The 138,364-nt window shown below is 53.0% G+C and overlaps 7 protein-coding genes and 1 long non-coding RNA gene across 13 annotated transcripts in view; 4 read left to right on the forward strand and 4 right to left on the reverse strand.

Annotated features, from left to right (window-relative positions):
• Positions 1-12,172: 12,172 nt before the first annotated feature.
• On the forward strand, positions 12,173-28,093 carry RGS19 (regulator of G protein signaling 19). Of its 2 annotated transcripts, none has more exons than XM_058850767.1 (6): positions 12,173-12,299; positions 23,144-23,280; positions 23,435-23,571; positions 24,862-24,936; positions 25,935-26,169; positions 26,692-28,093. In XM_058850767.1, exons 3-6 carry the CDS (start codon positions 23,471-23,473, stop codon positions 26,878-26,880), a joined length of 600 nt encoding a protein of 199 aa, XP_058706750.1. In that variant the 5' UTR covers positions 12,173-12,299; positions 23,144-23,280; positions 23,435-23,470; the 3' UTR covers positions 26,881-28,093. The 2 variants fall into 2 exon arrangements, with proteins under 2 accessions (XP_058706750.1, XP_058706749.1); XM_058850766.1 differs by lacking the exon at positions 12,173-12,299 and adding an exon at positions 20,611-20,709.
• A 2,055-nt stretch (positions 28,094-30,148) lies between these two features.
• Positions 30,149-45,499, reverse strand: TCEA2 (transcription elongation factor A2). Of its 3 annotated transcripts, XM_058850765.1 has the most exons (11): positions 45,300-45,440; positions 43,835-44,009; positions 42,834-42,896; positions 42,109-42,214; positions 40,897-40,987; positions 35,739-35,872; positions 34,261-34,317; positions 33,406-33,560; positions 32,919-33,065; positions 31,019-31,090; positions 30,149-30,447 (listed from the first exon to the last, which is right to left on the reverse strand). In XM_058850765.1, exons 3-11 carry the CDS (start codon positions 42,885-42,887, stop codon positions 30,439-30,441), a joined length of 825 nt encoding a protein of 274 aa, XP_058706748.1. In that variant the 5' UTR covers positions 42,888-42,896; positions 43,835-44,009; positions 45,300-45,440; the 3' UTR covers positions 30,149-30,438. The 3 variants fall into 3 exon arrangements, with proteins under 3 accessions (XP_058706748.1, XP_058706747.1, XP_058706746.1); XM_058850764.1 differs by lacking the exon at positions 43,835-44,009 and having other exon boundaries at positions 45,300-45,496; XM_058850763.1 differs by lacking the exons at positions 30,149-30,447; positions 43,835-44,009 and having other exon boundaries at positions 30,974-31,090; positions 45,300-45,499.
• Positions 45,500-60,222: 14,723 nt separating this feature from the next.
• SOX18 (SRY-box transcription factor 18) lies at positions 60,223-64,476 on the forward strand. The gene is made up of 2 exons (XM_058850713.1): positions 60,223-60,940; positions 62,494-64,476. The coding sequence occupies exons 1-2, from the start codon at positions 60,538-60,540 to the stop codon at positions 63,342-63,344; spliced, it is 1,254 nt and encodes a 417-aa protein (XP_058706696.1). The 5' UTR covers positions 60,223-60,537; the 3' UTR covers positions 63,345-64,476.
• Positions 64,477-70,405: 5,929 nt separating this feature from the next.
• LOC131585051 (uncharacterized) lies at positions 70,406-73,893 on the reverse strand. Of its 2 annotated transcripts, none has more exons than XR_009278851.1 (4): positions 73,338-73,893; positions 72,749-73,136; positions 72,347-72,640; positions 70,406-71,856 (listed from the first exon to the last, which is right to left on the reverse strand). It is a non-coding gene; the product is annotated as an uncharacterized LOC131585051 (long non-coding RNA). The 2 variants fall into 2 exon arrangements; XR_009278852.1 differs by lacking the exon at positions 73,338-73,893 and adding an exon at positions 73,249-73,312.
• A 67-nt stretch (positions 73,894-73,960) lies between these two features.
• LOC131585050 (ammonium transporter Rh type B-like) lies at positions 73,961-84,121 on the forward strand. 2 transcript variants are annotated; one of them, XM_058850735.1, is made up of 2 exons: positions 73,961-74,097; positions 81,621-84,121. In XM_058850735.1, the coding sequence occupies exon 2, from the start codon at positions 81,633-81,635 to the stop codon at positions 82,827-82,829; it is 1,197 nt and encodes a 398-aa protein (XP_058706718.1). In that variant the 5' UTR covers positions 73,961-74,097; positions 81,621-81,632; the 3' UTR covers positions 82,830-84,121. The 2 variants fall into 2 exon arrangements, with proteins under 2 accessions (XP_058706718.1, XP_058706717.1); XM_058850734.1 differs by lacking the exon at positions 73,961-74,097 and having other exon boundaries at positions 81,360-84,121.
• Positions 84,122-88,763: 4,642 nt separating this feature from the next.
• Positions 88,764-93,468, reverse strand: C15H20orf204 (chromosome 15 C20orf204 homolog). The gene is made up of 5 exons (XM_058850474.1): positions 93,421-93,468; positions 90,296-90,430; positions 90,037-90,099; positions 89,781-89,933; positions 88,764-88,941 (listed from the first exon to the last, which is right to left on the reverse strand). Exons 1-5 carry the CDS (start codon positions 93,421-93,423, stop codon positions 88,783-88,785), a joined length of 513 nt encoding a protein of 170 aa, XP_058706457.1. The 5' UTR covers positions 93,424-93,468; the 3' UTR covers positions 88,764-88,782.
• A 1,859-nt stretch (positions 93,469-95,327) lies between these two features.
• Positions 95,328-119,814, reverse strand: PRPF6 (pre-mRNA processing factor 6). Its single transcript, XM_058850473.1, has 21 exons — positions 119,646-119,814; positions 118,492-118,660; positions 117,524-117,642; positions 116,980-117,058; positions 116,149-116,325; positions 115,163-115,318; positions 114,404-114,498; positions 113,533-113,689; positions 113,163-113,325; positions 110,261-110,379; positions 109,359-109,577; positions 107,892-108,014; positions 106,933-107,054; positions 105,673-105,811; positions 104,439-104,558; positions 103,013-103,189; positions 102,103-102,236; positions 101,532-101,623; positions 99,435-99,549; positions 97,344-97,470; positions 95,328-96,598 (listed from the first exon to the last, which is right to left on the reverse strand). Exons 1-21 carry the CDS (start codon positions 119,714-119,716, stop codon positions 96,446-96,448), a joined length of 2,826 nt encoding a protein of 941 aa, XP_058706456.1. The 5' UTR covers positions 119,717-119,814; the 3' UTR covers positions 95,328-96,445.
• An 8,962-nt stretch (positions 119,815-128,776) lies between these two features.
• Positions 128,777-138,364, forward strand: part of SAMD10 (sterile alpha motif domain containing 10) — a 12,473-nt gene continuing 2,885 nt past the window's right edge. Inside the window, exons 1-3 of the mRNA XM_058850972.1 lie at positions 128,777-128,996; positions 134,306-134,499; positions 137,830-137,998. Coding sequence (XP_058706955.1) covers positions 128,777-128,996; positions 134,306-134,499; positions 137,830-137,998 — 583 coding nt within the window. The remainder of the gene's footprint in view (positions 128,997-134,305; positions 134,500-137,829; positions 137,999-138,364) is intronic.

The following is a 138,364-nucleotide window of genomic DNA, read 5'->3' on the forward strand; positions in this document are numbered from 1 at the left end:
TAATTACTGGGAAACAAAGGGGACAACCTGACCCCGCAGCTGGCAGCCTCAGTACAACAGCAGTGATGTGTAATTGCCTGCAAATTTCTGAACTGTACTTGAGAGCAGCTTCCAGGAGCTTCCAAGCAGAGATCCACGCACAGCTCTGACAGATGGCTCCTCCTTGCAGGAGAGAGGGCTCCTTAGGCTCTTCAATCCCCATCCCAAATACAGACTAGCCTGTCTGGCATATCACAGCTCAGCTACCAGCAAAATATCCCAAGTGGGCCAGACCTGACTCTATTCCCTGACAGCAGAGGATTTGAAGAGAATGTGGAGCTCTAAATAACCCTGATGAAATAAGACTGGGTCACTGTAAGAGTGATGCTCTGTGTGGTGGTAGAAATCCCAGTGTAGATCAGGATCCTGTATTATCTAGCAGCAAATGGATATCCTGCAGTTCTTGCAGAGAAAATGGGCACAGCACAAGAAATGGCAAAGATTTGAGTTTGTGAGGGTTAAAGGACAGATCAGCATCAAAGCCACAAGCAAAGTCATCTTCTGGGCCTGACAGCAATACTTTTATTCACTGGCTGTACTAAAGAAGCTATTGACATCCTAAATTAGTACTAATTTAAATTTTAATTTTAAATTAGTACTAATATCAGTTGACTTCTTCTATCCATTCTCTTGGCCAGATGACTTTTGTATTTTATCATGTAACTCACACCAGGTAATTCAGAAAACCTCTGTCTTCTTACACAAATATTCTCCTATCTTCTTCCTCTCTTTTTCCCCTTTAGGCTGCTTTGCAATGCACAGCTGCAATAAAGGTGACTTCAAGACAGAGACTCAGACACACAGAGGACTATTGCTAAAGCAAAAGCATCCCTCTGTCTAACACAATCCAAAAGAGGGAAAGGAGTGTGGTGCCTGCAGAGCCCACTGCTGAGAGGATGAAAGCCGTGCTGGCCTCCCACACCTTTGTGGTGGAGAGCAGTTACTTCCCAAGTCAAGCCTAGCACAGGTAAAAAGCAAAAGAAAGAGCCTGGGGTTGTCGTGCTGCTCAGAGCTGCAGAGACCTAAAATCCCCTTGAAAGCTGAGATTCTGCTCTCAGGATCTGAGACTAGGTTAACCATCAGAGGGTCTCTCACCAGGGATCTGGCTGCAGCACAGAGAGGTAGGGCTAATGAATGCAGTGTATGCATCAGACTGGTTCAGCCTATCCCAAAATGTCACTTTTCAGATGTTGTCTGCATGGTTAGAACCAGGAAGAGCAGAAATAAAAAAGACATTTCATTTTTCACAGTCTGTTCAAGTTTATTCACTGCTTTCTGGGGGGGGACACCCTCTTATCCCACCCACTAAACTGAGGGAAAACATTCCAATGATTATCACAGACGTTTGCATGGGGAAAAATCCTCTTGCCTGGCGTTAGAGAAGAAAAAAGCAATTTGAAATGGAATTTTGTACCGCAGCTCTGCGGTTCCTTATGCCAGGTCTGAGCACGAGTGGATCATTTAGCAGGACAAATTCAATCCAGATCGTGCCTGGGCACACAATGACGTTTCTGTTGGATTAGCCAGAGCTCACAACACGGCGTTTGTGCTGGCTGGATGCCGGCAGCAGGAAGAAAGACAATATCTAATCTGGCATAAAGCCTACCAATACAGACCTCATGTCATAATTTCTTGCACAGTTTTGAATGGGATCAGTGCTCTGGGTTGTGTGGTCTAGGATTTTGTACCCAGGAGCCCTAAAACCAGGTTTCCTGTTTCACCAAGCTATGGCCATTTTTTGCTGTGCTTGTGTTTCTCCATGAAATGTTCTCCTATTATGAGAGACCCTTATCCCATCTGAGTCCTTGCTGTAACCCATGGTAGTGCTGCACTCCCTTTAGCACATATTCAGGATCTCCCTCACAACAGCCTTTCCCAGTTGCCCCTGCAGATTTGTGTGTGTGTGTAATTGTGTGTGAATTCTGTAAAACAAACATCCCAGCTGTTTGCTCGACTGGGCCCATGGATGCCCACGAGCTGCCACTGCTTTGTGCAGCTCCTCTAATGCTGCCCAGGCAGGGAGCTGTCAGTGCTGGCCTCTCAATCCATCTCTCTAATGCTCATCAGTGGCATCTGATTTCTGTAGGGACCTTCCCCTCCACTGCAGAGCTCGGCTTGGAAAGGCTGTGCTTGCTCTCCTCCCCGGAAGGTGCTGTTTTCCAAGAAAACTGATGGAGTGCCAGGCTGTCGTTCCCTGAGGAACTTGGAAGAATCTGCTCTCTGAGCTGTTTTACCTGCTGACACTTCTCATCCAGTCAGTTTTACCAGAGTAATCCCCCTAATTTACGGCCACAGGCTGGCGTTTGTGTAGGCTTTGGGAGAAAACTTACACTGGAAAAGTCGCTTATTTTAGAACCCACGGCCTCAAGGAAGATATTTTCCCCTAATCCTAAACTAAATGATATCATACTTGGCTGGTGCTGTAACCATGGTACTGCAGTTATTTATGACTCTGAAATTAATGCTATAGTTAGCAACACTGCAACAGGGTTTCTTCTATGCTACTGTCCAAGTGCTTCCCTCCCCCAGCCCGAGGCTACACTGGAAAGCAAGACAGAGTGTCTCCAAAGGGTCTTTAATTTGCAGTAAACAATGTCAGCCTTTGCTGATTTCCAAAACTTGGCAACACAAAAGTGGATATGTACAAAGATGCGTCTTCTAAGCAAAACAAAGCACTTGGCTATGTTTTTATTGATCTTATTTTGTGAGGAGATTTATTTGGGTTCTGTTTGTTTTAGCTCTTAAAGTAAATGTTAATTTCTGTGAAAGGACCTGGAACTGAAGTGTGCAGGGCTGGCAGGAGGAGGGAGAGCTCAGCTGGACACTGCTCATCAGCTCCAGCATCAGGGAATCACCACCAGGGCAAAGAGGAGAGGTCAGCTCTTATGCCTGGGACACTCTGGGAGTCACCTCCTGGAAATGGACAGCCTGTGTACACAAGATATCTGGGGACAAAACCAGCATCATTCCCTCTGCAAAGAAATCCCAGAGAAAGCTGGGGAGAATCCAGCAAAGTAGAACAGAGGAAACACAGAAAACCACACAATGCTGAATCCCTCCTGGTCAAAGATCAGGCAGTTCCTGCTTCCACAGTGCAGATCCCTGTCAGGAATGCTCATCCTGAGGGTCAGATGACAGCCTGGGGACCCAGACACCTCTGTCTGCTCCTGGAGGGGACTCATGCCAGCAGCAGTAGCTTCTGCATGCCTTGCACAGTGCATCACCTCTCAGTCAGGGAATGAAAAGAACCATAAAACAAAACTGCAATAAAAGCACTGAAATAGAAATAGAGAGGGCAGAATGCAAGAGGGGAAGGGAAAAAAAAAAAGAGAAAAGAAAAAGGAAACAGAGAAAAAAGGAGAGACAGAGCCAAGTGTGAAGAGCAGATGGGATTCTGCTCTGGGATGCAATGGCAGCCCATCCTCTGATCCACAACTGGAGGCAGTTTGAGTGAATTTAGCTCAGGTCACAGTGTAGGCAAGTGCTCATCTTCAGTGAGCTCTGGGACAGCAGCCTGAGGTACAGATACAGCACAGCATTGCTGTACATTGTTGGACACTTGTGCCACTACCATTTGATGTGAGAGTCTGACTTCATGTCAGCTCTGCTACCTGGATTAACCTTTCTATGCTGCCTCTGAACAGCAGCTAACAGAGCAGTCTAACTCTGCTTATGCCAAGAATAAGGAGGATCCAAGTCATTACCCCCCAGTTTAGGGCTTTCCAGATGCTCTGGCCTTGGGCCCAATCTGATTTACAAGTTGGTAGAAGAAAGTCTCAGGGCCTTCACTGAGAAGTAGATAAGGCATTCTGGGAAAATTTATTGGGTGAGAATGTATCATTTATTTGGGGTTTCAGTTTTATTTTGGTTTACAGTCTAAGCTTCCAATTCCCAGAGCCACAATTCTCCCATTGCCTTCGTGGGATTTATAGTGGAGTCACTTGACCGGGTTTTGCTATGTCTAACATGTTTCTTTATTTTTTCCTTTTAAATTTTTTTCTTCTTTTGACCACAGGCAAAGCAAATAAATCATCTGACATCGTGCCAGCAAACTGCCATAGGCACTTTGAGACTGGAGGAGTTTCTCCTGCCCCAAAAGAGCATTAAAAAAACTGTCTGATAACTTGGACGGGGTTCAGGTATGTTTGTGCACATACCAGCAGTTAAACTTATTTCTTTTACTATCTTATCTGTCCATTTCTGGTTTTAAAGGGGAGGAAGTTTGGCAGGCAAGCTACTCTTGGAATGCACTCAGTAAACCATGGGCAAGAGAAGTGAAGAGCATAAACAGAAATAACCATAGGTACAGCAGCTGGGAGCCTGACTGCTGGCTTCTATTCCTGGCTTTACCCATGACTCAGTTGGTGACCACTTCACCCCTCCATTCTCCAGCTTTCTCACAGGCAAAATTCACCCATCCCACAGGTCACACCAGGCCAGGGGACCCTGTGTCTTCCAGATGGGGAGCCTTGCAGGAACAGCCCCATCTTAATCCCTCTGCCAGCCCCAGACCCCTCCACCACGCAGGGTCAGGTCGTGGTGCCTCCCTCATCGAGGGGAGCTGGCAACTTTAACCCAGCGCATTTTGCGAAGGAAAAGCACTATAACAAAATGTTGCTAATTTTAGCGTGACAGCTACAACACATTCCTGCTCTGGACAGAGCTCTGCTGTCAGCCAACTTAATTATCCAGTACCTTTGCCCAGTTCCCTCCTTATTAATTGTGGCCAAAGCACTCAGCAAGGCCAATTTGCTGCTTGCTCTCCATCTCTCCTTATGCAAGACCAATTCCTTGACAGCTGGACCGTGAGACTGCTCCGCTGGGCAGTTTCTGCTCCCCCTCCTGTGCTTCCCCTCCAGCAGCTGTAAACATCTCTCTACTTTGTTCCTGCCTGCCTGCAGCAGATTCCTGGGATGTTGATGCCAGACACAGACAGCCCTGGCCTGGGACGAGCAGTCCCATGGTTGGGGCAGGATGGAGCTGTGCTGCTGCGCCAGGATCTTGCAAACAACCTGGAATAGAAAAGCAGACTCTGTTTTTGCAGGAAAGGCTTCTCAGTGGTGCTTGGGAACCTCCTGCCCATTTGGTCAGAAGGATGTCCTTCCATCCTCAAACCCAAGGTCTGTCCCTGGGGTACAGCCAGGAGGACCACAGGCATGAAAGCTGAAATAAAACTTGGAGATCACACAGGCACTCTTAGCCCCTCTGTGTGCATCAGGACCAGCAGCTGCACAAAGGCATCCTGGATCTATCTAATTTCTGTATAAAAACAGGAAACTGCCCCTCCCTTCACCAAAGCAGAGGGAGAGCTGCATGGCTTGCATCTGTCTCACCGAGAAAAGGGGCGGAGGAAGGAGCAAACAGCTCCCTTCCTCTTATCCCGGAGCGTGTCAGAGGGAGGATGCATCAGTCAATTTGTTCCTGGGATATTTTTAAGTCTGTCCCCAGGACAGGTCTTAGAAAAGAGTGAGAAGATTTCAGAGCTCAGACCTCTCCTAACACCCATTTTCAGCAGGAGAAGCAGAGTGGGGGTTGTACAAGCAGCAGCACAGGGGTGTCTCCCCAACCCACCCTGGGAATTTCAAGTGGGGACCCTGGTTGAGGCTCAGTTTGGGCTTAGGGCAGCTGGAGCCCAGTGCCACCTTATCTGAGAGTTGTTAGTGACCTGGAGGAAATGAATCCTCACACACAAGCCTGCCTGGCCTCACCTCCTCCTCCAGCTCTCACAGCAGGGAAGGCCAGGACTGATTCAAGACTGAGCAAAAATAAACTCTTTCCCTTCAGAAACGGTGCTTCCCACACTGAACCAGGCTTTGTGAGGCAGGCTCTTTCTTCTGACAATTCTACAGTGAAAATGTCTTAAGAGTGCAGGGGTATCAAATAATACCTGGCCTCTGCCCCACAGCCACTACAGAAAGAAGAGGGGAAAGCGAGAAAATATCTATATTTCTACTGTCTTTATTCCTCTGGATTGAGGGAAATTTCCTATCACAACTTGGGAGCTCACATATTTTCTCAGGGCACAGCACCCTGCTCTCCTTTACTCCATAATCTCACCAGGTCTTAGTGATGTAAGATGCCAATATAAATCCTGCAGATCGATTGTGTTTGCTCTGGCATTGCAGACAATGTGAACCAGGCTGTAATCAAAGCTTTACCCATTTCAGTGTCAATTAAATCAATGAGAAATAAGGATTGTATGGTGTTAAACCAAAAACCACATGCAAACATCATTGTTCTGCATATCAAAGTTGTTCTCGGCTTAGCATATAAGTGAGAAACCTCAAAATCATGACCAGTTTTCCTGACAATGACTCCTGGACGTTGCTGTGTTAAAAAGGAAATATCAGGGTGATATTTGTTCACACTCTCATAACCATCATTTGCTTTGCCTGCCGTCTTGTAGTCAGCAGGTCATGAACTCTGTGTACCAAATGATTTAGAGATGAGGAGGCAGTGGAGAGATGCTCTTCATGCAAGTAGAATAAAAAAGGGAGAATGTAGTTCTCAGGGTAGATTATACAGCTGAGAGCACCTTTATCTTCCCCTCTGGGACAAAGTATTTTATTTCCATGATAGACACTTGACTTCTCAAACCTTCCTCTCAAATACACTCTTCTCATCTCTAAGCATCAGCATGAGCTTTCCCCTGCAGCCAAAGAGTGGAGACTTCCCATGGGCTCTCCACACATCTGCAGGAGCTGTTCCACCTGCCTTAGGAACTTCTGTACAGGGACCAGACCAAACTGTGCTCGTTTTTGCAGCTGGAAGATCCCCAAAGTGTCTCTCAATTCCTGTCTGTTCCAATCTGCTGTGACAGTTCCAAAATATCTGTGACTTTTTAAAATGTGGTCCAGCTTTTTCCACTGTCCAGCTTGCAGCCAGGGAAAGGGCACATCTGCCCAAATCTCCCTTGCCTGGCTCAATTTCAGCCAAAAGTAACCAGAGGAGTCCAACCACCTCAGCTTGGTCCTTATTGTCACCACTTCTCTCTGACATCCCTCATCATGAGTGTTCAGCCACTTCTCAAGCACTGATGAGAGCTTGAGAGAAAATCTGTAGGTCACTGAGAGGCTCAGGTGACAGCTGTGGGGGTAATATGGATTTTAGTGCCCTCCAAGGCACTCTCAGTTTGTACCAGCCAGCAGCAGAGCTGATAACTTGCAGTGGCTCCTTCAAGAGCAGCATCTTTACATCACCACGGGGAGGCCTTGGGACCTTTAGGCCCATCCTGGAACACCAGCATTGGCCTTTTTGGCCAAGATTTCTGCTAAGCTCCTTCTCCCTGCCCACCCCCTCCCAGCTTGGCACTGGAAAGCAAACAAACAGCTCTGGAAGCTGCAGAATCTTCAGAGTCTGGCTTTCAGCAGGCTGGCGTCTCTTGGGGGGCCGACCTGGGTGCCTGTGAGGGCACAAACCCTGACTGAAGCTTTTCCCACGGTTTGGGCATCAATCAAATGTCAACTCCAGTGCATTCTCCAGTGTCTAATAAGGTCTGACAGCATGTGTTGGTTTTTCTCACAGCTGCAGCCCTGGCAGAGCCATTCTTTGCCCAGCTGTTTATAATGGCAGGAACTCAGCTCTAACCTCTCTCAGTTTCTGATAGAACTGGACAAAGGGTTAAAAAGTTTTTGAAGAGAATAATTTGGAAGAACGTGAGTGGGCTGATATACAGTGAGATTGCATAAGCTCTGTTACATTAGGAAATCAAAATAACCGACCCTTTTCCCTCTAAATGGGATAGAATTTAAATACTAAATTCTGAGCCTAGTAGTGCAAAATCCTCTTTTAAACTTTGCTCCAAGACCTCCAGACACACTCCAGAGCTTCAAGTTGCTGCTTTATCTTCGAGTTTGAGTACAGGAGAGGCAATTTTTGCACTTCAGGTCCCTGTGGAAAAAACGTGACCCCAAGCAGAATGACTCTTGAGTCAGCCTGTGAGCAGTCCTGGGGAGCCACAGAGATATGCAGGTTTGTAGCACACCTGATAGCAAAGGCAGAGATTTGGATTGGAAATGTGTCTCTGACATTCCACAGGAAACTTTGAGGCCTTAAAAGAGTAAAAAGGTAAAAAGAGTATAAAGGGTGCATGGGTACTTCTCACAGGGGAGTAAATTAGCCATGATGAGACAGCACAGCTCAAACCAGGTATTCTGCAAAAACAGCTCCACCACTGAGATGCACAGGGCAGATTTATGTCCTGGAGCAGGGCTGGTCTCCAGAGCAGCTCTGCTTCCTGCACCCTCACGTGCCAGCTCTGTGCACACACAAGAGCATCACCTCAACGTGTCCCCAGCTGCCCTCAGCAGAGGAGCTGCACATTCAGGGACAGGGTGAACATGACCTTTACAATCTCAGCTCTGACAAGCACTTCCTGCAGGGTGACAGCAGAGTTGCTTCTCCTCTGGGCTGTAGAAGCTCAAGGACTGTTACTTCCTCAGAGCCCAGTGCCAGGAGCATCTCTTTTGGTCACTCCAGTCTGAATATCCTCTGCTGCTTGGAAAATTTTAAAAAGCCCAGGCAGTTGGTGGGGGAAAGGTTTTCCCAAAGCAAAACATCTCTGAAGCCTTCATCCATCCAGCTTCATCACCAGCAACCTCTCAAGGAATACACAAGATGGAAACATCCTGGAAGGGATCAGCCCATTTTGCTGTTGCAGTCAGGCTGATACTGCAGAACACTTTGGAGATGGGATTGAGCAACTGTTGACAGGATTTCTCTATCAAATTGTGCTTTGCAGACCCATTGGGAATCTTTCTGTATCTCAGTCCTGACACAGGCTAGCTCATCTCAGATATTCATCAAAAGAGGCCTCCTGCTCCTGATCATCCTGCCTGGAGTTACTGGAGTTCTCCTTGAAGAGGAAAACCAGCTCTGCAGGTGCCGGTGTTGTGCTGTACTCACAGCTCTGTGCAGCCCATGGCAGAGCTCACCTCTGCTCACCCAGCACCTTCCTAGAGTTACAGACTCAGAATGAAACAGAACTGTTTGGGTTGGAAAAGCCCTCTAAGATCATCAAGTCCAATCAATACCCCGTGACTGCCAAGCCCTCCACTAAACCATGTCACCAAGTGCCACATCCACGTGGCTTTTAAACCCCTTCAGGGATGGTGACTCCTCCACCACTGCCCCGGGCAGCTTGTCCAATGCTGAACAACCTCTTCTGTGAAGAAATTTTCCCTTATATCCAGCCTAAACCTCCCATGGTGCAACTTGAGGCTATCTGCTCCTGAGCTGTTGCTTGTCCCCTGGGAGAAAAGATCAACCCCCACCTGGCTACGATCTCCTTTCAGGCAGCTGTAGAGAGTGAGAAGGTCCTTCCTGAGCCTCCTTTTCTGCAGGAAAAATGCTCTTCTGAGCCCCGTCAGCTCCCTCAACAGGCTCTTGTGTTCCAGACCCTTTCCCAGCTCCGTTCCCTTCTCTGGACACACTCCAGCACCTCAATGTCATTTTTGTCAACCAAACACCGTTTTTGAGGTGTTACCTCAACACAGGGAGGGCAGTCGCTATCCCGGTCCTGCTGGCCAGGTCTGAGCCTACCTAGCAACACCAGCAGAAAATTAGGGGAAAACACCGATGGAGTGCCCAGCCCTTGCTGCCAGGACTTCCTTCCGATGTGTCCGTCGGGTTCCTGAGGAACCGGCGGCAGCTCCCGGGATGCTGCCCCGCGCTCCTGGGCTGGAGCTGCCCCGCACTGCAGCGGCTCCGCTCCCCACTCCCCGCTCCCCGCTCCGGACAATCTCCTTCTCCCGGAGATCGGCGGGGACAGGGAGCCGACAGAGCCCTGCCGAGCCGCCGGGGACCTCCGCACCGCCGGTGCGTCCCCAAGCCACGGGGAACCCCCAATGCCCGAACCTTCGGGACCTCCCCGAGCCTCCGGGACCTGCCGAGCTCCGGGCCCCCCGAACCTCCGGGACCTGCCGAGCTCCGGGCTCCCCGAGCCTCCGGGACCTGCCGAGCTCCGGGCCCCCCGAACCTCCGGGACCTGCCGAGCTCCGGGCCCCCCGAACCTCCGGGACCTGCCGAGCTCCGGGCTCCCCGAGCCTCCGGGACCTGCCGAGCTCCGGGCCCCCCGAACCTCCGGGACCTGCCGAGCTCCGGGACCTGCCGAGCTCCGGGCCCCCCGAACCTCCGGGACCTGCCGAGCTCCGGGCCCCCCGAGCCGCCGCCGGCCGCGCTCCCGGCGGAGTCGGGCGGCACCTGCGGGCAGGTCCCGCTACTGCAGCGGCGGAGCGGGGCCGGCTCCACCGGGACGGCTCCGGGACACCGGCACGGGGGGCTCCGGGCAGCGCCTCCGCCCCCGGCTGTCACCGTTCGGCACCGACACGGCCCGACCGAGGCTGCCGCTCTCTCCGCCGGTGCCTCCGGGAGCGGCAGGATGCTGCCAGTCCTTCCCCGGCAGCTCTCCAGGATGGAGGAGAAAGCAGCTTTCCAGATCCACAGCAGCGTTCCTGGCTATTGATGGCAGCAATTTCCAATTTCTGGAAAAGATGCGGGGTCGAGCTGCTGCACCTTGAGCACACAGCGCTGCGAGTCTGGCTGTTCACTGACAGCCCCATTGCACACGGGGTTTGGAACCTCCAAGCATTTCCTCCCAATCCACACTTTTTTTAATTAAAAAAAAAAAAGTTGTTTCTCATCATCATCTGAAAGGACAGACTAGATGGAGAATCACAAGAAATCATGGCAAATCATAGAATGGCATGAGTTGGAAGAGACCTTAAAGGTCATCTCATTCCAACCTCGTGCCGTGGGCAGGGACACTTTCCATTAGAGCAGGCTGATCCAAGCCCCATCCAGCCTGGCCTGGAACATTTCCAGGGAGGGGCAAATATTTCTGGGGATTTCTAAAATTCCCGAATACATACTAAAAAGCAGTTCCTGAAGACGTGGGAGCCTTTATGGGCATTTGTGAGCTTCCAGTTAAATGAATTGCTAAAGAAAATCGTGAGGGCTGGTGGCCCGGTCACACAGCAGGAGGGACCAGACTGGCAGTCACAACTCCACACTGGAGCTGCTCTGAAGATCTGCAAAACTTGCAGTCACAGGAAGGACCCTGCTTTGTCTGCAGAGGTCCTGGGGCGAGTCCCCCCTGGGTGAGAGCTGTGTAGATCCCACTGTCCTGAGCTGGATGGGTGAAAAGAGGAGAATCCAGAGTACTGAGCAGGGTGAGAATGTGGGAGGCACATCGGGTCTGTCTGAACCCCCCCGTGCAGAGGCAGAGGGATTCAGCTCAGAGATGCTGCTCGCATGGGTGGGGGTCGGGGTGGAGTTTTCAGTGCAGGAGTCACATTTGGGGCCTATTTTAAACACATCCCCCACGTCGCCGAGTGCACGTCTCGAGGATTGAAATAGATGGTTTGATCATTGTCTCTCCCAGGGAAATGGTTTTTAATGAGGTTTTAAATAATAAAGTGGGATAATTTCCCCGGCTGGCAAGATCATGAAATTTTCATACCTCCTTTCTCTCCCAAAGTTTTATCACCCTTTATTTTTAGTGATGTATAATCCCCACTTTTGAGGAAAAAAAAAAAAAAAAAAGCAGAGAAACCACTGACATAGGGAAAGCCACTCCTGGGCAGGGAGCCTTAGGTGGGAAGCAGTGTGGGGGAAGCTTCATAGACAGCCCTTCCCCACCCCCTGGGGATGGGAGAACACCCCAGAGGGGTAGAGGGGATCCCCAGTGTTGGTGCAGGGTTCCAGCTTTGGGTGCACGATGCTGGTGCTGGTTCTGGGTGTAAGTACTGGGTGCAGGGTGCTGGTACTGGGAGCCGATACTGGTGTGTGATGCTGGTGCTGGGTGCAGGGTGCTGGTACTGGGGGCCAGTACTGGTGTGTGATGCTGGTGCTGGGTGCCAATAGCGGGTGCATGGTGCTGGTCCTGGGTGCCAATATTTGACCCTGGGTGCTGGAGCAGGGTGCGAGTACTGGGCACAGGGTGCTGGCAGTGGGTACCAGTGCTGGTTCTGTGATGCTGGGGCACAGCAGAGGGTGCCTGGTGCTGGCGCTGGGGCAGGGGGCTGGGGCCGTGGGTGCTGTGGGTGGGTGTCTGTGTGTGAGTGTGTGCGTGTGTGTGCCGTGAGGAAGTGCCAGGGCTGCAATCGCTTTCGGAAGTGGCCGGCGGGGCCGGGCCGGAGCCTGCGCAGTGCCGCCGCCGCCGCTCGGCTCCCGCTGCCGCTCCCTCTCCCTCCGGTGCCCAGCCCGGCGGCAGCGCAGCGGCGGCGGCCGGGGGCGGCGGCGGCGGCGCGGATGCCCGGCCCGTGAGTACCCCGTGCCCCGGCCAGGGGCTGCCGCGGATGGGGGGGACGCGCGCCCATCGCCCCCTCCCTCGCCCGGTGCCCAGCCCAGCCCCGCTCCCCCGGCGGACCCCGCTTTGCCCACCCCCCTCTCCGTCCCCCGGCCCCTTCGCACGCTCCCCCCGCGTGGTTCCCCCGCCCCGGGCATCCTCCCTCCCGCACGGCTGCCCCCCACACGCGCCGAGCCCCGCCGAGGATGGAGAGCCCTGCCCGTGCCTGTCTGTCTGTCTCTCCGCGCGTCCGTGTGTCCGGCTGCCGCCTGTCACCGGCCCCATGTGCGAGCGCTGGGGAGGGGGGGATGCTCCTCAGGGACCGGCCGGCGGGGCGGGGGGACCCCGAGCACCGAGCAGGGAGGGGGAACTCCCCGCCGCATCCCCCCAGGGGAGGGCAGGGCTCCTGCCAGGAGGAGGAGGAGGAGGATGGAGAGGGGGAAGGAGGGGGGCACCCTCCAGCCGCAGGGCCGGCTGCACCGGGGTTTGCCCAGCCCGGGGCGGGGGTTGCAGGGAGGATCCCTCCCCGGAGGCCTCCCCGGCTCTTCTGCACCCACAGGTGGGTGCCGGGGCGGCGCCGGAGCATCCACGCAGCGGCTCGGCCGGGCAGAGCTCCCTCCCTGCCCGTGCTGCTCCCCGGGCACCGCGCAAAGGGTGCTGAGCCTCGCCAGGGCCACGGGCAGCCCTGCCCCGCCGGCCGGGGCTCGGGAAGGTTGCCTGAGGTCAGGGCAGCCTGGAGCTCCGGTCCCCGCGGGGTTCTCCAGCAGCGGCCAAGGGCTGGCCGAGGGACCTGCCTCGGTGGTGTCGGGGACGCGGCTGTCCCCCAAGGGATGTGCCGTGCCTCGGTGGCCCCACACGAGCCCATCACGCTGGATGCCGCCGCTCGGCGCTGCGTCTCCGTGGCCAAGGGATGGAGAGGGCCAGGCCACCGCGCCGTGTGCGGGTCACCGCGCGTCCCCGGGCACCGAGAGGTTCCCCGGGAAGCTCCCTCTCCCCGCCGCTTCCATGAGGCTGCTCTGGCACGGATCCATGGCCTTATTTAAGAAACTAAACAAAAAGTGTTGAGCGAGTGGGAGGGATTCCCCTGCTGCGAGGGGAGTTCATTCCCCTCTGGATGCATCTCCATCCCCGTCAATGGAGATGCTCGTCCTGTGTCACGCTGGCTGAACGGAGCCGTGGCGTTCGCTGGCCCGGTGCACGTCGATTTCTTTGGGAAAACGGGTCGCCCCAGTGGGCACATATTTCAGAGTATCTCCCAAGGGAGAGCGCCACATCAGATTTCCCTACAAGGATTTTAGCTGCTCCGCGTCAGCCCTTCCCCACAAATGACTCAAGCCACTAATCAAAATACAGTCATGTTCTTCAGCAATTAAACAACCTCCACCTCACAGGATTGTAGTGGAGAAGCAGGAGTTTAGTGACACGAATATATCTCAGTCAGGATTCAGGCACCCATTTTGATATTATTATTATTAAAAAAAAAGAAGGAACTGAAGGCAGATAAATAATTCAAATGTAACCCAGAAAGGGTAAGGGATTGGCTGGGTAGTTGGTTCTGAGTCTGCCCAAGGTGCTGGAGCAGCCCATCTCAGCCTCCTCCTGAAGTGCATCCTCTCCCATCTTGGCCGAGCTTTGGTTCTAGTCTTTGGTTTTAGGCTGGATTTGGGCTCCAGCATCTTGGGTTTCAGCTGGGCTGTTGCAAAGTGAGTGGGTGAGCTCAGTGCTCAGAGCTCTTCCCTGTGAGCAGCAGGTCAGGAGTAGCAAAGCAGCCACTGTGTCATTCCTCAACCTCTGCAGAGCATCAGCTTGAGCTGCTGGGGCTTTTCCTCTTATTTTCTTTTTTTTTTCCCCAAATTTTTATCCTCTGGATAAAATAGTTTTGGAAAGCTCAGGAGGAGGTAAGAGCCACTCTGCCTTTCTCCCCCAGCTCCTTGGATCAGTTCATGCACCAACCCCTGGCCATGCCTGAGCACCCCAAAAAAGAGCAGGCAGGGCACAGCAAGGCCAGCAGGCACCACCACTGCCATGGCACACTCTGAGGGCTCTTGCCTGGAATGACAGCAGCTTCTGAGTGATCTGGTGCCCATGGCCTTCACCCAAGACTTCCTATTGCTCAGTTCCTTATTCATCTGCACATCTCTCTCTGCATTTCCATTACAGAAGCTGTTCAGAGAGGGCGGGATCTAAATCCAGCTGTTTATATATATATTATTTCATGGTTGTCTCTTATTTTGGGGAGAAAAAAAGATCCTGGACCTTCTCAGTGATTTTTTTGCATCCCTCCCATGTGTAAAACCTGGGTTTTACCTGTGGGGAGAACAGGATAGGGGAAGTGTCTGACATCTTCCGTGGTGTGAGAGGGGAAGGAACTGAACTCACAGGGACTCCAAACGCCCTGTCACAGCCAGGGAAGCAGCTCTGTGGTGCCATCACTGCCCCAGCTCTGCCAGCTCAGGGAATGGGAATCCAGCCCCAGGCATCTCCCTGTTCACTGCTCATCCTGCACCAGCACCACTCGAGCCTCCTCCAGCTCATTCCCATCGCTGCTGGGCTCAGCCAGCCCATTTCCTTTCCCAGCTGCCTCTCCATGGGTTTCCCCATGCAGCACAGGGAGGGTGACCTGCAGAAAATCCTGAATCCTCACTGCCTTGGCCATCCAATGGGTGTGATGGTAACTCCAGTAACACCACTGGCCAGCTCTCCCCTCTGCTCCCATGGGTTTCAGGATATCCAGAACTTTTCACAGGGATCAAACATCTTAAATCCAGCTGTGCATGCTCTGCAGGAGCTGTTGGATGTGCTGGTTCACGAGCCCTGGGGTGAGTTCCCTGTGCAGCTCCCCAGCTTCCTCAGGACCTGGGGACACAGGAGCTGGTGGCTTTGGAATGAAACTAGTGAAGGCAGAATCCTGGCTCCATCCAAATCCTGAGCACCATGTAAAACAAGGCAGCAACCCCAGAGTTTTGATCGACCTTTTACCCTTCTGCTAAAGTGCTCCCTGGGAGCATGGAGAATTATTTTATTTCTGTTATTTTTGGCTGGAAATCCACTGGGTTCCTTCTTCAGAGTGGACCAGTAACTGAAAACTCCTGCCTGGGATTTTCCCCCTCCCCAGACACTGTGCTGGGCATGGAGGGTGATGCCTCAGCCCATCCCATCATCTCCTCTGGGTCTATGGGACCTCAGTCATTCTGGGTGAGTGTACCAGGAGGGGCAGGGAGTGCTCTGCCACTCACCCATCCTGCAAAACCTCCTGCCCTTGGCCATTTTGTGGAAGCAAAATTTAACCAGGAGAAGGGTGGAGCGGCAACAAAAACAACAACAAAGTCCTTTGGGGTTCAGCTACACCATTCATCTTAGACATGGAGAAAAGGGGGTTTCCTGACAGCAGGAAAATGTACGGTCGAGATTTAGAATAAGCCACCCTTCCAGTTCTCCAACCACTTGGAACCAGCCTCGGTTGACCTTTTGAGGGCTGTTTGCTCCAGCTGTGGAGACACGCTGGGCTTGGGGGCCCAGGTTTGCCACACTCCAGACTCACTTGTCAGCACTTGCCCATTCTGGAGGCAGAAATGCTGCAAAGCCTCCAGGGCAACAGCGGGGTGGGCGGCAAGCAGAGCTCGTGGCATTCCTGTGCATGGCTGTGGCTCTGGGTGTGGGGGACAGGCTGTGGTGCACTGGCAGCTCACTCCCAGTGCTGGAAACACTGCTGGGTCAGCCTAAAGGGGGTCAGCAAAAGGGTTTGAGGTAAGGGTTTGGGTTTTCCTATTGCTCCCCCTCCTGCAGGTTTGAGCCCATGCAGGGCTGTAGCTTCCTCGACAGAAGGCGAATGCCCAAGCAGCGTTCCAGGGCAAAGGGCAGGAGAAGAACAAACAGGTACATATTGGCATTAGTGGGCAGGAGCTCTAAAAAAGCAACAGAAAGCTTCAAGCTAGACTGGAAAAAAAACAACAAAAACCATGGGAAGGTGCTGCCTGAGACACTGGTGAGGGTTTCACCAGAAGGAGAGAGCTGGAAAAGCAAATTTGGGGCTGCAGAAATGTATTACCATGACAGCAGCTCATATCCTCTGATGGGACCTGCACCCTGCAGCATCCTGGGGACTCAGCAAAGGGCATCACTATGGCCTGTCAAATCAGGGGTCTCACTGAGGTCCCCTGCAAGGCCTTCTCCCACAGTCTGGGCCCAGAACGCCATCCCCAGGTGGGCACCCACCATGGCCAGGGTCCTGCACCCAGCCATGCCTTCCCTGTCTGACAGCAGTGGGATGCAGCAGCTGCACTGCCAGACACTGCCCCAGGGCCATCTCTGTGGCATGGGGCCACACAGGGTGACAGTGCTTCCTTCCTCCCCACACTGCCAGCTCCTCCCTGGGGTGATGGAGCCGAACCCCACCATCAGTCTTCCCCTTTGGTTGGGGTTTAAATCACCAGGGCAGCTGGATCCAGAGCACACGAATTGCTCACCCTGATCCCTTCTGATCAGAGCAGAGCCTCACTGCTGCCCTGGCACCATGACCACACCACAGGGGTCACCTGTGACCCTTGGGATTCTCCAGAACTTGGTCAGGGCATTGGGTCACCAGATCTCCCTTTCCCTGAGTGTTTGCCTGCAGGATGGTCTCCTGGGGGGCTCATTCCTCAGTCCCTCTGTGTTTTAATGCAGGACCAAAGTCTGATGTGGGAGGAAGTTTTGCTGGTACAAGTGACAGCCCAGCTCTGAAAGCTGTCATCCAGGGACCTGATGCTGGGGATATGTCCCAACCCTGGTACATATCCCCACCAGCACAAAGTGACATCTGCCTGAAGCCAGATGCCTCCAAAGGCATCTGTGAGGGCTGGCAGTGTGCAGGCAGCAGCACCCACAGCTGAATAAACCATGGTGGGCAGATGCCACTGGGTGCTGCCTTTGGGACGTGTTCCCCTTGTCCCCAGCTGTCCTGCTGGTGTGGCTCTGGCCTGGCTGGTCAGGTTCTGGTTGAGCCAGGTTCAGCCCTGCCCTGACCACATCAATGCCACATGGGGCCATGCTTTGGGCAGGAAGGGTGGCTGGAGAGCAGGGCCAGACCTGTCGTCAGCATGGTCAGACTCACCTCCTGCCCGGGCCAGCACAGCCTCCCAAACCTCCTCATGCACCTCCTGGTGCCTCCCGTGCTTGGTCTTGTGCCAGGGCTGGGGGAAAAATCATCCCTCAGTTGTGTTGGGAGCTCTCAGAGCTGTGCTAAGCCAGCCCATTGACCCAGCCATCCCAGTCCTGCCCTGTCTGGTTCCTCATTTCCTTGAAAGATGCCATTTTTCATCCCTCAAATTACCACTGTCCTGTGGTGCCAGGGGCCTGGCAGCTTGCTATGAGCAAGGAGCACCCTGTCACTACCAGCTCAGCTCTTACCCTGGCCATGCCAGTGCCATATCCCTCCCTTTCCTCTGATCTTCCCTTCCCATCAACCACCAGGCTCCTCCATCCATTTAGCTCCTGCTGAGTATTGATCACTGATCTGTCTTCTCCTTTCCTGTGGATCATTACCAAAGGCAGAACAGGCGCCTGCCCTGACACCACGATACCTCCAGTAGTAGAAATATAATTGTCAGGGCTTGCTGTACTAAATCCCCCAGCTGATTGGCATGGGGCTATTTTTATGTTATAAAATAATGAACTCTGTTTCAGTGCACGAGCTGGGTCAGGAGTGTGGGTGCTGGCAGCGCCGTGCCTGTCGTGCTGCCCAGCAGCCATGGTGACAGGACCTCCTCTTCCCAGCAGGTGCTGGAGAGGTTCATGTGGTCCTTTTTGGAGGGTTTTTGGTGGGATTTAGCTTGAGGAATGCTCAAGCAGAAATACACTGGGAGCAGAGGAGATGGCTGGTGGGGAGAAGAACCCTGGCATTGTCCTCATCCTGACAGGAGAGGGGCTGTTGTGGTAAAGGACTGGGGAGGTGTTTGGACAGACACACTGAAGCATCTCACAGTTCCTATCAGCAGGATTTGCCTTTCCAGCCTCTAGGAACGGCAGAGAAATCACTGCAGGGCAGAGGATCTGCCCAAAGGTATCGGCTGGGCACTGCCTCCTCAGCCACGTGTGCGGGCACATCTGCAGCGTTATCAGTGCCACGGGCTCGCAGGGCAGCGGGGACACGGCAGGGTGCAGCCACATGGGCATAACCACACCCTCACCCCGGCAGGACCCGGAGAGCCCACCCAGGGGATGATGCCAGGCATCACTGGCACCTCTGTGGTAGGATTGGGGTCAGCCCAGCCCCGTCCCGCAGAGCCAGGGGGCTCAAGCCCTCAACCTCTTTAATCTTTTTCTAAAAGATTGCTAAGGGGGGGGATTGAAAACCGAGTCTAAAAATAACTCCTAAAACTTCCTGTGCTGCTGGCAGGTGGCTGGGACAGGCTGCGGGGGCGGGAGGCAGCTGTGGGGCTCGGCGGCTGTGCCTCGGCTGTTCCCATGGGGTAACCCCGGCAGAGGGGTCCCGGGGGGTGCCAGCCCCCTGTCACCCACCCCAGCTGCCCGCTGGGCTGCCTCGCCTCTGGTTGCACTCAGTGGCTGGTTCCAGCCAAATTTGGCAGAGATCAGAGGTGCTGGGACCTCCTGGGAGAATGCCAGGGAGGGGGTGGGGAAGCTGCAGGCTGTGCTGAGCCCTTATTAGACACTGGAGAATCCAGCACCACGCGGGCAGCCAGGGCTGCCAGGCTCTCCTTGTGCTGATCCAGCGTGGCTGGTCCAGCAGGTGATGGGTGTTTGCAGCTCCTCCAAGGCATGGAGAGGGGTCAGATCCGGTGCTGCTCCTGGCTGAGGCATCACTGGGCTATGGCAGGAACTTGGCCAGGGATGGTGTCTCCGTTGCCACTGGGGGTTTGTTCATTGTCCCCACCCAAATGATCCCTGCAGGGCTCTGTGACGAGCAGCAAAGCTGCTGTCCCGGTTTTGGCCCATAAAATACAAAAGGAAGGTTCTTCCTGGGGTGAAGAGTGGCAAGAGGTGGCCAGAAAGTAAAAATACACTCGGTGCCTGTGAGCTGGGGGTGCCAGAGGCCGTGGAAGCGTGACTGTATCCTGACAGCCCCAGCTCCCTCCCTGCCTTGTAGCACCAAAGGGAGTCCTGGAAAACCTTCCGGGACATAAATGAGGTTCAGAGAAGCGGAGCCCGGCCGAGCAAGGAGCTGCCGAAGGCGGTGGTGGCTTTCGGGTGATGGGAAGGTTTCCCCCGGGATGGAGTGGCTCTGGGGACAGCAGCAGCACAACCGCGTCGGGTTTGGGGTGCCGGGCGTGCGGGCTCGGGAGGAGAGGAGATAACAGCTCGCGTCCCGGGGAAGGCGAGGGAAGCCGGGCGCTGGCATGAGCTGATAACAGGCACATGGCACTGCCCCAGGGGAGCGGGGGTGGGTGCCAGCATCCCTCCTCTCCCTTTCTCCCCTTGCTGCCCTCTGTCACCTGCGGTAGGACCGTGCCTGTGAGGGGCAGCCGCCAGCAGAGACCACAAGCGGTGTTGGTCGCTTGCGGGCTGGAGCCTCCTCCGCCCACAGCAGTGCCGAGGGTGAATTTAATCAAGAAAACGGAGGTTGGCGGCTGATTTCTCTCTCTCTCTCTCTCTCTCTTCTGTTTCTTTTTTTCCTGAAGAGGAAAAAAACCAAACAACTTTGTTTGTGAGTCACTGTTGGCCGAGGGAGCGGGGCTGCGCTCAGTGCATCAGGCTGGCACATCCCACCTCGCACGGACCGTGCTGGCTGACTCAGCCCACCCTCAGCACAGCCCCTTCCCGCACTGCCCACCTCACTGCCGGTGTCTGTGCCCTGCGGGGAGCCCGGGGACATCGGGAAAGCACTGCGCTTTGAAGTGGCCTGGGCTGCTCACCGAGGACCTCGGTGCAGCCTGCGCACAGCCTGGGGACACATGCTGCCTGTCACTCTCGGCACAGCCACTTCCTTGGCCGTGGGCTTGTTCCAGCACCGGCGTGCCCGGGCTATTTCTGAGAAGCTGCTGCCATCAGTGCTGGTCCCAGCTGGGGAGCCCCATCTTGGTAGCCCTCGTGCTTGCAGCTGCTGCTGGAGCCAGCCCTCCTGGCAGGCAGGAGGCTGAGCTGGCTCAGCCCCTAGTGGGACCCACTGTGCCCCTCCATGGGGCAGCTGGCCCCATGATGGAGCAGCAAGGAGAGCGTCTGGGCTGGGCTGGGGCTTTCCCAAAAAAGGCCTGAACTCTTCAGTTGAGTTTGCCACTTCCCTTACCACTCCCTTTCCTGTGAGAGGATGTGTTAGGCCTCTTTTCTTTTCTCTTTCTCTCTTCTTTTCTCCCCCACCTCCCTGCCCGCAGACCCGGCGGTCCTGGCGATGCCACGCACCCCCTGAGCCAGCCGGGGCCACCCTGGCTGGCACGATGGCCAGGCTGCAGGTATGGACACACCACAAGAGCTGCTCCCACACCCCCCAGTCCTCCCAGCACCCCCGGCTCAGGGTCGGTGGGCACATGGGGGGGAAGCAGGCAGTGCTGGGAGTGCCCCTGCACTGAGGTGGGTGCTGAATTGTGCCCTGTGCTGCAGAACTGGGGGAGGCTGCTTTGCCCAGGGTGAGCAGGGCACAAGGAGCCTCATGTGCAGGTGTGTGGGATGGGGCCAACATCTCAGCAAGGCCTGGTAGAAGGGGAGGTTCCCCTTTGAAAGTGATTTTGGGGAGAGCTGATCTTGTCCAGCTGCATGGAGGGTCCCCACTCTGTTTGGCAAGAGGACAGTGTGGTGCCACACATCATGGGGACATCACCAGTGTGTGATGCCACCTGGCACAGCCCTGGGACACCCAGCACATGGGGACTCCCAGAGTCACAGGGGGCTTGGGAAGCTCAGGGAGGGTGGTTTTTGGGGTGTCTCTTCTCTGTGGGGAAATGTCCCCTTTTTGTCATCCTTCCTCTTTCTGCAGCCTCGAGCGCACGCCCTCGCCTTCCCTCCGGCACTTCCCTATCCGCCAGCCCCAGCAGCCCCATGGTGGGGCCTGGCACTGGGGCAGTTGGTGACAGCTCCACAGCACCCAGCCCCTGCCAGCGTGGAGAGGTGTCAGAGATATTAAGGGGTGCTGAGAAATCGTCCCTGCAAATCCAGACCATGGTGGCAGTGCCCTTCAGTGCCCATCAGAGTGTGCTGGCATTGCCTTTTGGTGCCAGCAAGAATCACACCAGCATCACCCCTTGGTGCTGCCAGACAGGGTCCCTGTGGCCCCTGTGCAGGCCCACAGTTCCTTTGCCCCTGCTCCCCATGGCACAGCACAGTCCTCCAGAATGGCCCTGGGTGTGTCCCACAGCACCCAGGGTGGCAGAGACCTGATGCTGCTCCTGGCCGGGTGCTGAGCGCTCCCCTTGGCATGGGAAGGGGATGCTCCTGCCAGGGGATGCCACCCCCTCCTGCTGCCTCTCTGGTGTTGGCTCAGCCACTTGCAGGTCAGCTCTGGCCAAGGAGCAAAGCCAAGTACCTGGGGGTCCCCACAGAGCAAAGCCACACGCTGTCCCCACGTCCTGGTCCTACAGTCACCCCCAGTCCAACCGTTCCACAGCTCAGGGTTGTGGCAGAGCCAGGCTGAGCTGGGGGGAGCAGGGTTTTCCCAGTCTTCAGGTTGTCCTCCTGCTCACCTGTTCCCACAGCCTCGACCCCGGTTCCTGTTGTTGGTGCTTCAGCCCCTGGCAGTGCTGGGTGCCGTGGGATGAGCAGTGGGATGTGGGTGGGCAGCGGGAAAAAGGGTGCTGGGAGTGAAAGATGGTTGGACCAAGGGAAGCAAAAGGGGAAAAAGCGTGGGGTTAAGTGGACCTGAAGGCAGCACGGTGTGAGAGGGAGCAGAGCTGCTGCTGAACTGGGTGGCAAGGTCACAGCCATCCTGCCAGCACTTGGGGCTATAAATAGGGACAATTGGGAGTGAAACACAGACTCTCTCCTTTTTCGTTCCTGTGGGAGCACTGTGACTGTGGGAGGGTTTGTGAGGGCCCAGGAAAGCACTGCTGGGTGATGGCTGTGCTGGCAACAGGGGGGCTCTACCCCCAGGGCTCATGGAAGGCTCTGGGGACAGCAGTGTCCCCAGCTGCATCCCACACCCTTCCTCTGTTCCCTTGCTGAGTCCACAGCAAGACTCAGACCCAAGACAATGAGACCTGGGGCTGTTCAAGGTGGGGATGCTGAGGATCTCCCTGCCTGCTGCCTCTGCTCCCATTCCTCCTTTCTGGCCGGGGAAGCACCGTGATTGCTGCCCGTCACCCTTGGCAAAGCACAGGGAGGTAGAGCCAGCTGTGGCCTGGCATAACCACAGCACCCAGCATCTCTCCTGCCCAGGAGCATCCCTGCTCCAGGCTGAGCCAGTGGTGCAGGCAGGGACAGACAGGTGGCATGGAACAAGGTTTGGTTAAGTGCCAGGAGCTGTGAAAACTCACCACCACCACCCTGTTTCCGTCCACTCACATGATGCCGTGGAGCAGCTCTGACTTCCCCATTCCGTGCCTGAACACACCAGGGATTTCAGCCACTCTTCCTCATGGCACAGGGCATGGCCAGGGCTGTGCAGGGCCAGCACTGAGCCCCCCACCCTGCCAAGCTGCTCTGCTGCCTGCAGTGTGCCCTACAGCATCCCCAAAGTGTGGGATGGGATCCCAGGCAAAGCAGGGAGCTGGTAGAGCATGTCCCAGTGCATTTCCTCTTCTACTTTCCTTCTCACTTCCTTTTCTTGCACTGCCTGCTGTCCTGCCCTTGCTTGCCACCTGCCCAGGGCTTTCCCAGCACTAAGAAGCCCCTGGAGCTGCTCGAAGCCGGGGGTTCTGTGCAGTAACGTGGTGCCACTCCTTTCCCTCCCCACAGGCTCCATCCAGGAGGCGGCAGGGACGTTAGCTGGGGGGTCTCACAGCTCACCCACGGGCTGGGAGGAGCTGAGAGCGGCAGAACAGCCCCCGAAGCACAACCCAGCCCCGTCCACCGTGTATGAGGCTGGGACGCAGGTGAGGGGTGACCGGCCAGGGTGGCAAGCAGGAGCCAAAAGTAAATCACAGCAAGCTGCTGCACAGGGATTGCTCCTCTATCTCTGTGTGCTTGCACAGGGTGGGGGATGATCACTGGCAGCTCCCTGACCCTCTCCACCCTCCTGCCTTTCAGTACGCAGGACCCGCGTCCACAGAGTCACTCCTTCCGATGTCCCGGCATGAGACTTCTCCCACAACGGTGCAACCCGCCAGCAACCACCGCCCCAACGCCTGCTGCTTCTGCTGGTGCTGCTGCTGCAGCTGCTCATGGTATGTCCCACTGCCCACCTGGCCCTGGCTCCTGCAGGGTCAGTGAGCATCACCCACCCGCCTCATTGTGCCATAGGCAGGGCAGGTCACAGAGTCCTGGGGGCTCCTGTTCGTGAGCCAAATCTCTTAGAATATGTAGAGCAGAAAGCAGCAGAGGGACTCCCCAGTGCTGCCCTGATGGTCTCCAGGGAAGGATGGCCCCAGTCCATATGAGCCCTCTGGGAAGCTCTGCCTTGGAGCAACAGACACACAGTCCAGCCCTGCCCTCCCAGCACTGCCCAAAGCCAAGGATGGAACCAGCTGCTTGCCTCCATCTGCATCTCCTGTCCTTGAGGCTCTCCAGCTCCTTATTCTCTGGATAGCCCAGATTTTGGAGAGCCCATCTGCTCTTCCCCCTCAGCATCTGCTCATTCAGAGATTGCTGATGGCTCCGGCTTTGCAGCAGCTTTGGTCTTTACAGCCACCAAGAGCAGCGAGCTTGGAGGAGCAAAAATCCCTGGAGCTGAGCCCTGTGCATCTCCCTCCTCCCTGTGTCTCTCCTTCATCTCTGCAAGAGCCTGCAAGCAGAGATGGAGCAGAAATCCCAGAGATGGGACAGATAGCCCTTCTGTGTCCTGTTCCTGAAGCAGGAACATGGGAAACCACGCTGGGGCAGAGGTTTGCACAGCCAGTCCTGTGAGAGCAGTGAGGGACAGTGTCGCAAGCAGGAAGGGCTGCGGTCAGTGCTGGGGACTGAAATTCAAGGGCCCAGGGGAAGTTGGCTGGTGGCTGCTCTCCACTTGTGCTACCAGCACTGCCAGGGACAAGGGGACACAGGGACAGGGAACACCACATCCCCAAGCCCCAACACCACTGTTCCACTATCTGCCTCTGGGCTGGACCAGTGCTGGCACATCACCAATAAACACTTGTTTATTTATTGGTGATTATTCATGACACAACAGCTCACAATTGTTCACAACAGCTTTGCCTTGGGCCGATCCAGCACTGACCTCTGCCGGCTGCTGTGGCCACTCCAGCTCAGCTCAGTCCTGGCACATGGCCCTGGCACACAGCCTGAGTGGTGGAGCAGGATCGGGGCCACAGCAGTGCCTGAGCACAGGGACATCACAGGGACACCCTCACACGGTGACAGCAGAACTCCATGAGCGAACCAGGGTGCCACCGGGGCAGTGGGTGAGAGGAGGGCATGGATGGGGGGTGCTGGTGCCCACAGAGGAGATTCAGTGGTCAGAGTGAGGTCAGCATGTGTCCCCAATGCCCCTGACTACCTTTCTGTCTCCCCGTTAGGAACGAGGACCGAGAGCGAGCATGGAGGGCATCCCGGGAGACCAAACTGGAGACCATCCCAAACTGTGAAGCGTGGTGAGTGCAGGGGCAGTGCAGTGGTGGGGGACAAGCACAGCATGGCACTGTCCCCTCTGCCAGGACTGTGCTCTGCCCTTGTGGTACACAGCAGGCAGAGGATCAGGATACCAGGGCTCAGGGGTTCCTGGTGATGTGTCCAGCAGCTCATCCCCAGTTCTCACCAAGAAATAGGGAGCCTGGAGCCACAGGCTGAATCCTACTGTGGTTCTGCCCTTGGGCCCATTGCAAAGGGAAACTGAGGCACGGATGAACCTCAGCAGGTTTCAGATCTCATTCTGCCATTTAGACCCACTGCCAAGAGCACCTTGCAGCCACAGGGAGAGGAGGGGACAGGGCATTCCCAGGGGGTTTCAGCACTGAAGTGGAAGCAGCAGCAGTGTCCATGTCCACTCAGGGAGGAGCAGGATGGAGCAGCACCCCACTCGAGGGATGCTCAGCACCAAGCACCCATTCCCTGAGAGACAAGTGTGACACCCAGCCATGGGGGCTCTGTGCAGTGCTTGGCACAGCTGGGGTAGGGTTAGATGTGCTAATTAGCCATGAATAATGAGTGTACTTGGCCTGCTTGAGCAAGTGCTGCTGGGAAACAAATGTCTCCCTCCCTCCTTCTCCACCCCCTTCTCTCCCTCCCCACCTGGGAGGGGTGATGGACCCATGTGAGTCTCTCTTGGCTCAGAGCTGCCTCTCCACCAAAGGGCTTTTCCTCCTGTTGGGATTTGTGCAGAACCAGCACCAAAATACATCCCAGTTTGGGAAATCCAGCCCAAAGCAAGGCCATGCTCCAGCCTGGCAGAGCAGAGCCAGGACAGACCCCACAAGTGACCTCTGAAAGCTCCATACCACTGGAGCCTGAGCAGGAACAGCCTCGTCATGAGCACGGGAGATGCAGTTGGGCACAGTTCCTGTGGGATAGGACCAGAGATGAGCAGGAGGGACACAGTGGGATCCCTGGCTGGCTGTAACACCTTCCCCTTGCCTTCCCATGGATCTGTCAGTGCCAAACCCACGCCAGAGGAGGTGCAGGGCTGGGCACAGTCCTTTGACAAGCTGATGAAGAGCCCGGCGGGGCGCAACGTCTTCCGGGAGTTTTTGCGGACTGAGTACAGCGAGGAGAACATGCTCTTCTGGCTGGCATGTGAGGAGCTCAAAACCGAGTGCAACAAGCACACCATTGACGAGAAGGCCAGGATGATCTACGAGGATTACATCTCCATCCTGTCTCCCAAGGAGGTAGGAGGCAGGGCCTTTGAGGGGAGGGCTCTTGGGGAGAGGGCTCAGTTCCAGCTGCCGCCACAGCCCTGTGACAGTTTAAGGATGAGTTTGGCAGGGTAACAGCTGTGGGAAGGGGATTTCCAGTCCCCCAAAAACCCCGGGATGCTGCTGGCAGTGGGACCACGGGCCAGGTTGTGCTGCAGGGCCGAGACCTCACGAGGGCACCAGCGGGCCGAGAAAATGCTGCATCCCGGCCTGCAGCATCCTCGGAGTGGGGGTACCCAGGGCAGGACCACCACAACCCACCTCCCTGTGCCCAGCTGGAGGACACAGAGGGGACCCAGAAATATCCCCACTCCTCCCTGAGACCCTCCCCAACCACCAGGGCCTCAGTGCCGGTATCTTCTGTGATGGAGCACACCACATGTGGTGCTGCATTGTTACCCAGTTTCCCGTAAGAGGGGGTGTAGAGAGCGGTGCTGGGCCGGGGGCTTGTCTTTGGGTGCCCCCCAGCCCCCACTTTCTCTCCGTGCCCCCCAGGTGAGCCTGGACTCGCGGGTGCGGGAGGTCATCAACCGGAAGATGCAGGAGCCATCCTCGCACACCTTCGACGACGCACAGCTCCAGATCTACACGCTGATGCACAGAGACTCCTATCCCCGCTTCCTGAACTCTGCCATTTACAAATCGCTGCTCCAGACCGTCTCCCACTCCTCCTCGGAGTCCTAAGGGCACCCACTAGCCGTGGGGACACCAGTGGGGACATGGTGGCAAGGGGTGGTCGGTGCCTGCTCCCCTCTGCCACCCTCCTTGCCAGACCTCACCAAGTTTTTAGCTTTTTACCTATGAACTGTCACCCCGGTGTCTGGGCCACACTCCAGGACTGTCCCCAGGACACAGCCTGGGCCAGCTCATACTACTGATTCCCTGCCCCATCCCCAGCGCTGGCCAGAGCGAGCTGGGGGAGCACGGGACAGCGCCCGGGGCCTGGCTCCCCCCACACCCTGTTTGGAAGAGGTCACTTTATCCCATCTCCACCACACCTGGGGACACGGCCCGTCCCCATTTGCCACCCGAGACCCAGTTGGGGACTGGGTTGGGGGTTTTTTGAGGTGGGGGGAGGTCGATTGTTGTTGGTTTGGGTTTGTTTTATTTTTTTTATTATTTTAAATGCTCTTTTGGTTGGCTTTTACTGGGGGACTTGAGGTGCGGGAGGGGGGTTGATGAGCATCTCTGTACATATAAAAACTTGTCAGGTTTACCTCGCTCCAGCTGTCTGAGGTGGCCCAAAGGGCAGGGGGTGGTGCTAGAGCCTGTCTGTATTCCCAATGGATCCAGAGGGAGCAGAGCTCTGAGGTGCCAGAAGGGACCATGAGGATGTGCTCGGGTGTTGGGGGTGTGTTACAGCTGCCTCCCCTGCCAGCCCCATCAGCACTGCTTCAGCCCCAGGACACCACACAGTCACCCCAAACCCAGAGCACCCTCCATCCTTGGTTCATGGACCTCAGAGAAGGGGGAAAACACCTGTGCAGGTGTTGTTTGCCCTCCTGCAGAACCCACAGGCACCAGGACACCTGCATGAGAGCTCCCAGCTGGCCCAGACCTGCCCTGCCAGCCTGAAGCCCAGGGGTCTGCGCTGGTCCCTCACTGAGCAGGGACCTGGGCTCCACACAGGATGGGAAATGGCACAGGGAGGATACAGAATTCCCATGCTTTTGCACAGCATAAGGAATGATTTACTGAAGGCTCAGTATCCAGGATTAAAACATGTCTGTCCCTGCCCTTCACACTGAAACAAAGCCAACACAGGGGTTTTGCTGCCAGTCTTTGCTTTTCCTGATCCACCACAGCAGTTTCTTATTTATCCACCCCTTCCCCTCCTTTCTTCAGCCCTTCCAAAAGAAAAAAAGTGCTTTTTATTGAACATATTTTTTTAAACAAACCAATTCTTTCAGCTTTTTTTTGTTTGTTTTTGTTTCCTTCCTTCCTCATGGCATGACTGTGTGGAAATTCATGTCAGTAAATTTAGTTTTCTTTGCCAAGCTGGAAATACAGTTCAAGAAAATGTATTTTTGAGAGAGACCAGCAATGGTTTATTAGGAATGTCAGTACTGTTATTATTGGCAGGTTTTCCCCCTTACAGCATCCCCACCCTGCACAGGGGAAGTTTTAGTTCTGGGCTTACTCTATGAGTAAGGGAAATACTCTCAGTTGTGGCCCCAGCCTGAGGGTTGCAGGTTGAAGATCCCTGAAGCTGTTCAAGACATGGCAGGGGGTCAGAGCCCTTCCACACACCACAGAGGTCTCAGCAGAGGGAAGACCCCACTGCCACAAGACACTCTAGTTTTTCTCTTGCTCCCAATCCCTTTTAAACACATTACAAGCAAATCTTTACTTCTGAAACACCTCTTATCCAGTGTGCTTCCCCTCCCTGGCTCTCCTTAGTGTTATCCCAGAAAATGGCACTGTAAAATGACATGGTACTTTTCCCAAACTCCTGCTTGGGACTCTTGGTACCTAATTCAGGGTTGCCAGAAAGCTGTACACAAGCTCAGCTCCACTCCTCACAGGAACACAAGAAGAAAGGCAAGAGGCACTGGTAAAGAGCTGGCTCCCTTTCCCAGTGCACGAGCCAGTGCTGTGGTCAGCGTGGGTTTCAGATCCTGAAGCTTTTTTTTTCAGCATCACTGCGAGGACACTGCTCCCTCCCAAGCCTGGCTTGAATAATCCCATTCACCACAAGACTCGTGAGGCTTAAAGGAGTTGTCAGCGTCTTTGAATATTTTCCTTCTTGGGAGACTTGGCTGCACCCTGTAAAGTGAAAGCCCTGAGCGAAGGATGCTGGTGGGATCCCTGCCTCCGGAGCAGCACAGCCCTCAAAGGGGCTGGGAGCACGTTTTCCGCTGCTTTCATGTGGCTGCTTACTCCTCTCCAAACATCTCCGAGGTCTCTGCTCAATGTCTGCTGTCTGGCATGCTGGGAAGCCAGTGGAAATACTTGTTTTTCTCTCTGGAAGAGGGAAGCGATGCCATGAGAGATGTGACTGCAAATGCTCCTGCCCTGCCTGTCAGCACAAGAGCTGGAGGGCACAGCACTGCCCCTGGGCAGCCTCAGACCCACAGACCGTGCTGGGGTCCCCCAAATGCTGCATGACCCCGGTTAAAGGCTATGAAAAGGAGAGAAAAGAGATTTTAAGTCTGGTTGAAAGCTGTTGTGAGCTCAGATGGAATTTCCCCACCAGGTTTTAGTTAGCTCCCAGAAGGAACATGGTTCTGCAGATCTCCTTCACAGGGTCACATCTGCAGATGTGGCACCTGGGGCTGGCTTTGCTACAGGATCCTTTCCTTATCTGACCCCTTGAGCTCACTTCAAACTTCCACTTCTACAGCTAAGTGCTAACAGCTCCCACCCATCCCTCTAGCCCTTACCTTGTCCAGATCCAAGCCTCTGGAAAATTTCCTGTATTTGCAGCATTTTCCCTCCTCCTGAGCCTCTCCAGCAAGCCCCTCTGAAACTCCAGGCTGTTTTTCAGCTGTCAAGCTACAAGCAGAGCACAAACAGGAAAGTGCCTGGGACTCCTTTTGAACAGTTTGGGGTAGGATTTTCTGTGGCTGGTGTCACCCTGCTTTCAGTCTGTTACAACCTGGGCAGTACATTCTTTATCTTTGCTGCAGCCAGTGCTATTGGCACTTAAAGGCTCAAGATGCCAAGGAATCAGTGCAAAATCCAGTGAATTCTGCCAAAATGGAAGGCAACATCTGATCTCTGCCCCAAAAGCTGTGTCCTGTCAACAGTACTGCCCACCCAGCTGCCTGAGGCCTTGGCCCAGTGGCTGAGATTCCATGAGGTGACAGAAACCAGCCTTCACACACCAAGGGTGTGCCTGCAAGTCACATCTCACTTTCTGCTGCTCCAGGCATTATTCAGTCCTCATCCACCTGGACATGGACCACCTGTCAACTTCCCATGCTGGAAAAACAAAATGCATCACACACAGTTGAAATAAAAGTCAGAAACTGACAAAAATGTTTAATATTAGTTTTGAAGAGAAAGTGACCGTACTCGCTTAGATGAGAAAGAAATGACTGGGTGTGTTTAGTGAGCTCTCCTGCCAACCTGTCAGCCCAGGGCTGTGGCTCTCTGCGAGGCTCAGGCCTCCCCGCTGCTGCTCTCAGCGTGTGACAATGCAAACTCACTGGGACACAAAACACAACTGCCGTGGGAGCCGGCGTGTGGAGGCTGCGCTCAGGTCTGCGTGTGGCTGCCGCTCTCAGGCCATGGCACATGTCAGCAGAACTGCAAGAGAAGGGAGTTGAAACCCCAATTAGAAACCTCACTGCCAAGGGGAGCTGCAGAAGAAGGTAAGGATCCAGGTGTGGGCTTGTTTCAGAAGCTGGTAAGGGCTTGGGGGTTCTCAGAAACAGGGGCCAAAGGGAGCTCCCATGTGAATCTCTCACTGTGGCTCTTCGGCACTTTATAGTGGCATCATTTCTGCTCATCCCTGAGCTGTGTGCACAGCATGGAAGAGCAGTTTTGAAATCCTGAACATCATCACCACTATCCCTTGGAGGGCAGAGGCAGCATGGAAAGCACTGTAAAGCAGGTTATGGAAAAAGGGATATGAGAGAGCAGGGAATGTGGGAATATGGAAGTGAGACTTAACCCCCACTGGTCTGCAGCGCGTTAGGGTTCTTGTGGATGAACCCAGGAGTATTTGCTTCTGTGCTGGGCAGGGAGGGGGGAAGATCACTCTCTAGAGCCAGTGAGGGTTTGGCAAGCGCCTCTGAGCAGCAGCCAAGTGCCTGCAGCATGGTGGGTGCAGCCACCCCAACACCCCTCAGTGCCAGTAATAGCCCTGGTGCGCTACCTTCCAGCGATTCCCACACTCATTGCACACGACGAACGTGGTCATGGGCTCATCAGAGCTGCGCGTCTGCACCTGGTGGGGACAGAAGGGAGGAGAGAGCTGAGCATCACATCACACATGGCCCTGTCCCTCCAGCCTCCAGGGACTCATGCTGGGCTCACAAAATCAATGAGAGGCTTGGGACAGCAAAAGAAGCTTTCCAGCACAGTAAGTCTGGTGGTTGTACATGCAGTACACACATACACACATCATGACCCCCTTCAGCCTGACATTACCTCAGTGACAAGTTTTGGGACAGCACATTTCCCTCCTCACCCAATATGCTGCCCATTTCTTGCAGGTGACTCTGGAAGTAGACATGCCCACAGCCAATCCCTCCCCACACTGTGCCCCAGGAAGGGATGTGGCCATGACAAACCCCTCAGTCCCAAGCACAAGAGCATAAAAAAGCACTCAAGCCATTTCCATTTACAGAGCAGTCCTACATCCTGGCCTCACAGGAACACACTCTGGGTTACCAGGTTCTGCACAGTTCCAGTCTGGTTTGTGTTTGAGCCATTAAGGAACTCTGATATTTAACCCAGATGTGATTGCTGCCTCTGACTGGCTCTTGCCAGAAACACATACTTTACTAAAAACCAGATTTTCATGGCATTTAAATACCACAAGGCAAATCTAGACTGAAAACACTGGTGCTCCCCACACCAGTCAGGCAGAACTGTGCCGAGGGGCAATTATGGTGATCTCCATGTGTAATTACCCAATGTGCAAGAGTAATGGTATTTTCATGATGCAAATTAATCATTTTTGCAAGAATGCTGGATAGCTAAATTCTGTAATTCTCCCCCTTTACTGTCTGCTTCCATCATGCTCATAAATGCCAGTTCATCTACTTGAGACATCTCACCACCCACTAGTGATTTCACTAGAAAACAAACCAAAATACAGAAAACCTCCAAATACCTCTGTTTAGACACTGCTGTCTCCTGCTCAGATTCCAGGCAGTCAAACTCCAGTCCACTACAGGTGGAGACAGTGCCATGTGCTGGGACGGCCCAGGAATGCTTACTGGGAGCACTGGCAGAGCAAGGCCTCTTGCCTCAGCCAGCCTTTGGGATGCAAGGCTGCTGCTGAGCCAAAGGAAACTCCCTGGTCAGATTCCTGGATCTCCTTCTCTTTCCATGTGTTTGTGAGTCAAGTCCAAGCAGATGCAGGAGTCTCCCCAGGCACTTGCACACGCAGCTTGTGCGCAGTCACTCAGCAGCAATCTGGTGGCTGCTGGTGCATTTTTGGGTATCTGCACATTCTAAGCCACTGACTCACAGCAAAGGCACATTTATCTCCAGATGCCTGGCACAAATATGGGAGCTAAAAAGCACTGGTAATGCACACGGCTTCCAGCAGCTGGCCATGGGGAAGAAAAATCCTCTGTCTGCTCACATCACAGCTTCATTTCTTCCTTTTGTTTCACACATTTCATGCTATTTGATTTTAAGTAAGTTGGGACTTATCCAGCTGCAGGTTATCTATATTCTTAATTTGTATTTTTAATACCATCAAAATGTCTGACTCACTTTCTGCAGCCTCTCCTCTGCACTACCCACTCCTTTCTTGTCTGAATGCCAGCATTCCCAGCACCTGCTTTCAGTGTAGACCACTACTGAACTTTTGAAAGCCTCCTCAGTGCTACACAACTCCTGCTTTTGTACAAGTCAGCCAAAAAGTTACACAAGCTCACAGAAACATGTGCAGAAGTGCATTTTAGACAGTCTCAAGTGTTTTCTGTCCACCAGTAGCAAAATTTGTGCTGTGCTGCAGGGCCTGTCATGGAGCAGTGCAAGTTCATGACCGTGACAGATCACATCCTGTGCAGAGGCCAAGACAGGACAGAAAAACCAACCTGGGTGTAGGTGCAGTTCTTCTTCTTGCATTTCCCGCAGGTGAAGAGGTCAGTCTGTGTCCCTCCTGTCTTGGCCATCTGATGCTCCCGGATTGCTTCTTTTGTCATGGCTTTCCTGATTTCTTTCAGTTCATTACTGGCCATTTCCTTTAAAAAAAAAAAAGCAGTAAAATCACATCTGCTCAGTTTTACCACCACACCCACTACAGTGGAAACAGCCAACAGGACAAGGCAGCCTGACAGATGGGCATTACAACAGAAAGCCTGTTCCAGTTCTGGTTTCTGGTTCATACCCAGGGCCCCAGGATGATGTGAAGGCCCAACAAACCACTCTCCACACTGCAAACCCCATTGCAAGCTCATTCCACGCACTCTGGCAGCAGCTACTGAGAAAACTGCTGGCAACAGCCCAGCTAAGCCTCAGGGCACATCCCCTGTGAGAAGCAAACCCTGTGAGAAGCAAACCCTGGTCCTCAGGCTCCCTCACCTCCGAGGTCATCACCGCGATTTGCTCGGGGGTGATGGCCCCACACAGCACGTTCTTTTTCAGCTCTGGATTTTTGGAGTCCTTCAGGTTGGAGATGCGGCTCCTCACACGGTTTTTGTATTTCATGTCGGTGTTCTTGACATCCTGGTAGATGCGTAAGGGCAGTCAAGGAGCCTGCAACCAACCCAGAGCCATCAAGCACTTCCCAGCCAACCATGAAGAACAGAGACTGTCACCCACTGCCAGGATGGGGGTGCTGGGACCCAACAGCAGCACCTGCTCTGGGAGGTCAGTGCTGGATTCGAGAGCAGGTTTATACAATCCCAAAGTCCAGGGGCTTCCAGCTTGGGCCTTTTTCACTGTGCTGGAAATATTCAGCTATGCTCAGGTTCTACAACCTCCCTTTTCTCTCAGCAAGGCAGCCATAAACCCCTCTGCTGAGAGAGCCCTGCTGCACCTCCAACCCCCCAGTTCCCAAACCAAGCAAAAACCTCACATAAGGCTTATCTCACATCAACATGAAATTTGATCCTCATTGCTCTATCCTTTCCATTGCTTTTGTCTAGATCAGCACACTCTCCTCAACAGGGAGCACAGGGAAGTTGCATGTATTTGGAAGCAGAATCAAAAGCAGGAAACAGCACTCTGATGGGAAGGATAAACTAGGGATTACAGTCTCTGAGCTCTCAACTCCACAGTGACCCAGGACTCAGCCAAGCAGAGCTGGATCCAGACCCAGAATGCTGACAAGCTGCAGCAGAACATCCATGCACAGTCTCATTTTTCCTTTGAGCACAAGGATTTCACTGCTGGAGGCATGCAGGCCCTCGAGGAAGCACTGTACAGCAAGGATATACTCTTCAATCTGGGCTGCTATGTGCTCGCAGTCGGCACCGATGGCGATGTAGTCGTCTGTAAGACAGCACAAACAGGAGTTCAGTAGCTTCCAACCAAGCCAGGGCTCCCCAGGCTCAGTATTTCTGAGCTACAAATCTGGACAGTTTGCTGGCTCAATTCACATGCTCTTCCCATCAAATGGCATCTTGGTCCTTGCTCTTTCTACTCTCTGACCCTTTGGAAAAGGGCAGTGATGAAAACAGACTAATCTAGTCAGTCTGTGTCCTATGCCTCTCTAGGACACAGACTGCATGAGACAAAGCTAACAACAGCCTTGGCATAAGAAATTAGTTTTCCAATATATTTTTCATATAATTGAAATCAAACATATATAGGCAGGAATTGAATTTTCTCAGATAATCACCTCAATGAGAAGTAACTCTACTCAGACCAACCATCTGGGAGGGCCTGGAGGTGTGCAGCATCGGGATCAAGCCTTAGGACTGTCTGCTCCTCCCCTCTTCTCCCCCACACCAGTTAAACAGCATCATACAGAGTGCATAACTGCCGTGGATTTGGACAGCCAGTATGATAACCAACACCATAAAGCAGGGAAGGTAAGGAACAGCTGAGCTTGGGGAAAGGCTCAAGGGAACTCTTTCCAAGATTTCATATGGAAAGGGTTTTCCTAAGAACTGTGCAAAGCATTTAATGCAGCATATAAACACATGCACAGGAAGGCTAGAAATAAAGACCTCATGAACTTCTCCATCTGTCATCTACATTCTTTGGCTCCAAATAAATAAGACTTTGCAGTGCATAGACCCCAATTTTTTAAAGGGATATGCAATGTGGACACAACCAGATGCTCAAACTTCCAGACATGCTGAGCACCTGCAGTTGCCTCTCGCTTGAGATGGCACAGTCTGAATGCAAAATGTTCCATCCCAGATCCAGAGGACCACAATATTTAAGGAGTTTCTGTCTGCAAAGACAGCAGAGTCTGACAGCAGATGCTGACTGGCATAAGCACCATTCCTACAAAGTACATGTATTGAGTTGCAGCTTCACTTTGTGCCCCAAGCATGACAAGGAAGACAGCTTCACTTTATAGCAATCAGAAAAGATCTAGAAAGTGAAGCAAATCCCTGCACACCTGAAAGATTAAACTTCTGCACAGACCACCCCGTGCTGCAGAGCAGAAGACCCCAGCTAACCCTGTGTGACAAACCCCATGCTCCTAACAGGCATTTCTTGACACATTGTCATGCCTCCAGCTCAAGCCAGGTCCCTGTGTAAGTGTCTGAAAACACTTCAACAGCAGCCAGTTCATCAAAGGGGTAACCAGTGGCTAGACTGAGTTGCTGGCAGTAACCCTTTGACAAGGCTGCTCCAGAACAGTGTGTGTAAGCTGAGCTGGGACTGACAGTCTCTGTCAGAATGGTCCAGAAGCTGTGAAGCACTTGAGGCAATGCAGGGCTTCCATCAGCACTTACCATCAGCCTGAAGAGCTGCTGTCAGCATCTCCCTGCATTTGTTGCGCACAGCATCGCAGGTGATGGGGGCCGGAGGGAAGGTGGTGATTTTAGGGGTAGTCGGAGTCTTTGGAGGCTCCTGCCTTTTGTTTGAGCTAAAAGAAAAACTTCACCTGTCAGAATGTCTCAGTTTGGGCCACTGAGAGCAGAGAAGGGAGCAGCAGGTATGTGGCCAAGCATCCTGTTAATCATAATACAGAACCAGTCAGAACACAGTGCAAAGTCACTGTCCCAAATCAGCACAGAGCACAACACGGCAGCCAATGCCCTCAGCCCAGACACGAGCTCTCCTGTGGACACTGCTGGCTGCCAGCAGAGGCTTAATCCATGAACAACCCTGCCAACCATCTTGCATTGTTCAACACGTATCAGCTGCTGCACCACTGGGCATCAAGTGAAAACATTACTCTTGGACACCACCAGTAACCTAAATACACTCAGGACATCTGAGACCATCAGCACTCTTTCAGTTTGGCAGTGCAGTGCAGATTCATGGCACTTCTTTCCTCTTTAACTTTGCAGGACACCAGGCCCATAACTGCTCTCAGCAGAAAGCAAGCAGAAAGCTCCAGAAAAAGGAGCTGTGCTAAGGAAAATAAAGAAAAAGAAAGAAAATGGTTCCTTCAGCTTTGATATTTAAAAAACACCACCAACAAAGAACATAAAAGGTTCTTCCTTTTTCCTGTAATCTGAGCAAGACACTGATTACTCATCTCACAGAAGAGCACCCCTACACAGCCACACAAGCTCATACAGGTGCCAGGCTAGCACAGGACAGAAATACTGCTTCACTCTCAAAAATAACTGCATTTCTACCTGTGAGCACTCATGGGCACAGGCAAGGGAATGCAAACACCTGCCTGCTGTGTCTGACTCAGTCGGGTCACCTGCCAGGGGAGCTGGATGGAGACCTGCCTGCACAATCAGCACATGATGTGGGCAGGCTGAGTCACTCCTGCGGGGTCTGCATGCAGAGATGGAACCTCAATGAGCAGCTCAGCTGGTTGTGCACCCAGAAAGCCTAACATCTGCACATGGTGTTAGTCAGCCCTGCAAATACTGCTGGTAAAAGATCTGGGTTAGTATGATTCACAGATGATTTTCTAGAGCTTTGTTCACCCCCCTAAATCTAGGCAGCAGAACAGCAATTTTTTTTTTTCAGCACAGATTGCTCTGGCTTTGGTGATTTGGCTGTAAAATTCCCTGTATTTATGGCCAATGCCTGGTACCATTATTGCACAAAGAGACAGAAAGGGAAAAAAGAAACCTCAATATTTCACCCATGCCATGCTGGCAATATCCTCTTGAAGATCCAAGTGGCTTGACAAATTTTGTTAAGCTGTGTCACTACTGCCAGTTCTTTGCCATCAAAAATAAATTTGTTACGAACAAGCACTTCCACTACACTGTCCTGGAAGGGATTAGTCAGCCCACAAAAAAACAGCACTAAGCTGGAAACCTTCCGAATCTGCTGCCACACAAACTGAGCCAGACGACTTTAGGGACTTATCCTGGGAGCTCCTGTGACTAAGGTCATATCCAGTCTGGCTCAAATCCCACAGATCACCACTGGGGCTACTGGATTTCCGCAGTTCAGAACCTCGCCAAGCCCTTTTCAGAAGCATCCACTAGTGAACCTTCAGCAAATTGTTCAGGTCAAACCAAAGCAGAGCTTTGATTCCTTGCTCATATGAAGGAGATGATGCACTCTGTGAGGGAGATTGTAGTGTAAGCTCACTGTGTTTCTCTTTGACCAGTAGCTGAATAAAACCCCTTTTTACCAGCTGGTTTTACTGGTCGGCACTGTAGGAGCTTATTAAAGAACAGACTTGTGTCCAAACAGCTCAAAACATTCAATAGGATTTACACTGCACATGTTACAAAAAGAAGGAACAACTTAGCCTGTAAATAATCCATTAGATGATGATTTTCTCCCATCTGGAATGTAGAAACTGCCATCAGGTACTTTTGTGCTTAAGAAGCTACACACAAATCACAGGCAGCACTCATGGAGGTGTATATACCAGAGCATACACTAAGGAATAGCCCATAATTCAGGAATAACCCATCAAAAAAATCACAGCTTCTCATGTTACATAAAATAGTTTGGAAAAATTAGACTTCCCAAAGGACAAAGGCAAAACATACTTACAGTAAAAGGAAGGACCGAAGGAATATGGGTGGTTTGTGGCAAGGGAAACTTAAAGGAGACAAGTCCTGAAATTCCTTACAAAGGGAGATGGTAGGAAAAAATCCACAGAATGGTGTTGAAATGGGTTTAGTATGAAAGGTTTCAATAGAGAATAAGTTTTAAACTGTAAAGGTGACTTATGAATTGGAAATACTGCCAGGGGCAGCTATGGAAACGTCTTGCCCTAAGATTTTCTAGGGTTGTCAAAGAGCTTGAAAAAAGCCTGTCAGGGACAGCTTGGGCAGAGGTTGTGCTGTGCTGAGGAGGGGCTGCAGGAGAAGTTTCCCTGAGAGTTCTTACAGATTTAAATTTTGTATCATTTTGCAAGCAACAATCAAAGTTTCCCCAGGGCAAAACCCTGTACCTCGATGTGAACTCAGAACACTGACCATCACTACAATGAGCCCTCAAACACAGAACTTCAAACCTGTAATTGCAGAAGTAATACCTGACTTTCAGAAAGGTTCTATCTGCAAATGCTATTGACTTGAATATTTAGATGTTTATTCCTTGGGGGTGGAAAAAAGTTCAACAAGATGCATGGTAGTCCCACTTCTGTTAGCTGATGAGGCAAGACACATTTGCCTGCACATACACACATTATCCATGCACCGAGATGAGAGCTGATCCCTCAAGAATTACATGAAACAGACTTCTCAGCCATTCCAAAGACAGAAAATTATTTATTAAGGTTTAGAGGTTAGTTTATAAATAGAATAGTTGGGAAATAGAGCTCAAATACACCTAGAAGACTTATTTCAGGAAATCCTTGTGGTTTACACTGTTCCTGTTAAGCAGGAGAAAGAGCTTGTAAATCTACCCAGGCAGCAAAAGTTTATACATAAAACAAAGCTATGCTGGAACAAAATGGTGGCAAAGCAGCAGCCAGGGACTGCAAGCAGAACTCAGGACTGCACTGGAAGAAAATCCCACAGAAGAGCTAAATTCAGGCCACAGATCCAAAACCTCCTAATAAAGGCAGTTTAGAGAATCCTGGAAAAGAAAAACCTCATGCTGCCAGAGACAGAAACATTAGACACAGCCCATTAAAATGCACTACACTATGGATCTGAAACTCTACAGCACAACAGAATATGCTTTGGATTAGAGTAATGCAGCATCTAAATTCACAGGTGCCAGCTACATGCTGGCTGGCTCAGAGCCTTCAGGTCTTGCAGTGATAGCTCCACTCACTACACAGGGATTTCTACATCTGTGCTCCAGAAAGCAAGATGAGCTTCAGGCTAAAAGTTAGTCAAATATTTTTCCCTGACCAAAATGGAAAGCATAGCCAAAATCTCACAGACTAAGAGGCTGAAATATCTGAATACAAACTGATCTCTTTGGTGTCTTGACAGCAGCCTCATCTGAACCAGCTATCACACACTGAGCAACCAGTCTGACTCCACTGCAGTCTCTGCTTCAAAGAACAGAGACTCTCCTCTGCCAATGAATTATTATTTTCTAAGGCAGATTAGTAGTTTATTTTGCAGGACTGGAGAAAAAAACATTTCTGTCTCTGGAAGAGAGCCTGGTTCAACAGACTGACACCAGGAGCTGGCCCCTGCTCCTGGTCTAGCATACACCAATCCATTGGCTTCTGTTCATTCTTCATAGCCAAGGAGATGCTTTTCTTGTCAGAAGATGGAGGCTGAATACATGTAAAAAGCATCAAGGATTAAAAAACCCCATCAAACTGCAGTATCTGCAGCACATTAGGGCACAAGGGAACATCAGCAGCACAAGCCAGACAGCTCCACTCTACATACCCCATGATAAGAGACAAAGCAAGAAGGCAGCAAGGTGTTTTGCCTCTGTGCCTACAGCCAAGATCCTGCTCCAAGTGAAATCCCACACAGATCTGGACAGCCCTGGCTTCCATTCTGCATGGCATCACTGAACTCCATCCTGGCTGTGAAGTCTCCCAGGTCCCTTTATTACAATACTTAGCAAATCCTTTTTCCCATTTTATGGAAGCAAGATAACCCAAGATACCAATAATTTAAAGTCATGGAGCTCAGCATCAGCCTTCTCTCCATCAGCAGCTCTGTATCGAGCTGCAAAGGCTCACCCTGAAATGTCAAGCCTTGAGAGAGCTAAGCAAAAACAAAGTAGTGACAAGAAAGCGACCAACAAAGGCTGCAAACATGGAAAATCCTGCAAGCTAGCAGGACTACAGCCTGAATATTCTAAATCTTCTGTCAAACTTGGGAAATTGGCTAAATCACTTAAGAGCCAAATCTAGGAAGTACACACCCTCCTGGGATCTGAGGCTGGGAGAAATTTCTAGAACAAAGCTTTAAATCCCATTTTTCCCCTCCTCTTTGATCACTGCCTGCACTCAACAACTGCAGTCACAGGCAGTGGAAACAGGATGCAGCATTCAAGGCATGGCAAGGAGCAAGCATGCAGCTGACCTGCCAGCTGGGGGACACCAGCCATAGGGAAAAGGGGACTTCTGCTGGGATTTGACAAGGACAAAGAAATGCAAGTTTTACTTTAGTAATGTATCAATCAATCCCGTCCATCACTTGACACTGCAAATGCCAAAAATAATCTTCATTCTAAGGAATTCAAAGTTAGAAATAAACAAAAATGCATAAAAATGCAATATAAAAAAGAATAGGGGAATGTTCTACTATTAGAAAAAACAACACATAATGAAGAGTAAAAAACATTAAATAAAATACTAATAAAATTTAAAAACTCACTAAAGCCACTGTATTTTAAGATGTGTATTTCTGCATTACAGTTAATAACACTACACAGATCGACCTTGAAGAAGAAACACTTTCCGTGTCTCTAACCAGAAATTTGGCAAATTCTACACAAAATTCCTGACTCAGACACTTAAAAATAAAAATTAAAGTGCCTTAATAAAATTTAAATTCTCCAACACTGTCATCTTTGGTAAAAGGGAAGTATTACCTTTGGTCTTTTGAGTTACCAGTCTCCCTGGAGGAAGATGTTGGCAAAGACAGGCTTTTCTTTTTCTCCTCATTTTTTTCCTCAGAAGCATCTATATTCAAAAGAGAAATCAGTTCAGAACTGCTCTTTGTGCTACAGCCCTGCCTATACTCCTCAATGTTTTCACACTACCCACTGTTGGCCTAAAGCAAGTTACTATTCTCCCAAAAAGAATCAGGAGAAAATGCCTTTATGGCCTTCCTGCTTTCCAACAGACCTTTTCCTTGCCTCCGAGTAGAAACTAATTGAAACAAAAGCTTTCCTCACCAAACTAGAGAGCAATCAGTTTCCCTGCCTGGGAGATAAGCTTCCTCACAAGACATGCCTCTTCACAAAAGTTTCTTTCAGAGGCTGCTGAGCAAGGATTAGATCAAGTTCTCTCAAGCACAACTAAAGCAGAATTTCCAGCTGAAGGGCCAGTACAGGCTGGTCCTTGTGGGAGTACAGCCTCTTCTGATTCCCAAGTGCTGCTGAAAGCCAACAGCACAACCCTGGAGAGGTCTTTCGTGACACTGTAGAACAAGTTTGACCCAGAAGTAAATTGTCCGAGACTAGCAAATACACACCTAATCTAATGAGGAGGTCTAATCTAATATACACACAAATCTAATGAGGAGGTAACAATCCAGACAGGACAGGAAAAGAACCCTTTTAACACTCATCCAGCCTAGCAAGAAATGGGAGCCCATAACTGGGGAAGTCTCCCCAGCTGGAAATGGTCCATGTGAGTTTATCTATGAGATGGTGAGCTAAGATCCTTCTTCAGCTCACCACCCAAAATCCATTCCAGCACTTCCCTTCCTAAGCTGTTGCACAAGGCTGACAGCACACATGGTGGTAATGCCACACAGAGCACAAGTGGGAGCAGAGGGTTCAGAGCACAGATACTGTTTCTACAAATAACGGTGCTAATTATTATGTGATGAGGTATTAGTTACAAGTCCTGAAGCTTTCAATGCTTTTCCAATGATGAGCTGGCTAAACAGGAGCTAAATCTAGGGGGATGCATGATAGGACACAAAACTCGAAAGACAGAGAGGGTGGAATTGAAAAGGCTGATTTGCTAGAATGTTTATTCAGATCAAGAGAGAAGCTCTCCCAAAAAACTCAGCCTCCCACTGAAGGCAACTTGTTCACAAGCTGAATCTGACAGGAACATGCTGATTTCCTTACCTAGAAGTTTCTTCCAAGATTTGATGAGGGATTTGGCAAGTGATATCACCTCTTCATCTGTGCTCTGCTTCCTCAGTGCGTTCACCGACATCCCAATGCGGGTGGACTGCAAGGAACACCCCAGTGAATCACTCCAGAACAGTTTCATTATTAGTTACTAACTGAAATCTCAAATAACCACAACAAAGTCAAAGCCATGACCAAGATAGGAGTATCCAAAGGCTTGCAGAATGATTCTATGACCCTTACAACTTTGGAAGAGCGAGGTGGCACTCTCCAGCTTGCACAACTGAACAGAAGACACATCCAATCTCCCACAAATCCCTTCCCTACACACTTGTGACATTCAAGCTTAGAGTGAAAAACTCCAGTATGCATCACAGCATCCAAATTGTAATTCTGCTCACTCCTCCCCAATGTCCTAAATATCAACATTACAAAGAACTTCTTCCAAGACTGCCCTCTGTGTTTGCTACTTTAACCCAGTCTTTCCTCTTTTTGCAGCCTACAAAGAAGATCTGAGCAGTTACACACATGGTGACCCAGAGTTCTTTAACTGACAGTCCAAAACCCAACTTCTGCACTATTTTATTGGATTTAATGTTTATTTTGATTCTTTGCATGAGGGGAGAAGTGTGAGGAAATCTATTAAGTTTATTTAGACAACATTTTTAACTCATCCAGATGCAAACTTCAGCTTTTTTTCCCATAACTGTGCAACTCACCTGCAGTAAATCCAAAGTCATAGGCATACTTTTCAGTTCTTTCAGTAAATCCATTGCACCTTCCTGGAGAGGAAAAGAGAAAGAGTACCTCAGCTTTTATTAAAGAAATTCAACATCTTGTGAATAGACACAGAAAGTTAAATTCAAAGGGCAAAACACCAACAAGCATTCCCTGAAACATCAGTAAGCTCACTGCTGAGGTTGCTGTTCCAGACAGACAGTAGATCCTGCAACCTGAATTATTGGAATGGTCAAAACAGAAGATCACTGGAGTGCTAGAGGTCCTTGCTTGTGTATGGTGCAAGTGCAGCATTAGTTTATTATCCTTACCTGGCACGCTGAACATTTTTACCACCTGAAAAACACACTCCGAATTACAACTGTCAGTGACTCTATGTAGCTGTTTCCTAGTTTTCTTATTAATACCCCACTCTGCTCAGGACAAAAGCTGAGATCAGGAGCAAAGCCAGCAAGCTGTGATGCTGAAGAGTTGGTCACTTGAAGTTTGTTCTGTGAAGTCTCCTTACATCATCTCTACATCCCACAACCCAGGACCAGGAAAAATCTGACTAGGAATCTGTAGATATCTAAAACTGGCAGTCCCTCAGAGAATTGGAAATCATTTGTCTCCCTCTAGCACATCCCAGCCTGGCGTAGGCCTGTCTCCGTTCAGCTGGCTCTTTCCTCCCAACCCCCTTCCCTCAAACAAGGCTTCCAGTGTTCACATTTAGCAGCTCATTTACAACACCGACCACTCCAAGCCCAGTTGCAGCACAAGGCCTGCACAGCCACCATTGTAGGGAAGCGAAGCCGCCTGCACTGCCAGCCCTGTCCTCACATCCCGTCCTCCCTATGCAGAAGGGCTGCTTCCAACACATCCCAGGAAGCAATCCAGCTGCAATCCACCCTACAGAACAGATGCCAAAATCGAAGCAGAGTCAAAGCTTTCAGCGTGCACACAAGCAACTCACACCAGCATAAACCACACACATTTACCGTACCCAGAACGACTGACTTCCCCCTCAGGCAGTTTCACACCTTCCCGTTCCTCCAGCCCTGGACACCCAAAGTGACCCGGCGGCTCCTGACTCCAAATGGAGCCACTCGGCACAATGGCAGCAAATGAGGATCCACGAAAAAAACTAGAACAACAAACAGGTACTCCAGGAAACTGTCCTGCAGGAAGAGTTCTAAGATTAGCCAACACACAACATGCTGCAGTTCAGCACTATCTCAAAACGCCAGCCAAGAGGAAATGTTGCACCCCCTCCTGTAAGAAGCTGCCTCTTTCCCAATGAAGCTGGAAGCAAATTCTGCGAAGTTGCTCCTTTCCTATTTCAACACTGATGCTGAAAACCTGCCACCAGCAAGAACAGACATCACGGGCTGGGCTTTAGCCCAAACACACTTCCCTGGGTTGTTCCAACAGCGACACAAGTGACAGTGCTTGCCCTGCCTACGGTTGGCAGGGCCAGTCCAACATCCAAAAGTTCATGTGATAATAGCACCCAGCATCCCACCACACGACTATCACACTCCTCTAATCCCTCCCCTCCTCGCCCATCATCTCCCACTCCCCACACCCTTCCCAGCCCCAAATCCCTCTCCCCCACCCCAAACACAGATGTACAGCCTACCTCCGTCACAAACCCTGGTCAGCTTTCTGCCTTAGCACTGTGTTCCTACAAGCACTGATATATGCCATTAAGCTGGAAAATACCGGCTCCTGTCCCCCCAGGCTGTCACACGGGTCACAGCACACCCTGCGAGACTCCCCGAGCGCAGACAGCAGCTTGGCCAGCCCTCCACACTCCAGAGGCCACGGGAATGAGCATTAGTGCCGGTGTGGGATGGAGAATGCAGGAAGCAAATCCATCAGCACCGGGGTTTTCCCCGAGGACAAACTGAAGCCCTAGGGCGGTGCTGGTGGGGACTCCCCATCCAAAAGGCTCCCAACGGGACAGAGGAGAGGAGCTGAGGATGCTCTCTAGGCAGGCAGCACAGGGTGAGCCCTGGAGTGCTGAGATGTGGGCTGGGGACGCCTGAGGCCTGGGGTGGGGGGACTCAGTATGGGGACTGGTGGCTCCCACAGCACCCACGGGGGCACCTAGGGCTGCCCTCCCACTGACTGGCGGTGGGTGGGTACCACACCTCTGCCAAGGATGGGGAAGGGAGAGAAGGAAGGGGCCTGTGGGTGGGAACCCCATTTTAATGGGGGGAGCCTCTGCTCCATCCAGCACGATGTTATGACCGGGGCGGCGCTGAAAGAGAGGCCCCCAAAATGCGGTCTGGGGAGGGGGAGGCCCCTCACAACGAGCACCGAGGGAGAGGTGGGGGTCCACCAGCGCTGCAGCGAGGAGGGGATCCTGCGGAAAGAGGGGGGGGCTCGTCCGCCAGACAAGAGGCCGGGGCAGGGGGCGGCCCCCACCCCAACCGGGCTCCGGGGGCCCTGCCGTCGCCACTCACCGCGTTCTTCTTGGCCACCATCTTGTCCAGGCGCCTGGCAATGCGCACGATCTCGTCCTCCCCGCCCATCGCGCCGCTCCCCGGGATCGGTGCCGGGGCCGGACGGGGGTCCGGGCGGGGGGAGCTGCGGTCGGTGCCCGGTGCCCACCTCAGCCCCCGGTGCCGCAGTCAGGGCGGGCGCACGCGGGACACGACGGGAGTTGTAGTCCTCGGAACGCCAGCTCCACCCGCCGCCTACCGGAGCGCAGCCCGCGGTCGGGACTTCATCTCCCAGCGTGGCCCGCGCCCGTGCCGCGCGGTGCCGCCCGGCCGCCGGGAGCGCTGCGGGGGCTGCGGTTCGGCCCGCGCAGGGGGCTCGGAGAGGAGCCGGGGCTGAGGGACCCCCGGTCCCCGACCGCGGGGGCAGGAACAGCCGTGCCCCGAAATGCTGCAGCGGGTCCGGAGGAAGTCACGGAGATAATGAGCACCTCTGCAGTAAAGACAGGCTGAGAGCTGCGGGGTTCAGCCAGGAGAAGAGAAGGCTACAGGGCGACCTTTAAAGCCCCTTCCCGTGCCTAAAGGGGCGCGGAGAGAGATGGAGGGAGGCTCTGGACAAGGACCTGGAGTGACAGAGCAAGGGGAAACGGCTTCATGCTGACTGAAGGCAGGGTTAGATGGGGTATTGGACAGAAATTCTTCCCTGTGAGGGTGGTGACAGCACTGGCGCAGGGTGCCGAGAGAAGCTGTGGCTGCCCCTGGATCCCTGGAAGTGTTCATGGCCAGGTTGGACGAGGCTTGGAACACCCTGGGGTAGTGGAAAGTGTCCCTGCCTGTGGCAGGGGGTTGGAACAAGATGAGCTTTGCAGGCCCCTTGCAGCATTCTGTGAGTGTGACTGCTGTCCAGGGCTGTGCGGAGCAGCGCTGACCGCGCTCCCTGGATAAACCGAGGCTGTGCCTCTCATACGGCCTCGGGGGCTGGACAGAGTTACCCGTGGTGAGAGGACGGGTGTTTTGGGGGGCCAGGCTGGACCCCCTGTAGATGGCACTCGCACACTGTGCGAGGGCAGCGCATCCCCCGGGAGCTGCTGCTGAGCGCTGTCGCTCCCTCCAGCTGGCTGCTGGCAGAGGGAGAACTTCCATTCACAGCCGCCTGCACAGCCCTCGCCAAGCGCCGATGTTTCCGAGAGGGTCCTGACTGTGCTGGTGAAGAGCGGCCGTGTCCTGCCCCGATGGAGCTGCAGTTCATGCGGAAAAACAGGGATATGCTACGTGTGGCCTCGGGATGCACAGTCAGGTCTTGGGAACCAGAATTCCCAGCACTCATCTCCATCTGCACTCTGTCCTGGGGCAGCTAAGTCACTGAGGGCATAATCACAGAATTGGTAGGGTTCAACAGCTTGGACATCATCCAACCACCCTTTGAAGTCAGGGTCACCTAAAGCAAGTGACACTGAAACTTGTCCAGACGTGTTTTGGATACCTCCAGAGAGAGAAGGATTGATCAGATCAGTGCTAAAGCTTTGATGGGTGGCTGACCCCCAAATCTGCCCACTAGTAAGCTGCCAGCTTACTATTCTTTATAGCAATACCATGGAGATTTATAGCAATACCACAGAGCTCTGGGATCCCCTTGATCAAGAGCTGCTCCCTGGATGTCAGTTCATCCCTAAATCAGCAAAGGTGGCCCCAGACCAAATGTGAGCCCTGGACCCTCTCCCTGGCATGATACCTTGAAACTTCTTGGCTTCGCCCCATGTTTGTGAACATGAGTTCCCACCACCCCACAGTCTGGAGCCTGTGCAGCACCTGGAAATCTTCCAGCCCTTGGCAGGGTCTGGCTGTGGAGTCAGGGGGTGCCATTTTGGAGAGGCCCACCTCTGTTAAGGAGGAGGAAACAAGTCCCAGCAAGGCAGACCTTCTGTAGAAGGTTGGAAATGAGCAGCTGCCTGTCCCGTGTGTGGGGTCGGGTCATGCCGGTCCTTGGCGTCAGAGACACGCTCGAGCAGCACTGCTGCCACTGTGAGTGTGGTTTGTGTCGCTGCAGCGCAGAGATGGTTCCTGACCACAAGTATGGCCTGGGACGTGTCTCAGATTCCAGAGCACACAGTCACTGATGCTGAATGCCATCATCCAGTCTCTCTCTGCCTCGAGCAGGAGCCATCACCCTGCCAGCGCTGGCCTCCTGCAGTGGCAACCAGCCTCACCCAGGGTCCATCTCTGCCTGCTTGGCAGCGGATCCCCGAGGGACAGAACGGCACAAAATCCTCACCAGGATTATATATCCTGCCAGGCATATATATCCCCTGCCCCTGTGTGCCCGTGGGCACGGGCCAGCTCTGCAGCCCAACCCTGCTGGCCTGCATCTCTGCTCCTCCCAAGGGTTAACAGGACACCACAGCCCAGGCACTTGCAGAGCGGGGAGGGTTTCTGGCTGACCTTGGCTGGAAAGCAGCGGTGGCGTCGCTCAGCCCAGCCCCCCAAGCGTGGAGCCGGTGGCCGGAGCGCTCCCCAAGCCTGGGTGGAGGTAGATCCAGAGGAAACTCCACCTCCGCGGGAGCCAACCTGCTATTGCAGGAATTCCCAGAGAAATTCCCGCTTGGGGTGATCTGTCAACGGATCCATGAACTTTCTTTTACCTCTTGTGAAAGCAAGCTACTTGAATGTGCTAAAAACAGAGCAGGGGCGAGTCTGTCAGGGAGAGGCTGGGAGGGGGCTTTTGCTGACCCCTGCACACCAAGAGACTCCCTGAAAGTCTCTGTATGTGGTGCCTGGCTGGCAGCTGCCCTTGGCAGGCAGATCTGGGAGAGCCAGGAGAAGTTTCCTGCAAAATAAAACCCCACAAAATCTCACCTGTTTTTTTCATTGGGCTACTGTATTTCCCAAGCAACTCTCAGCAGATTTGAACACAGCAAATGGGCTGGATAAAGTTGGATGAGCATTCCTTGCTTCCACAATCCCCAGTAAATTCAAGTCATTTGGAGATCAGCCATCAAACCCCACCCTTTCTCTGCTCCCAACCACCAGAGGCTTGGTCTGGTCCACTTTTGGAAAAAGCATGATGAGAGGTGCTCCTGGGCCTGCCTTGTCCATCCAACCACCACAAAACCCGCAGGGAAGTTCTGACCTGAGACACCCCCTAACTTCAGGGATGCTCAGGTCTCCAGGACCTCAGCCTTGGGTCACTGCTTGGAGGACTGAGTGTCCTGGGTGGCACACTGGGCTCTGAGCTGGTAATGAGTGACCCCATCCAGAGAACAGCAGACAATCAGTAGCTGGCAGATGCTGAGGCAGGAGATGGGAGCAGCTGCCTTAGGCTTTGCCAGAGCAGCACTTATTTTGGGGAGGGGTTTTGATGTGTTTCCTCTCCTTTTCACCCTCATGAGCCTGCCTTGGCTGGAGGGCTCGTGACTCTCATCCTCTAACCATGCACTCACTTGTGGCAGCCCTGGAATGGAGGCAGGGATCTGCCTTCCACTCCTTGCTGCATATGTCTGATGTCTTTAATCTCCTAGTCCTGGGGACATTTGACCCCAGAGCAGTCAAACCCTCCATTCAAACACTTAGGAAACCTGGAGAATGTGGTATGAATGGCGACTTCCATTTCTGTCTTACAGACTATCCTGTTTTCTCCCTTGAGGTGCCAAGGGACCTCTCCACACCTCCTCTTGTGGCACAGGCCCTCCTAACACAACAGAAAGCATCATGGTTCCCAGGGGATATTTCAGGATCCATCCATGCTGTTCTGGAAGAGCAGCCCACAGAGGCTCCATGTCCTCCACTCCCTACATCCCCCCACTGCATCTGTCCTGGAGCTGCAGGTAAGCACCCGTGCCTGGGGACACTGCCATCTGGACCTCCTGGGACAAGTCCTACACTGGGAAAAGCTGCAGGATTTGGCTACAGTGGGCAGCAGCTGCAAGGGAAACGTGGCCAGGACCACCCTGTGTGTTAGCCCAGCCTCTGCCATCCTGAGAAATGGGGAGCATGGAAGGGAGGATGCAGAGGAGATGATGGCTCCCATGGGCCCTGCTCATCGTGAGTGCCAGGGTGGAGTTTGGACCTCCAGCTTTGCAGATGCTCTTCTGAGACACTTTGGATTTTCCCTAAACCTCTTCCTCCTAATGATTTTAATTATACTGGCTGCTGTTCAAAATAATAATGACAGGGAGAGGAATAAATGCTAAGCAGCAGCCTGTCACACTTCATGAGCTGCCCCCAGGGGACACTGGGCCAGACAAGCAGCCAGGCCAGAGCCATGACAAGCAAGTGGGTGCAGGCTGTGATCCCACATCAGCCCCCAGCAATTTCCGGGGTCTGGGCTGTCCTGTGTGAGCGTGAGAGCCTGTGCAGACACTCAGGTCTCCTTTCTCTCCCCCTCTGTCTCCTTTTATTTGCCTCCATAAAACATAGGAAGTTCAAGCCATTCATTTTGCTATTTGTGTCTCCTTCCCCACGCCCCGGTTCCCTCCCTTGCCCCCTGCAGCCTCTCCTCTCACTGCTTGCCCAGCATCCTTGACCCCGAGAAGTCTGGTGTGTATGCACTTCCCTTTTGGCCCATGGAAAGCACCACTCTGAACTGGTGCCTTGATAAGTCTGCTGTGGGAAGGCAGGGGCTCCTGGGCTCCCACACAGGGTTTTCCCTTGTAGCATTTCCTATGCTGTCCCTGCTCACCCGTGCAATCCCCAGACCTGGACAGCGGGAAGATCTCTGGACGGCAGTGCCCTCCGTGGCAGCAGGTCTGACCTCCTCGGGATCTCATGACTTGCTCTGTGTCAAAAGCCACAGTGTGTGGAAGGAGGCATCCTCCTGAGGAAGAAGAGGAAAATGATTGACTTCTCATGGGGTAACATGGCACCTCTCAGTACAGCCACAGCAAAGGATTGCAAAGGGCTCGAACCCCCCAGCCCCTTCCTCTCGGTGCTTTTGCAAGCAGAGCTCTGGTACTGTCTCCCACAGAGCTCAGATCAACGGGACCTGTGTGCTGTCAGCAAAGGAGCAAGCATGTGGCAGAGCTGACAGGACTGGGGTCGAGACCTCAGAGGAGCTGGAGACGGGGATTGACTGGCAGAGAGGGAGGAAGGAGAGGCTCAGCGAGGAGGGCTGGAGCCTTTTCTCTGAAATAACCTCAGCAGTTCAGCCCCGCTTTGCCGGAGGGCGAAGGCAGCGCGTTCCCTCCTCACTGCCCTCATCGAGCAGAGCCAGGTCACCGCGGCTGTGCCGTGCCCTCTGCTCCCCGCAGTGATAGGAGCGCAGATAAGAACCTTGTCCCGCTTATCGCCCCATCAGTGCCTCCCTCTGCAGCGCTGCCCCAGCGCCGAGCACCGAGCCCTGATCTCATCAGCGGGCCGCACACTTGCAGCTCGAACAATAACCAACACAATTCCCAGAAATGCACAGCCTCCCGCTAAAGCCTCCCTGGGGGAAAGCATGCCAGCCGGCCTGTCGGCACCAGCACAGCCATCGCTGCCAGCCGCTGGCAAACGCAGCCTGCCCCGGCCCCAGCGCGGAGGCACCTCTGAGAAAACAAGGCTGGGATGGGTGGGGTGGGGTGGGGGAAGAGGCCGAGCTCGAGTCCTTGGGGCCACCCATGAGCTCGCTGTCCTCAGGAAGTCCCTCTCCCTCTTGCTGTTTGTGACCAGGTGTCTTGCCCTGTCCCAGCCACCCTGCTGGCAGCCCCTGCCCGCTCTGAATGTCCACTCAGTTCACAAAGGGGCCAAGATGCAAAACTAAGCCCCAGCTGCCTGGCCTGGGAGGATTGAGGCAGGGCCATGGGCACTCCTCACCTCAGTGGGGACCTGCGGCCTGGAGAGGCTTTCCCACATCTCACAGCTTCCCCATGTGTCAGTCCCCCAGAGCCTTTCCTGTCACATTTGAGTAATTGCTGTTTCCACTTCCAGATGGAATCTCTGGACACTGAAGCAGGCATGGATGCTCAAAGCAGGTATATACCCTGTCCCACCAAGCTGGAAGTGGGAAAGGACCAGCAGCTGGCATGGCCATCCTTTCTCCAAGCAATTCCTCTGGAGCTCACCAGCCTGCCTTCTGCTCACACAAGGCCAGATGTACCACCCGGGGAAGCAGCACAGTACAGCAGCAGAGCTGCCACTTCCAGACCTCACAGCGATGCAGCAGACACACCAAATCCTCATGCAAAAAGTGCAACGCCAGCATCATCCCAGAGCCCATATGAGCAAAGAGCAGCACCTGGAACGGCACCACAGTGTTCCCAGTGCAGGAGGATGAGCCTTGCAGTGTCCCAGGTGAAGGAGGACCTGCTTCCCAGTGTCCCTGACACGAGGTGCATTGTTCATGAAAACACATGGGGAAGTCCAAGGAGGACAGACTCACTGGCTGCGTTGGGCTTCCTGCCTCCTGGCCCCGGCTGCCGCCTGACATCATCGCTCCCGGTGGGAATGGCCACCCTGGCCCCACTCGGTCCCTGACATTAGCCAACAATTTCCTGACCTCCTGTCCGGCTTTTCAGCCTCCCACGGCCTCCCATGGTGGGCAGGCTTTTGTGCCTGAGATGATAGAAAAATGATAGATAGATAGATAGATAGATAGATAGATAGATAGATAGATAGATAGATAGATAGATGGATTATTGTCTCCTGACACCATGGCACAACAGCTGACAAACCTGCATCCTCTTCCTCAGTACCATGGGCATAATAGAGGTGATGCTCCCCATTACTTCACCATCCACATCCAAAGGTGTGGGATTGCATGAGAGTGTGTGTTCTCCAAAAATGCCCCATTCAGATTGACAGGGGCCAGGAAGGCTGAGGAGAAGAAATGTGGGGGTGAGCATCACAGGTGTTGGAAGGATGCCTGTGAAACACGCAGGTACTGCCTGGCCTCGGGGCACCAGCTCTGTGGAGGCACCCACCTTCTCCCCATCATCCTCAAATCTTCCCAAGTGACAGCAGGGTCTAGGTACAGTGTGTGCCACGTCACCCATCCACCCTGCAAACACTGGCTTTTCCAAATAAACAGACTTTTTAGTGAAAATGTGGAGGACTGTGCAAGCCTCAGGCTGTTGCTGCACAGCCTCTCTTGCCTTGCAGCCATGAGTTTTTCCCGGAGTGACTCCTCATGAGCAGAGCACAACCTTGGGCTGACGTGCTGCAAACCTGCCCTTGTCCAAACCCGCTGCCATCAGCACTTTGCTGCAGCTGCTTCCAGTGCTGCTCTAAGAGTTTTTCCTTGCAGCCTAAACCCCCACCTCTGGCTCCATCCTTCTGGCTCCAGCCCACTGGGGATGGAAGGTTTCTCCTTCCCGAATACAAATATAACTGTAATCTCCTAAACCCTGCTGTTGATCCCGACGGCATCCTCCTGTCCTGAGCTTTCCTACAGTGCCTTTTATACCGGTAATAGCACCAGGCTCCTTCTCCCATCATTGTTGACTCGACAATGAAAACTGTTTGTATTATTGTGTCCCCGAAGCTTTGCCAATAGCACATGTGTCCCGAGCTGATAGCAACAGGCTTTGGCAAGGCTGCAGCTCCATCAGATAAGAGCCTTTAACCTTATTTCTCCAGCTCGAGAGCTCCACGAAGGGCCATTCTGTCATGAGCCTTTCCTTATCCTTCCCCTGAGCTTGCAGATCCACGGGCTCCATGAGCCAAGAAGAGGGGTCGCTGGCAAAGGGCAGAGGTGGAGGTGTTCAGGGCAAGCAGCCTGGGAAACAGCCTCAGTTTGGGTGAGAGAAGAGCCCTGCGGGGAGATGGAAAGACAGAGCTGCTTTCCCAGGCAATTTAAGGGCCAAATGCACGGCCGTCCCTTGTCCCCTGCCTTCCTCAGGGACCCGCTCCACCCCGCCGTGCTCCACCTTGGCTCGGCTCCCGCACACAGCAGGAGCAAAGTGGAGGAGAAACGCTGGAGCCCGGAGGCCCTCGCACGCTCCCGGCTGGCCCGTGAACAAAGCCTTTCCCTTGGAGCCCTTCCCTGCCGCCTCCCTCCTGCCCCGGCCCCCTGCGCTCCACCAGCCACGGGGATCCCCGGCATCGGCACAGCCGTGGGGGTCCACAGCATCCTCCTCCTCCCACCCTGCATCCATGTGCCAAACCCCTCCATGACTGCTCCCAGCATCCCAGAACTCCGGCTCTGCTGCTGGGGGATTTCACTGCTGTTTTCCGAGCTGCAGCACAAAGGATGCTCTGAAATCAGAAAGCAAGGAAAACGCTGCTGCCTGTGGCAAGCTTTAAAATCACATTTTCAGGCAATTTTTTTGGGAGGGATGTCACAGTTCTTGGGGTTTTGAGCTGCAAATGTAGCACATCCCCTTTCTCTTTCCTCAATATCCCCAATGCAGTATCTAAATGAAAAGTTGTTCTGCTAGCAAGGAGGCAATGCTCTCAGGTCCTTCTCTTTATTCTTAGTGTTACTATTGTAACTATTATTATTATTATTATTATTATTATTATTATTATTATTATTATTCTCTCTGAGGATAGAAGCACTCTGTCAGAGATACATGCCTCCCTTTTCTGGGGAGATTTTTGTCTCTATAGGGTCTGAGGAGAAGCTGGGTTGCCCTATCCCCTGTACAAGACGTGGAAAAACTGTGGCACGGAGACACAGCAGCATCTACCCCACTCTGAGCCAAAATTCCTCTCTTCCACATGCATTTCCCTGTCTATGTGAGGTGAGGTTCTCTCAGCAACATCATCATTCTTTCTGCTGGGTGGCAAAAGCCTTGGTGAAGCACAGAGGTGGCCGTGCAATGGGGTGGGCTGCCAGCTTTGGTGAAGTTTGTCACTTCCAGGGATGCTGCAAAGGGCTCTCCTTCTTTCAGGGATGCTGTAGTGTTCCTCTTCCTCCAGGGATGCTGCAAAGGTCTGCTCCTCTTCCAGGCCTGGTTGTGGTGATGCTCAGAAACCAGGCAGACATCTTCCTGTGAGGAAAAACCAGCCAGTGCATGGAAAAGGCAAGCAGAAAGCACTGGGTTGGGGGCTGCAGGGAAAGTGGAGAGAGAGGGGAGAGGAAAGGGGAGAAAGGGAAGAGGGGATCATGGCACAGCCAGCAGCCATCTGCCATCTGCTGCTGCCCAGCGAGGTCATGCCTCATGCTGAGTTAAACCATGCCAGGAGCCACAGCAGCTCCTGAGACAGCAAACCATTCCTAGATGGAGATGTTCTGTGCTGCTGGATCAGTGAGAGAGAGGATGGGTGACCCTTCTGCTGCCAGCTGAGGGCTCAATGACCATGGTGGTGCCATCACCACTCTCTCACGTGAGCGCAGAGCTTGGGAACACACAGAGCAGAGAAGGGTGTATTCAAAGGGGAGACTGCACTTTTCCTGGGGATCACATCATCTCCTGGGAGTCCCCAGGGCTAAGGCCATGGACAGGGGCCATGCTGGAGCTGCAAATGGCTGTGGTCCTCATGGACATGTGTGGCTGCACGGCCACAGATGGGCAGCTCCAACCCACCTCCCAAAAAATCCAGCTTGAGAAATACTTCTAATTGCAATTTTCCTTTCCTCAGCACCCAAAAGGAGGTCAGGCATTCTGAGGCAGCCAGCCTGGGCATGCAGAGGGAGCAGGATCCCGGTTCTTGGCTGCATCTCCTGCACAGACACCAGCAAGCAGTGTTTTCTGCCAACTCAAGCGATGGAAGCAGCAAATAACCCCGGCATGCCCAGGCTCTGCACAGCCCAACTGTCGGCCAGCTGCCTGTTCCTGGGAGGATGCAGTGCCACAGGCAGGGAGCATTTTCTTGCTATAATCAAGAAAAGAAATTGTGCGGATCGGAGCAGCTGAATGGCAGCCAAATCTGCTTCTCGGCGGCTTTTCTACACTCTGTATTCATGTATTTGGCATGAGTAGCTCTGCATTGAGGTAATTCATTAATGCTCAACCAAAAATGTGTTTATAGAAGTCTTGAAATAGTTGCTAGAAGTGTAAGACTTTCCTTCCTAAAAGCCTGGGTTCTCTCTGTGATGGGAACTGGGTATTAAAGCAATGAGTGCTGCTGCAATCAGCTGCCAGGGAAGCAACTCCAGGCAGCGTGTGCCCTGCGCATTCCGGCATGCTCTGATCTCCTTGTGCTGAAGCCTTTCCTGGGATTTGGTGTCCATGAGTACTATGGGTAGGATTTGCAACAGTTCTGCTCATGCTTGGGGTGGGGAGACCTCACCCCAGGTTTCACAGAGAGCAGCTCAGGAAGCAAACAGGGCGATGTGGCTGGAAGTGCAGCACCCCGAGCTGATGGTGGGACCCGAGAGTCAGCTGTGCCAGAAGGGGCTGTAGCAGAGCAAAAGCAGGGGAAGGGGAGGCAGGACAGCCCTGGGGAGGCTCAAGGTCTCTGGCCATTGCCCAGTAGGTGCAGTGGCTGCACCCATGCAGAGCAAACAGCTTTTTCAGGTTAGCTGTGGGTTTCCCTGCTCGCACAATGGATATCGCTGTTGTCGTTCCAGTTATAATCCTGTATAAACAAGGCTGACCTCTGGTTATTGAAAAGAGCTGAAAATAAAGACAACTTTCTCTGTTTCCTCAGATGCGGTGTCTGATTCCAGGCTTGGCCGACGCAGCCCACGCCGTGCTCCCGGCTCAGCTCCTGCAGCTGTTGGGGACCTGCGGCGTGGTTGGCAGCAGGGCAGAGTGGCAGTGAGCACCCAGGCAGAGAGCCACTGTGGCCCAGGACACCTTCCCGCTGTCCCTGAGGCCCTTCACTTGTCAGAGGGAGCTGGCAGCCAAAAAAAGAGAGCATATGAGCAGAAAGCAGCTGAGCTGGGCATTCCCTGGACTGGGAGTGGCACAACCGCCCACTTTCCTCCAGTTGGGTGGGAGTCTGGGGACACGGGGGATTTGTCACCCTTGTACAGGCACATGGCTGCAGCCAGGATGCTCCTGAACCCCAGCTGCCTTGCTCGGCACTTTCCAGCTTCACCTGACCCACTGAACTATTTGTGCCCGAGGAAACCGGGCGCTGAGCTGGGCCTCGGAGAAAGGGAGGCTCCAGTGAACACACCATTTCCCAGCGGATGACTTCAGCCTCCCAGCAGGGCTCACAGACAGCCCCAGCCCTGAGTCCTTTGCTCTCCAGGAAGCGCCTTTCTTTGGGAAGCCTTTGTTCCAGCAAGGCTGGAGCAGCCCCAGCCCCAGGGGAGCCCACAGGACCTGCAGGCACAGGGGCACCTCTCAGGGCACTGGGGGAGCTGCCAGCCTGGGCTGTGCTGCACAGGTCCCCCCACACTGTGTGAGGAACATCCCTACTTGCCGTGGCCAGCCGAGGATCCCCATCTCCTCTGGCAGGTGTGGGTGTAGGTCACATCCATCCCACCTGGCTGCACTGCTCCGGGTACATGACCAGTGTGGCCTAATGGAAATTATTCACTATAATTAATAACAAATCTCTTCCTGTGAAATATCTCATTCATCCAGTTGGTCATACAAAGGCACCAGCCACACACTGCTGGTAATTGCATGGTGATTAATCAATTAGTGGTGTGAACACATCTAGAGGCAAGGCTGGTCTGTGTGAGCAAGGGAAGGCAGTGCTGGGCACCAGAAGAGGATGGAGCACTTGTAGCCAGACCCAAGGGCCCATTCTGCTTCTGCCCCTGCCCTGCACCCTCTGCAAAATGAGAATAAAAAGCAGTTTTCCCACCACAGCTTGGAGCCTGGCTACTGCTGTGCCACAGGATCCTGCCAGCATCCACCTGCCACCTCTGTTGCCTGGATGCAAATTCTGGGGACAAATCCCTTGGATTTGGTTGAACAGCCTCAGCCTGGGGCTCCTGCACCAACGCACAGGCAGCAGCAGCAGAATAACCATCAGATTCAGCTGGTAACAGACTCTTCCCTTCTTGCCATCCCCATCAGCCCCTCTTTGAGCCCTCAAATCCCCGAGGCCCCTAGGGGTGATCCAGGTGGTGCCACATCTATTTTTAGCTGACTGGGAGCTCAGCATTGGACCTGGCTGGGAGAAATAATCGGGAGTGGGAGGGCTGGGAGCAGGGAGGGAAAATGCCTTTGTGCTGGGGAGCAGAGAAGGCCCGTCCCGCCACGCTTCCTCTGCTAGGTGTGGTGCTGGGCTGAGCGGGATGCTAAAAAGGGAAGCCAGGGACCGGGGTGGGGTCAGCCAGCTGCCAGCTCAATAAAACCTGGGGAGGGAATAAAAAAAAAAATAAATTAAAAAATACACAACTCCCGAGGCTGTGTGCTCGACTGGGGTCCAGCTTGCCTGATTCCAAAGCCAGCGAGGAGGGCGTGGGGAGAGGTCACTCGGCTGGCACACACCGATCCTGGTTCTGCCCAGGGATGCCCAGAGCTTCCTCCCTGCATGCAGCTGCAGATGTGGCTGGTGAGGAGCCAGGGGGTCACCAGCACCCCCTGTCCCAGCCCTGTGGGCAGCAGGGTGAGAGGAGGGCCTTATCCCCCTCCCAGGAAAGCTGAGCCAGGCACAGATCCTGCAACTTCCCCCCACACCTGGGTGAGGGAGCTTTCACTCTCTGGAGTGAAGCTCTGTGGTGCTGGCTGTGGGAGAGGGAGGGGAGCAAAGTGGGGTGGCATTGCCCTTGAAGGCAGGCTCCTCCCGGGCTGGCCTGGGGACATTTTGGGTGCTTTGCACCCAGGCATTTCTGCATCCAGGCATTTTTACATGCTTTGCATACTGCTCCATCCCCCTCCAAACTCTCCTTCCCCTTTCTCCTTTGCCTCCTCCAAAACCATGTCACACTCCATGGCTCTTCAACCCATTTTTTCTATTTGTTTCCTTTTTTGCAATTTTTAATTTTCTTTTCCTTTTTTCTTAATGATTTCCTAATGATGCAGAACCAACAGCAAATGCCCTGTAAGACCAGGTTTGCAGACCCAGTGCAAGGCTGGGTTTCATGCGAGCTTGAGGCTCGAAGTGCCCAGCTTTGCTCCATGGTCAGGAGTTCTCAAACTATCCCATTGTAGCAGAGACAGCAGCACCACCCTGATCTCTGCCCCCTGCAACAGGGAGAGCATCCTGAGCCCCTGGCTATCCCACGTGGAAGAAGCCCAGCCCTGGAGTGGCTGCACAGAGCAAATGTAGAGAACATGAGGCTCTGCCTCCCCTGGGGAGGGTTTGCCCCAGCTTTAAACATCATTCCAGGGCTAGGAAAGCCAGCTGTCCCCACTCCCACCCTGCTGCAGCTCATCCCCAGCACATCCCAAATGCCAGCTGGTGCCACCAGGTCCAACCCCGGCTCCAGGGCAGCTCTGAGCACACCTGGAGGATTCTGCCAGGGCCATGGAGGAGGCCATAGAAAGGATGTGATCAGGGAAAGCACCACGTGCTGAAGCCTGGGAGAAGGGGGATGTCCCCACCAGATGCCCAGACTAAGTGCCCCAAAGGCTGTTCACTTCTCTCCACAGGCAGCCACAGGCCCCTGCTTGAGAGTCCCCAGATCCCCCAGCACCCACCTTCCTTCTCCCAAGGCAGGGGCAGAGAGCCAAAGCCTCCAGGGGCTCTGCGGTGGATGGCAGCAGGGACTGCTTCTCCAGCAAAGCAGTGCTCCAGCTCCCTCTGGATGGGGGAGAGAGGAGAGGACACTCCTTGCAGCTGTGTGGGCTCTCCTGTGGACTGGTGCTGATTTGCACTTTCAAAATTTTAATAAGAAGCTCCAGAAACATGAAGGAAATCTCACCCAAAACCTCTGTCGCTCCTGGTTGATGACTGAAGAATAAGTGAGACACGATTTTTTTAAATTATTTTTTTTTAGAGGCCTTTGTTTTGTTTAGGGTTAACAGCAGATCGGCTTGTCCAAATCACTTCCAGACACACAGAAACCATGGCATGCAATACCCCACGGCTGTGAGAGGCTGGAGCTGGGCTCTTGCGCAACCCAGTGCCCCAAGTCTTCCTAACGCTGAGGTTCACATTTCAGGCTGGGGTCTAGGGCATGTCCACAGCCAGAGAGGGCCTGGGGGCAGGAACCCGGAGCTGGGACATCTCTTTCAAGTCAGCCCGGTCGCCCCGGGGATGTCAGGGGGCAGGCAGAGTGCGCCAGCCGATCTCCTTGATTGCAGATGGGTCCCGCAGAGCTCGTAACTCCCAGTGCCAAGGGCAGGGAGGACCTTCAGACCACCTAGCCCGGCCCTTGGCGCTGCAAATCCCTGCTGGATGGCAGCCAAGCGAGCGGAGCCGTGACCTGGTGGCAGGGGACAGCTGCTTTGCTGTGGCTGCCGATGGCAGCGTGCTGTGGGTGCCCAGCCATGCCCGAGGCACGCAGCGATGGCACAGCCGTGCCAGCCCCTGCAGCCTGGGTTTAGCCACGATCACCTGGCTGGCACCGCACCCCCCATTCCTCCACAGACCCCGGAAAACACAATGCTTTTCATGTAAACAGCATTTAAACTCAAGGGGCAGTTTCTTTGCCCGACAGTGAAATTCCCACAGAAAATTGCCGGGGGGAGAGGGCTCACCCCTGCCTTCACCCCAGGGCTGCTCCCAGCCCCGGATGGGGAATGCTGGCCAAAACACACACACGGAGTCAGCCGTAAGAAAAATAAACGCTGAGCCCTGAACATCCCTGTGCTCCTGCACACAGCGTGGCAGGGAAAGCTGAACGCTTCCCTGCCTCGGCACCGCGGGTGGTGGGGGGCGAGGGCAGGGCACAGGGAGCAGAGAAAGGGGGCTTGCAAAGGGGAGGGGAAAAAAAAAAAAAAAAAAGAATGACAGAGAGAAAGTAAAAGAAAGGAAGAAAGCAAGAAAGAAAGCAAGAAAGAAAGCAAGAAAGAAAGAAAAAAAAAAAAAGAAAAGAAAGAAAGAAAGAGAGAGAAAAATTTAAAAACCCTCCTCCTTGGACAGAAGGGAACGGGGCAGCAGCTTCCACACCGGTCCCAGCTCGACCCTCCCCGGGTGGCTCTTCCTGCTGGTGCCTGGGGACGCCCCCCTTCCCTCCTTCCCTCCTCCCCCTCATCTCCTCCTTCTCCTCCTCCCCCTCATCTCCTCCTCCTCCTCTCCCTCTCCTCCTCCTTCTCCTCCTCCCCTCGCCCCGCTGATTGGTCCACCCCGGCTATATTTTGCCCCTTCCAGCCCAGCATCATCCCAAAAGTTTTTTTTTGGGGGGAAAGGGGGGAAAAAATAAAAAAAAGATAGGGAAAAAAAAAAGAAAAGAAACCAAAACAAACGCAGGCGAGCGCGAGTCCCCCGAAGGCAGGCGAGGGAGGCGAACTGCGGGCGGCTGCTCGGCGGTGCTGGACCCGGTGGGACGCGGCAGGAATCCCGATTCTCTCTCCGGCACCCGGTCGGGTCGGACACAAAGTGCTGTCCAGCTGGAATGAATATATCTGAGTCTAACTACTGCCGAGAGGAGATATCGCAACCCCGGGGCGACTGTTCATGGGTCACCGCCGCCGTGCCGGCCGCTGAGCCCGGGCTCGCCTTCCCGCGCCCCCCGGGAGCCGCCTCCCCCTCCAGCCGCACGCCCAGCCCCGAGCCCGGCTTCGCCTTCGGCCCCGGCCCCGGCGGCGCGGCCCCCGGAGCGGCCCCCAGCCGCACGCCCAGCCCCGAGCCGGGCTATGGATACAGCCCCCCGGCCGGCCGCCCCGAGGGCAAGGCCGCCGAGGACTCCCGCATCCGCCGGCCCATGAACGCCTTCATGGTCTGGGCGAAGGATGAGCGCAAGCGGCTGGCGCAGCAGAACCCCGACCTGCACAACGCCGTGCTCAGCAAGATGCTGGGTGAGCGGGAGGGGAGCGGGAGGAGGGCTGGGGGCGCGGGGATGCGGGTGCGGGGCTGGGGATGCGGGAGTATGGAGCTAGGGATGCGGGGATGCTGCGTTACGGGGCTGGGGATGCGGGCTGCAAGAGTACGGGATGCAGCCTTACAGAGCTAGGGACATGGGGATGCGGGGCTGGGGATCCAGGCTGCAAGAGTCCGGGGCTGTGGGATGAGGAGGATATCGAGCTGAGGAGACAGGGATATGGGAGTACAGGGCTGGGAACACAGGAATACAGAGCTACAGGTCTGGGGATGTGGGCTGCAAGAGTGCAGGGCTGCAGGATGCAGTGGTACAGGGCTCAGAATGTGGGGGTACAGGGCTGGGGGTGTAGGGATAGTTTGGTTTGGTTCTGATAGTCCAAGGCAGTGGGATGCAGGGATACAGAGCTGGAGATGTGAACTGCTGAGGGACAGAGATTCAGGGCTGGGAGCGTGGGATGAAGCAGTACAGGGATTTGGGATGTGCACTGTGAGTGTCCAGGACTGTGGGATGCAGACTGCACAGATACAAGGCAGCGAGCAGTAGAATGCAGGGATATGGAGCTCTGCTAGCCAGACTCCAAGGGTGCAGGACTGCAGGATGCAAAGTGCAAGAATATGAGGGTGCAGGGACTGGGGTACAAGGATGGGGTGCAGTGGGATACAGAGCTGGGGAGTGCAGGGCTATGGGCTGCACGGTTAAAGAGCTGTGGGACACAAGCTTTAGGGATTTAGGATGAAGGGCTACCAGTTGCAGGTTGCAGGGATGCGAGCTGTAAGGATGCAGGACTGGATCAAGGGCTGTGGGATGTGGTGTTACAGGATGTGGGAATATGGGGCTGTGGGATATGAGGATGTGAAGATACGGAGCTGCATGTACACAAGATGCAGGGAAACAAGGCTGCGGGATGCAGAGATACAGGGCTGAGGGGTACACAGCTGCAGGGATGCAGGATATGGGAATACAGGCTGCAGGATGCGGGATGCACAAGTATAGGATGCGGGATGTGGGAACACGGGAAGCAGGATATGGGTAAATGGAGCTGCAGGATGCGGGACTACGGGAAGCAGGATATGGCCAGACAGAGCAGCAGGATGCAGAGACACGGGGCTGCGGGGTGTGGGGATGTGGGATTCAGGATATGGTGCTGTGAGTTTTTGGGATGGGTGATTTGGTCTGCAGAGGTGTAGGCTATGGATGTGAGATGCAGGGAAGCAGGATGTGGACTGTACCAAGGGGCAGTGGGAGGCAGAATCCCCAGCCCTGGCAGAGGGGTTCCCATTCCACGTACCCCCATTCTCCCACCACTGAAGTGCCGAGCACTGCCCGAGCCTTCTTTTGAGACAAGGGAACAGCCTGGCTTGGGAACCCATTCCCCAACCTTTCCTGGTGCCAGCAGTGAGACCCTGCTCAGGTGCCAAGCCATCTGCAGGAGCCCTTCATCCCTGGGCTGCCTCTCCCTGCATGTCCCCATGTCCTGGCCAGTGCCGGGTGGCTGAGCCACTCTCACAGAGCTTCTGTTTCCTCTTCCAGGCCAATCGTGGAAAGCGCTGAGCGCTAGCGACAAGCGTCCCTTCGTGGAAGAGGCAGAGCGACTGCGAATCCAGCATCTCCAGGATCACCCCAACTACAAATACCGCCCAAGGAGAAAGAAGCAAGCCAAGAAAATCAAGAGGATGGAACCCAATATCCTCCTGCATAACCTTTCCCAGCCTTGCAGTGACAACTTCAGCATGAGTCACCATGGCGGCAGCCAGCCGGGCCACCCCCAGCCTCCCCCACTTAACCACTTCAGAGAACTCCACTCCATGGGGTCGGATATTGAAAACTATGGCTTGCCAACTCCTGAGATGTCTCCCTTGGATGTCTTGGAACAGACCGAGCCGGCGTTTTTCCCTCCGCACATGCAGGATGACTGCAACATGATGCCCTTTCGCGGCTACCACCACCATCACCAGATGGAGTTTCCCCAGGAGAAGTGCATGGGGCGGGACGTGGCCGTGCCCTACACGCAGACCCCCTCACACTTGGCCGACGCCATGAGGACTCCCCATCCCTCCAGCCTTTACTACAACCAGATGTGCTCGGGAACTCAGAACGGGCTTTCAGCCCACCTGGGCCAGCTGTCGCCCCCGCCTGAAGCCCACCACATGGAGAGCGTGGATCACTTGAACCAAACCGAGCTCTGGACAGATGTTGACCGCAACGAGTTTGACCAGTATTTGAACATGAGCAGGACTCGTCCCGAAGCCTCGGGCCTCCCTTACCATGTCTCCCTGTCCAAAGTGACTCCTAGAAGCATCTCCTGCGAGGAGAGCAGTTTGATATCCGCCCTGTCCGATGCCAGCAGTGCTGTTTACTATAGCCCCTGCATCACCGGTTAGGTTGATCCCACCATCCAATGCGCGCACCAGGAGAGCCCCGGCTCTCCTCTAAAAACAAAAAGCCATCCTCCTTTAACCACGAGCTCCATCATATTTAGAGTATCTCATTAAATGCATCGCTTTCTTGTTTGTTCTTTTTTATTTTGATTTTTTTTTAAATTTTTTTTAGAGACAGACCATGCTGAACTCACTGATATACCGTATAACTATATAACACAGATAGACGCCTTTCCCCGCCGTGCTCCCCGCTCCAGCCCTCGGCAGGGCACATCTCCAGCTCCCACCAGCTCCAAGGGGCATTTTCAAGCCATTTCCAGTAAATCCTGCCTGAAACAATCACACCAGGATGAGCCAAAGTGTGACCTGTCCCCAGTATTTACTCAAGGACAGGCAAACTTTTAGGGGGAAAAAGCTTTTAGAAAGACTTTGCCGGGGCTGTTAAAGAGTCGGCGCCCATTAGGGGTGGGCTTTAGGACAGTTTTTACTGTATTCTCAGCAATATATTTTAATTGGGCAACAAAACTATATTTTTACTAAGCATTTTTATATATAAAATGGTATTTAATGTCTTTTGGGGGTTTTTTTATTAGACTTTTTAAAAAGAAATCAAGGGATATCCATGAGATCTAAAGCATTTATGTAGCAAAGCTGGATTTAAAGAAAAAAAAGGAAGGGGGGAAAAAAGGAGATATTTTGTGAAAAGGGAATGATAATGTAAATATTGAGGAACAACTGACTGGAATTTTGTACAAAAGAAAAATATGACTGCAAACACTTTTATTGTCTAGAACTGTATGGAGAGCAAACTGTTTTATTCTGGTTAATTATTAAAACATCTTCATATAATTGTTCCCATCTTGTGTGCTTGTTGTGTGAACACATATTTTCCGCAAATACATGTTGTCCCAACCATTTCCAGATTTTTGTATCCGTTGATTAATGTTTTGACAACCTGGCAAATGTATTAATTTCCAAGCTGCCGCCTGCCCGCCCCGTCAGCCGCCTCGGGCTCCGCGAGCGCGGCTCTGCCCGGCTCAGCACGGGATGGTGGCTTGGGATGGGATAGGATGGGATGGGATGGGATTCTGGCAGCAGCCCCACAGCACCGTGCCATGCCACCCAGAGATGCTCCCAGCAGGAAAAGCAGCTGTTCTCAGATTAAAATATAATAAAACATGTGATATCCTCCTCCAAAATGAGCCTTGGTGTGGTCATTGTTTTGGCAGGCTGGCAGCGCATCGATACGTGGTCCCCATGGCTCACCCTCTTTTCCCATGAAACCCCCCACAAATAGAGCCAGGCTGCTCCAATGCTTTCTCTCCAATCCTCAGAGATGGAAGAAAACTCCTTGTACCAGAGCCTTTCTTCCTCCTGGCCTTCACTGGCTGCTTCCCGGCTCCAGCAGTGGCAGTCTTGCCGAGCCGTCACCATGCCCAGCCGGATCCTGCTCGGAGCTGCTGGTGCTTTGCCGGAGCTTCATCCCCCTCCTGTGAATCACTGTATGATTTACAGGGAGCTTTTTTGTTCAGTTTGAAAAGGAGGAACAACAATCTGTTGCTTAAAACCCGGTGGCATCCGTTCCTTGAGCACCAAGTGATTTAAACCAGGCTGATATCGCCAAAAAAGGCTGTTTAAAAAAAAATAATTTGAAAAAATTGAATAGAAGAAGAGGTTTTTTTGTTGTTGTTGTTGGCAAAGAATTGCCTTTTAGGGGAAATGGATATTTAACAAATGACATTAATTTTCAAGCTTCTCCTAAATTAAATTCACATTAGTGTTAACAGGACTCAATCCTGACTCACTTTTTTTTGTTGTTGTTGAATGTGAAGCGCTAATAAACGGGACCACTCCGGGGGCTGGCGACGCGTTCCCATGGAACGCCACAAAGGCGCTTCATTGTCTTTCCATATACAGTATGTAAAAAGGGGGATTACATGGAAAAATGACCTCACTACCTACACGGGAGGGCTGGCGGGCGCCCGGCGGGTGCCAGAACCCGCGCTGCAGCAAACAAACACAACACCAAATGAGAAGCATCCTGTGCCGCCGCCGATGACTATGAAAGGAAGCAGCCGGCTATGGGCTCCATCCCGCTCCGCTCCCCGAAGCGGCCTGGGAGGAAGGAGATGAGGGAGGGGGGAGAAGAAGAAAGCCCTGAGTTATTTTCCAGCCCCCAGCTTCCAGGTACCTTCCAGGCATGGATGCGGTCACTTCCTGCGGTTCAAAGCAGCGGTGAGCAGGCCGGTCCTCGCGCAGCTGCCCCTCCGTGCCGGGGAGAGCCGCTGTCCATCACATCGTGGAAACGTGAAGTCACCTTTCTGCAGCAGAAATTCCCTTCTTTCCCCATGGTTCAGACTGTGCCAGCTCACTGTGGTTTTTGAATTGAAGGAGGAAGGTCAATTTAGATTAAATATGAGAAGTCTTTAGAATGAGGGTGGTGATCCACTGGCACAGGTTCCTGGAGAAGCTGCAGATGCCCTGTTCCTGGAAGTGTCCAAGGCCAGGTTGGATTGGGCTTGGAGCAACCCGGTCTAATGGAAAGTGTCCTTGCCCACGGCAAATGGTTAGAACTTGATGACTCTTAAGGTCCTTTCCATCCCAAACCACACTGTGCTTTATGCCCCAGAAAGCTGCTGTGGGGCTACAGCAGGTACTGAAAGCTGCAATAGATGCTCATTCCCATCCATAACTGCACCCATAACTGCACCACCTTAAAGACACAGCCACTGTGAAAGCCCCAACTTGCTGGCCAGACCTACCCCACAGGGAAACAAAAGAGAAGGGAAAGGAGAGAGGAAAAAAAACCAGAGCAGATATCAGCAGGCAGAAAGACCTGTGCCAGACCCCAAAAGATTCCACCTCCTACCATCGCTTGGTGTTCCACACAGCCCTTTTCACCCAAACTCACTGTTTTGACATCAAGAAGTGTCCCAAACCAACCTGGCTTGTGCTGGTACAACAGTGGTTTGGACAGGCACCCCTCCACAGTGTCACTTCTCTAGCCTCACAGTTCAGCCATGGCCAGGACAGGATTTGTGCCCCCTCCAAATCCAGGGAGACTGGTAACACAGGGGCTGATCCAGCTCCATCAGGGCAAAGGGCTCAGCTGAACCTGGGAGAGGTGCTGGGTCCTTGGGAAGTGTGCTGGCTCCTTGATGGGCTTTAAGCACACCACTTCTTTTACATAATACTTTCATAATTTTAAATCTTGTTTCATATCTTATATATTCATTCTATATTAATCTGTATTTTTTTTATACACTAGAATTTATTTTTATATTTATATATATTTGTATATTTATATATACCTATATATATGTACATATATACCTATGTGTATACATATGTATTTATATATACATATGTATACATATATACATATGTATACATATATACATATTTATATATTTATATTTGTATATTTAATATACAAAATATATTTTTTATATATTTATATTCAATATTTTATATGTTACTTTTATATCTATATATATAACATATATATATATTATTTTAATCTTTCCCCTCCCTCTGTCCCTGTACAGCTGCTCTGGGGCCAGGAAATCATCTCCCAGTGTTTTCTTTCACTGCATGCCGGTGGCTCAGGTGTGACGTGGGACTGGAAATGGCTGGAGCTGACATAGTTTGGGGATGATTTCACTGCCGTTATGGCTCAGGCTGGGGCTGTTACTGCACAACCCCTTCCGATTTTTATGACTTAATCTCTCCAAAGCTCAAGGCCGGATGGTTTTGGGCCTGGGAGGAGGAGCGAGGGGCTTTTAGCAGGTCGTTACTGCAGAAATATGGAGAAGGTACTTGACAGGTAAATGGAAAACCTGACAGGCCATCCTGCCGGCTTTCCCAGGATGCAGGGAGAGGGGGAGGCGATGCCAGGAACTACCTGGGCTTTAAGGGCAGGTGGCATCTGCTCTGTGTCCCCTGGGGGTGCAGGGCAGTAGATTCTACCCATGTGTGACTGTGCGTGCACCCCAACACATCCGTTTGCAAACATGTACGTGCACAAGCATTGGTGTGATCAGCGTGTGCAAGCACCCCTGTGTGCCTGCAGCGCTGCATGCATCCATGTTCACACCCATCCCTGTGTGCATTATCCGTGTGTGGAGGCATTTGTGTGTGTGTGTGTGTGTGTGTGTGCATCCCTGGATATCCGTGTGCCTGCATCTGGGTGGGCTGTGTGTGTGCATGCGTGTAGCCATGCGTGTGCACCTCTGCACAGGAGTGTGCTGCTCCTTTTTGTGCATCTTTTTTGTTGTCCCTCTGTGTGTCTGAGCCTGCACACGCATCCACGTGTGGCTCCATGTGTATCCATGCGTGTATCCCTCTGTGGATATGTCTGTGCACACACATGGAGGTGCATCTGTGTGTGTGTGCATCTCCATGTGTTCACCCCTCCGTGTGCACGTGTGTTTGTCCATGTCCATATCCATGGATATCCATGGCTATCCATATGCACAACCCATGTGTGTGTGTGTGTGTTTGTGTGTTTGTCCATGTCCATATCCATGGATATCCATGGCTATCCATATGCACAACCCATGTGTGTGTGTGTGTGTTTGTGTGTTTGTCCATGTCCATATCCATGGATATCCATGGCTATCCATATGCACAACCCACGTGTGTGTGTGTGTTCTGCTGGAGGTTCACGGATCAGCTTTATAGACGTTCTGGATTTTTTACAGCGTTACGGAGCGCTCGATGACATCACCCATCCAAATATTAAAACCTCATGTGCCTGCCAGCCTGGCCCGGCAGCATTCGGCTCCGGGCTCGCTGTTCCCACTGCCGAGGCCGTGGCACATCCAGGGGCAAGTGGGATGAGCAGGGTGGCGAGAGGCAGCTCCAGGGCAGCTCCAGCCATCCCAGCCCAGAGCTCACCGTCAGGGTGGGAACACTGACACAACAGCCTTGATGAAGTCATCCTGGCTGGGATGAACAGGGAATCAGAGCCTCTTGATCCCTGTATTTTGGGTGTTTGGCATGGGGGCATCTCTGAGTAAAGGAACAAGATGCCAGTGCTGGTTCCCCACTGTGGCACCAGGCAGCTGCTCTAGACCAAAGTGGTGGGATTTATATTTTTGCCCCTCTTCCAGAAAAGAAAACAAAAAAAAATCACCCAAATCTGTTTGTGGGAAACAGCTCCAAAACATTTCCTGACTCGAGAAAGTGCATTGGAAAAAAAAAAAAAAACTTTCCAGGTTTTTTTTAGACAGGAGGCAAAACCTTTGGAAAGGTAATGGCATTCTGTGGTGGGAGGTTAACCAAAGGGAAAAGGTTGAAATGCAAAGCAAGGTTTCAAATGTTCCCAGAACAACTTTTCCTGGTCAAGCAGAAGCAAAGTTCTCAAGCCTTCCCTAACTTTCTTCTTTGCAGCTCAGTTTGGGAAAGGAAATGTTTGGAAATCTCAGTTCTCCTTGCAGACAGGAAAGGCCCCATTTCCTCTGCGCCATGCCCAGAGCTGCCGGGCAGCAGGAACACTTGGGTGAGGCTGGGTGCCCCCCCAGCTCTGCTCCTGGCAGCAGGAATCCTCTGCAGGCAGGGGAGGGCAGCTGCCTGCAGGGAACAGGAGCTGGGGTGTCATAAATATTACAGGTTTTGCAAAAGAAAAGAAAAGCCAACAAGGAGTGCTTAATGTGCCCTGGGAAATCTGTGCAGCCTGAAATGCTTGAGCCCTTTTCTTGCTGTGAAATTCAGCCTCTACATCCCTGGGGGAGCTTTGGTTGTCCCCCCACAGCTCCCAGCGTTGCCCCCACCAGTCCTCACATTCCTTCCCCTGCCTTAGGGCCACCACAAGCCCCTGGACCCCCAGTCCCCAGCCCCACACCAACATCTGCTCACACAGCACCATGCTGGGGTCCCCATGAGGAGGATAGGTCCCTGTGAAGGAGGTAGGTTTAGGCTTCATTGTGTGAACCATGAGGGATTTTGGGGGCTCCTTCTCCTCACTGACTCTGAGCTGACTGAGCCCCATAAGATCTGTCAGAACCACTTTGTCCTTCTCTTCTGAGGTGATTCAGCAATGCTGTGGTGAACCAGGAGGCCAAAGAGTCATGGAAGTGTTGGGAGTGTTCTCCAGAAGTCACCTAGTCCAATCCAACACAACATAACCCAACACAGCCCACACAGCACAACCTAACCCGACCCACCCAGTGCACCTAAAGCAACACAGACCAGCCCAACCCAACCCAAACCAGCATAACCCAACCCAAACCAACACAACCCAACCCAACATAACCCAACCCAAACCAACCCAACCCAACCCAGCATAACCCAACCCTAACCAACCCAGCATAACACAACCCAAACCACCCCAACCCAACCCAGCACAATCCAGCATAGCCCAACCCAAACCACCCCAACCCAAACCAACCCAACCCAACCCAGCATAACCCAACCCAAACCAATCCAGCATAACCCAACCCAAACCAACCCAACCCAGCCCAGCATAACCCAACCCAAACCAACCCGACCCAACCCAGCATAACCCAACCCAAACCACCCCAACCCAGCATAACCCAACCCAAACCAACCCAACCCAGCCCAGCACAATCCAGCATAGCCCAACCCAAACCAACCCAACCCAAACCAACCCAACCAAACCAACCCACCCCAGCCAATCTCAATCCAATGTAACCTATCCCAAGGACCCAGTCAACCTGTCCCAACATAACCCAACACAACCCAACCAGCCTAACTCAGCTTCCTATGCAAGTCCTAAAACAAGTCTCCCCATCGCCTCCCGCGCAGCCGAGCTCAACCCTTCCGGGATGCTGCAGTGGTTTTGGTGGAAGCCTCTTCCTCCTCCTGTGCTCAGCAGCCCAGGGAGGTTGATCCCTTCAGGGAACTGAATCACGTCCCCCCCACCATCGTGGGAGCGTCACAGAGCGTCTGAAGCTCGTCAGGAGAGTCAGGCCAGGCCGCGCGGGGCCGTTCTGGGAAGCCATCCAGCCATCCGCTGGAGAGAGGAGTCTGCCTAAAAATGCCTCTGCTGGCTCCTCTCCACACTCCGACCGTCCCATATGGAACAAATGTACATTTTCCATCAATTGTTTGTATTTTGCATTTAAAGAAAGAAGGGGGAGGGAAAAAAAAGCCAGCAAGCAAGCGGGCTATACATATACGCGAAGGATCGGTGACAGCAGATAGGCCCCATCACGGAGTGGGAGAAACACTGGCCAGCGTTCAAGAGACTCAAACGTATGGTATGAAACAATAAATTTTAAGTGTGTTTTGACATATTTGGTGGTCTCTGCCTCATGCTTAATGAGCGTTGGTCCACGTTGCGGGGGAACTGCGCAGCTCGGGTGGTTGGCAGGCTGTGCTGGCCGGGGGGTCGGTGGCCGGTGAGGCTGGAGGCAGGCGTTGAGGTGGTCCTGGCATGTGTGTCCCAAGGGAATGGGGCACAGGGATGTGACACCATGGACTGTGCTGGCATGCTCTGAGGAAGGGATGCTGTAGGTAGTGCAGTGCCTCTGGGGGATGAGCGGTGATGCCAGCTTGCAGGAAGAAGCATCAAGAGGTAGAATTGGGTAAAATTTGGTCAGGAGGGGACACATAACGTGTTGGTGATGTCACAGAGCAGCATCCCTCACCTCTGCATGACTTGGGCAACCTGTGCTCCCATCTCCAGGTTGGGTCCCAGGCAGGCAGGAAGACGGGTTCTCACATCCCATCAGCACAGGGAGAAAGCCCGAAGGGATGGGCAAAGCAGCAGGACAAGGGAGTGCAGCCCTCCCGCATCCCCCGCCTCTGTGCCAGGCTGCCCGGCCCCCCCGTCTGACAGGGCTTGATCAGAAAGATGGACATGAAAGTGGAGCTTGGCTCTGGTTTCTCTCTCATTCAGAACATTCAAAAACTATTAACTGTGGTGGGGGTAAGCAGGCAGCTGGTTTTAATATCGTACTCTTCCAATTGTGTTGGGTTTTTTTTTTCCTTGCTTTTCGCGAGCACTTTAAGTGACATGGTTACATGTATTTGATTAAAAAGCTGTAATTCAACGAGTGCATTTTCTTGTACTGTACAAAACGGCTTAAAGACACAGGATTTATTTACGGTGGTCTCCCAGTTTTCCAGCTCTGCCAAAAGACAAGATGACAGGGAATTCACAGGAGGGAGGACGGATAGCAGCAGAAGGGGACATGCAATCTCTCCTGGCTTTCCCAGTGCGGGGAACACAACTGGATCATTTCCTCTGCTGTAAGGTCAGCCCACTGCCACCAGCCTGGTCCTTGGGGCCATCCACTGGTCCCAAAAGCATAAATTCCTTTTGGTGTCCCCAGGACTGGGTCTCAGCTTACAGGAGCTGGCAGAGGACACAGCTAGGAGGGGACAGCTAGGTTTGTCCAAACTGGCCCCCGTCCTGCCTGCAGCAAGATGCTGCAGGACACAACTGGAGGCAGGAGGGGGAGATTTTTTTCCAACCATGCCCATCCCCTGCCCATGCAGAGATGCTGCCAGCACTGAGGAGCTCATCCCAATCCAGCAGCTCTATTTCCTAAGGAGGAAAAAGCCTTTATGAGATCCCAGCAAGGAGCCATGGCCTGATGCTGCCGAGAACCCTGGATCATCTCCTGTTAACCCAAACATCTCCCATGGTACAGCCACAGACTGGAGCCATGCTCACCCACACCTTTTTGGCTTCTCTGTTTCCAAAGTGATGAATTTCAAGCCAAAAAGGCAGGAGACGATTAAAGAGCATGAGGCTGCCCTGCAACAATTCAAGCACCAAAATTACGATATCCCCCCACTCTGCCGGCCACAAGGGGCTGTGGCATGGGCCCCGAACTCCATCAGATCCCTGGGCTTTTTGCATTCCTCTGGCCGGGAAAGGAGGCGTGTGCCTGTGTGTGTGTGTGTGTGTGTGTGTGTGTGTGTGCAACGCTGACCCCACAAACCCACTCCACCCAGCACAGCTTCACCATTCTCACCCAGATGTACAATAAAAATTGGTAATAAAAATAAACCCAGCAACGCTTGCACCTCACCTGCCTCAAAGTCCCTGATGTGCAGCCCCGGGGACATGGACACGGATCCCAGCACCACTCAGGACCACCCTGGGAAATCCCGGCCTCCCCCATCCCTGCCTGGGGGGCCGGAGCCTGCCTGGCTGCTGGCCATGCCGAGCCGAGCCGTGTCTCTTCCTCAGCTCGCTCCTGCCCAGGGATCACCTGCAGTTCAGTTGATTTATGAACGGAGAATTTTTCGAGCTCTGTTTCCTTTTCATTGTTGTTTCAGTTGCTGCGCTCGCTTCCGCCCTCCTTTGAATAACTCCTGCCACGCTGCGAGCGGTGAGAAAGGCACCGAGTAAACACTCACACTCACACAGGACCGGGGGACAGGAGCCCCAAAAATGGGGGGACACTGGGCTGCCCTCTGGCTGGTCCTACCTGTGGCAGGAGGTCGCTGAGCTCCAAGTGAGCAGAGCTCCGAAATGGATCCTCCTCGTCTCAAAGCTGCAGTTTGGGATGGGGTAGCCACATCCTGACCTCCTGCCCCGTGACACAGCTCCTGGGAGGTGGCAGTCCCGTGGGGATGCTGCTCTCCCGTGCTGAGGCTGGGGAGAAGAAGGTTGTGGTGGGTGGTTTGACTGGAGGGACCCTAAAATGCGATTTTCGGTGAGGAGACACACTGCCCCATGAAGGGCAGGGTCCCCCCTCCCAGGGCTGTGCTCCACCCGGCTTCACTCCCGTCCTCATGCCCAGCTGGAGCAGGGGCTCCCACTGCGGCACAAAGACGATGCTCTCTAGGGAGCTTGGGTTGATTTACAGAAAAGCCCTTGAAAGAAAGAAAAGAAAAAAAAAAAAAAAAAAAAGGGCAATCAGGAAAGGAAAGAAACCCCAACCGCAATCTCAGCTCTGCCCAGGACCCACATCCCCGCCGCTGCCACCTGCCATCCGCCTTCCCCCTCCCTCGCAGCCCCATCCCGGGCCACCGAGGAGCCCCCATCCCGGGCGATGGGCAGCTGCCCGTGCCGACCTGCTCCCATTGTCCTGCCCTTCCTCCCCGCGCCCCTCGGCCCCCGCCGCCGCCCCGGGGCCGGGGGGAAAACAGGAAGCGCTCCCCAGCACGCTGCTGCGGAAATGAGACAAGCGGGCTGGAGCGGCGGCGAGGACGGCGGGAGGAAGCGGACGGGATATTTGGAACTGACGGCGAATTCTTGGGCTTATCTCTCCGCCGCAGAGGCCCAGGAGTCCTTACAAAACAGCGCCCAGCTGGAGCGAGGCCCGAGGCTGGGGACGCGTCCTCGTCCCCAGCGCCGTTCGTGGTACCCGGCTGGGCGGCGGGATGCTGGTGGCAGGGAGGGGACACACACTCTGGTGGGTGGCACCTGCGTCCCATCAGTGGTCACGGAAGGGACCTGACGCCCCACTGCAGTGTGGGGATGGGCAGCCACCGAGCTGAGAGATGCCCAGGTTGTATGTACCTTCCTTCAGCAGGAATTTGGGGATGGCGGCACTCCCCAGCATCCCTAAAGACTGTCCGAAAATCTGGCTGTTTTATGAGCCTCCAGGCACGAGTTTCCCCTTTCCCATGGGAAATCATTCCGTGTCCTGCCCACAGTCTGCACTGGGACACTTTCAGCCCTTCACCTTCCCTTCCATACCCGCAAGCACCAGCGGCAGGGCTGGGATGTGGATGCTGATCCCCTGCCTGCCCTGCCTTCCCTGCCCACGAAGGGTTACAGCCAGCCTGGATTGCTCCGATTTCGCCCTTCCATCTGCTGCTGGCCTTTTTGGTGGGTTTGAATTATTTTTCATAACAATGCTGTGATACTTTATATTCGGCACACCCCAGCCGGGGAATAGAAAGCGGGTCCGGGCTGGGAGCACCCGACCCAAAGGCAAAGGTCTGCAGTGCTTCCTAAAAGCTGGAAGCTGCCCGCTGCGGGCGTGGGAGAGGGGTGGCATCACCCCGGAGAGCTGGGGCTGCTGCCAGCACCCAGGGCTCCCCGCTTGAGCTTTGGTGGGGTCAGTCCCTCGTTTATTAATTGGTGGTGAAAATTAGGCAGGAGCCCCGCAGCGGGAGGGGGAAGGCAGCCGGAGCACCCCATGGTCAGTGCTGGGAGCTGCTCGGGGTGGGTATCACCCTCCTGGAGTGTCCCTAACCTGGTGGGGACCCCCGGCCGAGGGCACCCAGCGCGGTGGCTGCAAGGAGGCGCCTTTGGAGGCGGAGAGCGCTGGCGGTGGGGCGATGCCTGCGGACGGGACTCGCCGAGGAGGGCTGCCGAGGCCAGCGGAGCCAAATTTGGTGGTTGGGGGGGGCCAGGGTGTGACGGGTCACCCTGGCAGAGGCTGAGACTCCTCCTCTGCGGGGAGGAGGACAAAGGATGGAAGCGGCTGCCCCGTTGCAACACATCCCCGGCGAGCACAATGGAAATGCCATCCTCCGTCTTGTGAAACAGGAACCTCATATGATCTCGCTGAAGGCTTGGGGACACTCTTGTAGGTCTGAGTGTGAAGCTCCCCGGGCTCCTTTCTCTACCCGCAGGGGAACAGGGAGAGTGAGGAGTGCCCCAGAGCATCCCTGCCCTGGTGAGGACCGAGCTGCCAGCACTGTCTGCTGTGGCACGCTGGACCCGCTGGCAGGAGGAAGCTGATGCCCTGACACCCATCCTGGGGACAAAACACCCCTAATTTCCCCTTTCTCCCCCAGCCCCACCAAAACACCGCCCTATGGTTCCCCAACAGCCCTGCTGAGCATCCCCCTCCCACCCTCCTCGAGGACTCCTAAACAAACCTCGTTCTCCCTTTATGTTCTTGACCCCAGATTTAATTAGACCCCCGTTTCCTGCCTATATGAAAAATCACTTCCCCGAGCAGGTGGCTGCGATACCGCGGGGGCTGTTGTTGTTTTCTTTGGGGCGGGGGGAAGGTGGTAAATGGGGGGAAGAGTTTGTTGTTTATTTTTATATTTACAAAGCACAGCTTTTTCCTGATGCCGGGCATCGGAAGAGCGGCAGGATGTGACCTTCATCCATCTCCTCCTCGCTCACACAATACGGCCCCGAGCACCGCGGGCCGTCGCCGGCTTTGTCCCCCCGCGGCCGGCGGGCACCTCCCGAGCCGCCCCGCCGGCACCTGGCGCCCGCCGGCACCGCTGCCCCCCAGCTGGGCCCCGCCGCTCTCACTGGGAGAAAAAAGAAAATAGAAAAGAAAAAAAAAAATATAGAAAAAAAAAATAAGAGCAAGGTTGCCGGTTTCCTCTCTGGAAAACAAGCTGGAGCTGAGTGGGACAGCAGCGTGGGAAGGAGGGAGAAAGGGGTTCTGTTGAGGCCCTTGGGAGCCTCCCCTTCTTGGGGAGTGGCCAGGGCACGCTGCCTCCTCCTGCACTCCCTGTGTGGGGCAAAGCAGCCTTTTTCCACTAGGCCTGGGGCAAACGAGCCCTGTTCTTCGTGCATGGGTCAAACACACCTTTGGCTCCGTCCAGATGCAGTCCTGGCATAATCCGGGGTATAAGGCAAGGAGGGGATGCAGCAAACTTCTGGTTCCCTCACCCTGACGTCGTGGGGAGCACCCAGCAGGCAAGAGCCCACCCAAATCCCAGCAGGGACTCGCAGAACGGGTGCTGCTCCCTGTCCCCATCGTTCGGAGCGTCCCGATCCTTGCAGGCTCCAGCTGCTGGGATCGCTGTGCCGGGCTGATCAGCCCAGGTGTGGAGCTGGCAGTGGCTCCCTGTGCCCAGGGCAGGATGGATGAACACATAATGGAGTGAGCTCTCCTTGTTTTCCTTCTTCCCAAGAAGCACCACGATTCCACGGCCTCTTGGTCTGGGGAGGGGCACGCCCCGGCCCCACCCGTTTGTGCAGAGCAGTGTCTGCGGTGATAAAGCTGCAGGGACAAACTTCTGATGTGACCCCAAACCAACTCCGGCACCCACCAGTGGTACTTGCTGGTGGCAAAGGAATTGGTGCAGGATTTTACAGGGACAAAGGGTCTGTCACCCCAGAGCATCTTCCCTGAGCAGAGGGTCCCTCAGCATGGCTGAGCTCCACTCGGAGCTGCCCAAGACTTCAGGCCAGCTCTGTCCAGGGGGCTTGAACAGGGGGTGGCACAGCCAGTGTGACCCCCCCAGTACCCTCCAGCACTGCAGTGGCAAAGCTGAACACTGCCAGCTGGCACAGGGCTGGCATGTCCCAACCCCCTGGTCACAGCCCAGATCCTGGAGCGGGGTGGTGCCAGAGCATGGTATGGCACAGCATAGAATGGCACAGCATGGAATGGCACAGCATGGAATGGTGTGGCACAGCTTGGTATGGCACAACATAGCACAGTGGTGTGGCATGGCACAGCGTGTCACATCACCAGGGCTACTCTTGCTCTCACAGAGACACCAGCACCTCAGGGGCACTTCAGTCTCACCCTGGCCAAGCATCCAGCAGCAGAGAAGGGGGCTAATTCATTTATCTTTAGCTCCCCAGCACCCCCCATCCCGTGAGCTGGTCAGTCCCCACCCTGCTCAGGACCCCAGGCAGGAGCAGGTGCAGCCCCAGTGGGGTACAGCACCCACCAGCCCAGCAGAGACCACCCTAAAACCCCCTGGACCCCCCCAGCACCAGGCAGGACCCCCCTGCAGATCTGCAGGGCCGTGGGTGCCCACCTGGGCACAGAGCAGGAGTGCTCACACCAGTGCTGGCCGGCACAGTTGGTTATCCTTACATTTGGCATCAGCTGCTTCCATTGGGCTCCATAGGGGAGGGAGAGAGAAAAGGAAAACTCAGCTCAGGGCGATTTAATAAGTTCAGTGTTACGAGCTGGGGAAAAGCTGTGGAACACACAAGTGGTAACGCAGGATTAATCTTTCCTTTAGTCTTGGGAATTATGTTTTCATTAATCCTAATTTTTCCAGATGTTTCACTCCTTATACCATGTTCTTCAAAGCCTCTGTGGCTGCAAATTCTAATGAAGCCATGAGAACATTTTAAAGAGAAAGATTCAAAGCTTAAATTGCTTCCTTTTTTTTTTTTTTTATTTTTCTTGGGTTTTTCTTTTTTTATTATTTCTTTTTTTTTTTTTTTCCCCTCCCTCTTTTCCCCCCGGTTGGGCTGTCGGGGAGTGCATGCGTGTGCGGTCCCAGCGCCTCCACATGTTGTGTTACACAATGTGCTAACAAGATGGAGAAGGCCACTCGGACCGCGTGATGCCGGGGTGACGTCTGTTCGGCTTTGTGTCCCCCCCACCCGGCAGGACCCGGCTGCGAGGGGCTGGGGAGGAGGGGGCTGGCCCCCTGCCCGCCCCCTGACAGCAGGCACCGGGGTCACAGCTGGTCCGGAGCTCTGCGAACATCCCCGGGGATCGCTCCCGGCTCCTGGGGCAGCGGGACGGCGGCTGTTGTAGGGCCCGCGGAGGGGATGGAAGAGCCGGAGCTGCGCGGGTAGCTCGGCTTTCTGGCAGGGTCTTTAGGGAATGGGGAATTTTGGGGTGCTCCAGCCTGGAGGGAGCGGCGGGTTAAAGAGTGATGCCCAGGCCGGGGGTGCTGTCAGCAGTTTTTTCCCATCACACGGTGCTGCCCTGCAGAGATGAATTTGGAGCTCCCGCTCCCTCCTGGCCAGCAGCGGGTCCCCAGCACCCACCTGGGTGCCCGTGTGTGATGGGAGCACCCAGCCACTCCACTGCCACGGCAGCATTCCCAAACCTTGCTCCCCTTCAGGCTTCTCTCTCCATCCATCCATCCCCAGCCCGGCACGGCCGCAGGATCCAGCCGCCACCGCCCGGTATCCCCTCCTCGCCGGGAGCCCTCGTCTGACGCAGGAGGTCAGGCAAGACGATCGTAACAACCCTCCCGGTCTCCAGCACCCGGGATTCAGATCCATGTACTTATATGGCCTGCAGAACGCGGTGGGAGCATGACCAACGTCTGGAAATCCAGATATGACTAGATCCCTTCATTAGTAATTTCTTGTACATGACTTTCTAGACCATGGGGATTTGTTAAATTTGCAGGAGTGTTTCTCACAGTGCCATGGACTGGCTGCTGCCAGCATATATTGGCTCAGATCTGTCAGATCCTGTTGCCTTATATGACCCTCGGTTAATTCAGCTTTTCTTTGTATCCAGCCCTCAGCGGGGTACTCCTGCAGCAGTCCCAGTGTGGATCCTGCTAAAATGGTTCCCCAGTCCTCCTGCCATAAAACAACTGCCCCCCCCCAGTGAAAGGGGGATGTGGGGGGTGGAATTCAATGCTCCCCTCCCTCCCTGCTGCCCAGGCCCTCGCCAGATGCTTCCTCCATCCCTTCTCCTTCGGTGCCAAGAGAAAACTCGGTGTGCCTGGAAAATGTTACTGAAGGGATTGGACCTTCTCCCCACGGGGACCGTGACATCCCAGTGCTGCACCCTGCACTGTGGGGTTAATCATTCGCTGCCTTAAGGGGTGCTTCAGGGCTGGGGGGGACTTTCACCTTCCCAGCGACCTCTTGGAATTTCGACCTTCTTTTATGGGTGCCATAAAGGTTATTTTTTAATCTGCGACCTGGCAGGGTTTCCCCCCTCTCGACTGTGGGGTCTTTGGTCCGGGGAGAACTTGGGCATCACTGATTTTTGTGCCTCATGTGCTTTGGGAGGTGGAAAGGCTCACAGGATGGCCTTTTCCCAAGGGAAGGTGACTGTGGTACCCAAGAGCTCATCAAAGCAATGTGGTGGTGGTTGGCCCCGTGGATGTGGCAGAGCTGAGGGTGCTGCTGGTAGGGATGTGAGGGACTGTGGGTCACGAGGAATCCCAGGAGCCCAGAGAAACATCCCAAATCCCCAGGTGCTGCCAGAGCAAGATTTCCAAGTGGAAAAGACTGTGTGTCCAAGGACATCCTGCAACTCCTTATGCCCGCTGAGCGAGCCGTGCCACCCCCTCAAACACCCCGTCCCCAAGCACTGAGTCCAGCAGCCCAGCCCTGCACAGGAGCTTCTCTGTGTGTCCCCAGCATCTCCTGAGCTGGCAGAGTCCAGCGAGGGACCCCGACCTCCTGGTGCCCTGCACCTCGGCTCTTTTCCAGAGATGATGGCCAGATCCAGGGGAATATTTACACCCCAAACTTCCCAATGTTCTCTTTGTCCTCTCCAGCAATCTGGCAGTGCTGGGATGCTCCAGAAGGATGCATCCCTCCGGCATCTTCCTCCTCCTCCTCCTTGCAGGAGGCACTGAGCCATAACCTTGATGCCTTCCAAGCACTCTGTTTCTTAAAAGAGCTGATCCATAGCTTTTCCTTTTAGCATTTGATTTAACCACACCTTAAAAAAGCCCCAGACCAAATCAGGAAGAGGCAGGCTGAGATGCTGTGGGGAGCAGGAGAGAAGCAAGCAGGCAGCACCCACCTCTAGCCACACTGAGAGGAGCCCAACCCCTGCTGACCCAGAGCCAAAATGCTTCCTCAGCTCTGTAAGAGCAGCCCAGCTCCTCCATCACAGGAACACAACCTACTCCAAGCATCTCGCTGGGTTTGTATGTCACCCACAATCAGCCCAAGAGGGTTCACTGTACCGGGCTGGCTCCTTGAAAATCCCCTTGATGGGCTGATGTGGTGTGTGAAGTGTCACAGGTGAGGAGATGGGGGCTGAAAGCCCTTCCTTTTCCTTTTTTATACCAGCTATGGGTGGGGGAGGCTTTGTCTGCATCCCTTTGTCCTTCATACCACTGGCTGGTGGAGCTGGGAGCTGGCAGCAGCCACAGGAGGTGGGTCAGGCTGTTCCCCTGTGCAGGCAGAGGCAGGAGCAATGGGAGCATCCCATCCCATCCCATCCCATCCCATCCCATCCCATCCCATCCCATCCCATCCCATCCCATCCCATCCCATCCCATCCCATCCCATCCCATCCCATCCCCAGCCACCTCAGGGACAGCAAGGAGCCAAATGGCACCATGAAGACCCCAGTCCCACCTTTCCTTGGGTGAGAAATCCCCAAAGGAGCATCCACTGCCATTAGCACCACCAGCCATGCAGCAGGGACGTGTTTGGGGCAGACAAAGCATCCCAACTCCCATCCCCAAACCCCCACTGCTCCCACCACCCCTCTGTTGCTGCTGGCCATGGCTTGGGCACAACACAACCCCTCCTCACCCATCAAAGGCACTCCCTTCAAAGCACCACCTCCTCCTCTCTGTTACCCCCATTTCCAGCATCTTTGGGTTGAAAAATGGCCGGGGAGGGTTTGGCAGAGGAGCCTCGTGCAGATTATTCAACAATTGTTTCCCATTTTGCGCCCTCGCCTGCCTCATCCTCCAGTAACAATGACGAAGAGCGGCGCGGAGCCAGCGCCCGCGGCAGGGGTGTTGAGATCAGGGACAGCACAAAAATATCTCCTCTCTGGAACAAATATTTACCAACCCTTCTGCCTTTTGTTCTTGTGGTTCTCATATATTTTTTTTTAATTTTTTTTTTTTTCCAGACATTCACTGGCAAAATGTCACATTAAGCAGCAACCCAGAAACTTCGGGGTAGCTGCTTGGCTGCTCTGGGCTTTGTTTTTCTCGCGCACTAATTGTTAATGAATTTCCAGCCATTTAAGCCAATGCAAACCTGTGAGAAAATAATCTTTTCAGCCCTGACTTTGGAGCTTTATGGCACTTCACAAAATCCAAGTGATGGATAAGGAAAACCCGGCAGAATGGGGTGGTGGCAGCACCAGAGCCAACCTGGAGTGGAATGTGGCAGCGCCAGAGAGGGAGCTGGGGTTGTCTGAGCTGCCAGCATCACTCCAGGGTTGCAGCAGGGAGGTCCCCATTCCTGGATAAGTTCAGCAGTGGTGAGTGCCATGGTGCCCCCTGGCCAGCTCCTCACCAAGCTCCTTCTCCCTCATCTGCCCCACCACAGGTTTTTCTTGTTTCCCTTCAAAATCATCATGTCCCTCATGTCCACTTTTATGGCGGCCAAACAAGAACATGTGGTTATTTTATGGGTGTTGTGTTTGAAGAGGGGAGGGGCAAACCCCTCCTCTTCTGGAACATAAACTTGGATTTTGGGTTAATAATTAACCATGGCCATAAAACCCCCGATGTGGGAGCAAGCAGAGCTCACCCTGGAAGCGCTGCTGGACTGTCACCTCACACCAGTGCCCTGCTGACCACTGACCACCATCCCCTCCTGTCCGCTCCAGGATGGCTGTGCCACCCTCCATCTACCCCCGTCGCCTCCTGCCCCTCTTCCTGGGGCTTTTCCAGGGCACCCTGCTCCTCTTCTTTGCCCTCTTCGTCACCTATGATGAGCCCTCGGCGCAGGCAGAGGATACCAACTTGGTTGCCAACCAGGTCTACAGCACCTTTCCCTTTTTCCAGGACATCCAGGTGATGCTGGTGGTGGGGCTGGGACTCCTCCTGGCCTTCCTGCCCCACTATGGGTTCAGCGCCTTCACCCACAACTTCCTCCTGCTCAACTTCTCCATGCAGTGGGCGCTGGTGCTGCAGGGCCTGCTCCATCACTTCCACCACGGCCAGATCCACCTGGACCTCCACAAACTCCTCATCTCTGAGTTTGCTGCTGTGACAGTGCTCATCTCCGTGGGGGCCATCCTGGGGAGGGCCAGCCCCTGCCAGCTGCTCGTCATGGCCACCTGTGAGATCCCCATCTACCTCGCCAGCGAGTGGGTCATCGTCACCTGTCTGGGCGTTCTGGATGTGGGCGGCACCATCACGATCCACGTCTTCTCCTGCTATTTCGGCCTTGGTGTGTCCAAGGCTCTGTTCAGGGCAACACAGCAGCCACTGCACCCCAAGGAGACCCCAACAGCCAGCTCTGACCTCATGTCCCTGGTGGGGACACTCATCCTCTGGGTTTTCTGGCCCAGCTTCGTGGCTGTCCTCTGCCAACCGGGCGATGCCCAGCACCGCGCCATCCTGAACACCCTCCTGGCCATGAGTGCCGGTGCCATAACCACCGTGGTGGCCTCCAGCCTGCTGGAGAGGGACGGCAAGCTCAGCCCCGGCCACCTGCAGAACGGCAGCCTGGCCGGCGGGGTGGCCATCGGCGTGGTGGCCGACATGGCCATGCCACCAGTGGCCGCTCTTGCCCTGGGCAGCCTCTCGGCCGTGGCCTGTGTCCTCGGCTTCAGGTTCCTCAGCCCGCTCCTGCGGAGGAAGCTCACACTCCACGACCAGTGTGGCATCCACAACCTCCACGGCTTGCCCGGCATCCTCGGAGCCACAGCCAGCGTCGTGGCCGTCCTGGTGGCATCCAAGGACACCTCTGGGCCCCAACCCTCTCAGCTGTCCCCCGCTGGGGGCAATGCCAGTGAGGTGGTGGAGGGACAGAGGGGGGTGGCTGGGCAGGCGCTGTGCCAGGCAGCGGGGCTGGCGGTGGCCGTCGGTGCCTCGCTGCTCGCCGGGCTGCTCACCGGTGCCGCTCTCCGGCTGCCCTGCCTGGCCCGGCCACCCGAGCGGCTCTGCTTCGATGACTCGCTTTATTTTAAGATCCAGGATGAGGCTGAGAGCCCAGAGCCGGACAACAGCGCAGAGGAAGGAGCCCTGGCTCTGAAGGAGCAGGTTTAGGCAGTGGCGTGTGCACAGCAGCAGGGAGGGCCAGGGAATGTTACCGGCAGGACCAGCAGGCAGGAGATGCTGCCTGCACTCACTCCTGCCCCGTGCCTGGCTCTGGCTGTTGAGGATCCCGGTATAACTGGATCGGCACCACAGCACTGGTCACCTCTCCACCCTCCCACGCTGCGGCTGCAACCCCCACCCCATGTCCCAGGGGCTCCCAGCACCCGCTCACTCCCAGCAGCAGCCAGAGAAACGACCTGCGCAAGGTGTCTCCCCTAGGATGGTTAATCGCCCCCGACAAACCCAGACGGCCTCTCTGCTTCGGCTGCTTCACTCTCAGCGAGCGGCATCACCTTTGGTGCTCACCCCGACCCTCAGCTCCAGATTCCCCTGCCCACAATGGGCAGCACTGGAGGAGGCTGCCAGCTCAGGCCACAGCTACAGGAAAGCTACAGGGATCTGATAACCTCAGCTGAACAATTCACCCTCCAGGAGAGTTGGTAAAGGGAAGCGTCAACTCTTTTTAGCACTGGTGTGCAGCAATGAGGATGCAGCCCAAGCACGGCGAGGAGCCTCGGAGAGAGCCAGGATGCAGGAGGCACCAGCAGACCACAGCACCCTCATCCCACCCCGAAGCTGGAGCTCGGAAAGCTGCGCCAGCATCCCAGGAAGAGCAGTGGCCCCATCCCATCCCACCACGGGCAGCGAGCCGCTTCCACCCTGCGGAGGACAAAGCCTGCGGTCCATGGCTGGCATGCGGCAAGCTGGGAGCGCGGGGCCGCATCCTGCCCGGAGAGCGAGGGCTGTGATTCACATCCCCCCTGCCATGAATCACCGCTGCCCCTGCGCCCCCACCGAGCCCGCTGCTGCCGAGACAATGCGGGCCATGCTCAAGGGCTCCCGAGGGGGTCGAGGCCACCGAGCCCCCCAGCTCTGGCTGCGGGAGTGGGGGGCTCTCGGCGCGGTTGGGGGTCCCCAACCCTGAGCGGGTGGGAGAGGCGCTGGATCCCTTCCACCCGGTGCAGCCCCAGGCGGAGCCAACACCAAGAGGGAGAGAGGCTGGGGAATTCGCCCTCCAATAATCACAAACAGGCTTGGGGGCCCGGGCGTGTTTGGTTAATTGTTAGAATAAAATATTGCCGAGCTCTGACAAAGAAATCCTGCCCCGCAGCCCGGCGCGGCCGAACAATGGGCCCCGGCGCAGGATGCTGCGGGCTGAGCAGTGGGGCCAGGGGCCTTGCGGGCGGGAGGCAGCTCGGTTCTCCCTTCCCCAGACGAGCTCCATGGGCCCCCCATCTTCTTGGCAGCTCGGTGTGGATGTGCCCCACGACAGGCCCGGGCCCTCTGCACTGCCCCGCTCCCGAGAGCCGCCGGGACCGGCCCCAGCCCGGGGAGCAGCGGGACCGATCGCAGCACCCAGCCCCCGTGAGAGGAGCTGCACACACAGGCGTGTACACACCTGTAATCACACACACACGGGTGTGTACACACCTGTAATCACGCACACACGGGTGTGTACACACCTGTAATCACACACACACAGGAATGTACACATCTGTAATCACACACACACAGGCGTGTACACACCTGTAATCACACACACACGGGTGTGTACACACCTGTAATCACACACACACGGGTGTGTACACACCTGTAATCACACACACACAGGAATGTACACATCTGTAATCACACACACACAGGCGTGTACACACCTGTAATCACACACACACGGGTGTGTACACACCTGTAATCACACACACACGGGTGTGTACACACCTGTAATCACACACACACGGGTGTGTACACACCTATAATCACACACACACACAGGAATGTACACATCTGTAATCACACACACACGGGTGTGTACACACCTATAATCACACACACACACAGGAATGTACACATCTGTAATCACACACACACACAGGTGTGTCACACACACACAGAGGCGTTACACACCTGTAATCACACACACACGGGTGTGTACACACCTGTAATCACACACACACACCTGTGCACAGCCCTGCACACACTCACACCACAGGTGTGTGCCCAGACACACAGGTATACACACACACACAGGTACATGTGTACACACACGGACACACATGCACAGACACATCCATGCACACACATCCCAGCACTCACTCACACCCACACGCAGGCACAGCCCCGAGGCTGCGAACCTCTTGCTGTCAGGGACAGTGGAGCAGCCGCTCTCCAGCATCTCCCAGCCCTTCCCAGCGAGGATGAGGATGCAGGCTCCCGCTGAGCAGCCCGCGGCACCCAGCAGGGGAGCGAGCGATGAGGGCGCAGGGAGGGAGCACACCCGGAGCTGGGCCTGGGCACACCCCGCCTCCCGGCTGGCATGTCCTGGCACGGGCACCCCGGCACGCCGCGCCACAATCTGGTCGGCAGATGCTCCAAAAACGAGCAAGAAGCCCAAGAAAGGATAGGGGGTCAGCGCTTTCTGGCTGACCAGAGGGGTTCAGGCGCCCGGTGACCCACGGCCAGGGGTGCTGGGACCCACCTGGGTCATGGCACGGCCCCAGTCCCGGCCATCCCTCCTCCCTGAGACCCGCTGTTCTGCCTCTGGGTGTGCTGCCCAGAGCTCCCCGCTTCTCCAAACCAGTTGCTCTCCAAAGGATGGAGCAGTCAGATATTTTGCAGAGCCTCCAGCATTTATCACACTGTAAATCTGGGCTTTCAGCAGCTTCACGAAGCTGCGGGGCAATGGGAGAGAACAAAACGCTGCTCTGCTCCATCAGACACAGCCTGCATGTGCCAGGGCTGCCCGGGATTCGGGCCCCCAGCCCCACGGCAGAGTGAGGATTGAAGCAGAGGATACCCCAGAGCCAAGAGGGGCTGCTGGCACCCCAAGATGGTGATGGCTCGGGGACAGCTGAATTTCAGTGGGACAGTGCTGGTGAGGAGGGATGAAATGTGCCCCTGGGGAATCACAACAGCCCCTGTCCCCCAGCATGGTCCCCCAGCATGAACCCCTGGCCAAGCTCCCCACACACAGTTCCTGGGCACGGTACCTCGGTGCAGACCCACAGCACCTGGGCATTGCACCCCTGCACGGTACCCCAGAACAGTGCCCTGCACGCTGGGTTCTGCTGCTGCCTCTGGCCTCAGCCCCAATCTGCCTTAGGATGCAGCCCCCCAGTCCTGGCAAGGAGCACCAGCCCCCATCCTCGCCCCTACCCCTGTCCCCGCAGCCCCTCCACCAACTCCAGCTCCCAGCGGGGCTCTGCTGTGATTGCAAAACAAGCGGGGAGGGGAGGAAGCCGAGATTGTGCTGCTCGCACAGCGCTCGGATGCATCTGGCAGAGCGGCACGGGGAACAAGGCAGGGGTGTGGGCACGGCCAGGAGCCCCCAGCCCCTGCATCCCCTCAGCTCCAACACCCGTGTGCAGCCTTTGCCGCACCCCTGCGGCCCCAGGACGGAGGGTGCACAAGGGCACTCAGGGACCCCGGGCGAGGCAGGGGCTGGCTGGGCGCTGAGCTGCTGCCAAGTGCCTGGCACAGCCCGGGGGGCCTGGGGGGGCCTTGGCAGCAGCTGGAGCCACATCAGAGCGGCCCCCCCAGAGCAGCCGGGAGCGTGCGGTGCTGCCCTCGAAGGAAATGCGCTCACTCCCATGTGCTGCACACTTGGGTTCGCCTCGCTGCTATTTTTATTTGACTTTTCAGGGCCTGTTTCCTTTTTCCGGCTGTTTTTGCTGTGATTCCACCACCACTTCGACCTCGTTTTTCCCCCTCCCTCCCTGTTGCTTCTTCCTTCACTCTTTCCTTCCTTTCCATGCACTCATTCCCACTGCCACAGCAGGTTCCCAGCTCGGCAGCAGCTGCCTGTGAGGGAAGGGCAGTAAAGGGAGGTGGTTTTTGCTCTGGTTTATCTGGGAAGGTGCTGACGGGTCACTGGAAGGGGGGACTTTGCTCCAACCTTGATAAAGAAAAAGGCTGTGAGTCACCCTGTCCCAAGCCACTGTCCTGATCCTGTTGGTGCATGAGCTATCAGGTCCTGCCGTGGCCCCCAGCCTCACCCATGGGATATCAAGTGTCAATAAGACTATTTTGGGATGCTAGTGGTTTGTGGAGGGACAGTGGTTGGGATAAGGGAGGAGGAATAAGAAAAAAAACCTAGGAACTAAACCAGTGCAAAACCTCCTGTGGGGGGAGCAGAAAGGGCAGTGCTCACTGCCGAGGAGGAGGATGGAGCTGAGAGGAAGGAGCCCAGGCATTATGGGGCCAGCCGGGGAGGAGCATGGCACCGGGAGGCCCCTGGCATTGGCTTGCGCTGGGCTGTGGCTCCCTGGATGGCCCCTGGTGCCAGCCTGCCCCGTGCCAGGCAGACAGCATTCCCAGGGCCCCCGCAAGAGCAGCATTCCCAGGCTGCACCCCCTGCTCTGACCCCCAATACAGGGTCCCTGTCCCACCCCATCAAACCAACCGGTCCTGCCTGCACCCTGCTGCAGCCCGGGGACTCTGATGTGCCCATGCCAGGGGGGCTCTCTCCCACCCACCCCTGGTTACGAAGCTCTTCCAGCTCCTCCCAGCCCAATACCCAGAGGCTGAGGGTGGGCAAGGACCCCTGAGCATCCCTTGCCGTCCCCTCCCCGAATCCCCCCTTCCCAGTCTGAACCCCCAGAAACCCCCAGGGAAAGCCGCCCCCCACCTCCTCCAGGGCATGGGGGGGTATCCCACTGACTGACAGAGCTCATCGCCCCCCGGCCACAGCCCTGCCCGCACCGGGCTCGGTGGCCGAGGCTCGGTGGGGACGAGGGCCGGCGATGCTGGCGTGGCCATGGGAACACGGCGTGGGCAGTGCCCGGCTCCGCTCCGCACGCACAGCCCGCTGCTGCCATCTCGTGTCCTCCGCAGCCATCCCCTCCCAGGCCTGGGACAGCATCCAGGGAGGAGGGATGGGGAAACTGAGGCACGGACACACTGCAGGCCCTCCTGGCAGTTGCTCCAGGGGAAATGTCCTTCAAAAAAGCAGCTCCTGGTTTCCATCGCCCACACACCAGGGATGCAGACAGAGTGAGCAGAGGCAGGATGCCACTGTGCCCTCCACTGCTGTGGGCTTCTGCCTGGGCTTCCACAGGCCCGGCACCATGGCCAGACCCTGCACTGTGCCAGCTCCCTCCACAGCACAGGAGTCCCTGGATCACCAGATAAAGCACCCAGAGTACTTCCAGGGAAGGAGAGGTCTTATTTCTGGCTTCCCAGAGGCTGTTTGCCACCCAACAGAGCAGTGGAGGCCACAGACAGGGTGCTGGCAGAGCACAGTGACAAGGGAGGATGCCCTTCACTTCTCTCCCCACACCCCAGCATTCCCACCCACAGTGCTGCCTGTCACCGAGGCTGAGCCTTGGCCTCAAGCACCCACACCCGCCTGGGATTTTTGGATATCAGAACTCCCCAGGCTGCCCCAGATGCCCAGTGATGCACCTTTACTCCCCTGTCCAGTGTGGGTGCCCGGCTGCTCTGCACACCCCAGCAGTGCCTCAGGGACACCCATCCCCACCCACAGCCCTAAGAACCTCAGAGCCTTGCAGATGCACTGTGGCCTCACTTCCAGTAGAGCCCCTGGAACCATGGCCCCACATGTCCTCTTCCTGCCCCCAAACACACCCATTGTCCTCAAGAGAGCAGGAGGTGCTGCAGGACCAGGAGCAACTAAGAATCCACACCTGACCTTCTATTTTTGGTTCTTTCCCTTCTTCCCAGTGTTTCTGCTGTTCCAGGTTTCTGCCACAGCCATCCCACAGCAAACCAAGCTGCCAGCCCCAGCCATGTGGGTCCAGTCCCTGGGCACCGCTTGGAGCAGGAGGATGAATTCAGCTTGGGCTGAACCCCTCTGCCCTCAAGGCTGAGCTTGTCCCGGGTTCCCAGAGAAGCCCCTGGCAGCCGCTGGAGCAGCACATCCCCCCGGCGTGCGGCGAGGGCGTCCCTACGAGTCCCAGGGCGCTTGGCGAGGTGCGTGCAGGGCATTGAGCTTCTCCCAGCAGGTCGCCAGCCTCTCCACCTTCCTGCCGATCTCCCGCAGCTGCTTCCTCCTGCGGCCGGCTGCCCCTGGCCGGGGCTGTGCCGGGACGGTGCGCGCTGGGCTCTGCGGTCCGTGCGCCGAGGGAGGGAGCAGAAATCCCCCCCGCACATCACAGACATTAGTCAGGGGACAAAAGCCACCACACACAGGCTCTGCATGGCTGAGGAGGCCAAACTGCCTATGGCCATGGCAAGGATGTGGTCTCAGGTCCCCAGAGTCCCCAGAGGTGGCTGTCCCTGTCTGAGCTGGGGGTGCGCACCCCACAGCACACCCACGGACACCAGGTCAGATCTCCAGAGCAGCAGCAGCTCCAGCCCACACCAGCAGACCCCAGGCAGGGTTGTCCCCAGCCCATGTCCCCAGCAGTGGCAGCGAGGACAGTCCCAGCAATGTGCCAGGGTCAGGCAGAGCTGTGAGCTGGCACTCTGCTGCCCTTGGTTTCCCTGCTGGTGCTGCCATAGGTATTCTCCTGGATGGGGTTTCCCCAGCAGAGCTGTGGAGATGCCAGAGGAACCCAGACCAGCCCTCAGGGGAGAAATCCCAATTCTTGCCCATGAGCAAGAGCAGGACAGGGGAAATGCACCCACAGGGCGAGCATCCCACCAGGACACAGCCCTGTGCTCCCCTGAGCCATGGTATCGTGGCACTTGTGGAAAAACCCACTTGGGAACCAGTGGTAAAACCCCACCAGCTTGGCCCACACTGCCACAACTGAACTTCCCTCCCTTGGTTATTCTGAAGCTCCCAGGGATGGATGTGCAATCAGCATTTCCCAGCTCCCAGAATCAAGCAGGCAGAGCCTGGATACTCCTCACAGGCAGCCAGGAGAGCACAAAACAAGGCAAGGTCTGCCCACAGTCCTGGGAGCCACTGATGTGGCTGGGAAGTAGAGGGCTTCCTACCTTGCTGATTTTCCTGCAGTTCTCCCGGAGCACGAAGTTGGTGTTCCTGGCCACCCTCCAGACCGCCAGCTCCTCAGCGCCCTGCAGGGTGCCAGCCCCCACCTCCGGCAGGGACATGCTGATGTTGTAGATGGACAGCAGGATCTTCTGGTCCTGCAGAGGAGATGCACAGGGCCCCGGGCAGGGAGGGAGGCTCTGTGGCTCCCTGGGGGCTCAGCCCAAGCGATGCCCCAGCCCTGGGTCCCTCCACGCTCACCTTGTCCGAACGACAGGCGGGCCCAGCCCTCCCACTCCTGTACACCGACCCAGTCAGGTTTCTCTGGAGAAATAAAGCAAGAAGATCCAGCACCTCGCAGGATCTGTGCTTCCCACTTGGAGCGAGGATCCCCCATTGAAACACAACCCCCTCCCCAACACTGCTGACTCCAGATTCCCTCCCCACATCCCACTGCAGGGCTGCATCCAGCCCAGCAGCGTCCCCAGAGCCAGGGCTGGGCCCGCCTGTCTTGGCTCACCAGGTTCTGGATCTCATGGAAGATGACAGCACGGTACTGCCGGAGGATTTTGGCAATGCTGCACCTCCTGCCTCTGCTCAGCACAGCCACGAGCAGGAGCAGCAGAACAGCACAGGAGAGGGCCCGGGGGAAAATCTGCCAGGAAAGGGCTCAGAGTCAGCTGGGGATTAAGGAATGTTCTGGGCTCTGCCTTCAACCCCTAGTCACAAGCTCCATTGGACCTGTACCTGAAGATGCAACATGTGATGGAGGAGCCTCAATTGTCTCCTCTCCCAAAGAACATCCTCCCAGATGAGCCATCTCTCCTTGAAGCAAAGCCCTTGGGAAACTGCTCCGGCTTTCAGCCCAGCAGCGCTGCCCATGGCACACACAGAGTTCTCTCTCATGCCAGCAGGTGGGTTCTTGGCACAGAGCTATGCCAGGGACCCGTGTCAGTCTACAGGGCTCAACCCTGAGCTCTCTGCCCCGACATGGTTCCACTAGATCCCCACTTGTGTCATTCCAAGGCCAGAGAACCTCAAGTGCCAAGACCCAAGGGGAGGTGCTGGGCTCCTTGGAGAGGAGCTGGAGGCAGGAGCTGCCTGGTCCCCACCAGCAACATCCACACCTCAGCCCAAATGGATCCAAACACTCTCAAAAGGATACAACCACACCTCTGCTGCATGAGTGGAACTAATACAGCATTTTCCCAGTTTCCCTGCAGCTCAGGCTCAGGGGCCTTCACCACAAGCCAGACAGAAGCAGCACAAGCATCTGCTCTCACCAGCACATCCCAGCTGCTGCTGAGCCTGCTGGCTCCAAACCTTCCCAACAGCCCGTGCTGGCCTCTGCAGGGCGGGGAACCCCAAGTGCTGACACCTGAGCTGGCAGAGGGGCACAGGGAGGGGGTGGATGGACCCTCCGAGGCAGGGATGAATCCCATGGCTTTGAAGAAAAGCCAGCACAAGCTCAAGTGACCAGGACTGGGGATATTTGAGCAGCAGAGAAAGGATGGGGAGCTCAAAATTTGTGCCAGGAAAGGAGCCCAACAACTCAACACATCTCTGCATTGCTGAGCGATGGCACAGCCCTGGGGCCCCATTCTGGTATTTCTATCATTTTACATTTTCAGGAAAAGTCCCCCCCCAAACACAACCCCCTCCCAAACAACCCTTGTGCTGCAGGTGTCAGGTCTGGGCAGGCAGAAAGCAGCTCAGCTCCTTCCAACTATGCAACCCCTGCGCCGCAGCCAAAGCAGGAGCGAGGGGGAAGGGGCCGCAGCTCTCCCTGCAGCCTGTGCCTGCTGCTCCCCACCTCAGGTCAGGGGTCACTGCCTTCCCCAGTACCTCTGCACTTGCTCCTCTGCTCAAAGAAGCCAGAAGGAAGAATTTCCCTCACTGAATTCCAAGCCCAGGCACACTCCATCTGTCCTCTTTGGTGAGAACCTGGGGGGGTTGTTTGTAAAATCCGCACCTGCTCTGTGCTCCCTTCTCAATCCTGAGCTGGACCTGGCTCCAAAAGCGAGAGGAAACCTTTTCCTACCCTCTTGCAGCTCAGTGGGAGTGATGGAGACTTAACGAGGCAAAATTCAGCCAGCACAGTTCTGGGAACACACGGACACAACTGTGACCTTGGAGCACAGGCACATGCAAAGAGAGGAGCAAATCCAGGTATAACCAGCAGAAATCCCACCGGGCTCCTCAGCATCCCTAATCACCACCCACCTTCCAGTAGAGCTGTGCTGAGCTCTATCTGGGAGCTGGGAAGGGCAGGGAAGAGCCTCCTTGTGCTGCTGGCTTTGCTCCCTGCAAACCACTGAGAGATCTTGCCCCAGAGGTGATTGAGCAGAGAGCCCAGGGTATAATCCCCAGGGACATCAAAGGAGAGCACTGCTTCCATGAGGACACCCTGACCAAAGTCTAAGGGTTACTCTCCAGAAATCTCCTCTGCCAGGAAGGCAAAGCACTGTAATTTTATCATGAAAATGGAAATGACTTCCCTGAAGTGGTTTATTAAACAATTGGGACCCAGTTTCAGGAGAAAGCACACCATTTCCAGCATTCCAAGACAGCCAAGCCTGGGCTCAGTGCTCAGCCTGGAAAGAATTGCAGAGTAGTCCAGGGAACAGCCAGGGCAGGAGGTCGGCAGGTGCTGTAGGTGCTTCCCCCCACCATGGAAAGCAGGGAAGCAGCAGTGGCAAGAGAAGGATGCAGAGAGACTGAGATGGCAAATCCTGTTCCTGACTTCTACCCCTTCAGGATGGAGAACAAGTTCAGCAGCTGATTTAGGGTTATTCATTCTGCCTTTGCCCCCATCCCACAGCAACAAGCTACAGGCTGGTGGCACATCCCTTCCTAGCAGAGAGCTGGCAGTGAAGGAGCAGCCCTGGGAAGCGCAGATGCAGGACAGGCACAGCTAATCTCATCCTCCCTCTAATCCTCCAGCAAATACGGGGAGATAAGGGGAATCACCATTGTTGATAGACCAGCTCCTGCTGGCACTCCTGCCAGTCCCAGCCAGCAAGGGGCAATTCCTGCCACCAGCCTGGGAGCCCCACCGGAGTCACCAGGTCCTTCCAGCCAGATGGACCCTGTCCCTGACTCCCTCCTACCCAAAGGAACCCTGTCACCACCCAGAGCCCCAAGGCAGGGACAGACCCTCAGGACCAGACACATTCCAGCCCCATCTCAGCGAGGTCTAAACCTCATCCCAGACACAGCAGCCTAATCCCAGCTGGACCAGCTTCCCCGGCCAAACCAGATCCTCCTCCTCACGGACTCCCAGTTCTGTCCCATCGCCACCCTTCTAAGGACCCAAGTCCCATTTGGACCCAGCCCAGCCCCATTCCAACTGCTCCGAGCCCTTTCCCAAGCGGTCCGGCCCCATCCCGACCAGTCCGAGCCTCTTCCCGGACGGACCGGCCCCTCTCCCGGTCGCTCCAAGCCTCATTTCAGGAGAACCAGTCACCTCCCGATAGGTCCCACTCCGGCCGAGCCGACCCCATCCCGCAGTGCGGCGGGCTCCGGTCTATCAGTGGGTTCCAGGGAAGGGTGTCCCGGAGAAGAGGAGGAGTGTCCCAGGGAGAAGGGGGTGTCCCGGGGAGAAGGGGGTGTCCCGGGGAGAAGGGGGTGTCCCGGCGCACTCACCATGGAGCCCCGCGGGCGCGGCCCCTGCGGCGGTCCCGGGGAGCCCGGTCCGGCCCCGTCCCGCTGCGCCGGGGCCCGCGGTTTGAACTTGGCTCCACGGTGGGAGGGGACGGGACACGGCACCGCGGCCGGCCCAGCCCCGGCCCCGCGGGGGAGGCCGCCCCGGCCCCCCCGGCCCCCGGCGGAGCGCAGAGGGGAGCGCGTCGTGCCCGGGCTGCGGGGGTGGCAGAGGGTCCTCCTGCCCCGGAGGGACCGGCAGGGCAGTGCCCCCTGCTCGCACCCAGCCGGGGATCCCAAGCCACGCGTGTCCCTGTCCCGGAGCTGCACGCTGCGCTGCAAACCCCCGCGGTTTCGATTTCTGTTGGTGTGGGGCGATTGTTTCACTCTGGATTCACTGAAGGCAGTGGGTGAACACTGACAACGGCACCAACCCATGGCAAAAGTGACCGTCCAGGGTGAGACCCCCAAAATATCAACAGGAGGAGTGTCCTTGTGCTTCCAACCAAAGCCCTCTCCTCCTTCCCCTCTGCATTTTGTACCTCACCCCCAATCCAGACCCTGACTCAATTCGTATCAATTTTGGGAAAAACTGAACTGACAGCAACAAGGCTCCACTGAGGAGCTGAATGTGGGTGATTGAGTAAGAAATAGAACAAATGGTGAATAATCCAGCTCTGCTCGGCTTGCTGAGAATGTTCCTCCCCAGGAAGTGGGACCCACAGCACACTGCAGCATTCCACCGGGACAGGACCCATATAACTTCTTTATTGAGCTCTATATCTAGCTAAAATTCATGGGTGCCATAATCCATTTAAAAACCACCAAGATATCTACAAACATTAAAAGGCTGTAAGATTGACCATCCCTTTTAAGTAAGAAAAAATAATCCCCAAACTAAGGAATGTAGCCCAAAGGAAAGGAAAGCTGCAGGTACCAGGGGCAGGTGGCCGAAGGAGCCTGATGCTGTGAGAAGGTGGCAGAATAGCACAGGGCCCCTTCCTTGGGGTTTCCACATCCCAAAAATTATTTTAAGATGTGGTGCTGCCACCTAAGCAAGGGGCAGGGGCAGCACGAGGATCTCATCAGTGGGTTGCACCTGTGTTATCTGGCTCAAGGGAAATGGTCTCAACACACATCAGGAATCTCTCCAGCCACACCACTGCAATTCCCACTTCCCTTTCCCATCCCAATTCTGCACAACAGAACACAGCACTGCTAGGCAGGGGGATTTATGCACCACAGGCACCCAGCTTCCCCCAGCACATCACTACACCAGGAATCAGAATACCACATTCCCTGCCCAGAAAAGCAGGATATAGCCCCCATGTGAGCACAAGAGGCCGAAGGACAGCACACACTGAAAGCTACTTTAAAACCTGTTTTTATCCTGCAGTTTCTGCCTCAGTCTTGAATCCTTGTCCAGCCAGGTTCCCTTGCCATGTCTACCCTTTCCCTCAAACATCATTTTCACTCCCCTTCCCAAACTCTTCCATTCTCTCTGAGCCCACTCACCTGAAGGATGCCAGGCAATGGCACAAAATCCCTGAGCAAGAGCTCTCAACTCCCAGTGCCCCTCACTCACCTTTGGGAAACTACAGTTCCATGGGACATCCGTGATCTACACCCTTCTATCAGCTATTCCAGAGAATGCATCACAGTTTCCATTATGAAAAAGGAGAAAAAGACTTTTTGCTTCCAGGCCAACCGTTTCTGCTCCAGCGTTAAAAGATTCGTTTTGGGCTTCTCATCCATTTTGGCAAGAGGCTGTAGCTCAGCTTGGTGCAGCCACCACTGGCAGGCACCTTCCCAGAGTGGTGGGAGCCTGATAAGTCCAAAGGCTGCTGCTATCAGACCCACTCTTCCCAGTCAGAACCAAAGGGCAAGACCACACTCAAAGACAACAGAAGGAAACAAAAAAAAAAGGCTGTATTTTATACATATTCTCCAACAAGTAATAAGGGAGTTTGTCCTCCAACTAAATACATGGGATAATGCACATCCACAGACCTAGATACAGCTGCTATAGCCTCAGGTGTAAGACAATACAGCTTCTGATTCTATGATCACAAGAAAGTCAGGAGGTTGGGGTAAAAATAGTACACATCACAAGTATAGAAAATTGAAGACAGTGTACAAAGGCTCCCAAACACAAAGCTTTCCCTCTCTTGAGTTTGCTCTTTCCTATCTGCACTTGGAGATAGAAATCAAACCTCCCAGCCACAGGCAGCCACAGCTGTGTAACAGCAGTCTCCCAACAACTCTAAAAAAATGTTCTTCCTTCAAAAGGGCTTTCAGGGATTGCTGAGTTTTGCCTTGTTACTTTAAACCACCACTGTGCTCTTAATGAACTCAAACACCTAAAAGAATAAGCTTTACTATATACATTTAATAATTGAGGAAAAGTTCTCTAAAAATATGCTTTTGAATTTGACAAAATGCTCCAGCTGCTCAGTTTGGAGGAACACCCCCAAGCTGTGCAGCAGCTTGTTAGCAGAGACCAAGCTAAAGCACCTGAAGAAGAGAAGACAGCCCAGAACCTTCCCTGTGCTGCTGGGCTGCTCCTGCAACTCCACCCATCTCCTTCAGGGACAGTCAGTGTATTCCAACAGCAAGAACCCAGATCTACCGACAAGGAACCAACATCAGATGGGCCAAACTCTAAAGGGAAACAGGAAACACATGCCAGGGCCAAGAACAGAGGGACTGCCACATGTCAGAATCCATAAAAGCGCTAATTAAAGCTTGTGTTTGCAGGGGGGAATCGGGAATCAACATGGAAATGCCAACAGAGCCTCACAAAACTGCTCCTGTCTCCTGTGTGACACCAGCTACAATATTCCCATGTGCTGTAGAAGCTGATGGCCATGCTGGGGCAAGAAGGAAGCAGCTTTTCCTTCTGGGAGAAAGCTCTTTCTTATCATCATCCATGTCCTGTCCTTCAAAATCTGTGCCACTGAAAGGGCAAATGCACCACGAGCAGGTTAAATCCTACAGGGACCTCTGAGGCAGCTGAGGCCAGCACACTCTAGAAGGTATTTTTCAGCTTGGCTGCCACAAGCACAAGAATCTCTCCAATCTTTTTCTGCCAATTCTCTATGTCCTTGGAGACATCACACCAGAGCTCTCCGTGGCGAGGTTCAGCATTCTCACAGCGCTTCCTTACCTCCTCTTGTTGTTCCTACAGGGAAGAGAAATGACAGTTTGTCCTGGTTTGTTCCAGAACACAGCCAAAAAATTGAACCCTCCCTGATTCAAACACTCTTCCAAAGATTATGGTGGGGTGTGGGGTCTGTTATTTTCAAAGGAAGTCCAAGTCAAAATTCAGAAGCAGCAAGTCTCCTGCCTGGCTGAACAAACTGGCTGAGCTACAGGTAAGAAAATTTTGGTTATTGCAGATAAACTGCAGCAGAAATTTCCTTTGCATTACCACCTGCAGGAGCTGTGTCAAGTGAAAGGTCTCTGAAGTCAGAAGATAAACACCCCCATCATTTCAGTAGTACCAGCAGTAAAAACTGCTGTAAGAGATTAGAGCCGGCTGTTCTCTGGCTGTGTTCACGTGCAACCTATACTTGACATTTGGGAAGAAACAGCCCCAGCACCACAAGTGGAGCACAATCCTCTAAGGAAGCTTGAGTTTTACAGGAGGAAGATTGATTTCAGAGATTTTTGCATGAACCAGCAGGACTGTGGACAGCAAAGCAGCCTGAAACACAGCTCAACTAATGACAGCACCTTTTAAAAGCCACCACACAGGCCTGCTCATGCTCATACATGACCAGGCGTGACAGCCAGCCTCCCCTGTGACCACACAGGCAGGAGCAGTGGCAGCGTGCTCAGCCCAGCACTGCAGCAATCCCAGGACTGGGCAACCCCTGCCAGCCAGGGATTGCTGCTGCCTCCCTTGTTCCCAGGCACACACTCACCTCTGTGCCATGCTGGAGCTCAAATTTGTAAAAGAAGGCCCAGGCATCCCCCAGGTCAGAGTCTATCTTCACTGTGCGGTGGAACCACTCTCTGGCCTTGGTTATTTTACGCTCGCTCCAGAACAGCCTGTTGGGAAAAGCAGAGGGGAGCTGACAAACAGCCTCACTTTAAAGGAAGATGCCAACCCACAAGAGCTCCAACTTAAGGGCTCTGCAGATGTTCCAATTCTTTGCTCTCCCAGGAAGTAAAGAGCAGATTTTTAAGCAACTTGCAGACCATCCTGCCCCTGGGAAGGGAAGAGAGTGAGAGCACTGGAAAGAACATCCAGCGCTTCCTCTTCACTGCCCCACAGTGAGGCAGGATAACTTAGCCCCATGCACAGACTCTGCTGAAAGGGAAGCACTACTGAGTTCAACCTTTGCTGCCTCAATTACTTTAATTTTACTGTTCCAGATTTGGTGTGGAAGAGACAGGATTACATGCCTACATCTATTCCCACTCCTTCAATTTAAGTCAATTTTAGCATCTAACAATTAAATAACTTCTAAAAGCTCATCTGTATGGTCACATGCTCACACCTACAAAGCCTGCTGGAGTGGAGTGGAGCAGATCTGCCTTGTCAGCTCCATTATCCAAGGAAAAACAAGTATGGAAGCTTCTGCACTGAAATCCCAGCCTGGCACAGCTCCACTGCTGCCATTTCATCCAGGCACTGGTCAATGCTGAAATTTCTCCCCAGTAGTGAACCAGCTGAGTCAAGAGTTTCTTGGTTTCACTTCTTTGCATTAAAGAATTCATTTGAGCTATAAGGTCCTTATCAAATCAGCCACCCCTCATAAAGGGCTTAGCCTGTCATAAAATTATACAACTTATGTGATTGTTTTTAAGCCCTATAATACTCTTGATTGTCCTGTGTTAAATAAACTGTGATTTACAAGAGCACAAACAATGATAACAGAGGTTTAACACCTGCAAGTAGTGTCCATTTTCAGCAACATACTTAACAAAAGTTTGTCACAGATGTGTGACACTCTGTATCTACAGAGGCAAGTCCTGATGGGTGGTGGAAGCTGTTTATGTTGGGATTAGCTGTTAAACAGCCTGAGGTTGCACCAGAAGGGGCCTGGGAGCAGTTGCCATAAAGCAAAAGTTAACATTTTTCTCACTTGCTGCTAAAGCTGAACAAGTCAGCTGTCAGGATCTGGCAGAACCCAGTGTTGCAGTCACTGGAGTGTATCCTACAGTTTTCTTTGGCTTATAAAGTAGAGTTGTGAAAGAATTGGGCAACTTGGAACAAAATGTCTCCTGTATTAACCTCTTCTGCTGTTCACAAAGGGAGAAAAGTAAGTTTGTTTCCATCATGGCTGCTCTAATGCTGCTCACACATCAGAGCAAGACGTGTCAGAAGTCAGTTCTAACAGTGGGTTTTCTGCACTGGAATCCTCACAACTCAACATGGACAAGAAAATTCCTAGTAGATTATCTTCCCATTTCAGAGAAGCAAACTACAGTATGGCTGGTGGTTTGCATTCTGGGAAAGGGCACAGCTGAAAAACATTGGCATAGGAGACATTCAGGAGCAGAGTATCTAGATCAGAATTTAAAAAGACACTTGACAGAATCTAGGATAGAGAAAAAGATGAAAACTATACAGTCAGCCACATAAAACTTGAAAGATAACCAAAAAATATGCCCCTATTTTCACAGATACTTAAAACATATCCTGAACCCCTTAATAAAGCCTAGTTCACTGGACAGCACAGTGAAATCCTCTTCAAGGGACAGAAGGAAAGCAGCTTACAGGGTGCCAATACCCAGCACTGGCAAAGGGCTTTGTGTGACTGTATTGTTGACAGTGCCAGTCCCAGACCCACCAGAACAGCTCGAGGGCAGGCTGACATTCCCCGCTTGGAATCAAGGGAGAGATTTGCACAGTTACTAGGAGACAGCTGGAGAGCTGTTCCTTGCTTTGGGACTCATTAGAGCTGCTGCAGCCAGAATCACAGGGCTGTGCTGGAGTGCAGTGTTCCATCCTGGAAGCAGCCACACACAGACACGGATATTTTTACGGATCAAGCACAGGAACTCACTTGGCCACAGCCAGCAGGACATGTGGGTCATGTTCACACTTCTTGAGAGCATCCACACTCTTGGTCTTTCGTTGCGGTCGCGCTTCAAGGAAAATTGCTTCTGACCACAGGATTCCTTGATCAAATCAAGTAGGAAGATTGTTTAGTGTTATTTTGAGGTTAACCCTCCCCACCCTGATATCAGGCCAGTGCTCTGCAACAGAAGCAGCAGTACAGCTCCCACTCTGGTAGTTATTCACCCCCAACCTCATCCCAGATCACTCTTTCCACATGGATACTTCATTCAGTACTCTGAATTTTTAGCTGCTATGTGTACCACACTGGAGCTTCAGCTCTGGGGGTTTCTGTACCACAATTCCTGCAGCTCCAGCACTGCCTAACCCGGAACTCAGGCTTTTCAGATGAGACACTGCAAACTCTGGGACAGAGAGGGCAAATCAGCATTTCCAAAGGGAAAGCTATCTGTCCATTTGAACAGGCAACTGCAGTGGCAGAAGTCTCAAAAAGTGCAAAGTACAGTCTGGGAGCACTTTCAAGGGTGCTGGAGAATACCACAGTGTTACTGATGCTGGCTCCACACACATTGATGAAGGACAGAGTAGATCCAGGGAAGCTGGGTTTAATCCCTAGCTTCTCTCACTGCCAAAATCAAGGAAGGAAATATGCTCAGGGGAGCATGAAATCTGCAGTTTCTCATGTCAGCCAGGCACACCTGATCACTTCAAAGCAAAGCCTGAGAGCTGGTGTCTGCCAGGACTCCATCAAAGCTCTCTTGCTTCCCATAAACGGCACCACAGGAACACACACAAGCTTTGATAACTGCAGTGACAGACAGAGAGAGACTCACTTCTTCTTGCTCTTTATATACGGGATCACAAACACCATAATATTTCTATTTTATTCTTTGTGCAGCCTGCCACCCATCAGGAATCAACTCAGCAATTGAGGGACCCAAACCTCTGGTTTACATGACCTCAGGTGGCCAATGAGCCAAGTCCTGCAGGCTTTGATTATGGTTTGTTGAGGTCTAAGATAAAGTTGGAAGCAATTGTTTAAACAAAAACTGAGATCCTGCTGCCCATTTCCATAGCAACAGGCAGATCTGTAAAACAGCCTGTGGTGGCAAACACTCATTAGGTCATTCACAGAAACAAAGCAGGATTTTGGGTGGTACTGCTTGGGTGACACATTCACATGGAGAGTATCCTGCAATGAGTTTATCATGTCATAAAAGGCACTTAATTCCCCATTATTTTACTGAGACTTAAGCAGCCACCAATTAAACACCTTTCAAAACCTAGCCTGAAGGCAAGCCAAGCCTTGCCATGCAGTAAGTTACTACAATTTGTAGTTATGTGACATCTTCTCCCCAAAGATGTCAACATGTTTAAATAATTAAGTCTTCCTACGATTCTACCCCAAAATAGCAATGTGTTAGGTACTTTATCCTCCCATCCCAAGAGGAAAATGTTTCCACTGCTGGTTAGAACTGACTTACATCATATGACCTCTTAGCCTTTTCTTACATGAGCTAAAATAATCAAAAACCAGGACTGAACTTTTATGGCTCATGAGCCCCTAATGATGACTGTGGTGGAAATTCACTGCCAGCACAAGTTATTAAACTCACAGTGTGCAACCAGTGCAGGCAAACCAGCAACTGGAAATCTCTAAGGCCAGCTGTATTCCAGAGGGACCATTCTTTTTCCACTAAAATTCCTAACTACAAACATTGAAGTGTCCTTCCTTCATATCAAACCTTGGCAGACTTCTACCAGCTTCTGAGAAAAGCCCACCCATATCCAAGGTGTTTTTGCAGGAAGCCTGGGGACAAACTGTGGACCGTGGATCCAATAATATACTGGGCACTGCAGAAAAATGGAACACCAACCCTTGATCCCTCAGGTGTGAGAGAGCACAAAGTAACTGGGATTGTTCTTGAAGACCCTCAATATTTCCTTTGCAGAAGGAAAACTGACATCTCTCCAAAACACCAGATTCTGAGACCTGGCCAGAAAGGACAACTTGGGAAAAAAATGTGCTTCTATCAGCTGGGCACAACAGTTGTGTTTAAGGTAGAACTGAGATCCAGCTCACCTGAATTGGGGCACTCTTGCAGTGCTTTGGCCATCAGAGTGTTTGCAATGTTCTTCAGCCCAGCTCGGTACTCCAAGCGCACAGACTCCAACCTGGTAGGGAAGAGGCTCTGATGATATTTATGACAACATTCACTAGGCTGAAATAGTGAGTCACTTGAGGGTCACTGGAAACTGCAAATATCTGCCCATATTCTGAATATGTGTAGGTGACTGACATCTTCCCATTCCCCCTCCATCTAAAAAGAAATGTGACTTTTATTCCATAATGGTCCAGATAAAAAACAATCTGAAATCAGGACTGTAAGAGAAAGGAAAGAGCCCCATGCACCCTGCATGTTCTGTACACCACAACTATCAGTAAAGAAATAACTAGTTCCCAGATCCTTAGAGTAGCTAGCCAGGATCACCAAAGCATTTCTGCTATTGAGGGAAGTAATTAGTACAGAGGAAACTCTGGATGGGAGTGGTCCTAAGTCCCAGGCTCAAATGGCTGAGGTGATGAGAAATAGCTGTCCTGAAAAACAGATTGAATTTGTAGCCCAAATTCAGTTCAATTCCACAGAACCCACCAGAGATCTGGATTCTTTGGATTCTTCAGGCGAGACTTTTCCAAGATGGCTCTTGCTCTAGTCAGCTGCCCAACTTTCTCCTCCAGCCTGGACAGCAAGAGCCACAGGGGTATGGAATGGGGGCACTTCTTCAACTGTTTAAAAAAAAAAAAAAGTATGCTCACAGATAAATTTGACAAAAAATGTTGTTACTCCTACAGAAAAGAACTTCCCTCCCTATATCCTTCTAGAGAGTTTAGAAGAAGAGAGACCAAGTTGATTATGTCTCTCAAATTTCTCCAGTCAAACAGCACAGAAGTTTTTGCTGTATCCAAAACAGTCAGGTACATCAGGTATGACTGAGCTATCCCAGCAGTAAGAGAAAGAACACACCTCCCTTAACACAGGTACATTTTGTACTCCTTCTGCAGATGGAGGGCTCTCATACATCCCCAAACCACAGCAGAGTGTGCAGGGAGTCATTAGGATACGGACACTGCAGAAACCTGTGTCTAAATTACTTTGATGGCTGTTGACTGAGTGTTCATACCCAAGGTCACCAATTACCATTTGAAAGAGAGAGGAGTGCTCTGTAGGCCAGCTCCTTTCACAGTGTGTATCTAAGAGCTGCTGAGAAAGATTTTCTTTTAAGAGTTCTGGTTTTAGTCATTACAGGTCTTAGAGAATTATTGTGCAAAGCCTTTTTTCCTGCCTGTGAGGAGTCAGGCATACAGAGAACCCTCTCAAGCAAGGAAGTCAGTCTTGCATATGGGTAATGGGCAAGAGAAATTCTTGCTTATTTCATTTTTTTTTGCTTTTACTGTTTTAACCAATGACAGAAATCATGTCTTTGGCTCTTCATTTTGATTCAAAGATAGACATCTCTCCATGCCAGCAGCACAAAGCAAACCTGCAGTAACATCCATCTTACCCCTTGATTATAAGCCTCCCGTGCTTTCTCTACCAGCTCTTTTTGCTCCTCAATTTGTCCTTTCATCATCCACAGTTTGGGGAAGTCCTCATAGTGCTTCAGGGCTTCCTCACAGAGCTCCTGGGCTGCAGCAATGTTCCCAAGCACCCATTCCAACTTCACAGACTTCATGAAGACCTGGGAACAAACCAGAGCTGTTTACCACCAGCAGCCATTGGAAAACCATTAATCTGCCAAAGCAGCATGTTCCCATTTTCATGCATCCATTCAAATGTTATTGATTAGCTACCGTTTGAAGTAAAATAAAAATTAAAATATCAGAGTAAAATAATAGCAGGAGCAAGTAACAATGAGAAAGGTAAATGCAAATACTAAATAAGTTAGAGCAGTGTGATCAACCTATATCTCACCAATTTACATAATTATTTCATAGAGCTGGCATTTGTATTATCACAGAATCATAGAACGACTTGGATTGAAAATTAGGATTTGTATAAAGAGCACAGCTTTAACAGCACAACCAATTAACAAACCTGAGCCTCCTTCACCAGCACCATCTGATCTCCTCAGATCCAAGCTACCAAGACCACCTTTTCTTACTTTTGGCTTCAGGTTCTAATTGTCCTGCTCAATACAAATTGGTACACGTACTTTTCTGTCCCCCAAATCCTTCCTTCTGGCTAAGCAGGGAAGTCACAGCTATGAAAAATGTATTATAGACCAAAGGCTCTCTCACTGCTCTTTGATCTCCATCCTCCCCATTCCCAAACTCCCCCACTGTGACCTCACAAGACAGGCATCAAGTGTGAGAGCAGCGCTTCAGCCTCAGCTGCAGAAGCTCCCTGGCTCAGGGTGGAAGAACACAGTTAAAAAGATGTAGGATGCAACAACAACTGAGGGGGAGGAACAGAGGATAGAGATCAAACTAACTTTTCATTTACTTGGACAAGTTATAATGTTTTCATTTGAGGAGCTGAAAATTGACAGTTTATCATACCAGAGGTAACTGGAGATAAACACAGGAGTGTAACTTTAAGCACCAAACCACCCCAGAGCTGTCTTTAGTAGAAGCATAAGTGAGTCTTCTGTGAAAGTATTTTCTCTTTTTTCCAAGATGTGCTTTTATACAAAACAAACATTACACAAACAGCTGTAAACTGGGAATTTCCTGACTTTTGCCATTTGTGTAAAAAACCAATTGAAACCCTTCACTTGATCCTAGCCTTTTTTTTTCCCATCATGCCACGACTTTGTGTCGCAATTCGCTGGAGGAGCGCTCAGCAAAGCGGCCACATGCTCCGGAAGGCAATGGCAGGGAGCCATGTGGTCAATCCCTACAGCCACAGAACTGAAGGAACTCCTCCTTCCGTCCCAAATCCACCATGGCCTAGAGGCCTGAGCCTCTCCACCCTCCACACATCCCTACCCTTGCAGTGGGGGCACTGCTGCGAGCCTTTGCCAGCAGCCTCCTCGCTCTTTCATACTCATTGTTCTCTGACTCGAGCTTCACGGCAGCCAGCCAGATCTCCTCGCTGTTGGGGTTGGCCTGCAAGAACACAAAGTGACAGACAAATGCACACAGTGAATCAACAGCAGATTTAATCCTCTGTTTGATCCAGATTAAAATTGAAATCAGAACTTTGTCAATCCACAGTAGGATTTTTTTCAGTGCAAGCTCCTCCCAGTCTTCTTTGACCTTTGAAGTTTATAGAAATCCTCCAAAACAGATGGCCAACACAAAGATATATGCCAGTTTAGAAGCTGGATGCTTCTCAATTGTTGAAAAGCAGTAATGCTTGATCTTCTGAACTTCCAGTTTAAATACTGAAAACATCACAGGGTCTGCCACAATGAGACCCTCATTTTATTACCCTCAAGCAAAAAAGCTGCAGCTTGAATTCCCCACTGAGGTCTGTGAAAACTCTTCCAATAAAAGTCATTTCTGTGGTAACCACGTCAAGAACTTTTCAGCCTAGTAACAAAGAGCACTGAGAACAGATTAAGGAAGTATCTTTTACCTTCCATTTCAGGACCTGTCTTTTTTTATTTCACTTAGCTTTTAAGCCTAATTCCCAGTGCTAGAAACACTCTGCGTATCTTTGCTACAGCATCCAGCAGGCAATTCCCTTCATTAGTGGGTTTGATCCAAGACATAAGTAATGCAGTGACCTCATTAGGGCAGACCACAATCCTTTCCCTGAGGAGACCCAAGACAACAGGACTTTGATCCATGACTAGGGCTGGTGGGAGTAAAACTGATGGTCTGCAAACTCATAGAATCACAGGCTGGTTTGGGTTGGAGGGACATTAGAGATCATCTCATCCCCATCCCATGAGTAGGGATGCCAAGCATCAGACCAGGTTGCTCAAGAGCCCCATCCAACCTAGCTTTCAACACCTCCAGGGATAGGGCAGCCACAACCTCTCTGGACAGCTTGTTCCAGGTCAGAACCTGCTGTAGAACTACTAAAAGGGCAATCCCACAGTCTTGCTTCCTGCTTGCTGCTATTTTACAGAACATTTTGCCACACAAAACAATCAAACAGCAGAAGTCTCCATCACTTTGAAAGGCAGCAGGAATCAGGTGCTGACAGAAAAAGCCTGCTCTGTATTCTTTACCTGTCACATTTAACACCCTCTGACAAGTGTAACAGACCCACCTGGAAAGCCAGGGCCAAGATGCTTCTGGCTGCTGGCACATCTCCTGCCAGCCACTTGGATTTGGCTCCCATGAGCCACAGCACCTCTGCTTTGGGACAGTGAGCAACAGCTCTCTGCAAAAGAGCCTCCAAGGATTCTCTGAAGACAAGAAACAGCAAGTTACAAACCCTCAAGGTACTGCCAAAGGCGAGCTGTCTTACACCATTTTCACTATCACTCAGTGTTATAAATATTGTTGCAAAGTCCAGCGTTGTAAACCTTGATAAGTTGTTTCATAACAAGGAAAGGGTGGGGTCTTTTTTCACAAGGGTTCTGAAATCAGCACTCCACAAACAGCTCATTGTTCAGACACCTTTGATAGCCTCTGTGGAAAGAGCTCTCACACAAACAGCTCCTTTCTCTTGGAAAGAGTCATTCTGCTTAACGAACCTTAGTAGAAACTGAGACAGGAAGGTTTTCAAAATTATTAGATGAGGCTGGCTTGATCTTATGCAATTTATTTTTTTCTCCTCTGGCAAATATACTTTTCAGGCAGAATATGGGGCTTAAAAGCCAGCCACCACTGGGAAACATGCAAAAACATCAAAACCAAAGATACACTTGTTCCAAATAAAAAAAAGGCTCAAATGAGGAAGAACTCAGCATCTGCAGTCATTTCCACAACATAGCCTTGTTAGCTGTAATAAGGCTGATTCCACGTGTGTAAGTGGCCTACTGCAGAGTTTGTTTGCTTTAGTCTAAGCCGTAGGCAGAAAGTTTCTGACATGTAAAGCTTTGTGAATAAACTTTAAAAAGAGCCTGAGCTGTAACAGCATAACACCAATCTTAATTCAGAATGTGATACACATTCACAGTGTTTAATCAGAAAATACCAGAGATGCTTGGACACATTTAGCTATGAAGTAGTTTATCTATGAAAACTAAACAAAACACATTTTAAGTGATTTGTATCCCCATATTTTTCCAGAGATGTCTTCTCAAAGACAATTGTTCCTACCTTGTCTCTTCACAGCTATTTTTACCATGTAATCCCTATTGCCATAAACCATTTTATGACTTCATAAAACTTAAGGATGTTCTGAGCACAACAATAACAAAGAAGGTCAGACCTGCAAAAAACGCCAGTGAGTTTCATCCAGCTGCACTAACTCTGCACTTGCACCACACCAGGAACCATCCTGTAGTTTTCCCTCCTTCCCCAGCCTGTCCCCCTGTCACGGGATGGACCCCTCCACACAGGGATGGTGTGGCACACGTACCTGGTTCCATGGTTCTTTTCAAAGTAGGCTGCTCGCAGCCACACACTCTTCTTGCTCGGGAAGACTTGCAAGGCATAGGCATAAATGGCTCGGGCACACTCCAGGGCATTATGAGCAACACACTGAGGGAAAACAGATCAGGACTAAGTCAGCTTAGGGGAGCATTGGAATCGAGAGCAAGCTGGAATTACACATGCACAATTCAATCCAGAACTCAGTAATTCTGTGTAATCCGTGAATTGAGGAATTAATAGAGAACAGAACACTTAGAATCAGCTTTTTAAAAGGAAGCAGGGAAGGAATTTCCAAGTATCCCTCTATAGAGTACAAGTATCCCTGGCCTTTCAGTGGGACTGACACTGACAGGCCAGCTTGAAACATCAGTAAGGCACTGGAAAGGCTCTCATGTTAGCACTTCATTTTGTTATTTCACAGGCAAAACCCAAGGCACCACAGCATATGTCCCCCACTGCTCTGAGCCCAATTCAAGGCCAGTGAAGTTGGACATTTCTCATGCTGAAATACAATTTAGTTCTTAGCACATGTTCAAACTATTCCCCTAAAGCAAAAAAAGCCTGGTAAAACTTTTACCCACTCCCTTGTCCAGTGTTACATTAACTCCTAAGTTACAATGGTTATGCCTTGAAACTTAACTCCCAGTTCCTTTACTCATAACTCAATCTCTGTTGATGTCTCACACTCACCAAAAAAAATCCACACCAAACTAGCAGACAAGCTATACCAATGTCAATGTATTGTTTAGTAAAAATTCAAATCTGAATAAAGCTCTGTAACATCCTCCTGAGGCTGAGACTGGGCAAAGGCAAGCAGGTGGTGTGGGAATCACATCCACTTTCACTGACAAAGCCATTTCCTAGGCACCAGTTGAATTTCCTCTATTTAAAAAACACAAACCCACAATAAAACAAAACAAAAAGTAGCATCACAGCTGGACATACACTGTCTGCATCTTCCATCCAGGTGTGTTTCCGATCTTCTTCCTCGATGCCAATCCCAATCACAGCTCTCATGATTGCCTGGCACGTGGCCACACTTCCAGCTTTATCACATTCCTCGGCATCCTAGAAACAAAACGAAAGCCCTGTTCATTTTGAGAGCTCAGCACAAGAGGTTAAAGTCTGCAATATCATCTCCTCATGCACAAACACAGAGACATTATGGTCACTGCCACAGCACAAACATCTCATTGCTCAAACACACCTTGACACTGAGCAGGAGCCTGCACCCACAAGGAAGTGCTAGAGCTGTACACAGAGTCATTCACAAGTTGGTTAAGAAACAGATCACATCAATTCCATCTGCTGAAAAGGTGACAATGCGTGATCTTTCCAGACCCAGAAGTCTTTTCCTACAGCTCCAAAACCCTGGGCTGAACCAAGGAGGGACATAGCCAATAAAAAATGCAAATATTTCATAAGGAAGAACTGTAACACCAAAATTACTGACCTCCTTTCAGCTTTGAGATGATTAGGTCTCAATAAGGGCTTGGCAATAACTAAATTTAAGAGTATCCCATCAAGCACTGTAAAGTCAAGGTGCAAAGACTCTCTCACCAGAGCATGTATGGAAAAGTGGAGTTTCCTGACACACAAAGCTTTCAGAAAGCCAAGCATGTCTTGCTTAAACTTGTTGAAAAGCCCTCTGATCAGATAACAGAAATGGAGCAGTTCTAGTACTAAGAGGGAACTCGAGAACACAGTGATGCAGAGGCTGTGCTCCTGGATTTTTTAAAAGAGAAGTTGAAATTAACCTTTAATTGTTCTACTGCTGTAAAGAAAGTCAGAATTCTTTTAGATATTAACAAGGATATACATTTAATGTTATTCATTATCAATGCTCTTAAGCAGTATAAGATTTTGCTGCCTTGACCCACTGTAAACTATTTAAGTAGGAAACTGCTTTAAAGACTTATGATCAAACAAAGCACAGAACATATCCAGGAGGAAAGAGCTTCAGTACAGGACTAATAGAGTATTTCCTACATGCTGCAAATGCAGCAAATGCAGTGTTTGTATTGATTTCTCATAATGCCATCTGACAAAGACTTGTGGGGAAAACAAATACCTGTCAAGGCAAATGAGACATATGCAAAAAAAAAGGTAAATCCTTCACTGAAGGCTTTAAGCCTCTGTCCTACTTAAGGCAGCAGCTGCTTCAACTTGAAGCTACTTATCTTCCATGACAGAAGCAAACCAGACATTTCTCAGCAAAACACATCTGACGTTACCCCAGGGTATCACTTATGGCCTTGACCCTACTGAGCTTTTTAGTCTCATCTCTTGTCTCTTCACAGGGACCCTCCACTGATAAGCCAGTGCCAAATTCCTCTGCCCCATAAGCACTATCATCAGCCTTCAGAACAGAACCTCAAGAGCCCCCCTGGACCTTCAAGACCAAGCACATACCTGTATCCACTGCTCCCTGTTGATTTCCACACCATTAGCCCTAAGAGATGTGATGGCTCTGTCAATAATTTTCTCCACCATCTGGGTGTTTCCATTGGCTTCCTCCAGTTTGGCAGCAGTAATCCAGATGTGACGATCCGTCGGGATATTCTCCCGGGCTTTGTTAAGGACTTTACGAGCATTCTCATATGTCTCCAGCCTTGCCAGCGCCAGCCACAGCTGCAGAGCAACAAAAGATGGATTTGAGATGAGAACAAGGAGATGACAAGGCTGCTGTATGGCAGTGTCAGCCCACAGAGATAAGCAGCTTCACGCTGCTTGCTACTGGTTGGCAACTGTCCTCAAGCACTGTAAGCAGGCTGTGGAATACCAATGGAGGAGAGAAGAAACAGGCTGCTACTGCCCTTGAAGCTCAGTCCTGATCTGACCTGGGTGTCATCCCCATCTGCTGGGCTGTACACCTCCTATTTTCTGTTCACATCACCTCAAACAGCTTGGTTTAAAATCAAAACATGATTTTAAAACTCTGGTTTGGTGTTTCCGAAATGAGTAACTTTTAGATTCACCAAGTTAAATGTTCACTTACTTTCCCAACTGTCAAGGCAGCACACATGGACACAAACATGGCTCAGTGCCTACAGCAGGCACAGCTGTGCACTGCCATGAGCAACCTAACAATTACACACCAAAATGAGGCATGTAATGACCCCCAGACAATTAACTCCAAAGGAAAAAACCACATTCCACTACTCATCACATCCTTCTCACTGTGGCATGAAGCACATGGGAGAAAACCTTGCATGGACAAACACTGCTCACCCTGCCTTTTCCCTGAAAAGCTCTACTGCCAGCCTGAAGTGGGGTGTAGGGGTTTTTGCATTTCACTTTTTTTTTAAACTCACTTCAACACTGGTTGGACAGCACTCCACAGCCCGGCTCAGCATGATCCTGGCATCCTCAGGTTCCTCCAGCTCCACGGCTGCTTTCCACAAACGCACTGAGTTTGGAACATGCTCGAGGGCTAGAGAGGCAAAACAATTATGTCAATAATGATAAAGTAGCTTACCAATGAGATCTGTATTTTTAAAACACGATAAAATAAAGGATTTGTGCTATTACAAGGAAATGTCCTGAAGGAGGGAAGGGAGGGAATTTGCTTATTCAGGCTCTTGCTTCAACAATGAGAATTTAAAATCAGAAAATAAAGCACTTAATCATTTTAATTGGAAACAGGCTTTGGAGAGCCAAGAGCTTTTTTGTTGTACATGCTGTAATTGCATCCTCCTCAGTAAAACACCTGGCTGAACAAAGCCTCCAGTTTCAGCAAATGAGCAGATGAAAATCTTCAAAACTGGACAGCTTACATCATGCCAGGTCTGCCTTTATAGAAAAGGAGCACCTTCAACACTAACTAATAATACAGCCTTGTTCCTTACATGCTGAAACTGCCCCTTCACAATGCAGTTTTCCTGTAAGCCTCTCCTGACAGCTCAATGGACCCCAGCTTAACTTCCCAAAAAGCTGTTGCCCTGCCATGCAAATACAAAACAGGGATGCATAAAAATGTAAAGGTCTCATTGACACTAAGCCAGGAGTACCAAGTGTGCTTCCAGCAATCCAATATGGGCTCCATCTAATTAGGATTCTCCAAGGCTTCCTTAATCCTGTCCAAGAGTTAGCTGCTGCTGGTAGAAATACATTCTCTGCAGCCTGTCCTACATGTGCTGTCTGAAACGTTAAATGCTAAGCAACAACTTTCCTCAGTCCATCTCGTTAAGAGAGATTGAGAAACCAAAGGGGTTTTTTAGCCTTATGTCACTCCAATTTGCACCCCAGACTGCTGGAATCAGCTGCATTGCAGCATTACTTCCACTGCTTCCATGGTGACTGTACACAAATGTGCCATAGTAACAGGACTGAGCACATCCCTCTTCAATAAAGCAAGCACAATCACAGGAACACAAAAATGAGTGGGAAAAGGCATCTAAACCCACTTTGGAACTAGCTGGGCTTCCAGGCCAGGCTGTTCCTTGAGGCATTGCTGCAGAGGCACAGGCACAGGGCTGAGCCTGAACTCAGAGCACATCCCACCTCAACACAAACACAGAGATTTACAACAAACATTAACCATTTGTCTCCAAGTCTGCAGCTTCAGGAGATTTTTCTTGAAGAATTTAAGCAAATAATGTCAGCCTCCAAGAGCTGAAAGCATCACTCTGCAGGACAGAACATGTTTTCATAAATACAGAATTCAATTTTTAGACCTCAAGCTATATTTCAGCCACTCAGCTTGTTGGGTCTCCAGTCAGACTGAGGCTTTAAAAACTCCAGAGGTTCTGATGGATGGTAGCAATGCACACAGCAAGCAGAGAGGAGAAACACATTATGAAAGGTCACACTTCAGTGACATTACCTGGCACTCAGGTTTTTTTATTTTGGGAGAAATAATGGGTTATGCTGCCACTCAAAGCTCCAAGCTCCATCTCACTAATGCTCCCTAGGCAGCAAAGGAGCACTGTGAAGCCGTTAACAGGCAGAAACTGGGAAAAGAATGATAAATCCCGTTCCATTCCACTAACAGCTTTGCATCAAGAGATTAGGTAGGTGGTTCCAAAAACTGAATGTTTTTCTCTTCATAAATGTAATGTTTGAAGCAAAGCTCAGTACTCAGTGGCTAAATCACTGCTCTTACACGAGACCCTCCCCTACCCAAGCTGGACTCACAGATCTAGTTCTGCTCCTTTAAAAGTGTTTTTCTGTTCAACATCTGTTACCGTTCCTGAGAAACTGCATGTGACATGCAGTGTCACAGGAGCAGCACTTCACACCATGCTGCACTGCAGAGCCAATGGAAATTAAAAAAGCTAAAAAAGCTACTGAATAGTTAATATCTGAGCTCTTTAGAACTTCAAATCCAGCAAGTTTGAAGTGCCTTTCATCCAGATGTAGTAAGAGGTCATTTCACTAGAGATCTGCAACTTTACATGCAAGAGGTAAAACGTAGGAGGCAACTAATTCCTTTGAAACTAAACCATTCAATACTGCAGAGTGCTTCACAGTGATTCAGTAAATGTATTAAATCCAGACCCTTTTCCCTGTCTACATTAAAGTCAGGAGATGTAACTAATACAATTCAGTAGTCATGAAGGAATTAGTCTCTATTAATACAGGCCCAGCAACTTAAAGTAACACAAGAAACTGCTGTTGAAGAGATCATTGTTTGGAAAAGACAGCAATTCCATCAAAGAGGAAAACCTCCAAGTGCAATCCAAGGTAAGCACCACAGAGAAAGGCTGTTTGTCAAGGACAAAACTTGCTACACTAAAGCAAAACCTGCAGCTCAACAGGCTCAACGATATGAGAACCCCAAGACCTCTAAAGCTCCTCCAGCAGCAGCCACTGTTCTGTCTAACAGGCTACAGGCAAGTAGGAAAAATCAATTAAGGTATCTTTTCCAAAAAGTATCACAAGGTGACATCTACAGCAGCCTTTTATCCTTAGAAGATCATTTTTTAATTGCTTTCATCTACTTATCAAGCCGGAATTGGCTTAGATTAGTGAAATTCCATTTTGGAATTGTTCAGTACCAGCAGCTTTCTGCTGAAGGATGTTTTACAAACACTTCAACACCTTTGTTCTTTGGCTCAACAGCAGCAAGTTCCACCATTAGTACACAAATTGACAACTGCGATTTCAACAAGGAAGCAAAAAAAGCAGATGAACTTTTGGCCACATCACGAACAACTTACAACACAATACAAAGAGTGCAATGCCTTCATTCCCTGAGCCCACAGGAGCTCTCACCTTTCCTAAGGACACGTTTCTTGGCACGGATGTCTGTCTCCAGCTCTGCTGCTCTGATATAGATCCGCACGGACTGTGGCAGGTGCCGCACAGCCTGCGCCACAACAGCCTTGGCTGTATCTCCAGGCTGAAGCCGAGCAGCTTCCAACCAAACATCTTCACTCTGTCAGGAAAAACAACCCATCTCCCTTTACATCACAACAAGAATATAAAATCACAGCTTCTGGCTAAGCAGGTGTTTTGTAACACAGTAGACAGTGAAGCTGTATCAGGCAGAGCCTCAGTCAAGCTTAACGGAGAGTTTGCTGCTCATGAACAACTTCTTCCTACTATCCCACAAGGATCAGCAGAGAAGCAAAGCAATTCTGACCTTAGGGCACATCTCTGTTCCTTTCATGATGAGATTTCGAGCCACCTGGAGTTTGCCAGTGACCTCCTCCAGTCGGGCTGATGCTATCCAGGCCGGTGGATGATGAGGATTGGTCTCTCGGACAGATTTCAGGAGCAAACGGGCTTTTTTGATATCACTAAAGGAGGAAAAACAGGAAGGAAAATTTTCAGCACACTGGAAAACAATTCTCCTGAACCAGGATGTGCTCAGATGCGCAGTAACCATGATCCCAAATTTTTCCATATTGGAGACACAAATGATGTTCTACCAAAACAAGCTTATCAATACAGACCAACACAGTGAAAAACAGTTCACAGTTTCACAGTGAAAACCAGTTAAGTATTTAAGCAAAATTTTTGGGAATTACAGCTGGGCACTTGCAGCCAGAAGCTGAACAACCCAAGCACTGATGTAAATCAAGAATTAGCATCAATATTTGCATGTATTGCTCTGACTTAAAAGAGCAATTCTTTATGAAACAGATGTCAAACTCCAGGCTAAAGAGGCTCTCAGAGATCATCAATCAAGCCTAAATTAGCAGCACATAGGTACAATTAACCAGGTTATTTCCTGGCTGGCAGGCAGCCACACACTGCCATCACTCTGGTATGGAAATTGGGGTGGAATGGAAACAATCTCCACAATTGATGCATCCAGGTCAGATGGTAATACCTCAGCTGAAAGACTAGACCAGATCTCATGTTAAAAGAATTCATCCTCAAAAACTCACCTGGCATTTCTTACAAACTAAATGCCAGCTGAAAGCACCCACGCAAGACAGATTTCCATTTACATGCAGGATCAGTGCCACTGCTAAGAGGATAAATCTGTTAATCCTTCTTAAACTTACTTGATATCTCCTCCATGTGTGGGAATCATGGAGTTCAAGTCTGTCAAATATCCTTTTGGGTCCACTACAGTCTGGCCGCTCACAGAGTCTGATACCTGGGAAAATCAAGTCAGAGCTACTGAAATGACCACTCAGAGCTCCTGAGTGCCTAAAAAGACACTGTGGTTCTACAAAAATCCTAGATATTCATCTGTTTCCAAAAGCAAGGAAGGAGGAAAACACGAAGCCTTACTTATTAGCTTTTTTCCATTTCTAAAATACACAACTTTAACATTAAAATCCAGACAAGAAGCAGCTTGGTGATAAGCAGTCACCCAAAGGTCTTGCAGCCCTGTCAGCTAAAGGCACTCATTTTAGAATAAATCAGATTTAGACGAGAAAATCAATGAAAAATAAGTCAAAAATCAGTGTTTTTCAGCAGTTTGTCCTGCATCCCTACAAAGGACAGAAGAGATGCTTCCCCTGGTAGCATTACCTCTGCTGCTTACCTCAAAGACACTTTTGCTATAACCAGGCTGTCTGTTCTCCCATAATGACCAAGACTTCCAAGGACAAACTGGTATTTCTCATGAAATTCTATTCATTTTGAGGGCATGAGATTTGGGGACAGGGACTACAAAATTATTTCACAGCTCAGCTGTTCTTAGATCTTCTAACACCCAAGAAAATTCAACACTTTTCTAAAACCAGGACTTAAACAACAGCACAACATCAACCCCAGGTATAACTGTGACAGATCCTGCCTTCCCACATCCCTACCTGGCTTAGCCTCATATCCATCAAGGTGTTCCTGGCTTGACCAATCTTCCTCATATCCAATTCACCAGTCCCAGGTGTCATCAAGCCTGGTGTCATTCCTCCTGGGTATGGAGTATTCAAACCTCCTGGATACGGAGTATTCAGTCCACCAAATTGCTAAAAAAAAAAAAAGGAAAAAAAAAAAAAGAGTGAGAAAGTCATCCCTAACTCTTCTGAGATTGCAAAAATAATTCGGACTATTGGCTGATGTCCACTCCCCCAGAAGCTGCAGGACATGGATGCTGAACTGCCACAGGTACTTCTGATATGGCTTCCCTGGATCCCAAAGTACTTCTCTAGACAGGATTTGCAAATCTATAGGTAATTACTCAAGTTTAGTCAAGTCAGTGAAATAAGCAACAAGAAAGTGAAAAATTCAAGCACAGGCATCTGAACCTGGCACATTTAAACAAGAATATCTGCAAAGAAGTCCCATGGACACCTGGAGTCAATCTAGGGCCAGTCAGCTACTCCTATAATTCTATGACCATTGTAGACTCTGGGCGCAGAGCAACAACCTAAATTATTTCATTTTTAGTTGACTGAAAAGCAAACAATTCTTAACACAATCGCCCCAGAACTAGGCAAACCATTAGGTGAAAGTAAACTTGATTTTCTGCTCCCTTTTTGCAATATGTTATTGTAACAGAAATGGTTACACTCACCAAAATTATCACCACCCTGCATTCAGCAAATAGGAAAAGAGACTTTCTTCCATCTCTAAAACAAGAGCCAGTTTTTCTCTGCTTATCCCCATGTTTTCTCTGGTAATGGTTGTGCACTGAAAGCCTCCATCAAGCACATGAGTTTAACATCCAGAATTCCTTTGGCTGACTCATAAACCAAACCAAGTTTTTTTGGTCAAGAATCTTTTCCCCAAATCCCAGTTTAACACCCGTCTCTAATCCAGTTTGGCCACAGCTTGCCCAGGTTTGCTGTGTACTCACTGTCTGGCGTGGGTCCACAGAAGTGTGATTCTCCCCTGACTGCAAATGCTTTGCAAAGAAGCTGTCGGGGACAGGAGTCAGCTTCTCATAACGAGGATTCCTCTGCCGCTTGTTCCTGGCATCCCCAACCTCGGGAATACTCAGCCACTCCTCCTCAGTAACCTCTGCTAATTTCCGCTGTTAAAACAGGAGTTGTCATCAGTATTTGCTGCAGAAATGGCTTTTTAAGTGCTCTAACTCCTTAATAGATTTATTTTCTTGAAATAATTCAAGATCAATTAAACACTTAAGGGTCAGACTTTTTTTCCTAATCCAACGTACAAAAGAATTAGATGCATTTAATTAGAATTTGGTTTTAGTCCAGACTGAGATTCCAAATCAATTTTGTTATTAGATTCAGTGCTACAAACATTCAGATTAATCCTAGTGCCTGGAGCATTGAATGGTACATTACTAATCATTAGACAACAGCTTAAACAATACATTTTATTTAAAAGAAGATTTAGAGTCAGGAGATTCTGCTCAGCTACTCCTGCAATGCCAACAAGTTATCTGCTTCTTTCAAAGACATTCATGTAGCACCTTCCATAAAGCATAAAACAAAAATAATCAATATCAAAATTTGAAGAAATTTCACTGCCTTGTGTATCCACATGGATACACAAGGCAGTGTTTATTCTTCCAACAGAAAGCAATTCTAATCTGGAGAATGTCGAATTACTCATTTGCCAACACACTAAATCTGAGTGAAGAGACAAACACACACGAAAGAACACACAGCCACCTCTTGTATCTCATAAAAAGTCACATTTCAGACATTTTTTTCCTTACTTTCAAGTCTGAGAACTGCTGTTGAATTTTGGGTCTTTCCATACGGTACTTTTCTATTTCCTCTTTTTCTCGTTGTTCCCTTAGAAAAAGGAATCCTGAGGTTATGCTCAAAGTAACACTTGACAAGTCTTTGATTAAAGTGTTGACATAACAGAAAAATGTGTTTGATAAGAGTTAGGGCTTAAAAAAAAAAGGCATTTTTTCCAAGCTTAGATTATCAACATTTTAACAAGAGATCCTTTACCAAATAAGACAGTATTATAGTGTAACAGACATCTCCAGTCTTTAACCTCCTCTTAATGAGTAGTGAATTTAATAAGTAACACATCCTGTTTACAAGCATGAGGTGACTTTGCTAACAATTTCCAGTCTACTGTGCAGTCTGTGATATGTCAATATCAATTGCTCAGCATCTTCCCTCACCATCTTAATGAACTACAGTGACTCTTAATTAACTACATTTAAGCAATTTAACCCCATTCACTATCAAAGTAAGTGGTGCAAAATACCTGTCATCCTCAATTAACCAGAAAACACCTCCTACCTCCTTTCCTTCCTGCGTTCATCCATCCTCTTATCCAAAGCTGCATAAATTGCATCTGCTTCCTCATCATCTTTCTCATAGGGGCCGCTTGAGAACAGACTCCCAGCGTAGCCATTGAACTGGGAAATTGGAGAGAGAGAAAAAAAAAAAAAAAAAAGAGGAAAAAAGGGCAATTTTTTTAAAGTTCCTGTTATGTTTCTGCTACAGACAACAACCACCTGAAAATGCATTCACAGGCTGCTTCTGACAACATTGCATCAGACTAACACATCCCTAAATAAAAGCATCCTCTTTCTACCATGCCATGGTGGTGTTTATTCTCTCTCACCAACTGAAGCAAAACTGCTTCAAAATTGCTTTTTTCAAAATTGCTTCTCTCTCTAAATCACTCTCTTCAGCAATAAATGATATCCCAGGATAGAAAAGCCATTCTCGTCCATTAACCACTTCTTCTTTTTACACCAGTGAAAGCAAGCAGAAAGAATATCATAACATTCAACCAAGCAAAGTGGGACTTAAACACAAGAGACTACACAGGCCACTTAAGGACAATAAATGGCACAGGATCACAGAGTCATTTAGGTTGGAAAAGATATCCAAGGTCATCAAGTCCAATCCTGTCAAAGCACACATGCTTTTATTTGTGGACAATAAAAAAAATACAACTCCTGAAATACTTAAACTCATTTTTATTTATAGATATTTTCCCAAGACTCTCAGGGTTTTGTATCAGTAATTAAACCACAATCCATGGATCAAAGCCACAACAAAAGTCTGTAAAGTCCAAAAGTCTGTAAGCACCATGCCATTGTACATACTGAGGTCTCAATCAACAAAAAAGGAAATGCTGCCTGCAAACTACAGGAAATTCTGGGTTTGAAACCTCAGCTAAGAGCAGAGAGCTTACGGATGTAAGTTCTTGTTCCACCTGGGGAAAAACATCTGCAGGATGATGAAAACCTTCTCACCTCATCATAATTGGTGTCATTCAAATCCTCATCATCATCATCTGCTGTCTGGTTCTTCTTCATCTGGTCCCCCACAGTTCTCTTGCCTGGCGGGGCGTGCCGGTCGTCCACGGGGTCGTTGGCATCGCGGGCAGGGCCGATATCAGAGCGGGTGGTGAAACCCGTGGCTCTGCAGGGATAAACCAGGGGCTGCTTAGCTCACTGCAACCTCAGCCTGCCACAGTCACTGCTCAGGACAGGCAGGGAAAATATAATTCTTTTGGCAGAACAGCATCAGACACTCCCCATGAACAGTATTCATAAAGCCAGGGGAGGAAGACAGCCTTAGAATCATGGACTAGTTTGGGTTGGAAGGGACCTCTGAGCTCACCCCATTCCAACCTCCTGCCATGGGCAGGGACACCTTCCACTATCCCAGGTTCCTCCCAGTCCCATCCAACCTGGCCTCAGACAATCCCAGGGATTGGGCAGCCACAGCTTTTCTAGGCAACCTTTTATACGGAGAACTTCTATAAATACGCTGCAACCACCCAGCTCATGGCTCTGCCACACATCCTGTGCATGGCCTCCTTTCTAAACTCCATCTCTGGGTCCCTCAGCTGACCCTGCAGGCTGTGAGGCACCAGGGGCTGGGGGTCTGGGCAAAGGGATGGGGCAGCTGGAGCTCTCGTGAACCCCCACACCCGCCTGACAGCGCCCCGTGGGGCACAGCCAGCAGGATCCCCGCAGGGAAGGGAACAGTGAATCAGTGGGGGACGAACACAACTCACATCCAGCACAGGACACCCCAAAAATGGTCTCAGCCGCCACCAAACCCCCTCACTGTATCCTCAACAAAAGCCCCCAGTTTTCAGGCGGTCCCACATACACAGAATCAGGAGGGACACAACCCTCTGCCGGTGTGAAGCACCGACCTGAACTCATCCTTGGAGCCAGGCTCGCTTTGAAATACAAACCCGCCCAGCTATAGAGCGAACGCGAACCATTAGGAAGGGACAACATTGAAAAGCCGTGCGGGGCCACCCCGAGGGGACGGGGATGAGTGGGGCAGGGAGCCCAGCCGGGCAAAAGGGCTGGGGAGGGCCCCGGCGGAGGGACCGGGCTGGGAAGGGACCGGGCTGGGGGGGGCCAGGCCGGGCCTGGCGGCGTCTCACCCGCGGCCCAGCCCCGGCACGTAGCCCAGGGGCGCGGGCATGCCCAGGAACGGCTTCTTCTTCTTGTTCATGATGGCGACAAGGTGAGACCGAAGCGGGAGCGGAGCAGGGACCGGAGCAGAGCCGGGAAAGGCGGCCGGGCAGCGGCGGCGGCGGCGGAAGCGGCGGCGGGAGCAAGCGAGAGTGCCCGGGAGGGCAGAGCGGCACTTCCGCCCCCGCCAGGAGCAGCGCGCCCCCTGGCGACGTGGAGGTCCTGAGGCGTGGTGAGAATGACGGGGCTGGGGAAAGTGGGAATGAGGATGGTGGGGATGAAGAAAGTGGGAATGAGCATGGTGGGGATGAAGAAAGTGGGAATGAGGATGGTGGGGATGAAGAAAGTGGGAATGAGGATGGTGGGGATGAAGAAAGTGGGAATGAGGATGGTGGGGATGAAGGAAGTGGGAATGAGGATGGTGGGGATGAAGAAAGTGGGAATGAGGATGGTGGGGATGAAGAAAGTGGGAATGAGGATGGTGGGGATGGAGGCCGTGGGGATGGGGATGTTGAACTGTGCTGTCATGAAGTTTAACATTTATAGCAATTTATTATTTTTATTGTTATTAGGAAACGAGTAGCTGCTAAAGAACCTCCGAGGCAGCAAGAGGCCCTGCAAGGAGCAGAGCTGACACCCTGTGTTTAACAACCCCCAGCCAGAATGGGGTGGAAAAAGGAGAAAAAGGGTCAGGATCATGCCAGGAGGGCCTGGAGCTGGACAAAGCCTTGGTGCTTCTCACCCTTGTTTCCCCCAGCCCTTGCTTGCAGGGCTGTGAGGTGTGAGCCTTGCTTCCCCCCTTCCCTCTGCTTCCCTCCTGATAAAAATTTTCAAGATCAATTATGTCTGGGAGCAGAAACTGCTCTTCTGCTCATTCCTTCCGAGTGTCTCTCACTTCCAGCTCTGGTGTGTGGTGACAGCAGGGATGGCCATGCCAGGGGACCAAGGTGAGGGGTACAGGCCCAGCCCCTCAGAGCGCACAGAGAGAGCCCCTGTGCTCATCCATCCTTCCCGAGGATGTCCCAGGAGCTCCTGCCTCAGTTTCCCCAGCCGAAGCCCTGGGCAGGCTTCTCTCACCCACCCACACCTGGGCTCAGGATTAATCCAGCTGCCACCTGTCCAGTCTCCAGGGGACCCTGACACCGTGTCCAGCTGTTCCAGAGAACTGAAAGGTCGCCGTCCCTCGGGAGAGGCTCCGGGTCACAGAGCACAAGGACAAGGGCAGCGAGAGGGGTGAGGAGGGGATGGGGCTGTCTTGGGGACTGTCCCTACCCCGCAGCCCCCTCCCAGCACCAGCCCCGCCTGCCGCTGCCAGTCCCTGCCAGGTCTGGGAGCAGAACCCAGCTGCGGGGAAGATAAATAGCCCCATTTTGCATGCTAATGGCATCCCAACCCCCAGCCGCTTCCCATCAATCTATTTTTGGGTTTCGCTGGAGGAAAAAAAAAAAAAAAAATTCTTTTGCCAAACAGTTGGGGTGGCAGTGAGGGAGGGAGGCTGCAGTATCCCAGCTCTCCTGTCCAGCCTGGGGTAGGACAGAGCCCATGGGAGCATCCTCAGCACCAGGGAGGTGTGTGGGACCTCCTGACTCCCCAGCCTGTCCCAGTGAGCCTGGACCCCTCTGAATACCCAGGGCTTCATCCATGTTCTTGCACATCCAACGCCACGGAGCACCAGTGGGTCTTCCCTGTGGGCTGGATGTGGTAAATTTAGGGGGGTTGGAGGTAAATTGGGTTCCCCCATGCTGCCAGAGCATGAGGGACTAAGGGGAGCCCATCAGGAGCCTCCCAAACCCATGGATGAACCCACTTACAGCAGGGAAGTGCCCAATCTCTGCTGAGGCCCTGAAAGCTGCAGGAATTTCACTTTTGGGACAATCTCCTGAAAAACAGAGCTGAGGTGAGGGGTGGCAGCAGGGTGAGCCCACAATGGGGCTGGTGTTAGGGGTTTGAATCTTCTCTCATTACATAGCAACCCTTACACAACAGAAAACTGGGAATAATTCACAGGTTAAGTAAAATCAACCATAAATGAGTTTTAATCATCTCTGGGGATGGACCCTGTGTTTAGTATGTCCTGGTGAGTGCAGGGGAGGGCACTGGCTGTGTGTCCCACTGAGCCTGGGCAGCAGAGGCACTGGGAGCTCTAAGCTGATCTTCCCACACTGTTGGAGCACAGCAGGGATCAGGATCCAGCCCTCAGGCATCCTCTCCAGCCCAGCTTTACTTTTTAGGCACTCCATGGGTTTCTCCTTGGGTTTCCTTTTGCTATCCAAGCCTGGCATTGGGCTGCTTCAAGAACATGACCAAAAGCCCAGTGGGGTAGTTAATCAGCAATTATTCTGATTAATGTAACTGGGGGGTGGTGGGGTGGGAAGCAAGGTGGGGAGAAATCCCTGACATGCTCCTGGGATCATCAGGGTCAGGAGGTGGCCCAACCCCAAGCTGGGAAGGAGTGGGGCATCTGTACTGTGCATTGCTTTGCCCTCCCAAAACACCTTAAATCAGGGTGTGAAGCAGGAAGAAAAGATGTTTTCTCCCTGGTGCAACAAAATCTGAACAGGTGAAGGGGCAGCAGAACCTGTTAAAGTTGCAAATATGCAACTTCACTTTTACCTGCAGGGAGCTGCTGCCGGGTCTGCATGTTGGCACAATGCTTCTTACCACCTGTGACGGTATTTTTGGGGATGGGAATAAAACCCCAGAGGGATGAGACCACCCACAGCAGGTCAATTCTCTCTCCTGGGTGCACAGAGTCATCCCACTTCTGGTTTGGGACTTCCCGAGCTCAGTTTGTGTGTTTGTGTGGCTGAGAAAAACAAAGTGGGAGGGGATGCTGGGCACACAAATGTCCAGAATCATTCACAAAAGTCTGAAAGGAAAAAAAAATCACTTGGATGAGCACAAGGACGAGCTTACCAAGGCAGATCCTGCCAGGGACTGGGATCAGGGTCCAGCCCAAAGCCCAGCAAGGAGCAGCCCAGCCCACGGCCGGGTCACTGCGGCCCCTTGCTCACACAAAGCTGCCTCTGTGTCCCAGGGGAGAGCAGAGGCGGCAGCAGCTTCTCCCGGGACAACGGGAAAACAAACCCCAGGGCTCTCCCGAGGCTGGGAATTCGTGTTTTTAAATATCACATAGCACTGCAAGAATGCATCCACAGGGCAGGATCAGCGCTGGGGCTCATCCCAAACACTGTTTGCTGCTGCCTGCCTGTGGAAATAGGAGAAGCGGAAGTGGCTTTAAACTAAGAGAGGGGAGATTTAGGTTAAATATAAGGAAAATTATTTTACAGCAGGGGTGGTGAAACACTGGCTCAGGAAGCTCTGGATGCCCCAACCCTGCAGTGTTCAAGCTTAGGCTGGACAGGGTTGGGATCACCCTGGTCTAGTGAAAGATGTCCCTGCAAAAGCCAGAAGGTTGGAATGAGATGGAATGGACTTTAAAGGTTTATTCTTACCCAAACTATCCCATGAGTCTATGAAAATCCCTGTTGCAAAGCACCTGCCTGCAAGCCCTGAGCAGAAATCCAGTCCCTTTCTGTGTGCCAGTGCCAGGCACAGGGACAGGACATCCCAGAGGTGCCAGGAATACCTGGAGCACTGTGAGCTCCTCAGATGAGCCCTGAGAGGGCAAAGAGCCCAAATTCGGCCACTGAAGCCTCACATTTGCACCCTCAGCCAGTGTGGTGCTTGCTGGGGGGTGGTGCCACTGCTTTGCACTCCCAAATGGGATGATTACTTGGATTTCAGACGTGGAAGTGCTAGAGAAGACTAAAACAGGGGCTTATTTTTAATCCCTGTTGTCTCAGTTCCTAAATTAACACTTTTGGAGCCTGTTCTCACTTGATTATCACCCGATGCCGTGAAATCCTCTGAAGACAGGATGTCCTACTTAACAAATCAACTCTGTATTAGGTAAATATACATTCTGAAGTTTTAATTAGTCCCATGCTATGATACAGAGGTGCCCTGAGGACTCATCTGCAGCATCTGCTCCCCTCTGCACCCCAAGCCAAGCTCTGGTGTGCGGCGGGAATTTTGCCAGAGCCGGCAGCAGCAGGTGCCAAGATCCCACAGCAGCTGGGAGGGAGCGAGGTGCCTTTGAGAGTCTCCTCCAAAGCCATTGGAGGTCTCAATGACAATTAGCAGAGATTCCTAAAGGGTCTTCAACACAAGGCTCACACCCTCAGCAATCCAGAGAGCGGAGCTGGCATCAGCCGCAGGTTTGCTGGGAAGAATCCCCACGTGGGAGAGAGCTCAAGGGCACGGTCTCTCGCCAGCAGAATTTTAATGATGCTGCCCAAATGGCATTCCTTAAAATTGTCTTTTCATCCAGTGATGTCCAAAGTCAAGAGCTCTGGCAGATGGACCAATGTTTCCCAAGGTGCCCAGTGATTTGGGCTGCTGGATGTTGCTGGAGTTGGGGGAGGAGGGTCCCTGTGCCAAGGGCAGCATGTCCATGGTCCTGCCCTCCAGCCCACTGTTCCAGGTTCATCTCCAACAGCTGAGCTGTCAGCAAAGCTGCTGCCTCTGGTCATCATTGCCCCGGAGCCACAAGCTTGGGTTTGGGGGATTTTCACTCATTCCTGCCGCCCAAGTAGTGCAAGCTCCAACCATGGGCAGGGTAAGGAGTGAAGGTGAAGGCAAAAATGAAGGTGAAGGTAATGATGAAGGTGAAGGCAAAGGCAAAGACAAAGGTAAAGCTGAAAGTAATGATGGAAATAAAAATGAAGTGGTGATGAAGGTAAAGGCCTGCTAAATATCCCAAAACACCTGGTCTCCCATTTGCCTTCCAATTGTGCTATTCCACCTCCTTTCTGCTCTCTCAATCGGTTCTGCACTCCTATCCATGGCTCCGTCCTAAAAACCAGTGTCACTTGCCCTCTCCAGCTCCCCAAACCTCTCTTCTTCAGTAAGGGGTGAATTTAAATCATCTGATCTCTGCAGCACCAGGATAACAACCCTTGAGGGACATCAGTTAATCCAACCCACCACCCCCACTGGGACCAGCACTCCCTGTATCCTGAGAGGTGCAATCAAAGGTGAGAGCAGAACACAGAGCACTGGGATGTCCGGGCAGTTTGAACTCTGGCATTTCCTCCTGATTTTGCAGCCTGGCTGCGTGAGCAACCAGCTCCCAGATCCCAGAGCAGCGTGCAGTGGCAATCAGAGCACAGCAAATCAATTCATGCCAGGCTGTACCTCGCAATGTAAATAATAAATCGGATTCAGTAGCAATTGAATGCAGCCCGGAGCCCTGAAATCAAGCTTGAAGAAAATAAGAACTTGAGGCTGTTAAGATGCAGCAGGGTGGTGTATGGTCATTAGCTGTGAGATGGTGGAAAACTCTGCTTGGATAATGGTTTTCATTTGTGCCCATTCTGAGCACTGGAATAGCAAATGTGGCACTGGGATGGTGGCAATGCCCAGCCTGGGGAGAAACCTGGTGAGGATGGCAGGATCTGTCCTGCTTGAGCTTCAGTCTCCTAATGGAGAGTAGATGGAGCTGGATGAAATTATTTTGGCCCCAAAAAATTACAACACATGTAAAAATAAGACCCTGTAATTAGTGGGAATTTCATCAGGTTTCAGTTGGAGCAGAATAAGCCAGAGAGCAGCGCTCAGCTGCTGCAGAGTTGCACGAGGACACAAGACAGTCTCAGAACAAGGTGGGCTGAGCTACTGCAGGACCAGCTAAACCTCCCCACCCCACCAAGTACCCATGAACACTTTCTTAATTTTTTATTTTTTTTTAATACAAAAAGAATTAAAATACTGTTCTTATCATTTTTGCCCTTGCTGGGCATTGATTAGGAGCCTGGCAGAGGTGGATCCTTCTGTCCTGCCGTGTCCTTGCAGTTACATCATTTGGATTCTCATTGGATTAAGTTGCGAATTCACAATTTCACTTGGGGAAACAATATTAAAAAGAAAAAAGCCAGCCCTCTGTTCTGAGGGAAAGGAGGTGAACAGGCTCTCAAATAATTACAGGCTGCCTTGAAAATAACCGTGACGTGCCAAAATCCAATTAGAAATATATCTATATAAACCTCCACATGGAAGAGCTTCCATCGTTTCAACCCCTCTGTGTCCCAGAGAGCCACAGAGAGGGAGCAATGCCTTGGATGTCCTCTGGCAGTAAATCATGAACCTTGGGAAGGTGCAGATGTCACACTGTGAGTGACAAGAGGGTCACCTGCCCAGCCAGGGGCCAGAGGACAGTACAGGTACCTCCTGGGCTCCGTAAACCAGAGCTCTGATGTGACCTGCAGCACCCCCGCCCTGCAGCACTGAGCTTTGGTTCTTTCATTATCAGCATGAAAAAAAATTCTTTTCAGGGAGAGATTTTCGTAACACTAAATATTTCCATGCCTGGTTGAGATAAGCACCATCCATCAGCCCGCAGCAGGCAGGAGGCTTCAGCACGAAGCTGTTTTTGATTCCATCTCCCTGCAAGTGCCTCAACAAATTCATTTTGAAGTCTTTGCACAAAAAAAATTGGGATGGGTAGGGGGGAGGGTTGGGATTTGGGAAAACCCTTCAATGGTGTTTAGCTTGGGAGTGTGTGTTCCCAAGCCACAGGGATGCAGTGAGGGAGGTTCCCCAATGCCCAGCTGCATTCACAGCCCCCAGACCTGTGCTTGGGTGCCATGGGGGGCGTTGTGGAGGTGACATCCAACAGGGCAAGAAGTCCCAAGGCCACCAAGACCACGTGCCTGGCCACTGCTAGATGTATGATTCTGCTTCCTCCCCCTCGCTGGGTGCTCTCTTTTCCTGCTGACGAGCGTTTTTTGTTAACGAGCAGACAAGCAAAGCACCAGAGAAATTAGCCACTTTTCTCCTTGGACAAATAACTTCCGTCTAAAGGCTTTTCATCTCCTCCCTCTCATCCTCGCAGGGCGCGGAGGGAGGAAAGCTGATGTTTAATTACTTCCTTTATTCTCTGAAAAACGAACGTGCTGAATCATCCCAGCCTCGCACCCTCCCCAGAGCCCGGTGCTGGGGAGGGATGGCACCCACGGGAGCACTGGTGCTCTCCCTACCCGCATCCATATGCATGTGGAGGGGAAGCCTGTTGGTCTAGAGTTCACTGGAGTCACTGTCACCAGCTTGTCCCCTTCCCATATCATCACTGCCTTGGGAAAAGGAGCCCTGGCTCAAGCTTGGAGTGTTCCAAGCTGTGTCTCGGTTTAGGGCTTTCCCTCCCTGCTCTTTAACTTTTGTTTAGCTGTGTAAGGTCCTCAACCAGATATTAAAAGACCCAAAGTCAGACCAAAACCCAAGACAGAGTTGCTGGGGCTGTTTAAAAGATGCTCCACCATGGGAGGGATTGAGTGACAGCCCAAGAGTGATGCTGGATGCTGTAAAACCAAGGATGTCTTGACCATGGAGCAGGTGTGGGGATGAATGGGACCACACCACCTCCCCAACCCTCCCCACGCAGCCTCAGGATCAAGGTTTTTCTGAAAATCCTCTGGAATTTCAGATGGACGAGCAGTCTGAACTTCCCCAGGTACCCAAATCCCACCCCAGTATCCCCAGGCCATTGGGATGCTGAGCTGGCACCAGGCTCATTTGCAGATGAGGAGGAAACAAATTCCATCCCCTGGACAGGTGAACCCTTTACAGAAGGAAAGAAGTGGAATTACTACCAGAAAAACCATGAAAAGCGAAGGCTGGGAACAGCGCAGCGCTTATTTTTAATAACAGCTTGGTGTAATCTGCACACATTTCTCAAGCGACATCAGCCTTTTCCTGCCAGGGCCCCACTTTAACTGTTTTTCTCTCTGAAAATTTCTGCCATGGCTCAAAACTGTGTGTAGACAAAGGCTGAGGGAGAGATGGGAAATTCAAAGGGATGGAGAACATGTTCTTTCTTTATCTGCCTGCAACAAGCAACATTGTCCTGCCCGCTCTCTTGAAGCAGAAGGAGGAATGCCAGCTCCCCCCAGGAATTCTCGAGGGATCTTTTAGCAGTAGACCCTTTGCAGTCTACATACAGAGTTTGGGGCCTGATGTCCCCACTATTCACATGGTTTGTGACTCGATGTCCCTGCACCCTGCCCGGCAGCATGCTTGGCTCGCTGAATGTGTCAGCCCTGGCCAGCTCCCAGTGCAGAGCTGAGCCAGCATCCAGCCTTGTCAGGGGCTTGAGCCTCATCCAGAGCAGCTCCTGATTGAGCATCCAAAATTTTGGAAAGCTCCTATTGATTCGGGGAGCTGAATTTAGTTTTGGCAAGTGCTACGCTCTCACACACACAGCTGCACAGCCCAGATCCAAGAGGGTTTTATGCTGTAGCTATGCAAGGCCAGTGAACAGCCACACAAACCCTGCATGAGGCTGTGCAAGGTCACTGCCACCTGCTGCACCTTCCCAGCCAGCAGGGCAGTGATCAGCACACAGTGTGCTTAAGCTGAGTGTTCTTCCTCTTAAAATGAGTGTGAGGGTGCTGCCCTGTGCTGCAGTGGGTCTGTGACAGGGAACCCTTGCAAAGGTGGAGTATTACAGCACAGGCACCTGCCTGTCCTTGTCCTGGGCAGCCAGAGGTGCTCCCACCCATCTCCCAGCCCAGTGCAGGATGAACACAGCATGCACAGCCAGATCTCAGTCCCTTGGTGGCTGCAGGGGCTGGCAGTGACAGTCCCTGTCTGGGTCAGGTGTGACAGCTGAATGCAGGCACCTACAAAAATACCTGTGAGATTGTCACCTCGGGGTAGTGACAGGTGCTGGTGACACCGTTTTGCTCAATGCTGGCGTGCCGAGCAGCAGTGAGGTTTTGGTGGGTACTCACTCATGCTGAGACCACCCACCGGAGCCCATGCAGCCCGCGCGGGGGTGAGCACTCTCCTCTGCCTGCCCCCTATCACCCATCCAGGGAGCTGGAGGTCGTGGGGAGGAGAGACATTTGGGGAGCAAGTTTTGGGAACACCCAGGTGTTTTCCGCTCTGTGCCCACTGCAAACATGCCCAAAAAACAGTCCATGGTGCCCACTGCACCCTGGTGTCCCCAAGGACCTGTTCCCGCAGCTGGAGAGAGACAGCGGGGATGATGCCCCGGGCAGGGACCGGGGGGTGATGCCCGCACCCCGGCAGGGATCGAGGGATGCTCGGGGATGCTGGGCGCGGGCGGCAGCGCGGGGCCGGCGGCGGGCGGAGCCCCCGGGGGTGGCGGATGGCGGCGCCGCCCCCGGCGCGGACACCGGGGCGGGGCGGGCGGGAGCGCCCGGTGCCGGCGGCGGCGCGGGGGGCGCGGGGCTCCGTCCCCGCCCGAGCGCGGCGCCGCTGCCGGAGGATGAGCTGCGGCCGGCCCAAGGACATGGAAGGTACCGGGCGCGGGCGGGGGGGCTCAGGTGCTCAGGGGCGGGACGCGCTTCCCCCAGCCGCGGAGCTGGGGATCCGCTCCATCCGAGGGGCTGCCCTCCATCTCTCCTCGATGCTGTCCCCTCCATCCTGGGGGTCTGTCCGTCCTCCATCCCCCGGAGCTGTCCCCTCCATGCCGGGGGTCTGTTCTTCATCCCTCCCCTGGTGCTGTCCCCTCCATTCTAGGGTTCTGCCTGCCCTCGATCCCCAGTGCTGTCCTCTCCATCCCGGGAGTCAGTCCCTCCACATTCCCCGTTACTCCCCCATTCTGGGGAGTCTGTCCCCGTGCCCTACCCTTGGTATTGTGGTGTACCAATGAAATGGGCTGGAAAATTTGGCTAGAGCAAAGGGAGGCAGGTGTGAGGACAGGGTAGGCAGGCCTGGGGTGCTGGAGCAGGACAGGACCCCTGGGAAGTGCATGTCAAGGTGGAAGTGGGCTCACTGCAGGCAGGGGTGTCCGTGCCTGTGGGCTCCCACACCTGCCTCCTGCCAGGAGGACATGCCCAGAGCCACCTGGAGTCCTGTCCACTGCCCTCACCCCACACTCTCACACTGTCCAACCCTACGGAAGTCCTGGGGTGCTCAGGGACCTCCTGGCAGTACCCATGGGAGTCTCAGGACCGCAGATATCCCAAAGGCATGCACATTCCCCCCAAACACTGTGCCCACTCCCTCAGGGCGTGCTCACAGCACCCATTGTGCTGCACAGGGAGGACGGAAAGGACATCTGCCTTTTGTTCCCTTCCTCCTCCGTCCTCGGGAGGCACCAGCAGTGGGCAGCCACCAGCAGCCTGAGCTCCATCCCTGTGCGGGGCTCCCATCTCATCTCTGCAAGTGGAGAATTCAGAGGGAAGTGCTGGGGTGACGCTCATTGCTCCCAGGGCCTGAGCCAAGCACACTCCAGGGGAATCTGAAGAGGCTGGAGGGGGTGTCAGTCCTCTTTGAGTCTGGTTCCATCTTCCTCAGACCTTAGGGAATAGCTCAGGGCAGGACCTGGTCCATCTTGTAGGCAGAGCTTCAAAGAAGGGATGTGCTGGGGGATCCCAGAGAGCATCACTGGGATGATCATCCCTGGAGGCTCCACCAGCACAAGCAACAGCTCTGCCCCACACCAGGTGAAGCCACATGGAAGGGACAGAGGGGACCAGGGCAATGGCAGTGCCAGCTGAGCTCATGGCTCATGCAGACACCACTAACAGCAGGACGAGTTCTTCTCAAAACTGCTCCCTGAATTGAGCAAATTCGCTGGGAGTACTCAGAGACTTCTGGTCCCGTCCATCCTTCACCTGCCTGCAGGAACACAAGAGAGATGACCAGCTCCGTAAATCTACCTCCGATTATAAGCAAACCCCTCGTTGTATTTGGTGCTAAATGTCTTCCTCCCAAACACGGTGTGACAACCCTGGTGATGACCCACCCCCAAGGGTCATCACACACGGGTACCCAGGCAAACCAACAAAGCGATTTCATTCCTTGTGAAAGCTTGTTTCAAGCTTCTCCCATTAATCCCGGGAAGCCTGTCTGACCCCGGGAAGCCTGACTGCCCCCACTGCAGCTGCCGGCAGACATGGCCCCATCTGGAGGGCAGGTCTGTGGGACAGCCACTCACACGATGGCATCAAAGACACAGGGATGTTCCTGAGGCCATGCTGAGAAGTGGTGGCAGAGGACAGAGCAGGAGTCAAGCAGTCTTTGCCTGTCCAGGCATTTGGCTCCCCTTGCTGTGCCCCTGCCTGCTCCTCCTGCAGCTTGGCTGCCTTCCACCGTGTCCCCCGGGCAGATCCTGGTCACCTGCGAGCAGGAAGCATCCGCGGAAAGTCCCCTGGCAGCCGGTTTGTTGGTAGTGATCAGCCGGAGCCAGCTCGACACCCACATGGAAATGCTTTGGCCGGGGAATGCTGCCACATCCTGCCCCGAGGTGCCCAGCCCCGGGAGGTTTCCCGTCCCTCTCCCCAGCAGCAGCTGCTGTTGCTCTGAGCCTCTCCAGTGCTCACGTTTCACCAGCCATAAAAGTGTCTGGAGAGGGAACGGGAGCGGGAGCAGCGTTGTGCCTGCTGAGGGGAGGGAGTGTCCCTGTCACTGCTGCAGACCCTGTCCCACCGCTGCTGCCTTCCCTGCGGTGACCCGGACCTGGCCTCTCCCTCCTGCGTGGCTGGAGAGGTGCCCAAAATGGATCAAAGAGCCATGGAAACAAGCCGGCAGCGATTCCCCGGTGGCAAGCAGGCAGTGGGGTGTCACTGACAGAGGGCAGGCAGACGGGGCACAGAGACCGTAGAGCAGCTGGCAGTGCAATAGTGGGGTCACGGTGGCTGTTCGGGGACCTGAGCTGAGCTCTCCCTTCCCCACTCCAGCTCGGGCTCAGCCAGCCTGGAGGTTCCTGCATTCCCGTTTCAGGATTCAGCACAGTCTCTGCTCCGTGGCAACCCCACTTCTGCCCGGACCCCAACACCCCCACTACCCTGAGAGCTTTGGCCGGGAGCAGGAGCAGCCCACACTGAGCCCCGCGGCCCCTTCCTGCTAAGGCTGTTCATCACCACGCTCCTTCTCCGCTTTTCCTCCTGCACCCGAGCGCCCTAAGCCCCCGGTGCCCCCGGTGCTGCCACACTCGTGCCACGGCTCCGCTTGTCCCCGGGGCACTCGGATGCCCGGTGGGTCCGGTGTCCCCTGCAGCAGCCCCCGCTGGGCTCCCTGGCCCTGCCGCTGCCAGCTGGCCCTGCCGCGGGATTAGGCGGGAGCACGAGAGGAAAGCACCGAGCATCTCTCCGGATCAAACGCCCACGGGGCAGCGGGGAGGGGGTGTAATTCACCCCCCTCTCCATGTGAGACCGGCTCGGGGCTGGCATGAGCGTGCAGCCGGTGCTCAGAGGCAGTGGGAGGGAGGCGTTCGGGGGAATCAGTCAGGTGTGGACGAGGTATGAGGGGAGGCAGGGATGGAGCCGCACTCGTGACAGCGGTGCCGAGCGCTCACGCGCATCCCTCCTCCCGCCGAGATGCAGCAGGGCCGGCCATCCCTCTGCTGCGTCTCCACCATCCGCAGCTCGCAGGGACCACCCGAGCCAGGTGAGGGGTCTTCGGGGCATGGCCGGGGGGCTGTGGGGCCAGCGGGCCTGGGGGGAGATAGTGCTTGTGCATTCCTGGCCGGAGGACACAGGCTTAGCAGAGAGGGGTGGAGGGGATGGAGGGTGGCTGGTTGCTCCTGGGGATGCTGTGGCTACTCCGTGTGCAGGGCACGGAAAGGAGACTCCGTGTTGGATGTCACTCCCGTGTCCCTGCCCAGGGCTGTCCCGACACGGGGTTCCTCTGCTCCCATCCTTTCCTTGCTCCAAAATGCTCCCACATGCCCTCCTCAGCGCCCTCCCTACCATCCCATGTCGAGCACTGCCAGGTGATTGGAAAGTTGGGACCCAAGGGCTGGGCTGGGGAAACTGAGACTGTGGACGAGCTGCTGGAGCTCGGGGCTGCAGGGAGCCACTGCCTGCTCCAAGGGGACAGGCTCTGCTCCCAGACCTGCCTTTCTTCCCTTCACCCCTCTTCCCCATCTGCTCCCACTCCCGGTGTTGCCTCAAGCAGTGATTGCTGCAGGAGCAGAGATGCCCATGTCCTGCTGCTGGAAGCAGACGCTCCTCAGCTCCTCATGGATATGGGTCCTACTGATGGCCAGAGCCCCCTTCCCTCTACCCCCTGTAGCAAGTCCTGGGGAAGCCCTGGCACAGCTGAAGGACAAAGCTCCAGACCTGCCAGGTTTACATCTGCCACAGCACCCAGTGGGATGGGCAGTTTCTAGCTCAGAGGTATCCCAGCATAGCTACAGTGCTCGAGGTGCCAGGGATGGGACAGTGGCATCTCAGACATCCTTGGCTGGAGGGAGCACAGCCTGCTCTGGTCCTCACACGATGGGCTCAGGGTGTCTGAGACTGCTGGATCAGAGACATCCCCATCTCCCAGGACAGGTGCAGAGACCACCCCTACCAGTCCTGCCTCTGCTCTCCACTGAGCCAATCCATGGATCTCCCTCCGACTCACTTTCTCCCAGATCATTTCCCCAGACATCAGGTCCCCTACCTCAGTTTCCCCATGGCAATGTTTCCTGCTGGGTGTGTTTAAGAAACAGCACTGTGTGATGTGCTCTGGGTATCCTTGGACAACCCTTTTCTGCTCTATTGTGTCTTTTTTGGCCAGTTGTTCTCCTATTGCATAAAGGTGTACTTGAGTGGTCTCTTTGAAACCTATTCCCTCTTAAAACCCACTAATCAGGAAAATGAGCTGCACCAGGATTCCTCCAGCCTTCCTGCTTTCCCAGGGTGGTTTGTCCTGGAAGTGGGTCTCCTTTGGGTGCTGCTCTGCTGTTTGAGATGGTTCATGACTCACCTGGCTCCCCGTGGTGGGAGCAGGTGAGCTGGGGGATGCTCTGGTCTTTGCTTCCGCGGATCAGAGCTGCTTATGTCAAGCTGTCTGGCTTTTATCCGGAGCAGACAGAGCATGAGCCCCTAATACCCATTCACCCTCCTCCCATGGCAGCTGGGTCCCTTCAGCCCCCTCAAAGGAAAGCTTTGCAACCTCATTGCAACACCAGCACTCCCAGCTTGTTAACACACAAGGAATTGGACTTCAATGACTTTTGTGGGTCCCTTCCACCTCAGGATATCCTATGATTCCATGAATAAGGGACAAGAAGCACTCGTTGTGGGTAAATGTCTCATTGTGGTCATTATGGAAGGGCTGGTGTGGGTTCAGCCATCACTGGAGTGCACAGTAACTGTCCCCAGGCACCCATGGTCTGTTCTGGGGGACCAGCCTGCATTCCCTTCTCCACCAGGCTGCCCAGGGAGGGTTTCTCTGCTCCCCTTCCTCAGTGGTGGCAGTTTGCTGTCAGAATGGGCCATGGGAAGCAGCTTCCCTGGGCCTCCTGCCGGTTCCTGTCCCAGCAGAGTGGCAGTGACAAGCAGGAGGTTCTCACCACGTGTTGGGGATCAGCTGCGGGTCCCGCGTCTGCTCGGCTGGCGGGTGTCAAAACAAACGTCGCTCGTGAGGGGTTTGTGTGGGCAAACATCTTGTCGGGTGCCTGCTGGATCCCAGCGCCAGCTGGCGGTTCCTAGGCTCGTGGATTTTCTTCTTGCCAACGGGAAAGGAAGGCAGAAACAGGGAGTTTTTGGAGAGAGGGGCCCACAGCCTGAGTTCAGCAGGTCCTGTGGGGTAGAAAAGGCACTTCTGGGTGCCCAGGCACGGGGTGAATGGGCACCATGGCCGTTTCTCACCCCCCTTCCCTCTGCAGCCGCCGCTGCCGCTTCTGCTCACTTCAGCTTCTGCCGCAGCCTCCTGGAGCACACGGTGTCGGCCGAAAACCTCAGCTACCGCCTGCAGCGCAACCCGGGCAGCAGCCTCACCTGGCACGACGGCCGCAGCCAGCGCCCCGACGGCGGCCGCACCGTCAAACTCCTGCGGCAGCCGGGCACCGAGGGCTCACAGGTACCCCCACACCCCACCCCGGGCATGCCAAGGGGAACACAGCTCCTTGTGTCTGCCAGACCATGGGCACCCCGCAGGAGCAACTCCTCTTTCCCTGCAGGATCAGGCCTCCAGATCTTGTTTCGCTGAAAGTCCTCACAATTATTGGGTGTTTAGTTATAGTAACATATATAAACATCATAATGTGTTTTCATTGGGCCTCGGGCTGCGCTGGGGTGAGCTCTCTGTGCCACCTCCCCTCTCTGCCCTCCCACCTGGAGCTGAGACTCAGTACCATTTTGCATCAAGTATGCCAGGACCAAATTCCTTATAATGTCTTAAAATCATGGAGAGCTTGTGTGTGTCTCTTAGCCAGGTTTGGACCATTGTCCTCCTAAAATTTGAAGCTTTATTCTACTATGGAGGCTGTGAGCCAAAGGTTTCCATCCATTCACTGCTGCACAGACACAGGAAGGAATATCATCCCTGCAGGTGGCTCCAGCCCCTCCTTCACACTCTGGCAGTCGGGTTCAGAGGTGGCACATCCAGACAGTGAATGCTGGAAAGAAAACGGGGAAAATCCAACTGCCTGGCTTCCAGCTGCCAACAGGGAGATGCTTTTGTATCACAGGGTCTGGCTTCAGAAGGGAGCAGGGCCTGCACAGGGGTGGGCATGGCTGGGATGCTCTCAGGAGCAGCAGCTCCAGGGGAGACAGTGTCCCATGTGCTGGTGTCACTGTCCCATCACCTCCACGTGGCTCCTGCATGGGGACACACCAGCTGCTCTCCACCTGCCAGCTGTGGCTTATCATGGTTCTCCCTCCTCCTTCTCTATGTGCTGCCCAGAAAGATTTAGTGAAAAGTTCTCAATTTGCTGTAAGCAAAGAAAAATGCCAGAGCGAAGGGAGGTGATGCAAGTTGGTCCTTGCAGTGCCCAGGGATGGCTCCCACCCCCTGGTTCCCCCAGCCACCTCCTGCCTTCCTGCCAGAGCAGCCTCCCAGCCTTCCTGCCTGCTCTCCTCCACACCGACGCTCGATATTCACGGCTGAGAGTTTATCAGAGAGACAGCGCAGCTCAGCCGGCTGGAAAACAAGCCCATGATCCCTTACACCTCCCCTGCCCCTCTGGGGAGCGCAGGGGCTCACTTGGGGACCCTCCATGGGCAGCGGGGGATGCACACGGAGCAGGCAGAACAGGGTTTAGGGATGCTGGGATGATTCCCGGTGCAGGGCTGTGTCTGATGAGGGATGTGCGTGCAGCCGTGTGCGTGCCCAGGGAAATTGCCAGTTGTTTGTCACCTCTTCCCCGGTGCCTCGGAGGGTTAGTTGGATAATAGCTGTGGGAAGCTCGCGGGAAGCTCCCGGGAAGCTGGTTGTTATTCCCCCCAGCCCCTCCGCTTCTCATCATCACTCGTTAGTGAATCCAGAGCAAATCGCCTCCTCCTCCTCCTCCTCCCCACGGCACACTCTCGGGCGCGCTTAGCCAAGTGTGAAGGAGCCGCGCAGCCGGCGTGGGCTGGGGCCGCTCCCGCAGGCGGGCGACTCCCGGGATGCGTCTGGTGGAGCCAGGCAGCTGCCGGGGTCTCCCCCAAAGGTGAGGGTTTGGTTTGGAAACTGCATCCTGTGCTCTGTCTATTGGATTTTCCATCTGCTTTGGAGACGGACTCCTTACTTATTAATGTACAGCCTCCCAGCTTCACCTTCTTCCCTCTTGCTTGAATGTTCCCAAGGAGCTCTGCTTGAGGAACAGTTCCTTTCCAAGCTCAAAGTCTCCCCTGGGCACAGGCAGCAGCCCCACCAGGCTCCGTGGCAATGGCTGGCACAGGGCAGGGAGCACACCCGGCCCAGCTGCCCTCCACTGCCTCCTCTGCAGCATCTCTCAGGAATGTGTCATTAGTTTCAGTAACTGCGGGATGTCTGGAGTCCCTCTTACACTAATTATCCCTGCTCCTCTATTAGACATGCTTAATTAGCCAGCGTTCACACGCAGAGGTCGATGTTGGCACACCGCGGGCCACACGCTGTAGACCTTTCCCGTGCCGGTGTGTCGAGCATCAGCTGCTATTTCTGCTCTGTCCCTGCCGTGTCCAGGGCATGGGTGAGCCCTGGCAGTCTAGTCACCCCGTGTTGTGGGTAGCAGGGGTGCCTTTTCTACCCCAATTTGCCTGTGATCCAGCCCAGGACAGTCCCAGCAGCTTGGGCACAAGTGGATGCTTTGGAGCAGTGTTGTTTGCTGGTGCTGCTCAAGGATGAAGTCTCAGCATCAGCAACAGTGGAGAGCTCACCAATCTCTCCTGGGTGCTAAAAGCAGGGAAAGGGAGATTCCTGCATCTTCCAGCCCCATTTCCCAGCCAACCTGGAGGATTCCCTAGGAGAAGCAGGCTTGCTTCACTGTGCAGTCACAGCTCAAGATATGTGATGTGCTCTGTGTGAGATAAGTCCAGGCTGCAACAACCTTGCAAGGCCAGCGTAGCTGTGATGGGGGAGAGAAAATGGAGCTGCCAAGTGGCTCAGGCTGAGACTGGGTGGCTCAGAGTGAGACTGGCCACTGCAGCAGACAGCTGGAGGGAGGGAAGGTGGCACAGAGGGATGCTGTCAGGTAAGTCCCGTCTCCCTGTGGGCATAACTCAATACTGTGCATGGCATAGCTCAGCAGAAGGTGGAAGGTGACCAGGGCACACTGGGTGCTGGGGACTGTGACCCTGCTTTATCCTGGGTGTCTCTGAGCATAGCAGCACCCCAAGAACAGGCTGTAGAATTCAGAGGTGGCCTTAGACACCTGCAAAGCTGCAGGACCAGTCACCTCAGGGTAGAAGGGGGTTGAGAGGGAGAGAAAGGGAGAGTCCTTCCTATTCCAGGGCACCAGCTGGCTGCTGGCTGCTTTCCTGGGGGCTTCTGGTGGGGATGAATTTGCACCAGTTGCCACCATCCTCCAGGATCTCACTGGCTTCATCCCCACTGGGAGCTTCCAGCAAATGCCCATCTCTGCCTGGTGAGGTGGGGACCCTGAGGACCCCTCCAAGACATTTCCTGAGCCTCTCTAATGCTCTGCTGGGCTGAGAGATGTGTAGGGGAAGGAAGATGGGTCTCTTGACTGCAGCAGAAGGGCTGGGAAGTTTAAAGTGTTGGGTCTATATACAACAGAACAACCAGCTCAACCTCCCATCCCCACTCTCCCTGCCTCCCTTACTGGTTCCTCTGGTTTCAGGGTGAGCCCAGGGACATCAAGGGTGTAGAGCCAAAGTCTGCCAGCATCACCCCAATCCTTCTCCCCCATCCCCATGGACTGATTTCCATTTTCCTCTTGCAGGGGTGAATCCCACTAACGCTGTCCCCTCCCCCTCCCCTCAGGTCCGTGGCTGTGACCACTATGGCATCTACCACACCAGCCCCACGCTGGGCAGCCTGGTCAAACCAGTGGTGCTGTGGACCCAGCAGGATGTGTGCAAATGGCTGAAGAAGCACTGCCCACACAACTATCTCATCTACGTGGAGGCGTTCTCCCACCACGCCATCACAGGTACAGCGTGCCCTCTGGACTATTTGCCACTAGCACGTGCTCCTGGGAAAGGCTGTTTGCACACTGGTGGTTCAGAAGATGGGCACGGCCCCCATTTTTGTCCCCTCTACCCACGACATGCAGCCAGGGTGAGAGCAGGGGACATGGCAACACTGACCTAAGTGGGCAGGAGGCATCTGCCACCAGAGTGAGCTCCAGGACAGGCTGGAGGCTCTTTAAAATTATTAAATTGGTTTCTAAGACAGGGAAGAGTCTTCTCACCACCTAGAGTCTTAGCATCACCTAGATGAATATAATAATAGTATTTTAAAAGGTTTTAAATACTGAGAAATTTTGCAGAAGAGAAAAATCTCTGCCCAGTTGGAG

The sequence above is a fragment of the Poecile atricapillus genome, chromosome 15, assembly GCF_030490865.1.
Source record: "Poecile atricapillus isolate bPoeAtr1 chromosome 15, bPoeAtr1.hap1, whole genome shotgun sequence".
Lineage (NCBI taxonomy): Eukaryota > Metazoa > Chordata > Aves > Passeriformes > Paridae > Poecile > Poecile atricapillus.

What these genes read in the sequence shown, in the direction of transcription:
- C15H20orf204 (XM_058850474.1), bottom strand. An exon ending in CCGCCTGTCGTTCGGACAAG is followed by an intron (nt 89,934 to 90,036) that starts GTGAGCGTGGAG and finishes TCTCCTCTGCAG; the next exon opens with GACCAGAAGATCCTGCTGTC. An exon ending in ACTGCAGGAAAATCAGCAAG is followed by an intron (nt 88,942 to 89,780) that starts GTAGGAAGCCCT and finishes CACGGACCGCAG; the next exon opens with AGCCCAGCGCGCACCGTCCC.
- LOC131585050 (XM_058850734.1), top strand. Translation starts at nt 81,444, where the DNA reads ATGGCTGTGCCACCCTCCATCTACCCCCGTCGCCTCCTGCCCCTCTTC.
- PRPF6 (XM_058850473.1), bottom strand. Translation starts at nt 119,716, where the DNA reads ATGAACAAGAAGAAGAAGCCGTTCCTGGGCATGCCCGCGCCCCTGGGC. An exon ending in ATGACACCAATTATGATGAG is followed by an intron (nt 117,643 to 118,491) that starts GTGAGAAGGTTT and finishes CCAATTTCCCAG; the next exon opens with TTCAATGGCTACGCTGGGAG. An exon ending in AGCAGTTCTCAGACTTGAAA is followed by an intron (nt 116,326 to 116,979) that starts GTAAGGAAAAAA and finishes CTGTTTTAACAG; the next exon opens with CGGAAATTAGCAGAGGTTAC.
- SOX18 (XM_058850713.1), top strand. Translation starts at nt 60,538, where the DNA reads ATGAATATATCTGAGTCTAACTACTGCCGAGAGGAGATATCGCAACCC. An exon ending in CGTGCTCAGCAAGATGCTGG is followed by an intron (nt 60,941 to 62,493) that starts GTGAGCGGGAGG and finishes TTCCTCTTCCAG; the next exon opens with GCCAATCGTGGAAAGCGCTG.
- TCEA2 (XM_058850763.1), bottom strand. Translation starts at nt 45,368, where the DNA reads ATGGGCGGGGAGGACGAGATCGTGCGCATTGCCAGGCGCCTGGACAAG. An exon ending in ATCTTGGAAGAAACTTCTAG is followed by an intron (nt 40,988 to 42,108) that starts GTAAGGAAATCA and finishes TTTTGAATATAG; the next exon opens with ATGCTTCTGAGGAAAAAAAT. An exon ending in AGCAGCCCAGATTGAAGAGT is followed by an intron (nt 33,561 to 34,260) that starts ATATCCTTGCTG and finishes GACTGCCCTTAC; the next exon opens with GCATCTACCAGGATGTCAAG.
- RGS19 (XM_058850767.1), top strand. Translation starts at nt 23,471, where the DNA reads ATGTCCCGGCATGAGACTTCTCCCACAACGGTGCAACCCGCCAGCAAC. An exon ending in TGCTGCTGCAGCTGCTCATG is followed by an intron (nt 23,572 to 24,861) that starts GTATGTCCCACT and finishes TCTCCCCGTTAG; the next exon opens with GAACGAGGACCGAGAGCGAG. An exon ending in ATCCCAAACTGTGAAGCGTG is followed by an intron (nt 24,937 to 25,934) that starts GTGAGTGCAGGG and finishes TGGATCTGTCAG; the next exon opens with TGCCAAACCCACGCCAGAGG.